The following is a 144,179-nucleotide window of genomic DNA, read 5'->3' as shown; positions in this document are numbered from 1 at the left end:
AGCTACAAACTTTCTGTTCATGTATACTTGAAATCACGGTATTCCAGAAACATGAATTTGTATCTTCATAATTAATAAACAAATGGTCACTGAAGGAGAATCCAGAAATAAGTTCTACCCAATTTAACATCAACATAGAATCAAGTTATATTAGATTTTCTGTCATGCTTATGATATTATAAATAGTCAGCATGTCTTTGACAAAAAAATTAACTGCCGTTAAATAATAACAAGCTATCCAAATTTGACACATAGCTTAGCACCGTTTCACAACTGTCAATGAGATATATGTATTAGAATGCATTTCTAAGGTCAAATAAGCCTAACAAGGTGCCATAAAAAGTTCTGTTAATAGAAACAACAAGCAATAAAGAAGTTACCAGGCACTTGAGGGAACCTGCGAGGCAACAAAGGCCGCATAGTGCCTTTCTGAATTTTCCAATCAACTGGATTTAGATTAATTGCTTCCAGTTTTAGCAAGAGCTCATCCTTTTTTGGAGTGGGAGCCAGAACTTCAATATGCTGCAGCATAAATGAAAATTATCACAGTAATCTTTACAAGCAATTACAGATGTACTGGTATAGTATCAATGGCATTATAGATCTACAAAGCAAGCAGCAAATGCAAGTAAAATACGCACAGATATGCAAGTAAAATACTCACAGTTAAAGCAGGGGTACATTCAAACACCAAAAAAAGGACTCCTCTTAGAAATTCACTCCATAATATGGACACGTAGATTTCATCGTTCTTTTTTATCAAAAGATATTTTTTCCCTTCTACCAATTTATTGACCATCCCAGTCTCGAATAAGAGAAACCAATCCTAGCGCCCTCAATAACCAAAAAAAATAACAAATTTAACAAGCCAATAGGGTTTGGTACGAAAAAAATAACAAAGGATTAGGTGGGTCTTCAATCCAGAGCCCAGACAACATACTATGATCTGCTTGGCCAACTCGGTTGTACTTATTAAATCTAAATCCAAAATTCAAAGGCAATAAAATAAAAATGAAACGGAATAAATACAAGAACAAAACCAGCAGGTCCTCCACCATAGCCAGACTGAACCACATGCATAAACCCAAATGTACAAAACAGAGGTCCAGCAGAAACTGCAAAAATCCAAACCCAAAACACGATCAAATTCAAAACACAAGACGCCAATAAAGGCCAACACAAAATCCAGTCAGCAGAGTTTTTGTCGAGCTAGCTGCCATCGATTGTGGAGAGGTGGTTTTTGTCAAACCCTGGGAATACATTCGAAAGCCTCGCACTCTCTCTGGGCTTTGGCTTTTGTTGGAGAAAGGAGTGTTGAGCTGCAGTGGGTCCAAATCTGCAGCATCTAAGGAGCAGTGGAGGAGATTGGGAGGCGAAGATGAAAACAAGAATTAAAGAAGAGAGAAGACGAAGAGGCAGAGAAGGAAATAAATGCAGTAGTTAATGAAGTTTAATTCAAATACGATAGTCGATCTGTTACATTCACAGTACACAACACAAATGGCCACAAACAAACGGTGGCTTAACTGCGACTTAACGGAAACAATAAAATTAACGGTAAATTCAAAATTTTCTGTCAAAACAATAAAATTTCGTTTCATACACACTTTTTATATATAGAAGATATATATATATATTTATATAAATAATACTTTATACAGTTATAAAATATATAAATATCCTACAATCATTTTAAAAAATAATATAATTTATTATTAAAAATTTAATTTTCTTTTATATGAATCTTATATTTTATTTATTTTTTAAAATAATTATATAACACTTATAAATTTACGACAGCAAGCATTATATATATATATATATATCCTCACGAGCTTGAAAAAGATAACCAATATATGATGATTATCTTCCTCAGCCGATCTTAGAATTTTAACGATAACTTGGTCCAAAATGAGCATCTCCTTGTCAAATAATTAATAATATTGTACGTTAACTTAATAATTTAAGGTTATTTGGGTTGATAAGATCTCTTGTAATCCTTGATGCAATATAGATAAAAGCCATTTCTTATCAAAATAATAATAATAATAATTTAAGGATATTCTTCACATTCAATCCCCTTTATGTTGGTATCTTTTTTAATAATGGTATTTATTCGTAACGTTTTTTATTCTTGAATTTTGAAGATCGAAAACTGTTACAACATCAGCTTTTATATATTTCCAAGCAATTTTTAAGTTCTGAACGTACGGTTATGGGATTTATTTCCAGCATCTGTTTTACCATTTGATCTTGTTTAAATATTTTTTAAGGCAATAAAGAAAAGAAAGCTGTTGGGTTGGGTGTTATTTCAATCAGTTTTTTTATTTTTTATTTTACTATATATATATATATATATATATTTACGTACGTTTACGGCATTAAAAGCTTGGAATCAAGAGTCATTACTGAAAATTCCAACGTTTAGATTTTAAAAATGGTTGTACGAGAAGTACATTGATATGCACAGGTAGAAGCTCCAAGTGGTTTTTCGGTAGGAAGTTGGCTACTTTAATTGTTTTTATTGCTTACTGTCGTTCGCTTCGAGTATTCATTTTGGTGTCATGTCTTTTTCTTTTGAGATAGATAACAGAAAGTGTATAGATATTTTTGAGAATATTTTTTAGATAAAAGAGATGTGTTCTTTAAGTGAAGCTTTGGGTTCGACCCCCTGTGCAGAATATGTTAATTGAGTTATACGAAGATCATTTAGATTATTGTTTCGTGGATGAGACAAATTAAGAAGAGTTCTACTTCACTAGTTCATTTGAAAAAGTTTTTTTATACCACATAAGGCTTGAATTTCCTTAAAACAAAAAAAAAAAAAGATTTTCGTGCTATTGTCTAAATTAATTTCATATTAATTTTAATTTCATTGTATTTTTTATTTTATTATTGTGTATTTTCACCAACATCATCATCATCATCATTATATATGTTAGTGAAAAATTAGAAAGAGTTTCCAAAAAAGAAATGATAGTATGACTACTAAATATGCTTACTAAATGTGTTCACTCATTTTATTTTTTTAATTTTCTTAATAGTCATGACCATTAGTGAATTTATTTTTTTTTCCTTAATGGTTAAAGATATTTAAAAAATGATTAAATAAAATAAAAATGAAAGCACTATAAACACAAAGAAATCATATATACTGATGTGACAAACTACCAATGTGCCACTTATCCCCTAACTTTTTTGTTTCTCTTTTTTCTCCTCCTCTCCCATGCCTGCCCCTTGCCCTCTCCCCGTGTGCTCTCCCCACGCTAGCTAGCCATGGTGGTCGGGGACTCATCGCTGTCTCCCCCCCCCCCCCCCTCCCCCCACACTGGCCATGGTCTGAGCCAACTGTTTGCATGGTCGTCTATAGTGGTCTTTCATTGGTCTTCTATGGTGGTCATTATCTGAACGACGATGAGGGAAAGTAGAGAGAAAGAGAGAGGTAAAGAGGAGGACGGGAAACGCACAGAGAGAAGAGAGAAAAAGAGAGGAAAAAAATTCATAATATATGATATACTGATAATATATCATATTAGTGTTTAGAATCCCTTCATGTCATTAACAATTTAAACAAAATAGTGGTGTGGAAAAGTAGGCCACCTTTGATTTTCAACAGTACTATGAATCTGGAATGGGCCACTTTCTGTACTCGGGCACGTACGTGCTGGTGTTTGTATATGTCCGATAGTATTATTGACTATAAAAGTGACCGATGTTTTGTTTTTGTTTTTCAATGTAATGGACCCTTAACTTATAGCAGAAGGAAACACTTATTGACTAGTCAAGTGCATTCTGATCTGATCTTATCCTCTTCTTTAAAGATGCCAAAATCAAGTGGTTGCTAGCTCAACCGCTAGCTGTCCAACTTGTAACCTCTCCCCTTCACCCATGTGTGCATGCATTAAGTGTAATGAAGTTTGATGAGTAAGATAATTTGAAGTTGTTATTGAATACATATATGTCCATATTTATAGATGAATGGGGCCACATAAAGAATAAATACACAATAATAATATAATAAATTAAATATTACATAAAATAAATCATATTTCTATACATTATATATGAATATATGCTATCATAATTATGGTAATATTTTAACATGCCAATCATGAGGATATATATATATATATATATATTGATCAACGTTTATTGCCTCCTATATTTTATATATATATTAGTGTGTGATCCCGAGGGCCACCGGTTGGCTTTAAGAAGTATTTGGCAATAGAGTAACGATAGATACCTTTTTAGGGACCTAGGGTATGAATGTTCTCCTCACTTCCTTTACAAAAAAGTTGAGTATAGTGTTAAAAAAATAATTTATGTGAGTTCTAAATTTATTTATTTTTTAAAAAAAATGCGTGAAATTTGTAGTGCAAATATCATTTAACTTGGCAATATTAATTTGTGTAATGGATTATTTTACTCAACAGTTCTCTATTACACATTGGCTGAGGGAAAAAAGTTAAAAAAATAACAGTAAGTGTGTGGTATATGGCTGCTAATTAGTAGAATTTTTCTTATTAAATCAGTTATACAAGCAATCCCTATTTATGCAGTGAGTGTTTTTAAGTTGCCAACACTCTTGTGTAAGGAAATAGGTGGGTCTGCACCTATATTTGGGTGCTCCCGCTAGGCAAAAAAGATTATCTTTTTTTTTTATATTTTTTTACATCATTTTTTTAACACTTTTAAATATTTAAAAAAATACAATATAATTAAATAATATTTTCTTAATCACTAAGTTACGAAAAACAAAAACAATTGAGTGGTAGCTTGGAGCAGGATCCCTAGCTTTTTCCTAAGGAAATATCAAACATGATGGCAAGATTTTGATGGGGATATATGGATAAAGATAGAAGATTTCAGTGGAAAAAATGGAGCAAGATAAGGTTATCAAAGAGTCAAGGTGGGTTAGACTTTAGGGATAAGCTTTAATCAGGCTATATTGACTAAACAATACCGGAGATTGCTCACAAAACTTGATTCCTTGGTTGCTAAGATTACGAAGGAGAAATATTATAGGCATGGAGATATTAATCTAAACTCAAAGGTGGGTTATGGACCATCACAAATATGGAGGAGTATTTGGGGATGGGATGTTTTGATAACGGGAGGGATGAGATGGAGAGTGGGAAAGGAAGATGAGATAAAAAAATGGAGTTATAAGTGGTTACTTTCTCCAACCACTCATATGATTCAATCTCCAATAAAACTGCTTCATCAAGATGCATATGTTAATAATTTGATTGATTATAAGGGTAGCTGGAATGTTGATTTAATAAATGATATGTTGAATGAGGATGAGACAGATATAGTTAAGAAACTCCCACTTAGCAAGAGAGGACAAGATGATAAATTGATTTGGGGCCTTACCAAGTTTGATCTTTTTACAGTTAAATCAGTTTATTATCTAGCTCATCAGTTAAAGAGGGGTTGCAGAGGTGAGTCATCAGTTCATGTTAATAGCTCTAAGGCTTGGAAGACCATTTGGGATATGAATATTTCAAATGTAATAGAAGTTTTTATGTGGAGGGCTCTTGATGATGCACTTCCCACGAAGGGTAATTTGTTCAGAAGGGAAGTTACTGCTAATGATTTATGTCCTATTTGTGGGCAACTTGAGGAAACTATCATTCATCTATTATGGAGTTGTGCAGCTACTCAGAATATTTGGGCAGACTCATCTAGTTGTTTACAGAAGTGGAATTGTGCAGCTGTTAGCTTTTACAGTATGTGGAAAGATATGATAAATGCTTTGCAGAAAAATTAGATTAAGGAGATTGTTTGTGTTATGAAACCAATCTGGTTGAGAAGGAATAAGTTTGTTTTTGAATAGAAGTTTGAAAGCCCCAACTCTGTGTGGTAGAGGCTTGGGATAAAGAGAAGAGTTTTAGCAAGCATAGGTCATTAAAAACAAAGTTTTTGAAGAAGGGAACCAGATGATCAAACCTGAACTATAACTTGAAACAAAGCAGCAAAATAATGATGCAGAGAGCGAGAGAGAGAGAGAGCTCCGATCCATCCATGGGATCATGCTCTCGTCCCTGTGGTTAGTAGATTAATTAATATTAGGAAGGTAGAGCTAGCTACCTAGCATGTTTCTGATCAAGATATATATCATATATATATATATATCAAACTATTTTTATTAATAAAAACTTGAAGATAACATACAGCAACAGGATGGATACTAGGGTTCCATTAATACTAGTCCCCGCAATATATATAGCACTGAAAAAAGAAAATTACAAACTGCCGAAAATGGATCATGATCAATATATAATAACGTCGACTTCCAGGTCTAGCGCACCTAAATATGGCTTCATCATCACTTACGTACAGCTACCGATCGACCAAAGCATGAAAGATTGCAGGAAATCATGATGTTTTGGGGAGCACTTGTGCGGCTGCAACAAAGGGGGCGCCGGCCGGGAAGAGAGCATGGATCCGAGATGATCTGTACTGACTTGTGTGGGGACTATACGAGATCAGCAACTTCAGATGATGAAGATGATGTATGTACGTACTGCAGCTACAGCCTACATAGCAGTAATTGACTGTCCTGCAGCAGGGACATCAGATCTAGGGTTCTGATCATCCATAGGCAAAGTAAAAGAGACATTTACAAAGACCGATATATGAGTCCGATGAGGCAAAATGAAGCGTGGAGAAGGCAGTTTGAAGGTTGGACGTACGGACATGGCCGTGGCGTGGCCATTGTCGATCGATGAAAGTAGATCTGAATTTCAAAGCTGGACAGAAGGGGGAAAAAAGGAGAGGGAGGGAGAGACTCTCACAGAAAGTAATGGCCTGAAGTTGTTCTTTCAGCACACAAGGCCGGGGTTACCATAATATGAATCTGCATCGTCAAACAGACAAAGCAAACATACACACACACACACACACATATATATATATATATAGGTGCAGCTTATAGAAATTAAGCAGAAGCAACCTTTGGTAAAATATTATAACCTAATATAACATCACCAGTACCAGAACCTTATAAACAACCCAAAGCAACTTTATCATCATCATCAGAAAATGGGAAATGAAATCCCATTAATTATTTTGCCTTGAGGAAGCAGAAGAAGTACTGGGCTTGGAAGTCCCAGCACCAAGGAGATTCTTCAGGAGCGTGCCTCGCTTTTGAGGGAGGTTGCCATAAGAAGGGGCCGGGTGGGGTTTCGAAGTCCCTCGGCCGGAGTTTTGGTTGCCGTTGCCGTTCATGTTGCCGGATGTGCAGTTAGCTCACTCTTTTCCTTTTAGCTTCTTTAATTCTGTGTGAAGCTAATTTCTGTGAGCAGCGGATGGGATACTTATGTAGAATTCAATAGGGTACTGGTCGTATAAGGAGAACCCTTAAAATTACCGACTAGCGTTCGCATATATAAAAAAGTTTTACTGCACAGCCTCCCAACACTTCAATATCTTATTTTTTTAATTTTTTAATATTTTTTAATTTTTTTTTAAATTTATTTTTTTAAATTAATTTAATTATTTTATTTATTATTTATATATTAAATATTTAATAAAAAATAAAATAAAAAATAAAAAAATAAAAAATTTTGAGATTTTGAGATGTTGGGAAGTTTGTAAATTTTTTCTAAATAAAAAGCAACGTCGCCTAACTGCAGGAGGCCAGACGATGATGAGTCGGCAATTCAGGTGACAGAGGGTCACACTGGCCCACATGTGACAATGGCTCATGAATGCGTTCTCACGTACGCAGTGATGCATGCATGCTTACGTAATATGTATTGTTTTGCTCCTAAATTCGCGTATATAAATATTAATTTTTTCAGATTTAAAATTTAAATTAATATTATTTTTAATAAAATTTATTTTTTAATCAATTAGATTAGTGTATATATTAATATGTAATTGTGCTTGAAACTAAATTTTTCTTTTTCTATAAGATAAATGTTTTAATAAAAATAAAAATAATTTTATAAATTAAAATAGTTTAATATATTACATTAAATTATAAATTTATATTTATCGTATAATAAGTTTAACGTATCATATTAAATTACGTTAATTTATAAATTTATTTTTATAATTTTTTTTTATTGTAACACTTCATATTTTATAAACAACAATTTTCTTTTATAAAAAAAAAAATATTCCATTATATTGAATTCAAAATATATACCGACCAAAGTATATTCAGAAGAATTAAGCTCCATCATCAGATCACCGGTAACCATGCAATATTACTCGGCAATATTATTACCAAATATAGTCGTGCTTACTTTTCTTGCTCTCATTCCTAATCATCTTCTTTTTCACACTTTATCTGACGTCAGGTTTGAATTTCTTCTTAGTAATGTATGGAAAATATCTAAATATAAAATATTGTGTAAACCTTTTATAAAATAATAGAATAAAAAATTTCATATTTAGTTAATTTTACATGTATTTTATATATTTCAATAATATAATTGATTACATCACTTTTTTAATATAAAATAATTATTTTAACTAATAACATTAATGAAATGTACGAAAATTATACAAAAATTATTATATATAGCAAAAATAGATCTAAAATAATAGATTTGACTAATAAAAAGATAACTTTTATATTTTTTTATTGTAAGGTCTATTTTTTTATAAAATTAATGTATCTAGAATTTCTATATTTTGGAGTTGTATATATAATTATTTTTATTTTATATGAATATTTTTATTTAAGCGTCTTTATATCACACATTATTATTATAATTTAATTCAAAAAATAAATTGTTGAAATTAAAAACGCAATAATTGTGCATATGTCCTTTCATCCCAAAAGTAAAGCGACCTCATGCGCGCACGCCCTGGCTCTTAATTGGAAAAGATGCCGATAAAATGCCAAAAGTTGTTTGAAGTAAAGTAAATTCTACTGCATAGGCATTAGTGATGAAGCTAATTAATAGTAAGAATAATGCTTTATCCACGTAATATGGCCACCGAATGTAGACACCGATTGTATTTTTTAATTTTTTTAATATATATATATTTTACTTAATAATTAAAAAAATATTTTTAAATAATATTGTAATTTTTGTTTATATATTTTACTTAATAATTAAAAAAATATTTTTAAATAATATTGTAATTTTTGTTTATTTTAAAAAATATTTAAATATATTAAAAAAATACATATAAAAAATAAAAATAAAAAAAAAGAAATTTTATTTTGCCTTTTCGGTAGTCACCTTTGATGGCGTTTCTGTTACAATCTCTAGAAAAGTCAGCTTGAGACAAGCCTTGACACTGTTCTTGGAAGGCAAGGACAGCACCTTGACTAGCCCACAAGCATGCCTTGGCTCGTGGGATGACACGCACGGGGCACCCAGCATGTATGCATACCTTGGCCCGCGTGAAGGCACACACGGGGCACCCAGCATGCGGGCTAGCGTGGCTAGTGAGAGCTTGCTTGCGTGCGCAGCCTGGCGCCGCACGCCCATGCAAGTCTCAATGCGCAGGCCCATGCGCACCATGGTGGGCCGCGTGGCCCTTGCACACACCCATGCACCGCAAGGCCTTACGCGACACTTCCAACCCACCCAACCACACTTCAGTAAGGCTAGTGGCATGCCCACCAGGCATGCCATCCAGCGCACGACTCTAGCCCGTGCCTTGCAGAGCAGGTCAGCGGCATACCCACCAAGCATGCCATCTAGCGCATGACTCCAACCCATACTTTGCAAACTCAGCGCCTAGGCCACCAGCTTAGGCCATGTCGTGCACTACCATGGCTCACCATCAGTAAGCCATGCCACACCACCTGACCATGGACCAACCCAAAGACCGTCGTGCACCCACTTAGCCCACCATGGGCCATACATGTCATGGCTAGCCTTGGTACATGACCACTATCATGTTATTTATTTTATTTATTTAATTTTATTTAGTTATTTATTTTCAAGAGACCTATTGGGGGTTTCCAATTTTTTTTGCTTATAAATAGGATATCTTTCATTTGCTTTAGAATCTTTTGGCAAACTCTTAGAGGGAAAACTATTATTTGAGAGATCACAAACCGGTGCCTTGCACTTGGACTTTTTAGGTGCAGTTCGTGAATCCCTAAGAGAGAATCACACTTTGCAATTCGTGAATAAATGTGATTCATTCATCTTGTTATTTGCAACTTGGTGCAACCATGAATCCAAGTTGAGTTCTTCAATATATGAAGTTTATTCAATTCTTGTGCAATTCGTGAATCAAGTATTGAATTAGTATTATTTATGCTTTTATTCATTCAAGTTCATGAGTTTATTCTTTTGTTCTTGAGTGATCTTCATTGTTCTTCGTAATTTTTGCTCTTCCAATCCATCCAATCCATAAAATCTCCCAACACTTGTATTTGTCCACTTTCCATAAATTGATTGCTCTATCTTATTAGCCTTGGATGAAATTCCCTTCCTTTGGGAATTGAATTCAAATTTTGACAATCATTGCCTAATTTGAATTGCCTAATCCGCCTACTCATCTTATCAATTAAGGTTCTTATAATTTAAGAATCTTAATTGACCAAACCCTCCTTCCATAGCCGGCCATACACCTCATCCCTTAATTTAAGGAATTGATCATCCTCTCCAATTCCTTAAATCCCTCATCCCTTAATTTAAGGAATTGTCAATCATCTTTAATTTCTTAAATCTCTCGAGTCCACTTTCACTTACCAAACTAGCCCCACCAAATCCTCAAAGATTCATACCACTTAGGAATCCTTCCAAAATCCTAACCTCCATCTACTCAAATCACTCAATCCCTCAAACCACCCTATCTTTAAAATCACTCCATTTCTAGAATTCCTCAAGTCAAGCAAGACCCTAAACCTCCATCCTAGCCGTCCATCATACATATTCCAAACCCTAAACCCATCTTCCAAGTAGCGCCAACCCTAGCCCACTCTAGTGCCGTGCGCCATCACCATTGAACCCACCACAATCCCTTGCCCATTTCCATCACTCCATACACCCATCTTTACTCAAACACCTAACCACACCATACCCAAGTAGTCATCTTGACCACCATTGCTCGAGAACCAACCAAGAGAGGAATAAGGATCTGGTCATCACAAAACCACCATTAGTGTGGAAGACTTATTGTCTAGGGACTTGATCGGGGTCCCTAACAGTTTCTCTGTGGACGTAGCAGCGTCCAGTAATAGCCTAAAAGATGGATGTACGTTATATAATTTTTTTTTCTAATCTTTTATATAATTATTTTTTAAAAATAATTTTAATTTTATAAATTATTTTACAAAATTATCTCTTATTTAAAATAAAACCTCGTTTGGTTATGTAATACAAATGAGATAAGATGTTTTATTGAAAATTGAATAAAATATCGTTATAATATAATTTTCTAATATTAGTTTTATTTTGAAATTTTAAAAAGTTGAATTTATTTTGTGTGGTAATTTGAAAAAATTATAATGATTATATTATATAAGATGAAATGGTTTGATTTTTGTTATACAAACCAATCCTATTGTGTAAAAAATTATGAAAAAAGTTATATGTGTATTATTTTTCATCCGAGAATCAGTTAGCTTTTATATAGATCGAAACTTATGATCAATATCAATTATTAATTTGAGTGCAGAATCTTCAAAATTTTCAAAATTCTAGTATGTTGTTGTTGTTTATTTGGATTAAGATCTTCTATAATTAAATTTGTTTAAGTGGCAAACACAATTTGTGTGCCTTATAATGGCCTACAACCCGATCCAGCCAAGACAGATTTGGGACCGACCCGACCCTACAATTGGGCAGGATGCAAAATGGACCAACCCGATCCCCCATCATTCGGGTTGGGTAAAATTGCCCCCCCGCCTCCTGCAGCTCTCTCTCCCCCTCCCTCTAAACGTGTGGCTTTCTAGGAGGTCGCTCTAGACAGATACCTTTTAATATTTTTTTAGGAAACTGATCAAGAACAATTGACACTCTAATTATAACTTAATGCGATCATGTCTTTAAATTAAAAACAACAACAGAAGGTGGTAATGTTAATAAATTAAGTAAACAAAACCGCAATTCTGTCTGATATTATGGTTTTTAAACCGCGTGGAAAGATATTTTCTTTTACTAAAACAACAAAAAGAACAAAAACACCATCAGCTTTTTAAGCGGAAACGAAGGGATATATATTTTCAACAGCAGACAAAAAGCAGGAGTGGCTGTTGATAAATTTGAAAATTTTCAGGATTAATGGTGATGAAAAGGGTCCCACAGACAAGCTTTTAGAATCTACTTTATTTTCCATTCTAACTTGGATGGAGCTAGACTGCTTGGTGGGTTGGAAAAGCCAGCACTCGCTTCTTGGAGAGAGAGAGAGAGAGAGAGAGAGGAATGGGGGTAGGGTTTCAAACAAAGATGAAGTGGACTCTGCATACCACCCTGGTATTTAGTTGAAACTAAATTTAACTAACCGGCCATACCTAATTTATCGGTCGGGTCAGATTTATCGGACTTATACTAATATCTAGTGTCTAGTTTATCACTGTAAATTAATTACATGTTCTACAATTTAGAGAAATAAATACACTACATAAATCTAATAATATTTAATATGCATATAAATTGATGTAATACGATAGGCATCCGTATTGTATCTACCCTTATCGTGATCATTAAGTAATAATTAAAGTCCCTAATTAATCCATTTAGTAATTGTAACGCTTCTCATGATCATTGATCAAACGAAAGCTCAATATTGCCTTCAAGATTTTAAAAATTTATTATAAGAAAATTAATTATTTGCTACAAGTTATTTTCTATAAAAATTATTATTTCATGTTAAAATGAGTTTATTATTACTAAAAATAGTCTTTTCCTATAAATAACTCGTAATAATACTCTAATTTTATTAGTGAAACTTCATTTGGTGAGAAATAATCCAGGCCTTTATGATCGAGTCAAGTCACTCGAGCATTAGTCAGTCTAATGCCTGGTTTAATTTTACAAACTCTTCAAACTATCTCATTTAATCTCATTCAACTCAACATCTAAAATCATATAAATGTAAATATTTTTCAGTTTTACATTTTAACTTTTTAATTTTTTCAATTAATTGTTATATAATCATTATAATTTTTTTAAACTTTTAAACAAAACACAAAAAATAATTTAACTTTCTCATATTTTTTTAAAAAATTATATTTTACCAGCCCTCTTTTAATTTTATAATTTTTTTATTTAAATTCTTCTCTCTCATTTTTTTAAATTTCATAATTCAAATAATTTCAATAATTTTTATAAATTATCTCACTATTATTTATAAATTTTTCATCTAATTTCATTATAACCAAACAAGAATTAAATCATTTGGCTGCTATCATCATTTGACTACATGATTAATATGATGGTTTTTTTTTAGTCATTATCGAAATTATAACCTAGCCCCACCATATTCAATGAAAAAATCTACATAATTTTTTACTATTCACATAATCTTTATACACCACATTTTATTATTTTTATTATTATTATTATTATTATTATTAAATATTTAATATATGAATAATAAATAAAAGAATTGAATTAATTTAAGAAAAATAAATTCAAAAAAATATTAAAAATTTTAAAATTTTAAAAAAATATATATATAGCGTGTGGAGGTTGGGTATCATTACTCTATATCCGATTGACGTGTGAGTAAATATTGAAAAAAAAAAAAAAAAAAAGAAGAAAGAAGAAAAAAGACATGAATACGGACGGATTCATATGCATGCGTGCGTGCCTTTCTTAAAAGGCGCGCCCTTTTTGTCATAAAAGTCCAACTTCATTGATTGACTCGGTCAAGCAACCGCACCATGCATTAACAAAGATGTCATTTTCATCTAGAACATTTGTTTCCTGAAAATTCTATAATTTACGCTCCCAGTTTACTCTTATTTTACTATGACAAGGTGATATACCTCGTTAATATTTAGATTATTCTTTTAAAAATATAAAAAATAATCTAATTAAATAAAAAAATGCCACATTTTTAAATATATAAAAAATAATCTAAATAAATAAAAAATGCCACATTTTACGTGATAAAATAGAAGTTGAATAGTGGGAAGGATATTAGGGATTTCGAAGGAATAAGCCTATTAAAGGGTCAAAGTCTTACACCCCAGTGGTCGATCTACAAACCCAATTATTAATCCGATATGCGTTATAGATAATAATGAACAGATGATACATTTGATTAATGAAGAAGGTGATTTTTCTGCTTTACACAGAGAGCCTTTAAGATAAATTTTAAAGACTAGTTGTTATGATCACTCTTATCACGCTTCTATAAATAATATCTGAAAGTAAATTATTTATTACTCTCTCATAAACTGATATTGAAATCACTTCTCTCTAACTCAGGTATCAGAATTTTACTGCACATCTTGTGCCTCCTTATTTTATTGCAGGTCATCCATGCTGTTGATGGTATAGAATACGCCATTAACAAATAGGATTGCAACATTACTCTTTGTTTTAATATTTCTGTTGTACCATATAGATTACTTTTAATGTGAGAATTCTCTACACTTAATATTCTAAAAAATATACACAATTCCCAGAGTTTGTAATTTTCTTTCCCTTTAGACGCTTCATGATCAAATTTTCTAATAAAAATGGTGGCATATATGCATGCCATGTTTGAACAAGGCTACAAAATAGTAAATCTTTTTCAAAATTAAATGGTTTTTAAAATGTTTAAAAACATAAAATCAACTTTTAAAACTTAAAAAAAAACTAGTTGGTAATTTATAAAGGAAAAGAGGATTGATATACCAACAACTAATTCACAATTTATTTACAACTTCATCATAAAATAATATTATTTTGAATTTAAAATCCAAAAAATTCAAATAAAGTAAAACAAAAAATTAAAAACTAATATTTTATTGGATAATTGACAAGTAATTATACAAATGAGGTTAATTTATCATTTCTCAAAAGAAAATAAGTGGGTGATCACTTGTACCTAGGCAAACCAATGTAGCTGCAAAACCTAGACAGGATCTTAGGTGATTAACGGAGATCGGGCAAAGGGTTCAAATTAAATAGAAAATTTAAAAACTCAATGATTAAAATAATTAAAAAATATTTTAACCATAAAAGAATATATCAAGTTAAATTTATAAACTGATATAATTTGATGCGGTATATCAGATTATAAAATATTAGTTCTGACAATTCACATGATAAAACTACTACGTTAAATTATGAGTTTATTTTTATATAATATTTTGATATTTGTAACACTTTTCTATTTTGATAAATGAGATTAGGATATATATTTATATATATATATATGTACATGAGGAGAGAATATCTTCCCGCATGCCACCCCACTCTCCCCTAACAAAGGGCATCTAATAGAAAGTTTACATGTAGAGACTTCATTTATATATATTGCGATCATTAGAGAAAGAGAAATATTTTGTTTTAATTGTTGTTTTTGATATATTGTTTCAAATGTGAATTTTCTATCGACTGATATTCATGTGAAATATTTTGTAACGATGATTTAGTAATTGAAAGATCAAAATGAATAAAGTTAAAAACATCGAAAGTAAAAAGTAGTTATCTATGTAGAAATAAATCCCTTTAGAAATCAGATTAAATATTAAAATTTGGTTAAAAGATATAAAAATTTAAAGAAAAGCTGAAAAAAAGAGTTAGGACTCATTTGGTTACACAGATGAGATGAGATAAAATTTGAAAATACTATTATTAGAATATAATTTTTTAATATAATTTTTACTTTAAAATTTGAAAATGTTAAAATTTTTATTATATTTTACGTGGAAGCTTAGAAAATTTATAATAATTATATAAGATGAGATGATTTGATCTATGTAACCAAACCATTACAATTTTTAATTTCAAATTTTTATCTTATTATTACCTAATCCTTACAACTTTTTCAAATTCCTAAACAAAATACAAAAAGTAATAATGTTTTCAAATTTCATAATAAAGATAATATTAAAAAATTACATTATAACAATATTTAGTTTTATTATATTTTTATTTAAATTTTTCTTAATTTTTTATAACCTAATAAAATATTTTAACTTAAATTATTTTATTATTATTTATAAAAATTTTATTGCATCCTTATAAGCAGTTCCCAGAAAATATAATTAATACCGGTCTAAATTGTATTAATTAGGGGTGTAACCGGTCCGATTTGGTCCGGTTTTGAACAAAATTTAGGACTGAACCGGTATATACCGGTTTTGTATTTTTCAAAATCAATTACACACCGATTATCCTCCTAAACCGGTACTCCGGTTTTACCGGTCTCCGGTCCGGTTCGGTCCGATTTTACTGGTTTTAATGTACTATATTATATATTATATAATATATATAATATAGTATATAATACGATAATATATTGTAGTATATTATAATATATATTATAATTGTATTATAGACTATAATGATATATTATAATATATAATATAATGATATATTATATTATATTATAATATATAGTGATATAGTATAAGTATAACTATTAATATGCACTATATAATATTAGTATAACTATTAATACAATAAGCAAAATGATATAAGATTTTTAAATTTAATATTATATTAATTAATAATTTATCTTATAGTACAAAACTATTTTATATATAGTTATATATTACATACAATATAAAAAATTAAAAAATATATATAAATCGGTCCGGTCCGGTTTTAGAAAAAGAAAAATTGGAGCCGGATCGATTTTGACTAGTTTTAAGAAAACTAAAATCGGTACCGGACCGAACCAACCTCGGAACCGGACCGATGCCACCGGTTTGGTCCGGTCTTGTCCGGTTTCCCAGTTTATCGATTTTTTTTACACCCCTAGTATTAATGACCTCGGCTGGAAAACTCGCTGGACTAATCCATGGGCTTGGTTGAGAGCCCAACTCTTTCGCAACTAGGTTGGTCTGCGGCTTCATGGAATATTATAACGAGTGTATTGTGCGAGAAATCATATTTATGGCCTGTTTGGGATTGCGGTGGAAAGTCTAAAAAGTACGGTAGAACAGTATAAAGTGCTTATATGACAAAATTTATCCGTTTGGTAGTTTTACATTAAAGTACTTCTAAACCAAGAAAAAGCAAAAAACTACGTTTCAACAAAAGCACCAAAGTGATGCTTTTTGTCATAAGCACTTTAGAAAAAGTAATCCCTATTTTACCGTGCTATATACATTACGAAATGACCCTCATCATTTTAGCACAATGACAACTTTGCCAATCTATATTTTTTATTATTCTCGAATAATCTACTCAAGATTTTGCCTATTAATATTTTTCATTATTCTCTTATCACTTATGCATCGTTGAAGAAATTTTCTTTTTCATTATAATTATTGAAAAATCTATTAGACTATTTTTGTTATTATTCTATTATAATATTTTATTTTTATCAAGTATAATAGAGTTTATTGTGTTAAGCTCTAAGTTATAAGCTTTAAGTTAAAAGTAATATTTTCTACCACAATCCCAAACATGCACTTATAATTATGAGTGCATAGGCTTGTATAATTTAAAAATAAATAAATATAATAGACTCAGTTTTTTTCAATTATGATACTTGCTACTCTAATACGTGGTTTTGGCAGTGGGATGGGATAATTTTAGATAAAATTTAAAAGTTATATAAAATATTATTAGAATATTAATTTTTAATATTATTATTATTTTAAAATTTAAAAAAATTAAATTAAAATTAAAAAAAAGTTGAATTATTTATTATATTTTATGTAAAAATTTTAAAAAATTATAATAATAAAATGAGATAAAACCCTTTACTTATCCAAACTGCCTAATATTGCAGACATGCTCTCCGATCCATATACGTGCATGTAATGGCTTTTTGCAGCACAACATTAATTCATGAGCAATGCTATATATAGTCGTGGAATTGTAAACGCTGCGCAATCACTTTAAAAAAAGAGTGGGGTCCACGATTAAAAAGTTAGTCTTTTTTTCATGTGGGTCTCATATTAATTCATTTTTTTCAAAGTGACTGCACGCTACTTGCACAACCACGACTGCAAATATTATTTCTCTTAATTCAGATATCAACGCCAATCTTAGTTAACGTTGATAAACCGAACCCGCCTCTCTCTCTCTCTCGCTCTCTCTCTCTCTCTCCCCGTGTATATACGGGTTAGTTTTAATACAAAAGCCATGTTTTACGTGAACAGCTTTTGAATTTGTCCACCACCTGAATATCCCATTTTCACATGAGATCTCATCAATTCTTTCTTATGAACGTACCCTTGGCCTAACCTCGACCCAATGATCTCCTAGCCTAGTTCTTGTAACGAAATGGACGGAAACAGCAAAGTTGAGTTCTTGATTCAGGCCGCAAGGTTTTCATAGTTAAAATCTTTTTTCTACGTGACACACAAATGCCTGCACCACCGGATCCAAGGCCCGGAAGCGCTTTCATATGGCTCATCTCTTCCGTTTTGTTTCTCTCTATTGCCGCCGGAGGCGGCTGCCTTTTAGCATATATGTTGCAACCTGATTCAACTTACGCAACCTGGCTTCCCTTTGCCGGGGTGGCATTCGTTTGCCTTCCTTGGTTGTTTTGGGTGGTCACATGTTTCTATCGACTAATTTCCCGGGCATTTGGATTTAGAGTTGGCGTTGCTTCCGGTGGAGGTGGAGGTGGAGGTGGTGCATATAAAGGAGGAGCCTATGCTGCAGGCGGCGCCGGTGCCGGTGGTGGTCCAAATGCGGCGAATGCAGCTAATAACAAAGTGGCTATTGAGGCTCATGCAGGCAGCGTAGAGCATCCGCTGAGGTCGTCCCCGGAAAGTGAAGCACGAAGGCGGGCTCAATTCGAAGCAATCCTGGCCTTGGACGATCAAGATATCGGCCATGGCAGCTCAGAAGAGACGACGGATACGAAGAAAACTAGCTCATTATGTGCACGCCTTACTGGCTGCAACGATTCGTCTGTGGCTTCTCACGAGAGCGAAATGCCTTTGGCCTTATCAATGGCAACTTGATCAGATCATGATATATGGGTAAGCAATTAATATATATGGCGGCCAGTTATCTTCATGTTATACGCATCATGCATGGGGGCCTCGGAATTATGATTATGGGCGTCTGACAGAACAAATCCTCTGAATGGATATATATCAGTTTTCAACAAATTCTCTGATACAAATCTAAGTTCTAACTTTGTTTTGAGTGTACGTACGTACCTACACCCACACATATACATTAATTGATCCTCTTGATCGTAGATTGATGTAGATATACTGCCCCTTTGATAAATACAGATCCTGTTTTTATCTTGAAGTTTGGAACCCAAATTACCAAATCCCCATAATTGTCATGATTGTAAAAATGGAGTACTACTGCATGCAGTTTAAGCCCTGTACCTATATATATAGCGCGCAGCTGGATCATGATGATCAAGTACTGATCTCTGCAGGCCAGGTCATGAATCTTAATTTCTGTAATTTCTCATGCATGGAGAAATCGAGTTCTCGAGTACTGATTTAATGGACAAAGTGGAATTAACCAATTCGTTCATGTCACGAACATGATATATAGTCAAGATCAGCAATAAGATTAATTAGATACTTTTTTTTCTTCCTTAATCATGTACGTACGTAGCTTTTTCGTTTTTCTCGATTTCTTGGTTGTGGGTATATATAATATAGGTGATCATCATGTTTCGGAACAATTTTATTCATAAAAGGTTCAAAAATTCAAGCTCAACATCTATCTACCTTCTCTATGTTTTGATTAATTATACACACACATACGTACATTTTTCAGATTAATTTGTTGTCAGTTGCATGGAGGCCGAAATTATGGACAGGTACCGCTTAGATTCACGTCTACTTTTTGCATGCTCTAGCTTGCAAGCATGCTTTGGATATTGTTTACAATAGATTTCAAGAAAACTTAGAGCTTCATTCAATTAATCCAATATATAATATAGTAACTCAAACGAATTAAATGGCCGGATAGAATTCCATAGTTGTTTCCCTGATATTAGTACTGATTCTTACATGATGAGGTCATATCCATATTTCCAAGGCCTAAAAAGGATGTATGGATATATCAATCTCACAGCGAGCTAGGGTGCTTTTCCCTCACCCATGCAAGATTATGGAAAGTAAGGGAGTTGAAGCTAGGAGATCATGATCGATCTCTTTTTTGGAAGATTATTAGATAATATATAGTCTCTCGAAATATAAACGATATAATACTCTCAGCCTATCATAATATGTCATGCAATTAATATTGATTATACATGTAAGTATCAAACTTAATTAACATATAATTATCATATGATAAGATGGAAATTAGGGGTGTACAAATAAGCCGGTCTTCCGACCCGGCCGATTTAGCCGACCCGAACCGACCAAAAATGCCCGAATCGTTTCTATGTTCTTCGGAAGCAGGGATGGCCGTACCCGTTTTCCATTTTATCGGGCATTACCCGTTACCCGTTTCTAAGTGACTTCTCGAGTTTCTGGATAGAAGGGACTTCTTGACTTTGCTGTTTGGTCTCTTCCGGATACAAGGGACTCAGTCGACAGGGGCATGTACAGCACGCCTCTATCGTGCCGCATGAAGACGTAGTCGTGGCTGAGCGCGATCCGGCGACGGCAGGCGACCGGTCTGAAGGACTCAACCATGTGGTGGAGCCGCTTGCGGGCGCCGGAGGAGGATCTGGCGGCTTGGGCCCAGGATAGGTCGAACCCATCGGAGAAGAACTTGCCGTGGGTGGTGGTCGACTGAAGCGGCTTGGGATTTGACTTGGGAGAGAACCGAGATGAGGGAGTCGACTGAAGCAGTGCTCGCCGTCGTCGGTGAGTGTTAGGAAGAAGATTTCATGGGCCGATTTCATCTGCAAAGCTTCCGCCTATGAGGTATGACCATCTGCAAAGTTTTTTCCGGATAATCGGCTAATTTCTGAAACTTTTCGGTTCGGTTAATCGGTTAATCTCACCGGCTTGGAAGGCATCTTATCGGAAGGCTGTGCTTTCGGGTCGGGTCGGAACAGTGACTTTTCGGTTCGGGCCGGGTCGAATGAACATGCCTAATGGAAATATCACCGTGTCCGTATTTTAGGATATGTAATAAATAATTTTTGAGCAGTTTGTTGATGCTTGCTGAAAGGAAAGCTGGAGCAATCATATATAGGACTACCAATCTCGAGGAGCAACATCATAGTGTCTCATTTATTCCTTGCATATGATATATATACATACATATATATATATACACATATATATACTGGGAGTAGTTTAACGTGCAATGCACATTTACCTAGTTGGAAAAAAAAAAATTATGACAATAATGTGTCCAAACAAGAAACAAACTGTGGCTCCTCGCATGTGGCATAAAATTGTGTAATTCAGTCAATTGTTAATTTACAATCAGCAAGAAAATTGAAAGAATACATGAGATTAATCATCAGTATATAGCCCAATGCACAAGAGCATAAAATATAATATCAGCAATTCCATCCCAGAAACATAATATCAAAAACAAGAAACATAATATTATCACTCAAGTTCACTTGTGCTCATCAATCTTGGTGCTGGGATGGAATTTTCATTGAGCTAATTAACTCCGTCACCATGTAAGAATGATATGCCAAATACATGATTAGTAGTATACGCATCCCAAGTTCATTAATCCCAAAGGTGAAAAAAGAGAGAGACAATGTTCTGACTCCAGTTAACAAACCACATCAACTTCTCAACAATTAAAATTATAAACCCAATTTATTTTCTCCTATAAGTAACCTTTTTTTCCCCTTTAAAAGGCTACAAAAGCAACATTTCTTTTGTCTGGTTAAAACTCAATTTCCTTTGCTTCACTTATTTTCCAGTCCAACAACAGTTCAAACTTCCAGATCTCTTCATGGTTTTCTTCTTTTCTCTTCCATGAAAGCTGCAAGTCAAAGAAGCGACACAAAATCACATAAACAACAAGCAACATAAATCCAAAACAGAACAGAAAGTTGAAACAGACGCCAGCAAAAATTGTAATAGACAGCAGCAAGTTCTTCTCTCTCTTGGGTTCTTCAAGTTTTCAACCATTTTCTCTTCATGATTTCTTAATGAATTATAGCTATAAAACATCCATAAATGATTGCTAATGGATGCAGCAATACCAAGAACTCAAGAGTGTTGGAGTAGCTATCATTACTTTAAACCTAATAAATCAATTATACTCAAGCATGCCTTTAAGAGAGACAAGAACAAAATCAAGTACTGGCAGAACCATTCACATGTGAAAAAGTTAGATCGATGATGGTCAACTAAGGGCAGACATGCAAGAGATTATCCAGCACTAAAGGGAATAGCCTATGACAACGGTTGGATATATGAAAGTTAGGAAAATAATAGACATACAACACTTTTTACAACCTTTCATACATCTATGTTTTAAATTAGGGGCTTTTTTATGAAGTGACTTATAAAACGATGGGTGTATAAACCAAATTTGCAGAATCTATTAACATGATATCATGTTAATGACATTCCATCCTATGATAGTATGAGAATGAGTATCACATCATCCACACTCCCAGAGTAATAATCATCCATTGATGATAGTCTACAGATCATGTTAACTCTGGCATATGCGATCAACTAATCATTTGGTTGAGAAAAAAAAGAACGTATTAACAAAATTAGAAATATGGCTTCAATCCATGTTGCAAACACAACAATACGTAATTAAACATGATGAAATGGCAATACACATTTATCATTGTCAACAAATAGACAGAAAATAAGTCCAAAGATCATTTTATTATAAGCAAAGGAAGCACTCTTAACAGAAAATTTTCATTTTCTTATTTTAAGGAAAAGAGTTTAAAAAAAAAAAAGACTACCAAAGTCTATTGTACCTTCTCTTTATGAAGGAGATCTAAAATTTGATTATATGAAAACTCTTATAGTACATGCCATATGTAGAGACGAAGTAACTTGACTTTTATTAATCATAATTTTTTATCGAACATAGATGTGAATTCCACATCCTGAATGGAAGATACAATAGTCATACACTCAAAAGTCTATTTCAATTTGCTAAAAGAAATCAGAGGCATTACAAGCTTGTCTCAAAGTCTTCAACCAGATGAACTAAAACCATTTACAGCAAGAAAGAGTATATATATTATTATCCATGTATGCATTTCATCCCTTTCTAGATGACAAAAAGTAAAATCCATGCCAGTTACATGACTTGAATATAGATATCGATGAAGACAATAATAGTACATCATGCATAAGAAATTTATTTCTTGGTATTTATACATTCACATATCATCATGTACAACAATAATAGTACTTCATTGATATTGTTATTTTGACCCATATGCATTACCTGGCTGTTGGGAACCATTGATGCATATACACCACCAATAATTTGTGAACAACTTCAGGATTGTGTATAAGAGGTTCAAACTCTAAAGGTTTTGAGAAGTAGAGTGTCTAAAGAATTGACCTATTTAACCACAATAAACAGGTGACATGAAAAATGTTATGATCATGTAAAAATGCATAAAATGCTCAAATTGTTATAAACTATCTTAAATTGTATGACCACATTTATCTAGTCGACATATGCACAGTGCATAGTGTCAGCATAGTACTGCATAGTAACTGGCATAGTGAATGGCCGACATATGCACAGTGCATAGTATCAACATAGTACTGCATAGTAACTAGCATAGTGAATGGCCGATATATGCACAGTGCATAGTGCAAGCATAGTACTGTATAGTAAACTAGCATAGTTCCCTTTGTACGCCTATATATATCGTTGAATTCTTTAAGAAATTCATAAGTTTCATAACCTTTCTGAGCTCTATCTCTTTCTCTCTCCTTTTAAAAGTTTTATAATACGTTGTGGCTCTCTCTTTTTTATGATTTCATAACACGTTATCAGCACGAAAGTTCTGACGATTTTGAAACTAGTAGTCCTCAAATTCAAGTAAGTTTTTCAATATATTTTTATATTCATGATTTATATATGTAAAAATGTCAAATTTTACAAAATTGGAATTCGTTGCTCTTGACATTTCTGAAAAAAAAAATTATTTATCTTGGATCCTTGATGCTGAGATCCATCTGGATGCGATGAACCTGGGAGATACAATTAAAGAAGGAAATCAATGGTCCCTGCAGGACCGTGCTAAGGCAATTATTTTCCTTCGGCACCATCTTCATGAGGAATTAAAAACTGAGTATCTAACGGTGAAAGATCCACTTATTTTGTGGAATGATTTAAGGGAGATATATGAACACCAGAAAACTGTAATCCTCCCAAAAGTTCGTCATGATTGGATGCACCTGAGGTTGCAAGACTTCAAGAGTGTTAGTGAGTATAACTCTGCACTTTTTAAAATTAGCTCGCTATTAAAATTATGTGGTGAAAAAGTCACTAATGATGACTTGTTAGAGAAGACATATACTACTTTTCACGTCTCGAATGTGCTCCTGTAGCAGCAATATCGAGAGCGAAAGTTTAAAAAATATTCTGAACTTATATCTTGTCTTCTATTAGCTGAGCAAAATAATGAACTTTTGTTAAGAAATCACCAGTCACGTCCTACTGGTTCTATATCATTCCCTGAAGTGAATGGTACTAGATTTAAATCATTCCCAGAAGCGAATGGTGCATCTTTTCAAAGAAAACGAGGGCGTGGACGTGGTAGGAAAAATTATGGAAGTGGAGGTCCTAGAAGTGACCACACTAAAAGGGACAATAATAGATATACACCGTACCACAAGAAGTGGTTCAACTCAGAAAAGGGCAAAGGTCCCCAAAACAAATTTTTAAAGAAAGATGAAGATGGATGTCATAGATGTGGTATGACTGAACATTGGGCTCGTATCTGTAGTACAGATAAGCACTTGGTTGACTTATATCAGTCTTCTATAAAAGAAAAAATAAAGAAATTTGAAACAAATTTTACTGAACCATCATATGCTTTAGATTCTATAGATGGAGAAGATATTACAAGTCTTGATGTTTCTGATTTCTTTGAGGATTCTAGTAGTAGAGTTGATCATGAAAGTGTTTCTTTTTAATTAATGTATTTCTTTTATCTTATTATAAAATATTTTTATATTCTGCAATATTTTGTAGTAATGAAAGTTTTATTTATTCTTTTATACTTGTTATAAATTATTGATGATATGATTTATCTGAGAATGAAAATGGAGCATCCCTGAAGGATCGCCCTAAATCAATAATTTTATTAAGTATCTCATATGAGTGATACTTGTACCAAAAACTCATTATGATTTATGCACCTGAAGTTGCATAATTGAAATTGTGGAAAGAATATATATTTGAATGAACGTCTCGAATGTGCTCCTGAAGTAGCAATATCGAGTATGCTCCTGAAGTAACAATATGGAATGCAAACGTTCACAATATATTCTAAATCTGTATCAGTGACTGAGTAAAATAATGAGCTTTTGATAAGAATCATTATTCACGTATTACTAGATCTACATCATTCCCTGAAGTGAATGATAATAAATTTATATCATTCTATTCCCTGAAGTGAAAAGAATGATGCGTTTCATTCAAAAAAACTAAGAGATTGGACGTGATAATGAATATCTTTTTGGGCCAGAAGCTCGTATTGAAAAAGCTGTAAGCTTTCTCTTTGAGATAATATTATACAAATTATTGAATCAAATATTATGATGCATCAAAAGGTGATATGATTCAAAATATTTGTATCTTTTCATGGTTATTTTGATCATCCAAAATCAATTACGATAAGTCGAATGATTTTCATATGGACGTCCATAAAAGAACCAGAAGATTCTTCTACTATAAAGTTTTACCACCAGAAATGAAAAGAAAAATTTGCTTGAAGCAAATAAGATAAAATTATTCGACGTTATCTTAATTATCATATGTGAACCAGAAGTTCAGATGATAATTAAATTTTGGATACAATAAGATAAAAATGTCTCATATTCTAGCTGCTAAAATCCCAGCGAGGATTGAAATCTATGTAAGACAATTAAGAAATTCAGCAGTCTAAAGACATGCATAAAGGCATGTGAGACTTATCGATACAAAAGATAGAGTATCTTAAAAGAGAAAGGCACAAATAATTTGGTGCTCCTGAAGAGGCCATACCCACAAAACAAGTAATAAAGTCCATCCAAATTCTCTGTATAAAATTCTCCTATATAAACTCTTGAAGAGTACCTCCTGAAGAGGTTTTTTATGAAAATATCTTCCCTTGAAAAGGGACAGGTACCTGAAAATAACGAGATCTCGTTACATTTCATGAATAATAGAGAAATTATGGATAGAAATAAAATTGTTGTCGACAATGTATTTCCATATGAGATGGCAATTGACATTACCAGAAGTAATGATGAAAGTGAATCAAGAATCGTCGAATAATACGACTTAAAATATTGGCCAAATTTGAAAGAAACAATTCCTGCATAATTGATTCACTAGTAAAATATGATGCATCGAGACTTATAGTCCAAACACCTAAAGAGGTGATGCTTGTTGAATGTCAGTGGGTATTTATGGAAAGGAAATAAAAATGTGATATATAAATCACGAGCCAGTTTCTCAATTCCTGTAGAATTGATATCACTAAGTAAAATGTGATAAATATGGACTTGAAGTCCAAACACCTAAAGAGGTGATTTTTATTAAATATCAGTGGATATTTATATACATGATATAAAAAGTCTGAAACTTTTAATATGAAAATGTGATATAGAAATCACAAGTTAGTTTCTCGAAAAAACAATATTGATATGATTTTAAAATGGTTGAAATCATATTGAGATTTTTATTAGCTTGAAAGTTACCGAGAGTTTGGATATGCATGATTAACTGCATATTTATATGGATCATTGGATCATGATATATATATGAAAATCCCTGAAGGATAGAAAATGTCTGAAGTTTCTAATATGAATACATCTGGAAATATGTATTCTATCAAGTTTCAAAGATCCTTATATGATCTAAAGCAATCCAAACGCAAATGAAAACAAGTTATTATTGCAGTTTATATATATGATTTAAATGTCATTGAGGCTCCAGAAGAGCTCATAAAAACTGCATATATTTGAAATATAAATCTGAAACCCTTGCAGCTTCAAGGGGAAGATGGATGATGTTATTAGTCATGAAATACCATCTTTTAATACAATTAGTATTTCAGATTCATATTATGGGTTTGATATGAAGTGTGCATTATTAAAGAAGAAATAAAAGGGAGCACACAGAACATCTACCAAAAGATAGAAACACAAATATGAATATTTGTGAAATATTATTTTATTATCTTGAAGCAAGAATTACAAAAATTTGAGACACTTTGCCTCATTCTTCAAACGCTCTTATTCTTCAAGAATCTGCATGGCATCCCTATTTAAAGCGGTGGGCAATCGAAAAGAAGATTTAAGCAAAGATTTTAAATTCTTATTCTCTTACTTTATTGATTCTATCTTCATGTTGGACTCCAGAAAAAGTTGCTGAAGTATAGCAATATTCTCGTGGAAATTGTCAACTCCACAAGTTCTGGATTGCAGTCGCTGAGAAAATGCGACAATGGATGATGAGTATCGGGTACCGAGACTCACAAGCTCATAGATAGCTTCATTATCTGACCTATGAGTCAGATCATTATATTGCATAATAGCACCTGTGGTAGAAGCAGGTACAACTGATGAACGAGGTGTAGAGTACCTCATATATTGGCCATGAGAAGATCGCTGAGTCATTGTAGGATAAGAATGCAGAAAGAGATTGCAGAGTAAAAATGCAGTATGATTACAGAAAATTAAAGAAGATGAGATGCGAATGAAGATGAGCTGAATATCTCTTTTATAGAGAAAATTATGATACAGCATCTCTCGTGAAGCAAGAGAAAAGAGACGAAATATAGCTTCATAGCTCTGCGGTGCCTGATAGCTGCGGTACCTGACAGCACGCCTGACACCTACAGAGGAGTTGAAAATCCGCGATGCTTGTCTGATCTTAAAAGGCTGGCCATAGTTTTTATTAAAAAATGAGGTTAGCTGTTTAATATTGATGAATTCTCCACTAACTGTGTTATTTACAAGAACTCCAGAAGAGTACAACTCCAGAAGAGTAGTGATGAGTAGAAAGATCCAGTTGTGATTATTTTATCAACATGGATCAAGTCCACAGTTAGTTGGATGTACAGATGCGAGTTATCTTTCAGATACACACAAGAAGATCATTACAATTCATGAGAAGAAAGTTGAAATTGATATCAAGAAGGTACGGTCAAGTAAAAATCTGGCAGATTTATTCACTAAAACACTACCAACTGCAACATTTAAGAAGATTATGCAGAACATTAGAATGCGGAGGTTTGAAGACCTGTTATCATGCAATTTTCAGGGGAAGTAATGTCTTGAAGACTTGTGCTGATTGTACTCTTTTTCCTTCGCTAAGGTTTTATCCCACTGGGTTTTCCTTTGCAAGGTTTTAATGAGGCAATCCTAAAGCTCTCGGCGATACACATGAATACTGTACTCTTTTTCCTTCGCCATTGGTTTTTTCCCACAGGATTTTTCCTTGGCAAGGTTTTAACGAGGCATATTCTTTAAATATGGTCATCCAAAGGGGAAATGCTATAAATTATCTTGAATTGTATGACCACATTTATCTAGTCGACATATGCACAGTGCATAGTACCAGTATAGTACTGCATAGTAACTGGCATAGTGAATGGCCGACATATGCACAGTGCATAGTACCAGCATAGTACTACATAGTAACTGGCATAGTGAATGGCTGACCTATACACAGTACATAGTGCCAGCATAGTACTGCATAGTAACTAGCATAGTAAATAGCCGCATATGCACAGTGCATAGTGCCAGCATAGTACTGCATAGTAAACTAGCATAGTCCCCTTTGTACGCCTATATATATCGTTGAATTCTTTAAGAAATTCATAAGTTTCATAACCTTTCTGAGCTCTATCTCTTTCTCTCTCCTTTTAAAAGTTTTATAATACGTTGTGGCTCTCTCTTTTCTATGATTTCATAACACAAATATTATATTTGGGCTCCTAGGCCCCTTTCTCCTCTGAACCCAATACAATTGTTATACTACTATGCCTCACCAAATTAAAAGTGCAATATAAAGATGAAGCCCATTCTGTGCTTAGCTTGCCCAATGCATAGGTTTATCAGATACCATTCCTTTGGTTTACAAGAATTTTCATAAAACTCTTAATCATTAATAAATTTTAACTTGATAAAAAAATAGTTTTACCTCTGGAAATTCTCTCGAAACGGCTACCTTTGAATGAATATCATGATACCATCATGTTCTTTGGCAATCTTCATAAGTTAATACGTATGAGAAAGAAAATGATGGAAAACCTATGTCCCACAGAAAAAAGAAATATCATCAAACACCCAATCTGCAACAAATCTCTTACAAATCCACTATTCAGGTACACACAAAAATAAATATTGTGCCTTTTTTTTCTTTTTTTTTCCCGAAGGTGGTGTCCTGCGTTCCCCCAGCAAAGAGATTTTTGACTGATAATTTAATTGCTAATGCAATCTTCGACCCAATTTCTGAATTTACTTTCTTGTTTATACTAATTGCAAGTCAAATCAAAAAGCAAGCTAGCTAGATCACAAAAATCCAAAAAACCATCAAATCGCAAAAACCATGAAAACCATCAGATCACAAGTAGATTAGACCAAAAATAAATAAATGTGAGAGACAAGCTATGAGAGAGATAAGGATACTTTCCACTATGAAACAAATCCAAGAGTTGGCACTAGGATATCTTAAAATAAAAGTTCATCTGAAACTAAAATCCCAAACTCCAAATTTTCCCAAAAACATAACCATGATCAATTATTGTCCATATATAGCAGTTAAAAGAATTACTCTTGAAATAAATTTAACCAAAAAAAAAAAAAACAAATGCCCAAGACCCATGTACCTTTGAAAGAGTAGCGATATTCAGTTCTCCCGAGCCAGAAATGGTGGAAGCACACTTTTCGGTGTCCTTGAGTGACCGAAAATCGAGGAAAATAAGACAGACAAGATAAAGCCTTAGAAAAACCAAAAAAATATAACTTCCATTTAACACAAAATTCGGCTAGCAAATTTTAGGTTTTTATCGATTGCAATTTCCGTAAAGCCCTAATAATCCATTTAAAAACCTCATAAAACATTAAAAAAATTAATCTTAAGATAAGAAATATAACTTCGAAACCACAAAAAACCTAAAAAAAATTAAAAAGAATAAGAAATACTGAGCAAATTTAACTTTTTAGAAACAATGTTTTGAAAAGTGTAAGATGAGTGTTATGGTTAGTTGTGGTAGTGGAGGAACGGAGGCGCAAAAGGGCTTTGGACCGACGCTGAATGAGGGATTTGAACACTCCGAGGGAGATTTTGGAGGTTGGCATAAGCTATATCACTACAACAAATTGAGGTTTTTCCCGCAAGGGCATTTGGTGGAAATATGTGGGGGCTATGTGAGAAAAATTCTTTTCTCACCAATTCCGTTCGTGAGACGTTGGTGGCATATAATTCATGAGCAATAACCTTTTCGCATGATAGAACTAACTCGTGGGAAAAAACTATCTTTTGTCACGACAGAAATGAGTGGAAAAAACTCTTTAAGTCCGTGGCAAATTGACTTGCAATCTATACCTTTGTGGTGAGAGGAACCTTAGTTGCCACCAGAGCTATAGTCCCAAAAAGTGATTTTACCATGACTTCAACCGTCACTTGTTTAGTGGTATAAAGGTTTTAGCCACTCACTTGATCGTGAGTCAAGAGGTTTTGGGAGGAGATGATCTCGTGATAAATATTTTTTAGTTACCAGCGTACTTGTCAAAAAAACCCAGTAAGTTACCACCACTGCCATTGCAAATATGTATTCTCCGTGAGAACATTTCATCGCTAATCAGTATTTCCCTACAAATGTGACAGTGGCTAAAGTTCTGGAAGCCATGCACTGCTTTCGTGACAAATAGTAGTAGCTAATCTTTTGGTGGGGTGGCTGACCTTGTTATTTCCATGAGGAACATAAGTTGGAAAAAGTGACACCCAGGTGGGAACAAACATTTTTCCACCAAAAATTTCGGTGAGATGCTGGTGGCATATAATTCATGAGCAAAATTAGTTTACCACAAAACGTGCATTTGGTGGGTAAAATGTATGTTTTTGCCATGAAATGTTCTTGCGGGAATACATATTTCATATCCATATATTACTCCGTTTAGCACCATCTGGTTGCGGTGACAATAGACTCTATGGTCATATAATTTTGTGGTGGCTATTAGTGAATCCGATATACATTGTCTCGTGGATAAAATTCCTTTTGCCAGCAGTTGTTTGGTGGGAAAAATATAATATCCACCAATCCAATAATTAAGCATGTGCCATTTTGCCATAAACCCCTTCGCACATCCATTTGGTTGGTCTAATTTTTTCCCCACCATTCCATTTTGTGGGCAATACATTTTGTTCCACGACATCTAAAAATTATATACCTATTTTTTACAACAGCTGCATCCTTTATAGAGTGTCACCTTACTTCACATTGTATAAACCAATTATCATTGGTTTATACAATATTTCACCTCATGACAACTAGTTTATATTTATACCTGTTAAATCAGTAATAGATTCCAACTTTTAGTGCATCCAAATATCTGCTGAAAACCATAACCTCAAAAAAAACCCCACCTAGATCTGATACCAATGCTTTATAATAACCTCCATAGCAAAATAGATAACCATACCATCTGTTACATAAATCTACCAACATCCATTAAAATAGCATTTATACACCAACCATCAATAGTTATATATTAAACTGCTAGTTACATGCCCCTTAAGGTTTTGAAGTGTGCAACTCAATAGCAAGTACATATAGCAGGTTTGACTCTCTTTCCCTCTCCAAGGTGCATCTATGAGAACATGCATAACTTCCATATAGACAGCTTACTAAATGTTGGTATGATGTTGCTGACAGCCCCCTCCAGACCAATCTGATTTCCTGATTAACACAAAGCAAGATGCTAAATGTTAACTTAACCTTACAAAAAAACAAACATTTAAAATAAAATTATACTTCACATATATATGACATGACATGGGGTGGGCATGTACACAACTAATCATTAAGAATACACTTGGTAAATTTTTAATTAGTCATACTCTAGCCCCTATTGCAGTTAGAGGATAATGCGGGAAATATTGGACCTATGCTCAGCTTGTGTATGGAAAAAGCCTTTATTCATATACTGGCACACAATTTCCCATCATTGAATTAATTGTATACACCTACCATTAGAACTTAGCTATTGTGTTCCTGCAGTTGCATTTACATCAAGATTTCATAGCTATAGCCTCAGCCATTCAGGTTCAATAATTAATACATGCCATATATATCCCATGTACTGAAGAGCCCAATTGCTATATGGATCTATCATCTGTTGGCTGAAAACAGTTTTCCAATATTTATACTAATAACACCATCTTCCATTCTACCAATGAAGATATGAGATTATAATGAAAAAAGATATACTCTCCTATCGTGTACAGAAAATCTGCTTATGACCCACAATCTGGATAACAACTTAATTAAACAAATCTTTTGAGGATTATCTCCCTTTGCTGAATATTTTGACCAAATCTACTATATGCACCTCCGTCTCTTGACATGCAAAAATCACAGACAGAAATGATTTTAAAATTTCCAACCAATATACTTATGCACTAAGCATAACATATTTGACCAAACAGATTTTATATATAATATCCACTTTTTAAAACTGACCAAAATGATTATGATAGTCCATTGAAGTGGGTTTCCTTATAGCTCCAAATTAGTTGAAAAAGCCAGGGTTTCCGTATCTTCTAACTACTTAGGGCTAATATATATCTAGAGCATATAAACTAACCCAATTGGTGTCTGACTTAATATTAAGGGCTAATATGCGTTTAGGTTATTTCGACATCAATGTGTGAATCAGTAGCAATGCTTGTCATTTTATGGAAATGTGGGCACATAGACAAATTACAGCTTTGAACTAATTACCTATTATACTGAAAACGTCTGATTTAATGGTCTGACCCCTGCATCTACTTTCTGTTAATCCATATGGCTGAAAGCTGGACAGTATTCTCCTAACCTGCAATTTTGAAAACAGTTAAATCAGCCTCTGCAATTGGATTTTTATATGCCAACTATTGAAACCAAATCTACATATCTCAATTAAAAATACATCCACTAAATCTGATGAAGTTACTTACCCTTTGAAAACAACAACATAGCTGAATCTCAAAAATTTAACCCTTCCACATTACTTTTCCAGCACTGGTTACTATATATGCACCCTAACTATAATACTAAAGTACCAAAAAACTATGATAGGGACATTGGTAGTTGGCCATTGGGTTGTTACATATGTTATAAACATTCCACAAAAAATCCTGTCAGCCACAAAATTGTCCCACCACAAAATATTTATATCACTTCATGTGAGATGCCTAAGCATCTCGCTGAGTCTCTCCATGAGACTCACTACCATTGATATTCCCATCAGTGCTCCTATAGCTCATTAAGAGCTTCTCATGCTCTGAAAAATTCCTCCTCAACTCCACAATGTCACCCATCATAGCGTCTAGCTTGTTTTTGTACATTTCCGCATCACTTTTGTGACGTTGATTCTCCTCCGCTAGACGGATAAATGCCCTGTTGTTCTTCATTGAAGGAGTGGGTTCTGGAATCACCATGTGCCCCAGCCCGACTGAGTACCCAGATCTGTACCCCAAGACTTCTTTGAAGATTGTTTCAGCAGCTTCTTCGACATCATCCTCCGTATCCTTTTCAGCTAACCTCTCCATCATTACATTCTGAAAATGTTATCAAAGGAATATAATGCTCCCTGTTAAACACCTTTTCAGCCTGTAAAAACATATAAGATTTAATTTAGGAACACTTACGTAATTGTGTTCGGTTGCTGCGTTGATGAATTTACCCTTCCGTGTTGAAAAATGTGTTTCCTTATAAAATTCTACCATATTTTGCGCACTTTCCCGCTGAAACAGACAATTAACAGTTAAATCTTTCCCACCCTATACGCATAATCTGAATTATATTATACCATATGGTTATCACAAACCTTCTCTTCTAGTATCCGTATAAACGATTTTCTCCCACCGGTATGTTTCACTTTCAGTTTTTGCCTATTTGAACTATTCCTTCTTGACTTCTCCTGCATGAGTTTCCAATTTTTTAATGCCCCGTAATAAATTATAAGTACAATGTATTAGTTAAACTTATGCAATAACAAATAAAATAGTTCAACCTGCTTTGATGGGAGGTGCCTAATACTTGCAAACAGCTATAATACTATACCATTTTAGCTTACATTTTTTATGTGGTAAATAAAAAATCTGAAACAATCATTTGGGCAAGGAAATACCTTGAATGTTGCACTTGCCCACCGTTCACATAGCTTTTCCCATACAGCTTTCTCCACCTTCTCCGTCCCACCACGTAGAGCCTCTTCATGTGACTCATATTTTAAATACACCTTGTGTAATGCATAATGATATGCATTATACTTGTCGGCCAAATGTGTCTCAACCATCTCACGATGGTTGTCTCTACTCCAATCGAGAACAAAATCTGCCTGCAATATAATTCATCCCACTTTGTTACATGAAGAAATGCCAAACATGTGCATAACTTATATAAGTTGTTGTAGTAAGCATTCGATGTATAATGTGCAACTAAATCCAGAGTCCTACCCTAACACGGTCAATCAGTTCTTGCTTTTCAGCTTGGGGTACACAACTCCAACTAGCATGCCTCATGTCAGCATGTACTTTAATCATCTCCGTTAGGCGGCCAGTGAATATTGCAGCATTCTCGCAAGATGGCCCTCGATGCCCATCTTGTATAACCAGTGGTATTTTCCCCACTTTTCTCATTCTTTCAAATAGCGTGCCCTTCGCTGGCCCTCGACCTCTTTTCTTACTATGTGGATCTACATCAATACATCAATTGATATATGTAAATTCAAAAAGGTAATAAAATGAACCAAGATTATATTCTGCCTATGACCATTGTACATCAATTGAGTAGAACTCAGTAACTGTTATAGCTTTGAATTGTCAGATGACATACCTGTATGTTGTGGCTCCTCTCCAACCTGGTTACCACCCAAAACCTCTTGTGGGACCAAGGCTCCTACATCCTGAGTTGAATCATTTGACTCAGGCTCATCCCGCAACACGGTTCGTGGAGGCAACGCTGCTTGTACTGGACTGCTGTTCAACGCAACCCTACCATGTCTAACTCGACCTCCCCGAAACTTGATACTTCTCACCATCCTGATTATTTATGAGGAGCAAGATGTAAATACACTACAGAAATATTTTCAGTATTATACAATTTATAGCTAAAGTCAGGTACTGAAATACATTTGAGTTGTATTTCTGTAGTTATGCAACAGAGTTGCATAAATCAGTGCTACATGGAGATTCTGTAAGAATAACATAGATTTTTCTGAGCTAGTGCATGCCTTGGTTAGTCTTTACTTTCATATGAAATTAACGACGACATATAGTAATATTGTTGTATAACAATATTAGTCAAGACCAGCATGACTCTACTCTTTAACATAGTAATATTGCTTCTTAAATATTACTAGGGAGTAGATTTGCATGCTTATTTTGGCTGGATTTATTCCACAAAATAACCCCTCAAAGCTGGTCATTAAATAGACTATAAATCAGAGTATATATCATTTCCCACAAAAGATAGAGAGTGCATAACTTACAGAATAGTATGTAGAAGGAGGATAATATCACTTCTAACCCCTGGTTTGTCCAACCACTACAACATCCATGGAAAAAAACACCCATTGTGTACTATTTCAGCTTTTGTATGTGAAAAAAATAACATGCTTGAATGAGGACTTCAACAATGCTGGTGATGTATAGTGCTTGCATATTTTTTCCCTCAGCTTACCTTAATGTAATCATTATTTATGTATGAAAATGTTACCTCCAACATTCTGCCTAAGCCTAAGAAGAAGAAAAAACCATGCTTTACAAGAATCCAATGTTGGGAAAGTGATTTGCGAAGCTAAACAAAGAACAAGTACACGATAACTCCCTAAAACTCTTCGGAAGGAGAAGCACAAAAATAATTACTTTCTTTTTATTGTGTACCTGGTTTAAGGTTCTGGCTTGCCTGGCAGTTGTAAAGATGATAGATAAGCAGCTTGTTGTGAAGCAATATAGAGGAAATGGCCAGCAGCTAGACAGTAAGTTCAGGTGAACCCGTAGATGCAAGAAGTGCTCGATAAGCTCTCAGCTTTTTTTTTCAACTGGAAAGATGCATGTTCAGAACTGAGGCAACGAAGACAGGTTTAATCTAATTCAAACTTCTCCAACTTGTGATTCACTGCCACACGCTGCCCAGCTGTCAATCCCTTATCATTCCTACTTGCAGTTCAGCCTTGCTGTGGACCCCATCCCTGGCGCCATTTCCCACCTAAAATCCATCACAAATTTCCTATCCCGCCCTTTAATCTGTGATCTCCCGCTCTGTACTCTGTGTTAATTTATCTATGTCCACCAATATCTTTGCAATTTTTTTTTTTAACTTATTAATCTGTGTGGATCCCACCATGGATCTGGTGGCACATTAATTTACGTGCAGTAGCATATATGCTAAATTATTTATACATGCAAGTATAATGGTTAATAGACTCATGGTTGTGCGCTGAATTCATTGAAATGTCAAACACGTGATACTAGATTTTCCAATCTAGTTGTCCAGGTAGCTAGGTGATCAATTATTATGCATTGAAAAACCCCAATTCTTTGTTATATTTAATTCTGCACTAGTTAAACCTAAGGATACTGCATGTCTGATTTTTTGTAGCAATCATGGGGGTTATTAATGCCATGCAAAAAACCCTCTCTGACTATGGAGTGTAACAAATGTCGATAGACACTCTCAACGTCCTTGCATATATATGCTGACATTGTTATACAAATAACAATATAGGTATATACTTTTTTTTAACGAATTCACCTAATTTCCCTCCTCACTAAATATACTTTAAATTAACATGTATATATATAGCTAGGTGATAAAAAATTACTCACTGAATTACACCAATGCACTGTTATCATTATTTGTACTGGGGTACTTTGGTATTAAATTATTTCCCCAGCTCTTGAGCTATGCTTTCAATGGGTATATCATATACCTCACTATTGATTTCTACTTGTATGGCATCAAAGTACTGGGGTACTTTGATTTCATCTTATATTACCAAATGTAGGTTGTGCATGCAATTTTATAAACCTAAATCCACGTAGAAGTACAAACCTGAACTACAATAGCAATCCTATATCTTTCAGTTACACAAATTGACTTAATTGTTCAAAATGTTCTGAATTCTATATCAACTTCATTAAATAGACTTTTCTAAGTCAACTTTAGCCATTGCCGTGCAAATTGTTACATCCTGATTATCCCAAGCCACTTTCACTGCAACAAACGCTTTCCATCGACATTTGATGTAGGTGGGCCAACCACAACATATCCTTGAAAGTGCATATGCTGAAATCTGCACAAAATATGGAACTCCCATCTATGAGTAACTCTTAACTTATATTTCTAAGTTAACAAATTAACCTATCAGCTTATTAACTATAATTTACCATAACATGGTTAACCAATCTTCATACCCATGGAATTCGTATCATTCTATAGGCACATAGGTACCATTTGCCTATTAACCAAATGGTACTTAGTTTGGAAACAGTTTCCAAACTTTAATTTACTAGGTACGACAACTATCCACCATGGAACTCATTGTGTGGCAAAAATTCAAAACTTTAACACTTTGCATTATAATATCCATACCTACCCTTGGTCATTATACTAAGCTCAAAATACTATCACACCATTCCCATCCCATAATTATACTGACCATGCATTTGGACCTTCAACCTCAAGATATAGTCGTAATTTCCAAACAGCAACCCCAAACTTACTCCCTAAAGTTAATTATGGGAGTTAATGGCCATTGGAAACCAATGAGCAAGGGAATGGCCTTAGTTTGTAATAAACTAACTTAATTGGAACATAGTTAGCAAACAACATTTTTAGGCTGTTTTCCAAAAACCATGTATCCCAACAAGTTTGGAAACCCAATTAGTAATTAACTATGTAAATGTATAGTGACGATCTAAATGGAAAATGTAGGGAGCACATGACATCCAAGAACATACCATACGCAATCGGATGCTTGATTCCCATTGATCTTCTATACTCCCGTCATGCATTGTCTGCGCATAACACACATACATGTAGTCAGCTAGTATATTACCTTAACTACTCACCTGTAGTTTGTTTACTACAGGTGAGCATGTGTTGTTTATGTTGCATATAGGTTCACTGCCACCAACTACTTGACATGCAATAATGCTATAATTGGTATGATGTTACTCTTGGTAAACATACTTGACATGCAATATTAGACTTACGAGAAATTTGGTACTTGGGAACATGAATGAATAAACTCACTACAATCAAATCTTACTGCAATCATCATCATCCTCCCTAGTTAGAGGATGGTCGGACTCGTTGTCCGAGTTGTCAGTGGCACTAATGTCCTCCATCCCCATTTCATCGTCAAGTGGGTCAGCCTCATTAAAGACATCATCGTCAACTGGTTGGGACGGGTCTTGACGTTGTACCATTGTTGCATCAACTTGCAAATGCTCTTGATCGAGTCGGTTCAATGGATCGGGCATGGATTCATCCACATTCAGAATAGGGGGAACGTTGTCCAGATTATTGCGATCTTCATCTTCTGAGTCACCCCAAGTTGACTCACCATCATCATGCGCATCCCCAACAGCATCCACTGCACGAAGGTTGTAAACATTTCTACTTGTTACCTTATGGACGACCTGCCAACTTCCACCCAAAATTGGATCGGCCAAATAAAATACTTGACTTGCTTGGCACGCAAGGGCAAAAGGCTCATCTTTATACCATTGCCTAGCAGTATTGACCAACGTTAGGTGGTCCCTAACCCGTATTCCCCTTCTCGGGTCGCCAACGTCATACCAAGTGCATTGAAATATATAAACCTTACGCCAACCCATGTAGCGTATTTCTATAATATCATGCAACACACCGTAGAAGTCAACAGGGGATCCCCGATGCTCGCCATGAACCACAACCCCACTGTTTTGAGTGCGGCGATGCCTTTCACGCTCTTTTGTATGGAATCGCACACCATTCATTATGCATCCGTTATAAGATGCGACCCAAGGATCTGGACCACATGCTAATGCATATATGTCCTCGGTTACCTCTGTTGGCCTAACTGCACGCAGCTCTCGAATCTACCATGCAATATTAGAATAAGTGGTTACTAATAATACATATAGTAAAATTTACCTTATATTATACTATATGTGACCGGAAGGTTTCGTATCTTACCCGTGCCCTGAACCATGATGGAAACTGACTCTGGTGCCTATGATCGATGTTATCAGGGTTCTCTTCTTGCATCTTGTTATAGTGCTCCCTGTCAATACAAGTATTTTGTTAGCAGGTTTGACAAACATTACTGTTCATAACCTAAAGTATTGACCAGTAGGATGATGGACTTACTCAATGTATTGCTCAACCTCCGTGCAATTATTAAGAACATACCATCGGGCCTTGACCATTAGTATGTCGGATAATTTGTGGGAGTGCCCTGTCCCCAATGGTCGGACTTTTTGTGAGAAAACTGATAAACTTGCCCTATTCCCCTCCTCTGTGGAACCAATACCTACATCACTATTGCGTTCCTCTCGATTATACTTAGTTTCTATATCATGGAGGTACATAGAGCAAAATGTAAGGCACTCGAGATGCACATATGCCTCAGCAATTGAGCCTTCAGGCTGGGCTCTGTTGCAGACGTACCGCTTGAACTTTCTTAGATACCTCTCAAAAGGATACATCCATCTGTATTGCACGGGTCCTGCAAGTAGAGCCTCCTCTGGCAGGTGAATAGAAAGGTGTACCATGATATCAAAAAAAGCTGGAGGGAATATCATTTCTAGTTTGCAGAGAATGATGGGAATATTAGCATGAAGACGATGCAACACTGGTAAGTTCAAACTTCGAGAACATAATTCTTTGAAGAACCAACTCAACTCTAGTAAGGCTTGACGCACATCGGCCCGTAAGAACCCACCAATCACGACCGGCAATAGTGCTTGCATAAATACGTGACAATCATGGCTCTTCATTCCACTGATCTTTCCCTCGGTAGCATTGACACACCGGGCAATATTGGATGCAAACCCATCAGGGAATTTAACTTTTGACAACCATGCACAAAAAGCCCTTCGCTCATTCAAATTTAACATATAGCAACCAAGACCCATGGTTGTAGACTCGCCATCATGTTGTAAATGCAATTCTTTCCTTATTCCAAGATTTTCCAAATCTTTTCGTGCAGTGGCAGAGTCCTTAGTTTTTCCTTCAATATTCAACAATGTTCCCAGGACGTTATCACATATGTTTTTCTCGATGTGCATGACGTCCAGATTATGTCTCAAACCTAAGGATAACCAGTAAGGAAGCTGAAAAAATATTGATTTTTTTGTCCAATTTAGATGATTGGGAGATCGTTTCCTTTTCGAAGAAGATTTACCAAACTGAACATGTGACAATTGACTTAATTGTTGTAGCAATTCCTCTCCCTCGACCCTTGATGGTTGGAGTTGGTGCTCTTCATGACCATTAAAAGCATTCTTTTTCCGTCTCCAACTGTGATCTGGGGCCAACCATCGTCGATGACCCATATAGCAATGCTTGCGGCCATATACCAACCATTGTGAATTTGTGTCAGATGTGCAATGAGGGCATGCCATCTTGCCCTTTGTACTCCACCCAGAAAGATTGGCATATGCGGGGAAGTCATTGATTGTCCACAGTAGCGCTGCATGCAACATAAAGTGTTCCCCACGGTATGCATCATAGGTACGAATACCCTCTTCCCATAACTCCTTCAATTCATCGAGTAACGGACGCAAAAAGACATCAATGTCATTACCTGGTGACTTAGGGCCAGGTATTAACAACGACAGCATGGTGTATGGTTCTTTCATGCAGGCCCAGGGGGGCAAGTTGTACGGCACAAGCAGTACTGGCCAAATGCTGTATAGTCTACTCATGTTGTTGAACGGGTTAAACCCATCACTGGCCAAACCAAGTCTAACATTGCGAGGATCTTAGGAAAATCCCATATGTTTGTTATCAAAGTCCTTCCAAGCCTTCGAATCTGATGGGTGTCGCATGCACGTCGGATCGTCAACACGTCCATCTACATGCCATCTCATGTCTTGGGCTATCTTCTTTGACATATATAACCTCTGCAAGCGCGGCTTAAGGGGAAAATGTCGGAGTACTTTTTGTGGTATCCTTCGTCCCTGAATTGTGCTTTGCTCCCACCTAGATGCCTTACACTTGGGGCATTCATTGTACGATGCATTTTCCTTCCAAAACAATACACAATCATTTGGGCACACATGGATCTTTTCGTAACTAAAGCCCAATCCCCGCTCCAAGCGACGGGCATCATGATATGAGTCAGGGAATGAGGCATCAGGAAATGCCTCATGCAAGAGCTTTAAGACCATATCGAAGGACTTCACCGTCCACCCACCGATGCTCTTGATGTGAAGAAGCTTGACGATGAATGATAGCTTTGAGAACTTAGTACATGTAGGATAGAGTGGACGTCGTGCATCAGCTACCAAGTCCTCGAAATTAGAGTTGACAGGAGCATTAGAGGCGGAGGGTTGATCATGTGCATAAGACGATCCGTCATTTATGATATGATTTTCCATAGATGACCCATGACGGATGTCATCTAAAAGCTCATCGAGATCATCAATATAATCACTATGAGCCAACGTATCATCTTCGTCTTCGTCAGAAAAAGTGGCAGAAAGGAATGGATCATCTTCTCCATGGAATATCCATGGTGTATAAGATGGATCAATCCCTCTAAAGAACAAATGATCTTCAATTGTACGAATGGAGTGGAAAGCTCTATTCCGACATCTTCTACATGGACACCTAATCTGATCAGGATTAGCAGTGTGGGAAATGGCCATAGCGATAAATTGTCTAACCCCTTCAGCATACTCACTGGAATGCAATCTATCTTCAATATGCATCCAAGATTTATCCATCGTATGAAGCTGACCAAATAGTAACAAACATCATATTAGGATATGGGAGTATGGCACTAACAATTGAATAGGCTATGAAACTGTCAATAGCTATTAAATACCCTTCACAACAATATAGGTTTGACTCTCACCAACTATATCTGGATCAGAATCAGTACATTCACTATCTAAAGCATGTTATAGTGTAATGTATAAGCTAACAACATCATCTCCTTACTTATAGTTGACAACTGAAACCAGCTTGAAATCAATCCAATCAGTTGATTGGATGTAAATTGTCTGTAACACACAGACTCTGCCTATATTAGACAGGAAAATCACTTCATGTATAGCAACACGGTGGGGATCATAGACAAATCAGGTATTGTCATTTTATGGGCTGCTGAGGTTTCGTATTAAGTAATAGGGTCATCAATACCACTTAACTTAAAAGAAAGTTAAGTGGTATTGATGATATCTGACCAAGGAAGTGTCAGGAGAAGAGTACTTAGAAAAGCATTTTACTGGTACTGCTGCCCAAACTCTGGAATTAAATAGACTTTAATTCCATTTACAGAAACAGGAACTCAACTTAATAATTATTGCCTAATCGTGGGTTAGCAACTGATTAATCTACATAAATAGGGCTTGCCTGAAAATAATAGGATATTTAAATATAACTTTGTCCAATAAATACCATTTGCATATCAAAGGAGCAAAGCTAAAGCATTAACTATCAGGACCATTAAACGATGAAAAGCATTTATTCATTTTGGTTGGTAAGCTCTCAGCGGCTATGAGGAAGAAGGTTGTAATATGCAGGTCTAGTGTCCGCTATCGGGGCTGTCAATTCAGTACATCAGTTAATGTACCAGTTGACATTGTTGAAGAGCTATGCATACATATTATACATAAAGTACAATAAGATAAATAAGTCTACAATTTATTTGAAAAGGGTACCAGCAACTATTGTAATCAACTATATCTGGAATGATGTATCACAGTGAGTAAAATCCTGTGTAGACCAAAAAAGTTGAGTTGTATATACCATATAGAACTCAATTACACACAATTATTAACCACATTCTGTTAATAATTATGTGGTTATAACAAACTCCAACTTCTCCAGCTATTTGATAGTGTCAACACAGGGTTGTCTGATGTGCACATTTATATGGATCTAGCTATAATACTTCAAAGACTCATATTATGATAGTCAATGTCTTATAGTCTGTATCATCTTCACGGATAAAATATAGTTACTGACCAAAGCTACAGTTGCCTGTATCATTTGGGAATATTTAAGCACGAGGGAAAGCATAAAAGCGAATTTACCTAGTTAGGTCAATGTGCTTGTTTCCTAATTGTTTACCTACTGGAAACATTGATGTCAGACCTAACTAGGGGTCTGCTGTTCAGTGCTTATATCCATTGAATTAAGGTTCAGCATCAAGTATATATATAATTCATAAAATATGTGGTGACCTAGCTGAAGTCCATTTATTAACAACGTCAAAAGTGTAAATAAACATAGCCATATCTCAAGAGTATAATGGTTGAGAACGACCAATAAGAAGAGCATGCCTCGATCAAGATAACCAACTACACTATATTAGGACATGATATGAGCAACTAATTTAAGAACATGAATTTAAGGACACAAATGATAAGTGAAAAATGCACAGTTTTTTTTCCTGCACAGATTATATGCATATTAATCCATATCTGTTTTTTATATGTTGTGGATAAGTAACTTAATATCATGGCCAGTACATATACAGTAATATGTAGATAGATAGGGAGGGGAGACAGTAAGAGGGGAACCCCATTGGGACAAATATATATGTATAGATATTCAGCTAGCTTCAGGTGGTAGATTAGGCAGATGACTGGCCTGAGTATACATATAACGTGCCAAAGAAACCAATGAAGGATACTGTAGGTTAGCACAGGACACCCAATTCTTGTTAAAACATATAACAATGCCTATATGTTGCTTTCAGCTAGAATGACATGGCCTTCCATGACCTAGTAGGGGTGAATATATGAAATTCCACATACTCATAGATAAGTACTATGTTTCTGTCAATCCCTATTAATACTAACCTTTTGAAGTGAAAGTTGAAAAAGACATGGTTTGATGTAATCTTCCATAGCAACATGACATCGGTTACTAATACACTAACAGTTCCTAGCTAGTGTATGAGCAGCCCCATTAGAATATATATGCATTAGCTGACTTAACATACCAAGTATCAAAAGAAGAGAGGTGTTGTTTTACATCAAAGCTAATTAACCCTGCACTAATGCAATAACAATAGTTTAAAGCAAACCGGATCTAATATGTTGTGGATATTCCAGTCATAAAAAATTCTGCCAGTGTCAGGACTTAACCCATTACCTAGTTAACAGCACCTTGAACACTTTCTGTTAAGGGTTGATGCAACCATACACAACTCCAGCGTCAAAAACAGATTTTATGACGAATCCCAATCTTTATGAAGATGTTGGTAGTCCATGACAATTCTATATATATGAGTATTTAGATATATATATATATATATATATATATATATATATATGAGATTATATATATTATGTTATGGAAAAGGAAATCCTGTCGAGTAAATAAAATAACTTTTTGAGTACATTTTGACACTCCATTAAAGCAAATATTCTACCAATGGAGGTTTATATATCCAGCTATACTCCTCTATTGAGATGAATATTTGATATAAGGTTGTTGGAATATCCATTTAAAACTTGAGACCAAGTTTCTTCCGAGAAAAGGAAGAGCAATATTTGGCGCTTCCCTACAAAATAGTGCATCAGCTGCATTTGCACGTAGACTAAGCAATAAAGTGCGTAGCTGGGCATGTATGCATGCATGTCGGAATCACAATGATATATATGTCGATTCAGACCCCATTGTGCGAAGAACCAAAAACCAGCTAGCTTATCATGAGCCAGCTGGTTAGATACTGGTACATGTGTGCGTATGTGACACCCTAACTCAATTTATGCTTCGGACCCTAGGTACTTTAAGCATAATTATAACAATGAGATTTTGTATACTTGGGAAACAAGAGCACTAACACAGTCAACGCAAAGATATAGGTTTGGGGCTGCTCACGAAACACCATCTTCTTACATAGTGTTATTTGGACCTTCATTGATCTATCATCTCTCAGTTTTTTCCTCCATTACATTATAATGAAAATTAAAAACGCCATTTCTCAGTTTTTTTTTTCCATTACAAAAAATGAAAAATAAAAACTAAGTTTTATTCATTGAAGGCTAAAATGATGATTAATAATACTGAGTTGTTCCACTAATTTGTTTATAAAATCCTTAGGAACTAATTAGCATGCTAAATTTATGGCACTTTAAGGAACATAATTTCAATAATCATATGCTGAAATATACTAATCTTGTACAGGAGTTGTGTGCAACACAGTTCTAGCATTTTCAACATAAATATATTGAAAAATGTGAGAAATCAGAGGTATCGAATCAATTCAGAACTCCTTTGTCTAAATATAGGGCATATGCAGAAAATCCCTCTCCAGATTTGGGGCATTCGAAACATCAAAGAATTACACAAAATCTGGATAACAACCATATAATTTTCCCACAGATCTGTAACAATCATATAATAGTCTAACTGTAATGTACATAATCTAATACCAATAGAGAGAGAAGACGGAGGGAGAAGAGAGAGAGGCTTACCGTGTATCTCAATTGAGAGAGAGAGGGGACACTTTATATGGATTTCCGCCTGCGGAGGAGCTTCTAGAGGCTAGGGCATGAAGACGGGTTTAAGCGCGACTGCGGCGGTGAGGTTGCGAGGTGGGGTAGGTCCTATGCTCCCTGCGAATTCGCCGCCGTATATAGGGAGAGGGCCATGGTGATTTTCGCGAGGTGGGGTTGGGGGATGGTTGGGGAAGAAAGGAAAGGGCCGGGAGGGGAAGAAAATAAAGAAAGAGGGAGGGGTCTCGCGGGGATTAGGCCCGGGTTCTATTTTTTAATCACCTTTATGCGGCCACTTTCAGTCGTGGGAAAAACCTCAAGTATCGTGGAGAATAATACAATACCGACCGATACGTAAGTGCTATGGTCATGCACTTTTGCGAGTAAGTGCATTTCATGGCAAATATATAAAATTTCGTCGTTAAAGGATATAATCCATGCGGACTAGGAATTAATTTTAGTTATTTTTCCTACTAATATAAACTGGTGGCAAAAAATACATAATTTGTGATAAAAATACTTTTTCCCACTAAATTATTCCAACCGAACTAATTTCATGATAAAAAGACTGTTTTTTTCCCACGGATGATTTTGGAGACAATTAGTAGGTTTTTGCCACCAGCTTGTGTCATGGAGAAAGAATTTGTGGGAAAAACCATAATTTGTTGTAGTGTATTGACGAGGCACATCGAGAACTCTCATATGAAAGATGAAGTGAGAGCGACGAATATGAAGAGGCGTTTGGTGCTGGAAGCGTTATTTTCCTTTCTCATAAATATTCTTTTACAATAACTAATGAGATAAGTGAAATTCGATGGCCCAGATGGATTTGACGGAAAACTAACATAAAACAATTAAAATTACTGTAGTTCTATTAAAACAAGAAATTTCCATTTGATAGGCTCTTTATATATATAAAGATATAGCTTGTTATTTTGTAAAGCTAATTACTCAATGGAATGGAGCATGTTAATGGGTATGTTAAAACTATATGAGACAATTTTTGGTCAGAGATTAAATCTGGAAAAAACCAATCTCTTTTTCAGTAGAAATATCGGGAGAGAGCTAAAAGACATTCTCATGAATCTTGTCAGGGCTAGATCTTTCAATAATTTTGATGAGTATAAAGGCTTACCAGCTTTGGTGGGTAAATCCATGATGCAAAGCTTTAGATGTATACTTGACTGAATCAAATAGGATGCAAAGCTTTAGATGTATACTTGACTGAATCAAATGAAGGTTACATAATTGGAAGTCAAAGTTACTCATTCAAGTAGCGAAAGAAATTCTTTTGAAATAATTCAAGCTATTCCAACATATTGCATAAGCTGTATGTTTCAACTTCCAAATTAAGATACTTTGTTATCATATCAATAGCCTAATGCAGAGGTTCTTTTGGGGTACTAAAGAAAATTCTTCAAAGATACATCGGTTGAGTTGGGCTAAAATAGGAAGATCCAAGGTTATGGGTGATTTGGGGTCGATTCAGAGAGCTAGAGGCATTTAATAAAGATTTTTTAGCGAAACAACTATGGAGATTGGTGAAACAATTAGAGTCTTTGTCAGCATCGTAAGAGCAAAATATTGTCCAGATGGTTGTAATCCGTTAAGAGTGTTGAATACCATCTCATGCTTGGAGGAGTATATGTAATTCCAATGTTTTGCTCAAAGGCCTTATTTCTATACGGTCAGTCTCCTCGTAAACTACTTTTTACATATGCAAATGTATCATATATAATAGATTCAAATACTACTTGCTGTTAAAAATCTGATTTGAAGAGCTTGTAACAATATCTTACCTACTAGAAGAAATTTGTGCAGTACTAGAAGAATTATACGAGAATGTTTGTGTCCTATTTGTAATCTATTTGTGGAAACTACAGAGTATATTATCCTTCAGTTGCAGATGTATATAGAAATGCAGTGTCGTTGGTAGATTTTTCTTGAAATTCTCTCACAATTGTTAAATGAATGCAATCATGAAGAGATGACATGCATGCACTAATTTTGTTAACTGGGATATTGCTTTGAATCAATCAATCAGGATGATGATGGGTGTAGCTAGGGATCATTCTACGCGACAGTAAATTAAAGAGAAGTTCTGGCCTCAAGGCAGACTGCAAAATGCTCTTTAACAAGAATGCAAGCGAGGAAAGTGGTTCATGTGTACCTCATTCCCTAGGAAAAATTCATGTCAAGAGAATAGCCAAAAAAAAAATTGCATCATAATTTCTGATGGTTTAGAAAATTATTTGTCAAAATTAATAATTTGTAAACTATTATAATTAAGTGTTGTAGTTTGAAGGGTTATTTGTTAAATTGTTTTCTTAAAAAACATATATCCATATAATCTTACGTATAACCGTAGAGTGTGCAAATATTGCATGTACAGTCACTTTAAAAAGGTAGAATTTATTATAAAAAAATGAGTTGTGCTATAGTTATAAAATGATTACATAAAAGTAATACCACAAATTGATATTCTATCATTTTTGTTTTATAATAAAAATAATTTTATAATATGACAGACTACATCAATTTATAAGATTAATTTTGTATAATTATTTTGTAGTTAAAATATTTCTCTTAAAAAATTAATTAATCATGTTTAAAAAAAATTATACTACTGAAAATATTTCTATATGAACAAAAAAAAAAAAAAAAAAAAAAAAAAAAAAAAAACCAAACCCTCTCTCCTCGTGCCCGACTACTCCGGCCAATCCAAAATTGAATATCCGACACAGAGCGGGAAACAATCGAAAGTCCCAAAGGGAGCTTGAGAAAAGATGGGAAACCCAGCGTTCTCCTTTTTCCTCTATATATAACTTTAATGAGCTCTGATTCGATACAGTGAAAAAGGAGAGAGCCCTTTCTTTGATGGCGGATAAGAAGAGCAAGAAGATGCCACTGAGCCTCAACGACCGTCATTATCGCCTCCTTCAAGACTTCTCCGCTCCTCCTAAACCCTCCTCTCGTACCGCCTCATTTCCACCTCACTCTATCGTTTTTTTTTTTTTTCCCATGAAAGTTAATATTTGGTTGTTAGTTTTGAGCTTTTGAACTAATTTTTGAATGTCGTATCTCACAGACGATGATGATATTCCCCAATTCTCAGGGATCACCGATTTCGATTCTCCTCTTGGTACTATTCTATATCTCCGTCTCTATCTCTCTCTCAATAACTTTTTGCTTCTTAAAAAAATTTCAATTGTAACATTTTGCACTGATGTATCCCAGAAGAAGGAGAAGCGAAGCCCTTGAAGGTCCACGATAACAGCTGCGACGATGAGAGTATTCCCCAATTTTCTGGGATCACTGATTATTTTCCTCCCGGTATTCCCCTCCTCTCTCTATCTATCGATCTTGCAAGCCATCTATATGCTTAAATGTATGCTATTTTTATTTATTTTTTGTCTGAATTGTATGATAAATTTCTTTTTGGACGAGTTTCCAGAGAAAGAAAAGCTCACTAAGGTTAAGATCGAAGGTAGGCGGCGTTTGTGTAAAGTTTCAACTGAAGATGGCAATGGCAGTGGTAATGAAGTGGCGCTTGATGAGCCAAGGTTTAACGATTTCACTGATTTTGATTCGCCGCCACTCAAAGATGTGGGCGAAGGAGTCGGTGAAAATAGGGGTGGAAATGAGATTAGGGATATTCTCAATGATTTGAGCGCTAAGTTTGATATTCTGTCCATTGAGAAGAAGCGGTTTCCAAAGAGGATTGAACCAGTTGGGGATGGTTTAAATATAATGAAAGAGAAAGAAATGAGTGAAGAGAAGAAACTTGATTTGCCCGAATATGCAAGTGCAGGGTCGTCTTTTTCACTTGCATCTGACACATCCGACTCCTCGCCAGATGCAATCAAGGTTTCTGGAGATGAGATTGAGAATGCTGCAATAGAGCATGAGGAGCAAAGTCATTTTGGAAACGTTACCGATTGTAATAAGGTACATGGAGTGAAGAAAAATTATGAAAAGCCACATAGATATGAACCTGGAAGTGTGGGTGGGGAATTAATGTCCAGGGGGCATCCTTTTGTGACTGAAATTGAAGAGAACGGACTTAAAAATATGGGTGATAGTTTTGAGGATGGGGTACATGGAATGAAGAAACATGGTGGAGTAATGAAAGATGATCGTCAACCTCGAAGGATGGATAAGAAGTTAGTGCATGTGCAACAATCATTTGTGTCTAAAGTTGAAGAAAATGGTGATGAAGAGGATGATTGTGTTGTTTTGAGTGGTAACGAAATGGTTAACATGGTGAAGGGGCATGGGGAGAAGTTCAAGGATGAGTCTGATGATTCAGATGGTGTTGAAGTGTTGGGTGATTGTACAGATGATTCTGGCTTGGAGAAGGACGGTTCTATTAAATTGAGTGGTCTAAAATCTACATACAAGTTGCCTAGTAAGATTGCCAAAATGTTGTATCCGCATCAGCGTGATGGGTTAAGGTGGCTATGGTCTCTGCATTGTCAGGGTAAGGGTGGAATATTAGGGGATGACATGGGTCTGGGGAAGACAATGCAGGTAATGAAATTGGATATGTTTTACCTGATTTTTTTTTATTCTCTATTTTTATCCAAAATTTGATGGTGGTTTGTTTTTGCTTGCAGATTTGTGGCTTCTTAGCTGGATTATTTCAATCACGTTTGATTAAGAGGGCCATGGTTGTGGCCCCCAAAACGCTGATCCCCCATTGGATCAAAGAATTATCAGCTGTGGGTCTCTCTGAGAAAATAAGAGAGTAAGGCTGCTTGTCTTTTATTATTTCAACATTTCCTTGTATTCTTTCATATGATGAAACCACTTATTTATTTTTGATAATGGTAAAAAGTATTGCAATCATCAACTTTTTTTCTGTGTAGGTACTACGGGACTTGTGCAAAAGCTCGACAGTATGAGCTCCAGTATATACTTCAGGTATTAGATGTACTTTTAACACCTATAATGTCTGCTTTGGAATATAAGACATTCAATGGAAAAATAGATGCTAAGCATGCAACTCTATTTGTGCTTCAGATTGAACTTGAAACTTGGAGGTTGGATTAATTCATGTAATTCAGGAGTATGTTAATTTGATTCACATAGCCTTCCTAAGTTCAGATTTAAAATAAATACTTAACTAGGAAATTCTAGATCTGTCACACCTTCCATGAAATGTTTACTCTGTGCTATGGGATTCTGGTGTTCTCCTATTGATTTGCTAATTGATGGGTAACTTGATAAGATTCTAAACTTTCTTGCATTTGTTGTATTCTTGCAGGATAGAGGTGTTCTTCTCACAACTTATGATATTGTACGGAACAATTCAAAATCTTTGCGGGGGGACTACTATGATGACGAGGGAAGTGAAGATAGTGTTACTTGGGATTATATGATACTTGATGAGGTATTTAGTTACTTCTAGTTGTTTCCAACTATAGGATATTATTCTTTTCCCGTGATTTCTATTTGTAGGGACTGTAAATTTGTTAGAATGCATGATCAATGTGCTCTTAGGCATTATATTTTACACCCCCTCCCTACTTTATCTGTACTGATATATATAACTGCATGTACTTGTTTATATGTTTTTAACTAGTGTCTTCTATAGAAAAATATGCATATGTGGCTATTTAAATTTCTTTAACCCAAAGTGAAAACCTTTTACGAGTACCTTGAGTTGCAGTATGCATTAAGTGATTGCAGGGAGATATTTGAATTGGCTGTGTGGATTTTAGAGGAACTTGGTAGAAATAACTAGTAAGTTAATTTGCTCCAGAGGTTTTCAAGTCTGTAAAGAATCATACATTTGGAAATTTGAGAAAATTTTTATTGCTTTATTTTGCATGTTTGAGTGAGGCTAAGCGGGGATGGATTCTTTTGGTGTCTTTCGAATGAGAAGAACGGCCATTTGTTTCAAAGATAGAGAACTCTCGTTGGGAGGGATTGGAGAATTTTTCTTCCATATGTTATTACGGAGAATTTTTCTTCCATATGTTATTACTTTGGGCATCGGCTATTGTATTGGATGGGATCTGTTTTCATGATTTCTATGTTGCCTTTTATAGTTCTTAACTTGTAATTAGGTGTTTTCTCTTGTATATTTCTTGTGTACTTGGGTTATACCTAATTATGTGGTTTAATAAATTTCTTTTTACCTATCAAATTTTTTTCTCACTGTGCAGAATGATCCTGTTCTGCTCCATTACCAATCCTATAATTACTTTTTATACTCATAACTTTATGCCTTCATAACTACTCATTTTACCATTGCATTTGTACAAGAGTTGCTTCCATTTGACCCCGTGGACATTGCTTTATCTGATTAACCTATTTACAAGTCCAGGGACATCTTGTAAAGAATCCTAGTACACAGAGAGCCAAAAGTTTGCTTGAGATACCAAGTGCTCATCGTATTATTATCAGCGGCACACCACTACAAAATAATCTAAAGGTATCTTGTAAGCCATTCATGGTGTAATACTTTGGTTTCTTTTTGTAAATATAATCCATCATCTCAATGTTATTATAGGACATTTCCATCAGATTTAGATGTGATCTTATCTAGTTTTTTTTATATCTTTTGAAATAGGAGCTGTGGGCGTTATTCAACTTCTGTTGTCCTGAACTACTAGGTGACAAGCAATGGTAATAACCTCTTGTTACAATCTATGTTGATAAATTTGTTCTTCTTGTGGCATGACAGTGTGGAGTTTCTCAGGTTCAAGGAAAAATATGAGTATGCAATTCTACGTGGAAATGAAAAAAAGGCTTCTGATAGGGAAAAGCGTATTGGCTCTGCAGCTGCAAAGGTAATGATATGTTCAGTGGTTATAACATTCTCTAAGCTTCTTGGCCCATTGCTTCTGGTAGACAGGATTATGGAGGTTTTACATTTTTTTTTTTAAGAGGACGGTACTCCAATTTTATTGATTATTCCCGCTTATAGCGGATGAATACCTTGTATATATAGTGAAACTTGGGGGTTACAAAGAGAGAGATAAAGGCCCAAACCCAAGTTCCGTAAAAGAAATAAACACCTTATATAGATATTACAAGAACATAAGAAAAACCTATAAAGTTTAATGCCTAGTAGTAGGAAGACTTGCACGAGCTAGAGAATAGGGCAATCATATATTTAGGGAGTTGAAATAAAGATGAAAAACAACCCCTAGGGGTTGGATCAAGTGGTAAAGGCCTTGAGCTTGGGGGTATGCTTCTCCCAGGTCTAAGGTTCAAATCCCCTTGGGTGTAAATAATTTCTAGGGGCAATCAGATTGGGGGTTTTTTTCCTTAAAGTATCAGAGGTGCACTTGCGGGAAACTCTTTACCGAGGGCTTGTGCACTCCTGAGATTAGTCAGAATGTTGTTCCTGAACACCTGCTGCCAATAATAATAAAAAAAAAGAAATAAAGATGAAAAACTTACCATATGAATCATAGCACCATAATTTGTTAGACTGTCGGCTAGCGTGTTACCTTCTCTATAGATATGATTAATACTGAAGAGAAAATCATTCTTGAAATGTAAAATGTCATCCCAAATAGTTGAGTAATACTAGGGGGGAGATGAGCCTTGAGTGAGCCAATTAACCACAATGAGAGAGTTAGTCTCAATAATCAGATCAGTGATGCTCAACTCATAACACAAAGTTAAACCAACTCTTAAGGCATACAGTTCTGCAAAAGTGTTAGTACCAACACCTAAAAAATAAGAGAAACCAACAATGATAGAACAATTATTGGGATGTAATGCTGTGCAGGTAAGAACTCACCTGAAACTCTCTCTCTCTAGTTTTTCTCTCCGTACACTTTCTTCTTGATGATGGTTAGCTGGCAGTCACTTTGCTTGCGTTAGTTAGGGTGGTTAGCGACAGTTCTCACGACAGTGGTGTTGGTTTTCAGTGAACATTATGTATTATTGTAAGGAGTTAGTTATAGATTCTAAATGTTTCACTCTGGTTAAGGAGGGGGGCAGAGTGGTGATAACGGAAAGGACATGGAAGATGATGGCCAAGGTAGTCCTGGGACCTTCAGCAGTAAAATGGTTGGCTAAGGCCATGGATGGGTGCACAAAGGAAGATAAAAACGATTTTTACACCACCATAAGGGAAGGCAGTAGTAGCTTTATTGCTCAACGGTGTTCAAATGCGAGAGGCCGATATCTGGCAGTGGTGGAATATGGAGCTGGAGGGAAGAGGAAGTTCATCTTTGTCCCTGAAGAAGTGGGGTATGGTTGGAGTAAGATGGGGGAGGCACTGTGGGAGCTCTGCGATGAAAAGAGGAAGGATGGTAGGCTGATGGGGAAGTTATCCAATGCAAAACCACAGTCTTACAGGGAGGCTTTGATGGTGGTGCAGCCGCAGGTGGCTCGGTCTGAAGGTGGGGGTAGGTTCATACCAGTTGGGGAGGCTATGGGACAGCTCCATGTCAGAGAGCCATGCTCTGTTTAGGGGCAGTTGGGCAACAGACAAGTAGGAGATGTGACTGACGAGGAGACGCTGAAACTCCTTTGGGAAGCCAAGTCACAGATAAGTGAATTGCAGTTGAAAATAGAGCATTTAATAAGGAAGGAATGGGGGCGGGCCTATAATGGATCGGGTATGGGCCGGGAAGGGGAGGAAAAGGGGGCCTGCAAAGAGAGGCCTGTGGTTGAGGCCTTACCCAACAAAGGGAAGGAACCGGGACCTTCTCATGGGCTGAAACCAAAGGCTTGGAGGACCCGAAATAGGCAGTTGGACCCTGCGACGTCGGAACCCAAGAACCCGACGATGACCCAGGCCCAGGGGGAGTAGATGTCAACGGCGAAGCCTTCCCCGGTGGCACAGACTATGCCGGCGACGGCAGAGGCACAGATTTTGCCTTCAAGAATGGAGGAAAACATCGAGATTCAGCCTCCGATGGCTTTTTTTCCAGATTTTATCGCACAGAACCAACCGAAATTATATGGGGAGATGTTTTCATCCCAAGTCGAGGTCCCTGGTGTAGTTAATAATCATCTGGATTCATTTTCAGAGTTTGGGACGGAAAGTCTTCAGGAGCCCGTGAAGCTCAATGTAGAAAACAGTGTTTCGGGAGCATCCTTACCTGTTGTAAACACACAGAACCCATCGACCAGACAAGTAGAGGTATTGGGGTCTGTTAACAGTGATCTGGAGTTAGTCCCGGACTCTCAAGAAGAAAATCACCTCTCGGATGGGTTGGAGATAATGGAGACAGTGCTGGAATGGGAAGATACAAATCAGTTTGAGGGGTATGGGGTAGGGGGTAGGGAATCCGATTCCGTTAGACTGTTTGTTACCCAATGAAGGTGAGATGTCGGACTGGGTGTTTAAAAAGGTAAGGGATATTCAACACATTGTGGGTATGAAGTGTGTGGGGTATGAAGAACAATTTATGGCTCTTCTCACAGCCATCGAGGTGGGTCACTCGCATTCTAAGAATAAGGGAGCTAAGAAAAGTAGGGAGCTCAAGAGACGGGATTGGTCTTTGAAAGAGGGAAGTTCAAGGCGTGAAATGGCTAAAGGGAAGGGTACGTGTTTTTCTTTATGAAGCCAAAAATTGTGTCTTGGAACGTTCGGGGGTTGAACGAGAGTAATAAGCGAGCGAGAATAAAAAACTTGCTTCGAGATTGGCGGGCGGATATTGTTTGTTTACAAGAAACCAAGTTGAAATTGGTGAATAGAAAAATAGTGAGAAGTGTTTGGCATTGTCCGTATGTAGATTGGGTGTGTCTGGCCTCGAATGGGGCTTCGGGTGGTATTCTTGTGATGTGGGACAAAAGGGTAGTGGTGAAGATGGAGGAGTTCATTGGGGATTACTCGGTGGCATGTTCTTTTGAGATGGTAGAAGATAATTTTTTGTGGACTTTTGCAGGAACTTATGGACTGAATGTAGACAATAGCAGACATCTTTTATGGGAAGAACTTGCTGGTGTACACAGCTGGTGGAACCTGCCTATGTGCATAGGTGGGGATTTTAACATTATAAGGTTCCCTAGTGAAAGATCCGGTGACAGCCGTCTACGACCAGCCATGACAGAATTTTCCGACTTCATTTTTGACTTGAATATGGTGGATCTCCCACTCATGGGGGGTCGTTTTACTTGGTCTAATAGTCAGATGTGGTCCAGGCTGGATAGATTTTTAATATCGCCGGAGTGGGAATGCCATTATCCGGAGGTATGTCAGAGGAGATTACCGCGCCTATGTTCAGACCATTTTCCAATTTTGTTGGATGGAGGAGGCATTCATAGTGGGCGTAGTTATTTCAAATTTGAAAACATGTGGCTGAAAAGTGAGGGCTTTGTGGATAGGGTAAGGAATTGGTGGTCTTCTTATCAGTTTAATGGTACGCCCTCTCATATTCTTGCAGGCAAACTTAAGGCGCTTAAGGAGGACTTAAAACTTTGGAACACACAAAGTTTTGGAGATGTAGGGGAACAAAAGAAATATAAGATGGAGGAGTTACAGGTTCTAGAAAGGCTTAATGAAGATAGATTGCTTACCGCAGAGGAAGTTTCTAGAAAGGCAATGTTGACTGCCGATCTGGAAAGGGTATTATCACTAGAAGAGATCTCTTGGAGACAGAAGTCAAGAGCTTTGTGGCTGAAAGAGGGAGACCGAAATACAAAATTCTTCCATAGAGTGGCAAATTCTCATAGGAGGATTAATACCATTGAAATGCTGAAAATCAATGGTAGAGATTGTATGGAGATTCCTGTGATCAAGGAACACGTGCTGAATTTTTTTGAACAGCTTTTTAAAGAAAGAGAGGGATGGAGGCCAAAAGTGGATGGACTTGAATTTGATTTGATTGAGCCACAGACCGCATCATGGTTGGAAAGAGCTTTTGAGGAAGAGGAGGTGTATGAAGTGATCAGACAAATGGGGAAAGATAAAGCACCAGGACCAGACGGATTTTTGATGGGTTTCTTCCAAACTTGTTGGGAGGTGGTAAAACAGGATATTTTGAAAGTCTTTCAGGAACTATTCTTGTTTGGGAAATTTAAGAAAAGCCTGAATGCGACTTTTATCGCCTTAATCCCGAAGAAGACCGAGGCTTCGGAAGTGAAGGACTTTAGGCCTGTTAGTCTCATTAATGGGATTTATAAAATTATCTCAAAGGTGCTAGCAAACAGGTTGGGTGTAGCCATCGGCAAGATAATTTCAAAGCCACAAAATGCCTTTGTCAGGGGTCGTCAAATTCTAGATTCGGTCTTAATAGCCAATGAATGTCTGGATAGTAGATTAAAGTCTGGTATCGCAGGGATTATTTGTAAACTAGACATGGAAAAGGCATATGACCACGTAAATTGGGACTTCCTCATCTATCTATTGAAGAGGTGTGGCTTTGGGGAACGTTGGTGTAGGTGGATTAGATGGTGTATCTCAACGGCAAAATTTTCAGTTTTGATCAATGGCAGTCCAGAAGGTTTCTTTAACAGTTCGAGGGGGTTAAGACAGGGAGATCCCTTATCCCCTTTTCTATTTGTCATTGTCATGGAGGCTCTGAGTAGGATGCTAATGGCGTTAGTTACTAATGGACTGCTGGCTGGATTTTCAGTGGGTGATCGGAACAGGGGCCAAATCTCGATATCCCACTTGCTTTTTGCAGATGACACTCTAATCTTCTGTGAGGCTGAACAAGAACAACTTAGGACTCTGAAAGCACTTCTGTTATGCTTCGAAGCAGCGTCAGGTTTGAGAGTGAATTTTGATAAATCAGAGTTAGTTCCTGTTGGGAATGTCAGTAGCACGAGTCAGTTGGCTAGTACTTTGGGCTGTAAGGTCGCTGCTCTCCCTATGACCTATCTGGGACTACCGTTGGGGGCTGTTTCAATCTGGGATCCAGTGATTGAGAAGATAGAGCGAAGATTGGCTGGGTGGAAGATATTGTATTTGTCGAAAGGAGGACGGGTGACCCTGATAAAGAGTACTCTTTCTAACTTACCTACTTACTTTCTATCTCTTTTCCCTATTCCAGTTTCCGTGGCAGCACGGATAGAAAGATTGTACCGTGATTTCCTTTGGAGTGGGATGGGAGAAGAATTCAAGTTTCATTTAATCAGTTGGGATAAGGTATGCAGACCAATTTCTTCAGGTGGGTTGGGGATAAAGAACTTAAGAAAATTCAATCGAGCATTGCTCGGGAAGTGGCTATGGAGATACAATAGGGAACCGGAAGCATTGTGGAAATTAGTAGTTGAGAGCAAACATGGCAGCTTATGGGGGGGATGGTGTACTAGAGAGGGGCCTGGGCCTAATGGGGTGGGGATTTGGAAGCATATAAGAAGAGGGTGGGGGGTGTTTGCCAACCATACGAAACTTTTGGTGGGGGAGGGCACACGCATAAAATTTTGGAGAGATATCTGGTGTGGGGAAGAGGCTTTGAAGGATTCCTTCCCGTTGGTTTTCCGAGTGGCTTGTGATCCAGATGCTTCGGTGGCGGAACTTCTGGTTCGTTCAGGGGACCAAGTCCATTGGAACATCAATTTCTGTAGAACAGCACAGGATTGGGAAGTAAATAGCTTCACGGAGTTCTTCAGCCTAGTGTACTCTATGAAGATGAATGGAAGACATGAAGATACGCTATGGTGGAAACCGGTGGGTAAGGGTATTTTCTCGGTCCGTTCATTTTATAAGGCCCTTACAACTTTTCCATCTCCTCCTTTCCCATGGAAAAGCTTGTGGAGGAATAAGGCGCCTTCAAAGTCACTTTTCTTCACCTGGACAGCAGCGTTGGGAAAGATCTTGACTACTAATAACTTGCGAAAGCGTCGGATCATCATCACAGATTGGTGTTGTATGTGTAAGAAAACTGACGAGACAGTGAACCATCTCCTACTACATTGTGAGATTGCTAGAGTTTTGTGGTGTGAGGTGTTCAGCCGAGTAGGGTTAAGTTGGGTAATGCCGGAGTCAGTGGTAGAATTATTGGCCAGTTGGGCGATGCCGGGGGGTGATTCACGAATCAAAGCGGTGTGGAAGATGGTCCCTATCTGTATTATGTGGTGTATCTGGCAAGAGCGCAATGAGAGAACATTCGAAGATAAGGAGCGGACAAACGAGGAGCTTCGTTCTATTTTTTTCAGTACTTTGTTTCTGTGGACTCTAGCTATAGACTTTAATGGTCTAAATGTACATGAGTTCCTTGCAACCTCTATAGCGATCTAGATAGGTCTTATCTCTTGTATACCTTCTTGTGTACTTGGGCTATGCCTATTATAATTAATACTACCGTTTTACTTATCAAAAAAAATTATTGGGATTTAAAACACCACCACAACCAGCAGGTCTAGGATTACCTTCTGAGGCATTGTCAACTTCAGCTTAAGAATGCCCAAGGGAGGTGGAATCCATTTGACCAAGATAGCTCTTTTAGCCCTAATAGTGATCCAAGAGATATGCAAAAAATTGAGAACCTCAATATTTATGTTAGGCATAATATCTTTAGGCTTAAGCAAATGGTCTAGGTCTCGGAGTCACTTCTTAATCTTACCAATAATGGTAATGGCAGTAGAATTAAGACCGTCAAATCTAGCTCTATTACGAGCTAGCCATAATTTCCAAAAGAGAAGAGATGGTAATAAGCGAGCAAGTAAATTGAATTGGTCAGAACCCTTAAAAGAAGACCACCAATGAATAGCAGTGTTTTTCCAACAGTTAGAGTCTAGAAGAAAATGGCCAAAAATAGAAGAGAAATAAAACCAAAAGCTCTTTGCAAGGGATCGGTCCAAAAAAATATGGTTAGCATATTCAATAAAGCCCTCAGAACAGCAAGAGCATTTAGAAGCCATGTGAATCCCGCAATGTTGAACTTTGTCATTGAGGGGAATTCCATTATGCCACAGTTTCCAGACGAAGACTGAAATTTTGGTGGGAGGACCTGGTTTCAAATAAAACTCAAGGCATTGATAGGAGAGGAGTGGTCCCAAAAAAGGTTCCAAGCAGAATTGGAAGAAAAATTACCATCATGAGAGTGTTTTTAAACTCTAATATCAGGACCATGTTTAAGAGTGATAGGGAAGTGATTAGCTTAATGAAGCAGATTGGTATCACCCAAATTAGAGAGGATAGGTATTTTCCATCCAATTAATGAGCAAACATCTTTTAGTTGAAGTTGAGAATTGTTGACATGGAAACCATTATGAGCTAAGGAATCAGTTCCTGTCCAGTTATTATACCTGGAATTTATAGCACCTTCCCTAATTTTCCATTGACTTTCTTGGTGAATGACGGGGAGGTAACGACATATAACTTTCGAAAAGCTGAAATGATAAGATTTAGCCTTTATAGTGTCAAGCATGGGAGCGTTTCTCATGTATTTGTGATGAAGAATATCAATCCAAGACAAAATTGAAGTAAATGCCAAGCAAGCTTACAATGAAGGGTTTTGAGGACATCATGTGAGTTTCTGATACCCAAGCCTCCTTCAAGGATAGGGCGGAAATTTGATGCCAAGAAATCCTTTTTATTTTTTATTTTTTGTATGACCCTTGGACTCAAGGGCTTTTTTGGGTGGATTGAGGACATTATGAATAGGGATGGAGGTAAGGACATATTTGATCAAAGTAAGCTTGCCTCCCATGGATAATAAACGACCTTTCCACCCCGCTATTTTCTTCTGGATTTTGTTGAAGATAGAGTCGAAAGCAGATATAGGGAGTTTTTTATAAGAGAGAGGAGCACCAAGATAAACAATGGGAAATTTACCCTCATTAAAACCTGTGACATCTTTAATGATATTCTTCCTAGTGTTTGGGGCATTCTTATGCAGTAGGAACGCACTTTTAAAGTGATTAATCTTTTGCCTTGAGATATTCTCAAATTGAGAAATGAAATCAATAAGAGTTTGGAGGCTCTTCTTGGATCCATTAATGAAAACTAAGAGATCATTGGCAAAGAGGATGTTAGTGATAGATTGGCAGCCACGAGGTATTGTATAAGGAGTAGTATGCCCGTCAATCATTAGCTGATGGAGACCTCTACTTAACAGCTCTTCACTAAGAATAAAGAGAAAAGGGGATAAAGGGTTTCCTTGTTTAAGCCCTCTACTAGCTGTGAAATAGTGATGGCATGAGTACCATTAAGGCAAATGGAAAAAGTAGACTTAGAGAAACAAGCTTGAAATCGAGAGACAACACTTGAGTTAAAACCAAACGTTGACAAAATAAGGGCAAGATACCCAATTGACTCTTATCTAAAGCTTTGGCCATGTCAACTTTAAGCAAGGCATTATTAGCACGAGTATTTTTAGCCAAGCTATGAGTCAATTCTTAAGCCGCAATACTATTAGTGATGATCCTTCCTTCAACAAAAGCGCCCTGATGCTCAGAGGTAATCGTGGGCATGATAGTAGCAAGGTGAGAAGCCATGATCTTGGAGATGATTTTATAAGAGACTTGACATAAACTGATTGGCCTAAATTTAGAGAGTGGTAGGCTTATCAGTTTTTGGAATTAAAGTGATGAAAGTGTGCTTGTAAGGGGGAAAAGACCCCCCTTGGAAAAAGTCAATCACTGCCTCTAGAAGATCCTTGCAAATAATAGACCAACATGCAATGTAGAAAGAAAAGGAGAAACCATCAGGACCTGGAGCAAGGTCCATAGCACTACTTCAATAGTTGGACTTTTAAGCAAAAAATCATTGTCGTCAGTAGACACAAGATTGGGGATATGATTAAGCAAAGGGGTAGCCTCCTGAACAGGTTCAACAGTTAATTGAGTATGAAAAAAATCAACAACCAAATCATGAATGATATTATGATCAGAAGTAGAAGTGTCATCAGGTAGAGTGAGAGAAACAATGCTAGATTTTCTCCTTTTGTGAGCAACAATCTGATGGAAGAATTTAGTATTTTTGTCGCCCTCTAACAACCAATGTATTCTAGATTTTTGTTTAAGAAAATCTCTTCTTGAATGAGCTTGTCATCATAATCTTTTTCTAATTTTGAAGAGCGGAATGATCAGAGTCAAGATTGGAATGTTGTAAAGTAATCTCAGCAGCTTGAATATTGTCCCTCAATGAAGCAAGGGTTTGTTCGTGTTCACTTGAATGGATTTTTACTGCATTATGATAGACACCACATCGATTTGGATATGTTTGTCTATTGTTCTTTTGGTCCCCTCTAACCAGCGAAATTGGACTCTACTGATGTCTAAAAAATCATGCATGTGAATGGTTCCTAGTTTTCATGTAACAATAAAATAAAATAGCTGTTGCTGATACTAATTACTGATTAATATGATGCCATGAGATAATGTTACCAGAAATGGAAATTCTTTTGATCTCTTCCCCAAACTTTCCTTCTTGGGGACCTTTGAAACATCTAGTAAGGAAGAATCATTCTTATGTGTTATAGCTCCAGATGTACCTTTTCCCGAAAGCAAATAAAGAAAAAAAGGGGTTTCTAAACCAAAAATAAAATAAAAAATGACGGGTTCAGAGGCTCTCGATGGAAGCTGTTCTAACTTCTAACGAAAGCAGGGTTGACTTTGTTGCATTATAAAAGCAAGTTTTTCTACCAAACTTACAGGTAGGATGAAGGAGAACACGCTGATATTAGAAAGCAATGAGTGACTTTGTTTATACTAGTTTTTTTTTCCTGACAAGTAAGAAGGTTTTTATTAATAAGTGCAGTGGTACAACCCAAGTACACAGGTAGTATACATGAAAGACACTACTGTAGTCTCTATAAGGTCATCCTATAAGAACCAACCGGGTTTTTGTTTTATTGCTTTTGGATTTCTCTTATTATAACAATGTTGACTATACAATTTGCATTAGCCTATTGATGAACTGTGAAGTTATACCTAGAAAATTCCTAGACTTATATAATAGTTTGACAAAGGTTTCTAGTCTCTGTAGCAACAGGTATGAATTTCAGAATTAAGTATTTGCAGTTTCTTGGAATTTTCACTTGTGAAACTTGGTGAAATGGCCATATTCTATCTGTATATGAAAGTTGAGAATTTTTACACCTTGAAATTTTCTTAGTTTTTTCTTTAACATACGAGTTATGGCAAAGGCTTGTGGCCTGATTGGCATAACCCCCATCCTCCAAAATGGAGGTCTAGAGTTTGAAACACCACCCCCCCCCCCCCCCCCCCCCCCCCCCCAAAAAAAAAAAAATGTATAAAAAAAAAACTTATGTTGAGGTTTCCAGTGAGGTTTTGAAGTAATGCATTTCAGTGTAGCCAAGAATGGCTTGTGATGAGATCACATATTGGAAGCTGTTTAATATATTGATTTGAAAAGAAAGGGAAAAAAAATGGGTCAGTGTCATTTCCTGTCTTTGATAATTGTGGTATACTTTATATTCTAAGCGCCCTATGCATATGCACCTTGTGTCTCATAAGTTCACGTATCTTCTTTTTAATTGCTTTCTCACTAGTAACCGTTTACTTTGTTTCTTAAATGTGTGACTAGGGCAATGATGGGCTGTTGATGCTTTTTTTAACAGGACCTAAGAGAACGTATTCAACCTTATTTTTTGCGTCGCTTGAAGAGCGAGGTATTTAGTGAAGATAACACCAAAACAACTGCCAAACTTTCTAAGAAGAATGAGGTTATCGTGTGGCTAAGATTAACCAGTTGCCAGGTCTGATCCTTATCTTTTCAGTCTACAGTTCAGTTCATCTCCCATTGTTGTTTCACTTAAGTTGTTAAGCTGACTCATTGTTTTCACTTATATGGTGTAGAGACAACTTTATGAAGCTTTTTTGAAGAGTGAGCTGGTTCTTTCAGCTTTTGATGGCTCGCCACTGGCTGCACTTACAGTACTTTTTACAATCCTTTTGCTCCTGCTGTTTTCTTTTTGTTGAGTAATTATATATTTTTTTAATATCTGGTGATGATCCATTTTTCTCTAGTTCAGTTAAAATGTGGGATTCTTCAAAGTCTGAAACTACAGTTTATTGTTCTGTCTTTACTTTGCTTTCAGATGAATGTTGATCTCTTAGTCGTCAATATGTATGATTAAAATTAAAAATTACCTTAGTTACAATTCATGACTAAGTGGTAGTAACACGAATTTGGAAACAATTCCGAATCTGCTCCTTAAAATGCACTGAGTGAGGTTTCAATGACGCGTAAAAGTCTTGAACTTATCTTGGTATGTATTTTGGTTTTTTCAAGTGCACGAAAAGAATACACGATCTCTTTGTATAATAACATGATTTAGCTTCTTCCATGCTTGCATTGAGTCTTTTCTGTTTTTGTTTTTGATATTTAATTTGGGGGATGGGGAGGTGGGGTTGGGTGTGTTATATTTTGCTAGCTTTGATAATCATGACTGATTCTCAAGGGTGAAGACTATTCCTGAGTTTTACATCTTTCAATATGGTACAAAACAATGAAGTATTGGATGCTGAATTCTATCTCCTTTATGTTCTTGACAGCCGATTATACTGTAGAACAAAAATGAAAAAGGTGCAGGATAATCGAGTGAAAATAGAACCAATAATCTTTTTGGAATTAACTTTTTAGGTAGCTATGATTTGATTTTGATGTATTAGCTCGTCATGTGACTTCCTTCTTGATGTTGGAAAATTCTGACTATGCTGGGGCAAAATAGGTTCAATGATTGAATACATTGGATCATAGCACTGATAAGATGCAGTCAAGATCACTGAAATAAAAGTTTAGGTCTTGACCCCATAGGGGCAATGAATTTTGAGAATGAATCAAACTGGGTTCAGGACCATGAAACTTTTCTAGTTGGAAAATAAGTGAACAAAATTCTTAAATTATTGAGTGCATAAAAATGTCTTATTTTGATGCACATATGCTAATGGACTATTTTGGCTTCAGCCTTTTAATTTAATTTAATTTTGTTTCCATGGATTACATTTTCAATATCAGCATCACTGATTGTTGTTAGTCATGCGGCATCAGAGTTGGGTCAACTTATCCAGATATCAAAACTGTTACAGATGACTAAATTTAATTTAGCAGCAAATCGCTTTCCACTGAAAGTGCCCTTATTTCCTCTTCTTTTTCAATCCCATTTTTTAAGATCACCACATCTTGTTCAAGAGGAAAAAATCTCGTCAAGTTTTTTTGGCAGAAGGATTCACTTTGTCAAAATACCTATTCTCAGCATCCAGCACCCAAATGCTGTATTTAATATTTCATGTTTAAGACCTATATAAACGTTGCCAAAGGTTTTGAAGACTAGGGTCAGTAGGCATAATTATGAATTTCCTATTTTTCAATATCTTCTTGTTCAAGCCTTGCATCTTTTTTTTTCCTTCTCTATGCCCTTACCACTTGAGCTGATGTACAGATGCGGAATTAGTACCTGTCCATGCTATGCTGCCCTTTAACACCACGAAATTAGAAAATTGATGTTTAGGTTGTTATTTTTTCGACAAGATAATAATCAAATATATTCATTTGAAACAGATTCTGAAAAAAATATGTGATCATCCACTTCTCTTGACTAAGAGAGCTGCTGAAGATGTACTGGAAGGGATGGAGTCGATCTTAAAACCAGAGGATGTCAATATGGCTGAGAAATTGGCCATGCACATTGCTGATGTTGCTGAGACCAAGGACTTGGAAGAGAACCATGATAATGTCTCGTGCAAAATAGTCTTTATAATGTCATTATTGGTGAGGGATGCTGCACATTAATAGTTAATGCGCTGTATGTTTAAGTCTATCACTCAATATAAATTGTTCATTGCTTTATCACAGGATAACTTGATACCCGAGGGGCATAGTGTTCTTATCTTTTCTCAAACTCGTAAGATGCTTAATCTTATTCAGGTTGGTTAGTCTTAACTCTGCTTTCCTTTTAAAGTAAGTCTGAAATGCTCAACACTGTTTTGTTTATATGTTTATTACTGTATTATTTTAGTGAATATGGATATTCTTGATGCATTAACCTGAATTATTATGTGAATACTGTTGTCATTATTATTATATCAAGTTTCTTAAAGACGGGCATTTTTATACAGAAAGAAAAACAACAAAGCCCACTTTCTTGGAGTGGATGACAATGGTGGGTGTCTAGGTGTGAATCATGCAATGCAATAAAATAAAAGACCTCAGTTGTAAAGACTCCCACCTTACTTTTACTTAAAAGTTCTTGAAAAGCAATATTTGAAATTACATGTTTTGGTGTGAAATTCCTCTTCTTCATGTTCTCAATCTCTATGATTTATTTCATCAGTTTGGAGGCACAAATCTGCATTCATACACAATGTAATTGTATAATCTTGAAATTACAATGTATGCTAGGTTTTACCCTGCTTGTATCGCTAAATATATGGTAATTACCATGTGTTGGATATTTGCTTCAATCTGAGCCAGAGAGAATATATCTTGAACACCCTACCCCCCCCCCCCCCCCCCCCCCCCCACACACACACACAACACACACATGGAGCAAGAGAAAAAAGGAAATCTAAAATTATTTGTTGGTATTGATCATCACATGCCTTTTGATTAATTCAATAGCCTATTATTTCTGTCAGTTTAGATTGACTCAATATTCTCCGTTGTGTGCGTGTGTCTCTGTGTATTTATGTCAATCTGTACATGGTTATTTGGCAAAACATGTTTTGACACTGGAGACAACTCTGAAGGCATCTTGTTAGGGTGTCGGAGTTTGGCTAAGATTCCAATACTCATAGTTTATCCTTAGATTTGATATCAAACTTTAAGGTCTATGCTCTCAAAGATCCCAATTGGGAAGCTCAATTAACACTTTATAAGGTACATTGATATTCCTGGTTGTATACTAGTCTTAGAATGAAAGATTTCTATTTGAATATCATATGTGTATTTCTACTGCATTATGCTTGGGACAAATACTATTATAACTACATCTTGATTGAGTAGAACTTAGAACGGTCCTTTAAAGTTTGTAATACACTGATTTAATGTTGTAAATGTCTTCCATGGAAATCCATATCTGACCGTCACCCGGGATGCATGTTTTCACAATGTTGAAATATTATTGGTCGAGTGTTTAGAGACTTTGTTCTTGTTCATTTAAATGAGAATTTTCAGTTGCCTTTTTTCCGATCGAACATTATGAAAATATGATGATCGAGCGTATTTGGATTTGGGCAAGCTTTGGTGTTCCTTTTAGCAATGGATAAAATTTAGATAAGAACTTGAATGATGAGTTAAGGTTGTAAGAGTTAATGTTTGTACAACGTCTGCTTGTTTTCCCTTCTTCAATTCACAATGAATAACTTGATCTTGAGCTATCATTTGTTCCATTTGGTTTTTCTGATACTTGGGGTTGCATGTTCCCTTATTGACTTGGAACTCACTGTTATATGATGCTTTTGCGTTGGTTAACTTATTGGTGACCTGTTTTCGTAGGATTCAATAATATCCAAAGGATACAAATTTCTACGCATTGATGGTACCACAAAAGCTGGTGACAGACTAAGAATTGTTAATGTAAGTTCTGTACATAATCACCATGGTAAGAATTATGCATTTAAAATTATCTCACGATTTTCTTCTTCATCTATTGTTAGGATTTTCAAGAAGGTGTAGGGGCTCCCATATTTCTCTTGACATCTCAAGTTGGTGGTCTAGGCCTTACACTAACCAGAGCAGACCGCGTGATTGTAGTTGATCCTGCTTGGAATCCCAGGTGCTACTCTCTAAAGCTGGGTTTTCTTTTCCAAGATTAGACTTTGACAAACAAATCATTTTTATACCGTACACAATAAAAACTTGTAGAATTTAACAAATCCTTGAGATAATTTCCTCTTGTGGTAAATGTCATGCGGGCTACTTTTTTATGTCCTTCTCTTATTCTTATTTTTGCCACAAAGCTATTCCATTTTTAAATAAACAAGAAAATAAGCAAATAGTTATCCCATGTGCAGACATGCATGACTCTGTTACTGCTTTCTTTTGTTTGATATTTGAATAATGCATATCAGTATCATTGTGCACCTGTAAATGCAATTTTTCTAGATGATTCTTGCTTTACATCTTATTTCATTGCTTATCATGTTACCCTGCAATTCAATGCACTCTTAGCATGTACCAGCAGATATGTTTTGTTCCTATGGAATTTAATCTGAAGTCTCTAATCTTGGTAACTTGATCTTGTGTATGGTTGGTAATTGCAAAATGGAGTGCAGTGAAGAATGCCTGCAAGAGGGGGGGGGGGGGGGGGGGGGGGGAGAGAGAGAGAGAGAGAGAGGTTGTAGTGTTTGTGGAAACAGAGGTCAAGGCAGTCATTGAGGGGTTAATTATATGTAGTTGGGGTACTGCAGGAAGGTTTTGTAATCCTGAGAGCCAAGAACTTCAAGGAACATTTTTCTGGAGTGGTTATTTGTATCCTGCGGAATATGGTTTCGTAATTATCCATATTTTGCTTATCTTTCTTGCTCTAGTTTTTTAAAGGTCTTGAATAACTTTTTTTGCTAAGCTTCCCAGGGAAGCTAATGGACTTACCTGTGTATCAAGGTTTGTTAAACTGCGGATAACTTTTTGTTTTTGTTTTTCTTTTTTGCAGTACGGATAACCAAAGTGTTGACCGTGCATATCGAATAGGGCAAATGAAGGATGTCATTGTATACAGATTAATGACCTGTGGAACTGTTGAGGAAAAGATATATAGAAAGCAGGTGAAATATATTTCCCCTATATATTCTATATGAGCTATGTGGAGGCAATATATGATAATGATGCACCATTGGGACATCTTGTTTGCTGGAGGGTTCAATACATTGCTGCGGATAGGAAAAGATTGTGCTGCCTGGGAATTTCTCGAACTCATATAAAGCTGCTTAAAGGAAATAGTTATGATAATTTAGGTCTGAATATGTTTTTTGAAAAAATTTCCATGATTCACGGTAACTGCAATAATTTGACATGAGATCTGCTTATTATCATTTCTTTTTATTGGTTGGAAGTATACTTTTTAGAATGGTATGCATTAAATGCGATTTCATATTTGACTGCTTGATGTATTGTTTAGATCTTCAAAGGAGGATTGTTTAAAACTGCAACTGAGCACAAAGAACAAATTCGGTACTTTAGCCAGCAGGTATGCACTTCGAAAGAAAATTACTGTCGCTTTACTAGAAAGATTAAAGATCCTTACCAACATAATATTTGATGCTTTACACTAAACTTATGACCATTATTCATAGGACCTTCGAGAGCTGTTCAGTATCCCAGCACAGGGGTTTGATGTCTCTGTTACCCAGCAGCAGTTACATGAAGAGCATGATTGCCAACATATAATGTACGGATTCCAGACTACTGAATCTGCGGGCATTAAAAATATTTATAGTAAACTGCTTTTATCATGCCTATTTTATTAATGATGCATGTCTTTAGGTGCATGGGTATGCTTTTATTAGTGTTTATGGTTTGTGATAAATCTGAAAATGTCATGTTTCTATCAAGCCCCATAAAATTAAAATCTTATGTTTCTTTAGATGCTAGGGAACTTTTAATCTTGGTTTAATGTTGAAGAGCAAGCATGTCTGTTTAATGAAGATTTTGTATTTTTTGAAAACTTTTTCAATTTTAATCCAAACATCTTTTAAACACCAATTTTTCCTTGGAAACATTTTTTGGTAAGTAAATTTATTCAAAGCACAAGGGGCCCAATCCAAGTACACTGGAGGTCTATAAAAGGGACACCGAACTCCTCTCAAAAACATTTTAGATTTAATCATTTGCTCAAGTTTCCAGTTAAAAAAACATAAAAATAAAAACAATTTTCATAAAGACCCAAATTGTATCTACACACTTTTATAAACCCCAATACACATCTAAGAAAAGTTTTATTTAGACAAATTTCCATTGTACATACCCACCTGCACAAAACGCAATATGAAACAATCTCAAACTTTTTGCAGGAATTCTCAAAGAATAGAGAAATTTTCTCTTACCGAACAACCTGTTTGAGTTTCACTTCAGTCAGCCTGGTTGATTTTACTTGTTGTTGAGGATCTTAAACACTGTAGACTCTATTTATCTAGAAAGAGTTTGCGATAGGGGAATGCTAACAAGTCAGTCAATTTCTTCAATAAGTTCTATTAAGAATTTTCCCTTCCCATGCTCTCTCATAGATGCTGATGGATGTGGGGGGTACCGCTGAAACTTTGAAGTTAATGTTCCTGTGTTTGTTTTTGTTACATCCTTCTACATGAAAATTTACATGTCCTGATTCCCAATACAATTTCCTCGAGGAACTAGCAAGTCGGATAACAATTTTAGTATTTGTTGTTGGTTTCACTCGTAATATTGTTTTTATAACAAGTTATATTTCCTGATATTACTGGAGTGAAAGAAATAATAGACATTTTGAGGATCAGGAAAGATCTGTAGAAGAATTTAGGGGTTTTTTATGGAAGACTTTGTTTTTGTGGGCCATGGCTTTAGAGTTCAATGGTCTCAGCTTCCATGATTTCCTTGTAACAATTTCTAGCTCTTAAAGCGGTGTATTCACATGTATACTTCCAGTGTACCTGGCTTACGTCTTCTTTACATCAATAAAAATTAACATTACTTATCAAAAAAAATATTTCCTGATATTACTATGTTTTTTGGTGCAAACCAAGTTTTCAGTGTTGTCTCATTTTATTTTAGGTAAACAACACACTTTACTTTTTGACAGTTTCAATTTAAGAACAAGAGTCATAAAGTATGTATTTCCTATTTGAACATATACCCAACCCAAATTTTATTTGTCCCTTGAAAATTGTGTCAAGTTAGTTCCCATATTTTTCAAAAAGTTTCAGCGATATCTACAGAATTGATTGAATGGTATGTTTCCAATGATGGGTACAATATCAAAGTTAAGTAACCATAGCACATCTTGGGATGTGGGTAGGGGGAAATTAGTAACCATAGCAGAGGCATGCCTTTCAGATTTTGATGAGTTTCTAGGGATCCAATTACATGTGAAATTTGTATGATGTGTGTGCATGTTCAAATGATGGGGACTCAGAAAACCGATGGTGGAAAGGTAAGTCTTAGGGTGACTGGAATTCTGGGGCCTAACAGGTTGAAGCGAACATTGTGAAGATGGTACCTATGCATAAGTGGGAGACTTTAAAGAGAGATTGAAACCTCCATGAAGTTATAAATAATTGTCTTTCTCCACACCTTTTGTTTGATAAGACTTGGGAAGGCAACACAAAACCATACCATGGTTGTTCACATACATTAATTGTGAAAATTCTGTGGTTGTTGAGCTTGATTATTTGTATAATCATCATGAGATCAACTTTGGATGTATGTTAACTGAGTAAATATTCTCCTGTTTGTTGTAGGGATGCCTATTTGAAAGCCCACATTGGTTTTTTGGAAACTCAAGGTATCGCAGGAGTTAGTCACCACAGTTTGCTCTACTCCAAGACAGCACCTGTTCAAGTTATACAGGAAGATGAGGAAGTGATTAGGTGATTCTCTTTTGGTTTCTCTCACCTTCTAGTTGATTGCCTGCTTTCTTTTTTTAATTCTTATTGCGTAGTTTTTTGGTGACTTCGTTTGGACCATTACTAGACAAAGATGAAGATAATTAATATAAAGATTTACTGCTGTAAAGTTTTGCTGCAATCATTTGGATGCCTATATTGCATGGTCCTACGATGATGTGCTAAAAGAATCATAGTTGGTTTTGCAAGTCAAATGAGTAATTAGAGAAAGGAGGAAGAATAGAAGGGAGAAGGAAAAAGTAAAAGGGAGGGAATGATAGCCAGAAGGGAGGAAACAAAAATTAAGGTCTGCTCTTACATAATATATAATTTATATTTGTTTGAATCAAAATTATATTAGTACTCAAACATTATAGAAAAATACCAATAAAACTCAACAGTTCCCCCCAAAATATGGCAATGATATCACGTGAGTCCAGTTGTTTTAAGGTTGTATAGAAACCTCTGCTTGACATTGTCTTTGACAAAACATGTGGTGCAAGTTCTCTCCTCATCTTCACATACGTTGTACAAATTAGCCTCTACAAAGTTTCTAATCGAATATTTGCCAACCATAATATGCTTGGTGCTATCTCGTTGGACTTGGGTACTAGGAACATTGATCATCACTTCAAAAAATCTCATGCGATCTTTGGAGTTATAACAAACCTTTTTTTAATTGTCTTCGGCCCCAATAATTCTCGTATTATTGGCTCTGAACTCAACCTTAGTGCTTGATCTAGCAGCAATTGAGTTCTCTTAATTACTTCATGTCATTTTATTTCCTTTTGCGTATTCCACTCACTTGTGATTGTAACTGGGAAGCAGTAATTCTTTGTCAGGAGAAGACTTCAGGTAACAAACAATTTGATAATATATATATATTTTTTTTATAAGTAACAAATAATTTGATAAATTGCTTACGAAGTTATGGCTCTCTTATTTTTTAAATGCTAAACCATCAATATTTTCAGATCCTTAATTCAGTGTTACAGTTCTCTAGATTTCAGATCTTTTGCATTCCATTTTTTGTTCCCCTATATAGATTTTCTGGGTGGTCTACATGTGTAATCAAAAGTAGGTCTGTCTGTCTGGTTGCTTCCAGAGGAAAGAAGAGAGATTAAAAATTGTGAAAGAGTTATTGCAAAAGAAAATTGTTTTATTGAAGTGTATCAAGGACTGTCTATTCTGATTTGCTTTCATTCTGACATATTTTTATTTTACTTTTGGTACCGCAGAAAAGGGCCCACATTTGTGGGATCTTCACGATCAAGTTCTTCACATGAACACATTGTTGATGGGTATGGTCTCTAAAAATCATTAAGAATCTATCATGTAATTCACATTGAATTTTGTCTTTTATCTTCTGAATATATCTGTGTCAGCGATCAAAACTTTCCTTTCCTTTTGGCAGGGCTGCGGAGTATGCTTTCAACCCAAAGGATGTAAACTTGAATAAGAAGAGTTCTTCCCCTAACAGCGTGGGTGAACCAACAGGACTTCAAATTAAAGACAAAATTAATCGTCTATCTCAAATTCTTGCAAATAAGGTATCTCTTTCTGGCTTAGGAAATAATTATGATTTTGTGAAGCCACACACAAGATTTAGAACATCTTTGGCCTCGTTTGTTGGGGATGTTTTCGAGTTTATTTCAGCTTATAAGAAACAGAAGCGGACACATATAGCCTTTTCAGAGACCAGATGGTGCTTCAGCTTGTCACCATTTTTTTTAAGCAGCTTCATATCTTTTAATCATTATTGGGTGCCTTTTGAGTAGTCCAATAATAGTTTTTAAAGGCAGCTGGAGCTTCTGGTATTTTGAAAATTTAGAGGCCTGCCAAACTAACCTAATTGGTTGATAAATGCTTCAGTCAGAGGTAATTCTGCTTCCAGGGAAGCAGGAAGATTGAAGCTTGCAAGCTGTTCATGTAAAGAGGGTTAGTTTAGAGATTACTAACAATGCTAAATATTTGGAATATCTTGTCCTTTCACTCGTAAGTTTTTATACATGGCCTAGAATACTAACCTTTATTATTTTTACATTTAAAAGTTAAATCTTTGCAAAACTCTTAGGTCAATGATTTGGATTAAGGTTGAATTGGCCAAACTTACTACTGAGCAGAATACAAATTACAGTCCGCGTGACATACCTCGGGGGGACAAGCTCCCTCTAAGTTAAAAACTAAAAATTGAGAACTACTTATAAGGGAAAAAAAGGTAACACCGCTGAGAACTTAACTGACAAATCTTGACCATAGCTATCCAACAAACATTGTGGGTCTTTTGAATTTAGTTAGGGATCATATTAAACTATAAAAGGTGAGTCTTTTTTGAGTGATATGATATATTCTTGATTAGAAGTAATTTGCTCAGATTTTTCTTTTATTTTTTCCTTTTACTGTTGGGTCAACTATAGGGTTATTCTCTTTTGTTTTTTAGGCCATGGTTGCCAGGTTACCAGATAAGGGAGAAAAGTTACGGAAGCAGATTGCTGAACTAAATTCAGAGCTCTATAAAATTAGTGAAGCAGAAAGAACTGAAAACAAGGTCATCGATTTGGATGATTTAAGTGGGGAATTTCAAGCAGTTTTGAATGTATAGATGAGAATTGCTGTTTAAACAAATGGAAACTTCTGAAAGGAAGTAGTCATACGGTATTTTGTGGGATCGAGTGAGATCAAAGCTTGTGTTTTGTATCCGGAATACTTGCATAATGAAGAGGTCACTATCCATTGACCATATGTGCACATGATTTACAGCCTCCAAGTGTTGAATTGAATGCTGTTAGAATCTTTTTTTTGGCTTCAATATTGCAATGCGTTTGTCATTACCTTGTGAATGAGAACTGTTTGTATAGTTTTGATCATTACCACAATTGCTGTTTGATATGGAACTGATGAATTGTTTAAATCTGACTCTACTAATTGATCAGATTCGAGCACTAAGATTTTTGTTAAACAGGAGGGAGACAGAAGTAGGAATTTTTATCCATTATCTCCGTATTATACATCATATTTATTATTATTATTATTATCAAATATGTGATATATGAATGATGAGTAGAAAATTTTAATTAGGTTAAGAATAATAAAATAATAAAAATTAAAAAATTTTAAAAAATATGATATAATGTGTGAAGATGATGAGGAATAAAGTTCTCAAATTCTAAATATTCCAATTTGTGGATTTCTGGACAAAATGCGGATATCCGTATTTAAAACTTAATGATACTGACCTTTACTTTTTGGGTAGAATCCTGCTGGGAAAATAGTATTCGTAGGCGTAGGGAAAGAATCCTAAAAAGGACATCATTAGGGGAGGTGGAAAAGCCTAAGCAATGAATAAAGAGTTCCTATCCACTTTGGTGGGGGAACATCAATGAAAAAGGAACATCCAAAAAGTAATCCGTGGATAAACAGTAAAATACATGAATATAGATAAAAAAATTTGCTATATACAAATATAGTAGTGTATTAATTTATATATTAATATTAATTTATTCATATTTAAAATTTAAATTAATATTATTTTTAATAAAATTTATTTTTTAACTAATCATATTATATTAATATACAGATTAATACATAATTATACTTATAATTATATTTTCTCATATAAAAAAGCAAAAGAGCTGTTCTTTCGCCGTTAGTGAACAAAATTATAGATACCGATCTCTTTTTGCCTGCAGTGCCTAGTGAGCCTTATCGTGCTTGTCTGTAGGTGCGTTGAATTCGAAATGGAAAAACAGCAGTGAGAGGCAATGAGAACTTCATATTAAAAAATCCTCGACGAAATTCTGACAAAAAAGCCCATGTTTTGCACCAAGTTAACGAGACGGAAGAGGGTGACTGTTACGTCCGGTTTGGATAGTAGATTGAGTTGAAATGTGTTAATATAAAAGTTTAAAATATTATTTTTTAATATTATTATTATTTAAAATTTTGAAAAAATTAAATTTGTATTTAAAAAAATTAAATTATTTATTATATTGTGTGTTGAAAATTGAAAAAATTATAATAATTAAATGAAATAAGATGAGTTGAATTAACTAACAAACGGTTAGCTTAATGTTCATCTAATGTTCACCATCTTAAATGAAGACAAATGACTACTATCATGCTGATGTTATTTCAACAGACAAGCGGATACTCTATTCAACTAAACAGACCCAAAAGTTTGAACACAAAAGCAACCTAAGACAATGACTGGGACATAACTGCAAAGTCAAGATGGGGGGCAAACAACCTCCTCTACCGAGACCCAGTCTTACTGAACTAAATATTGGATATGCATAAACACTACAGCATATACACGGGTAAAAAGAAAACAAAAAGACGCACAAAAAGGACAATGCTCCTGCTTGCATGGTTGCATTCCTCTGCTGATAAGCTCAGTCAAAGCTTGACATCTGCCCCCTATCTTGCTTGCAGATAGTCATCTAATAAAACGCTTTGCTCACTGCTACCAATAGAAAGCAACTCATCCTCTATGTCTAGCAATGCAACATTAAGGTGGGATTGGATGTTAGTAGAAAATGCTTCCCCGTCGTCTAAGGCATCAACTTCTGACGTACAAAGTTGCTGCTTTGCCAGCCTCATCACTTCCTCATCACCCTGAAGAAGCTTCAAAACCTGTTGTGAAGAAAAAACATTGATGATTAAATAAAAAGATTCAGAGCATTTAAATATGAAAATACTGGTAGGAATGGGAAATTTCAGTCTTGAAAAAACTTACGAGGCTTATCTGAGGCCGTAATCTAGGTTCGCGTCTAATGCAAAGGGTTGCAGCGAATGCCATCCTCTCAATCTGATCATGGTCATAGTCGCTTCCCAAGCTTGGATCTAGCAATTGGGAAACCTTCCCACTGTCCAAAATCGGCTTCGCCTGGATTCCACATCATTTAACATGAATTAAGAGGTAATTTTAGAACTCAAGGGCAAAGTAAAATTGTACATAAGCTTGTTTAAAAAATAGACCTCTATATTCAAATTTCAGAAGCATGATTAACGGCATATACTCTATAAAACGAAGTTTTTCAATTAGGGAATAACTTACCCACATTACAAGGCTCCCCTGGCCCTTTGGATGTGTACTGTCAATAGGCTTTCTACCCGAAAGAAGCTCAAGAATTACGACGCCAAATGCATAAACATCAATTTTGTCACTCACTTTTCCATGCATGAAATATTCTGGAGCTAAGTAACTGCAACAAAAGTGAGTGTTGTCAGTATATATAAAATAAGAGAAAGAGGAACTGGAGAATAGATTACCCACCCAAAGGTTCCTGCAACGTCAGTGCAAGTAATATTGGAGGTAGCCAAAGACCAACTAGCAAGTCCGAAATCTGAGAGCTGAGAAGGCACGATGAAAGAAAACGAACAGAGAAAGATTCATATAATGTCCCCGAAAGATTGTAAGGTACAGACTTAAAAGTACCTGTGCCTCAAAATCCATAGAAAGAAGGATGTTTGAGGATTTCACATCCCTGTGGATCACAGGCTCCACACAGCCGTTGTGTAAATAGTCCAAAGCCTCAGCAACACCCATAGCCACATTGTATCTCTCTTGCCAACCAAAAGCTTTTCCACCCTTCTTGTTACCTTAATCAGAGAGCATGTGTTAAAATGGTGTTTATATATATATATATATGTGCATGTATGTATGTATAGGGACAATAGCACAATAATTTCTCTTGTTCCAAGCAGATGAACTCAACGAATAGTTTACCATAGAGATTTTCTTCTAGGCTTCCTCTTGAAAGAAAATCATAGACCAATAGCAAATTATTGTCCTCAAAACAGAACCCAAAAAGAGAGATTATGTTCTTATGATGTAAAGTCGTGATGATCTCAATTTCTTGAACGAACTCTTTTAGCACATCTTGAGATGGCTTCAATATTTTAACTGCCAACTCCTTGCCATCAGAAAGACACCCTTTGTAAACATGACTACTACCACCCTTACCAACCATATTCTCTGAAAATAAAAATTCAGACTATCAGAGAAACTCAACAATTTGACGGAAACTTGAAACCACGTCAATAAAAATAAGGAAAGAATACAAACCGGGAATGAAATTAGAGGTTGCCGACAAGAGTTCCTGGTAGGTAAACAACCTGCAGCTGGATGAGTATTTCTCACGCAAACCAAGTAATTCGTTAGGAAGACAACCGAAGCCATTGAAAGGGGAAAGAGGAGGACATACAGCAGCAGATCCGAATGGCACGATCGCCCCACTCTCTTCATCAAGTGAGGAACAATAATCATCATCCTGATCAGAATTACTCCTCCTCTGATCAGGATCCACCACAGCTAAAGAATCCCAGCTTGGTAATCTCAACAACCAATGAAGCACAGAAGTCCTTTTCACAGATTTCTCCACATATTGCCGCTTGGGTCGAAACACCCGTCGAAGAGTTGACCACCTGGATTTCAACTCCGTTGAGTCTTGAATCACAACGTAACCAGAATCTGTATTGGCCTCAGATGATCTATATGGTACCAAAGCCAACGAATTGTCCTCGTCACCATCTCCAGATAACTCTTCCGTCGATTGGGTTCCACAATTCTCCGGCAATCCGGCATCCGGTGCACAACTCGAGCAAACTAAGCTGGATTTTTCCAAACAGTGACCACCATCGAAATTCGCTCGCCCTGCACCATCATCGAATCATTTAATTCATCTGCATTTCTCAAGTTCTTCTTAAATTACTACTTCCACCGGAAGAAAACTAAACAAAACATAGAAAGCAACTCATTTGTAATAACTTGAAACGGACAGTATAAGAACATTAGTCTTGGCTCAAAATACATGTAAATTCGTAAATTACGACCTCGCGGTTTATTGGAATTGGTAGCAGCAGCCACTCTCTGGAACAAAATTTTGCCATTGTCAACGCCGAAAACGGTGAAATATTTGGACAATTTTCTGGCACAGTACTTAGCGACGGAGGCCGATGACCGGATCCTGCGATGTGTTTTAGAAGTTCCCAGAACCACCGTAGCCTCACCGCACAATTGCGCTTCCTTGACAAGAACTTTCCGGACCTTTGAGCCTCTACAGACCTTCAGCTTCAGATCAACCTGCGCATTCGACGCAATTAAGCATTGTCAACTCCACTAAATAAAAATCCAAGATTCAAATAATAAGAAAAAAAAAAGAAGGTATCTGTTTGTTTACAGAGAAGACCTATTGAACTTCTGTCCTGCGTTCTCTGCAACCAAACACGGATTGGACAGAGTGGACACAAAATGAGCATAAAAATTTAGCAGTGTGAGAGCGGAATGGGACCTGCTTTAAGTTGCAGAAGCCTTGATATACAGAGAGCACAGAATCAAACGTCTTCACGAGCGAGATAAGCGAGGACGTGCCCTCTACAACCGAAACAACCATCATAAGAAAAACCCCGAAATTTCAATTCAATCCAATCAAACCCAAGAAAAATCGCAGAGAGAGACAGACAGAGAGAGGGAGAGTTACCGGTTGAAGAATTTAGGACGTGAAGGGCAATGACATGGTCACCGGGATGGGCCACCTTGACCAGAGCCCACGTCAGCAATTCACGGCTCGGAGCGTCCAACTTCACCCCAACTAGCACCGTGCGGCCACCGTCGGCGTCTTCTGACTCACTAGAGGGAAGGTCTCCGGTGAAGCTCATCTGCTACAAGCCAGAAGAACGTTGTCGGCTTTACTCTCTCCCCCGGTCTCTCCCTCTGTCCCGGGTGTGGTATTAGGTGTGCGTACAAGAGACGATATGTGGTTGGTTGAGGTTCCCGGTAAAATAGAGCATCTATGCGTTGGGAACTGGGAAGTGAGGAAAAAGCGGTATCCCCGACCAATGCGAATATGAACATTAACAAGAAACGGTCTGTCTCTTGGGGGGAAGAATGATCCGGTGTTGCCCCTCTTATTTTCTTTGAGTGAAACTGGAATTTATCTCACACATACTCTTTACATGACCATTTTAATTATCCTGTTTTAAATAATAGATATATTATAATAAAAATAATAATTAAATTATAATTATTTTTCAAAATTCTCTTATTTTAAGACTTAATTATCAAAATGATTATATAGAAGAATGTGTATTTATTATTACTCTCATCGAAAGAAAAATTTATTGACATCAATCATTTCATCCCTTAAAAAAAGTATTACAGCTATAAAGATTTCATAAATTAACAGGATTTTATATTAAATATTAGATTTATTTTGTAATAAAAATAATTTTATAATCTAAAAGTGGCACTTTAAACCATAGCCGTTTATAGTTTTATTTTTATAAGGTTTATTTGTAACGGCTCCCGTATGGATATAGTTATTTTATCTCATAATTATAATTTTCTCAAATTCTCACATAAAATATAATAAACAATTCAATTTTTTTATATCTTAAAAAATAATATTCTAATAATATTTTATTTAACTTTCAACTTTCATCTAAAATCATCTTATCTCATTTCATCTTGCAAACTACACACATTTCTTAAAAAAAAAAAAAATTAAGGTTTTAATCCTAAAATTTCATTAGAATAATGTATTTTGGAGACCATATTTTATCAAAGATGGGCTTATGTCTTAGATGAGTTTTCATGCCACCTAAACCCCTATATATATATATATATATATATATAAAGGAAACACATGGTTTTGACTTATGATACTTAAATCCAAGTTGAATAATAAATAAGATTGTGTCATTGAATTTCTATGTATAATAATGTCTTCTTGTGTTAATATTATGTATTAAATAATTTAAAACATTAAAAGATCGGAATCCTTTGATTTTTTGATTTTATCTATAACATTTTTTCCTTTTCTATATCTCTAATTTATTATAATTAAAAAACAAAATAATATTAAAATACCCCATTGGCAGTGGCATCAGATTGGCTTGACTATTTTTCATATCTTCATTCTCCTCACACTCCCACAATTGGACCAACCTTCAATTCCTCCTAAAATTAACAAACATATATGTAGTTAGATCATATACTAAATTATGATATCACGTGTTAATATGATAAGCAGCAGCATGAAAATGAATGTCCAATTGAAGCAATTTTAGTAATGCTATATACAGTCGTAAAATGCGTAATGGCCGCGAAATCGTTACGAAGAAAAGTAGAATTCACTATTAAAAAATTACTTTTGTCATATAGATCTCATATTTACTCACTTTTTATACGATGCTTGTGCAATCCACTACTATAATTATCATTATCAATCTTCATTTATAATATGATTACAAAAAATAAAGTTGTCACCTTTTATTCTCAAACTACAACTCATTTTATAATTTATTCCCTTCTTTAAGACTCAATCTTTAAAATCATACCACATCAATTAATGTTTATTTTTCTTGTTTTTTAATACATCTAACCGTTGAAATTCAATGGGAATAAATTATAATTTAGATTAGGATGGAAATGACAACTATTTCATTTATAAGAAATCATATTTGTAGTTGTAAGTGTAAAAATATCATGTAATCATTTTGAAAGAAGTGAATAAATATATAACTTATATGAAAAAAATTAATTTTTTAATAATAAATAATATTTTTTTAAATGATTATACGATATTTGTGTATTTCATAAATATATGTAGCATAATTATCTGTATTGTGTGCGATCAGCAGCCTTTCAACATCTGTAAAGCCATAGCATTATTGATAGCACACAAAGTATGCCCGTGACTTTATTTTAGCTTTCATTGCATAAAGATTGTTATTTACGTTTAAACTAAAAGTAATGCATGATTTTGTTGTGGCAATAATCTTATTTTTCTCAAAAGAAAAAAAAAAAATACACATCTTCTGATAATGCCACTACATCCACTGTATTTATTGGCTACTTTAATAATATTATTTCCACTGAAAAATCTCATTATGAAAACTTCAAAAGAAGTCAAAACTGATGAATTTAACACTTTGATCAAGACCAATCATATAAATTAGAAGAAGAAGAAGACTGAGTCCTCTTGATTAAGAGCACAAGCAAATAAACAGAATGAGTCCTTTTATTTTATTTTATTTAAGACGTCTTCAATGGGTTTGAAATTAGTGTGATAATTGACCATGTCAATCTTAAAAGTATAGAATATAATGATTTATTGACAGTCAGATCAGTTTCTTCGTTATTAAATTGCGTGACATAGTTTTCAAGAATACGACTCCTACTGAATAAAAAAGAGGGTATTGTATTGACTACTTGAGGGAGATTGATGGAACATAAAAATTGGCCTTTCATGGTTTAAAAAGTTGACTTAGATGTGTTTATTTGGAAGGGAGGTTGGTTTGTTTGTCTACATCATGTGCATCATCGCCTCATGCCATGCCATTCCTAGCTAGCACATTTGATTATATATGGTCTGTGATCATATAGTTTTTTATTTTTCGCGTATATTTAAATGTAAATAATGAGTGTAGCTAGTGGGGGAGGGAACCCTAACCAAGACCCTAATAGTTCATACAAAAACAAAGAATTTTATTTTTATTTAAAATATATATATATATATATATATATGAACCTATAATCACCACATAAAATGGTTTAGGAGCAATTGATCCATAATAAATTTAATTCTATTGTTTTGTTGGTTTCTCATAACAAACTAATAATCTCACCCCACGTGTTTATCTTATGTGGCTTCAACATGGCAATAAAGCAAGCCATGTCATTCACTTACCAAAAAGAGAGCGAGAACTCGTAACGATCTGACATAATAATGTTAAAATCGAGATAATGATAATTTTTATTATATCTAAATTATATTTAATGGATCATATTGGATAAAATTATTAAGATTGATTAAAAATTTTAATTAGGTTCAATAACTGGGTTAAATTTTATTTATTATTTATTAAATGAGTTAGACTCATTTTAAAATTTAAAAATCAATTATTAAAAATTTATTTCAATTTAAAATCATCACTAATTGAAGTTTCCTATGCAATCATTGTCAATCCTACACTGAATGAACTATTATATCATATTTTTAAATTCAAACTCTCTTCTTAATCATAACCAAGTTTAACTCAAATTCGTCAACACTTTCTTCTAAATCTTGTTATAAATATCTTCCTTCCATCCATTATTTGGAAAAAAAATCATAAACCACCGTCATCCCTCCATTACTTTGTGATCATTTTGTGTCAAAAGTTTTAAGAAGCAACACTACAAATTGAGTAGTTTGATCATAAATTAAGATTAACATATATTAGCTAGTTATATATATTATTATTAAAGTAAGTTCTTTGGAAATTAGTGTTTATATATCACGCATGTCATGATATTTGCAAGCACATTATTCATTATATTTCATTCTGCATATTATAGTTATGTATGTATTATGTATCTCACATTGCATTAAACACGCAAGCTTTCATAAGATCAAGTCCAATAAAAAAATTAGATTAGTTTAATTATATGGTTGTTCAGATGCATAATACCAAAGTAGATTCAGAGTGAATGTGCAAGCTATGAACTCAAGTGTGGTCCACCATAATATACCAAAATACTATTAGCGGCTCCCCTTGCAACCACGGGACCTGAGCTATTGCATAATTTTACACACAAGTTAAGTGCGTTAGCTAATCAAACAAATCAGTTAATCCATATAACTCAAATAAATCAATACAGCAAAAACATTTTCAACTCATGCATGTCATGAGAATATTTATGAACAGTTATGATTTTAATTCTCAGCATGAAATATTTTCTGAAAATCTTTATGTGAAGTATGTTTACATTATGATAGGTTTCTTACCGAGTCATCAACTCATTTTAATTCTTTTTATGCTTTTAAACCATTCCAGGTCAATATTTATGAAGGTAAAGCTATAGGATAGATTTAATCCAAGAACACATGACAATAGCCTAAATCATATATAGAGATTTTAAGTTATAATTTTTATAGCATAGATTTTAAGAAATTTTAATAAATGCTTCCGCACACTCATTTAAGATTTCAATAGTAGCACCCTAGCTCCCCAAAAATTTTTTAAAAGTGATTTTATTTCCACAAATTCTATATACAATCACTTTTGCACACTCCACTGATGTAATTGGTTACATATTAAAAAAAAGAATTTTGCTACATACAAGCAAAGTCGCGTACTAATCTGCGTACCAATACTGATTCTTTCATACTTAAAAGTTAAATTAGCACTGTTTTTAATAAAATCTACTTTTTGACCAATCACAATAAATTGGTGTACATATTAGTGCACAAGTCTGCTTGCAACTAGACTTTTTTAAAAAAAAAAAATTGATATAACCAATCACATCAATTGAGTATGCAGAGAGTATACAAAAATGACTATATGTAATATTACTTTTTTATTTTTAACCGTGGGGAGCGGGATGTTACAGAATTAAGGTCATATTATCAAACTTCCCATTTACTTTTGGGTCAATTGGACTACGAGTTTTTTCTCAATTATCTGACGTATACTTGCAAAAACTCATTCTCCTAGAGCATGTACACTTCAAGAATTGGGACTTTGTTCCAAACACCCAAAGCAGCTAAAAATATGTAGTCAAAACATATGATCGTGCATGAATGACATGGAAATCCATGATGTGTTTGGCATTTGCATAGAGAATCTAATCATGTGCATGTACCATCTAATGTTGTTCAAGAATCAAGATAATCTTTACCTGCACTTTCTTCGTTGTCTGGTTGATTCGAGGGGTTCTCCACTGTAACTTGGATGATATATCCAATAAAATTATTTTACTTAAATAAAAATAATTGAATATAACTTGATACTCCAAATTCCTACTATCACTTGAACCACAGAATATTGTGTAGCAAGGCCGATTCTTCTATTCACAAAGACCATGCTAGTAGCCTAGTATGACTGAAACATGCATTAATAATTTAATATATGAGAAAATGTACCCGACATTACCAGCATCAAGAACCACGATTTGGGCAGGCATTTGCAAAATGTGATGGATCACCACAAACAAAACATCTTCTGCCAGAAATAGGATCACCAGTTGCTGACACAAAAGTTGTGGAAGCAGCGTGTGCTCCCCCACGGCCACCTCTGCCACGGCTGCTACTCCTACGGGAATTAGATGCTGAGATATTCATCCCAGCACTTCGAACACTCCTTCCTCCAGTGCCGTTGTTTAGGTTATCTTCCCACCTGCATAACAGGCACCTAGATAATTATGAACTGGTCCTTAGATGAAGCTTTCCATAAAAGCAGATTTCTTTTTGCCACAAAAAGGGTTAATAGCTTTCTAATTGCATCTGTAACTAAAGTCAGTGAAAATATTATCAAATTAAGACAATCTTTATGGCAAAGCTCTATTTGCCTTATGGCAACACCCCCTTGTGGGTCGGACATCTGTGGATCAAATTCCTATAACCCCAACTGTTGCTGACTGGAAAAAAATAAAAGTCATAATCTTTATGGAAAGGCCACTCTGTAATTATTCTAATGTAATTAGATATGTATTAACAAGGATATTTAATGAGGTTACATACACAAAAAAGTTGCAATTCTGCGACGGACATGAGTAGAATTTTCTCCCCCTGTTGGTTACTGTATTAGCTGTTCGCAAAGTGCAAGGTGTTCCACATGTGCTACAAGGAATTGAAGAGTCTCCTACATCATTGAAAGAATCATAAAGAATTATTTTATTCAACCTCCAGACCCTGGCGCGAAGCACAGAGAGAGAGAGAGAGAGAGAGAATCTTAATGATTTTCATGTAACAGTAATTATGAAGATATCTCCATCCAACCCCCCCCCCCCCCCCCCCCCCCCAAAAAAAAAAAATAAAGAATAGAAAGAAAACCAGTGATGTAACAGACTCCAGAAAGAAAAAATAGCCCCAAAAAAACCAATGCTGTAGCCTTCAAAAGGCTAAATTCTCAAATTTCTTTCTTCTTCTGTGGTGTTCTTATGTTGACTGCTAATCTCAACAGTAGTAACCCCGCTTTTATAAGAATATTTAGATTTATGAGGAAAAAAAAATAGAAGTTCAGCACGCATACCAGTTTGTGGGTTCATTCCACGATACTGAGCACTTCGGGAACCTGAAACATGTGATGGGCAATCACTTGAAGAATGCACTGTTTGCTGGCAGTATATGCAAGCGCTGCGCCTAGCCTCACCAGGCCTAGAGTTACTTTGTTGGACACCGCTGGACGATGCAGTGGATCCTCGTCCTCGTGCTGGAGAACATATTAAGAATGCCAGACATCTGTTAGTGACTTGACATGTAATACTACAGAGAATGAGTTCCTTTGACTATCTCAATATTCATATTGTGTATTCACGTTGTGTAACTTGGATCGTTGATTGTGCAACAAACTGAATTGCACATTCCGAGAAACCCAATATACACCCTAAAATATGATAATTGTTCCAAATTTAGACCTTTTGTGCAGAGCAATAAATAAAGGGACCAAAAGCATAATCCAGAAGAGGAGTCAAGAGGCTAACATCCACACAAAAAAAAAAAAAAAAAAAAAAAGAGGATTACCGTACGGTAAATACATGTGCCTACCCATATCACCTTATGAAACTATGGAGAATAGTCTTGCACTATAAAAGATCATGCACAGACATCTTCTACTGTCTTAACATTACCTGATATATGGTTAAATCTGCCTAATCACATGCAAAAACCTCCACAACCTATGCCAACCTACAGTGCTTTCAAGTTGCACATTCAGATACCAAATTATGCACAGTTATTTTTTAGTCTTGACAGATTATGCAAACATATAAGATCCTAGTTCAAATAACAAAAACCTGTTCTAAACATAATCCTGATTTTATTTATTTATTTTGTTAGCATTGGGTGTCCGAGAACAAAGTCCTGACTAATCCCGGGGGTGCACAGGCCCTCGGCAAGGGTAATATAATCCTGATTTTATATATGCATACATATGTCCTACTATATGGATTGGAGAAGATGGGGTGTTATACTGGCGAGGTTAACCCTTAACTGCTATTAACTATTTCTACTTTCTAGGCTTTGGTTCGCTTTTCTTTTTTTTTTTAAGCAAGATAAATTTATTGGATGTATTATCCAAGGCACAAAAGGGGGGTCCCTATAATTTCTCGAATACAAAAAAACACAATGCCAAGGAAGCGAACAAAAAACAAAAAAGAAAAACTGGAAAGGGAAATGGAAACCAATGGAATGGTTTTGATCCCATATTTTTTTTGGCCAAGAGACTGCCATAATGGTAAAAAAGGACCACCTTGAATGTGGTATTTTTGGTAGTCTAGTGAGAGGACAGCCAAAGTAACCACTCAGTGAGTTGGGAAAAAAAATTGAGTATATTTGCTGTAGGGTAGAGCGATGAGCTTAACTGGGATGAAATAATTAAGGCAAGCCCCCACTCTCACAACCGTGACAGAGATTGCTACTGAGAGGGACGACTTTTGGCAAAAAAAGGTCAGAAGTGGAAATTTTGCCATATGGGGTGGCAGAAATTGAGAACCAAGGAATGAAGGCGCATGTGGCTCACGTACCAGAGTGTGAGGAGCGGTGAATGGGTGTGGCAATGGAGGAAGGAGCAGAGAAGACGTTGGTGGGGTGTATCTGTAGCTGCAAAGGGTGAGCTAAGGCACATTTGGGCTTGAAGCTCCTCTCAAAAAGGAAAGCAAGGCCAAAAAAAATCCTAAAAGGAGGGAATCTGGACAGAATAGGGAGCAATTGGCAGGGAGGGGGTTCCTCTCTTCGCCGCCCCCTACCCCCCAGACTGGCAGCAGGGATTAGATGGTAGATATGGCAATGGGGAGAGAGACGTTAAGGAAAGTCTCCCTCTTCAAGATTTAGTTGTGTTTGGGTGTTGAAGTATCATCAACACTTCTTAACTCTTCTCACTACTATTCATTACTTTATTATTACTTTTCACCTACTTTTATTACTATTCCTTGCTTTTTACCTACTTTTTATTACTATTCATTACTTTATTATTACTTTTCACCTACTTTTTATTACTATTCATAACTCTCCTCAACACTTCTCAACACCTTAACAGACAAGACCTTGGCTTACTTATGCTGCCTATTTGTATCATTTGCATTTGGTTGGTGATACCCCAAGCTAAAACTCCTAGCTACTTGTGAGTTTCAAGCTAAAATTGGAGATTTGAGTTGTGAAAGATTGCCTTTTGAGATATGATTGGTATTGCCCATTATCTAATATGAGACTAATGGCAAATTGTTTATGTTGGAGGTTAGGCTTTCGGAACTTGTACGCCCCCGATTTGTTTGACGAGTATACTGGATATATTGTGGTGGCTTAGAACTCATTAAGGGTTATCTTTTTTTTTTTTTTTTATATATAGGTAGATCTCATTAAGGGTTATAACATAACTTGTATGTATACAGAGATGTATGATTTTGAAGAAATAGACAAGTTATTTAAAAAAGTGACTTATATCTCTTAGCAGGTTTGGGGCATCACATTGATGATCTTTCAAGTACTAAATTGAAACTGTATCTATGCAACAGATCTCGAGTAAACCACACATTAGAGGAGTTACATGCATGAACAAGATGAAAAGATGAGTATAAAACATTATAATTGTAATAAGAACAAATTGTTTTGTTTTTTTGATAAGTATAATAAGAACAAATTGTATGGAAGCAGGTAATATCTAATGAACTATAAATGAATGTCTCAATTAATTACTCAGGACAAGCACACAGACCTGGTACCCGAGAACCAGTTCCACAGATTTCTATGAGCTGACTGAGAATCTCATCACAGCCACCGATACACCCTGATCATTTATAAATGAAGAAGAACTTCAGGGTTGAACCAATGGCAAATTCCACAAGGATTATCTTTACTTGGAAAAAATAAGACTAACAAATTATCTTGTGGGGTTCTGTTAGTTTGAGATGATTTGACTCAAACACTAATGTACTATAATGATAATAGCAAGGCCAGAGCAAACAGAAGGCCTCAAAGAAAAAGATGACAATATGTTCAATGGAGGTTATGGCACCAGCACAGAATTGAGTTAGACTGCTCCTGTATATCTCCTCATAATGTGGGTCTGACCTGGAAAAAAATGCCTCGACCCCCCACCAGGCCCCACGCACAATAGGGAGCAGGGCACATCAGCCCTCAATAGAAAAAACAAGGCCTACACGGTCCACAGAATATTGGTCATGACCCAACTTAGGTCAAACAGTGAAGGCTTAGTGCATCTAAAGGGTAAACAAGTCTCTTTCACCAAGGTCATCAAGTCCTAAAGAAAGTGAAGCATAGCTAGGTATCATTGATGAAAAGAAAGTTATCTTAGCTCATGGAGTATCACATACCTAAATGGTTGGCATTGTAGTTTGGTGGTATTTCCAGCTGGCGGAACTTAAATTGAATCAAGTGAACAGGACCTATGAAAGTTTTTTAACATTACAAAAGAATTCAGATCTCAAAAAAATAATTAAAGAATGTTACTATAGACTATAGTTAACAAGAAACCTGCGTTACATGAATGCTTTACATCAGGTGAAGAACACCAATGCAGACACAAAGCTTTCTTGGCATATGCACCTCAGTGTCAAACATAACAATGTTTGAACCACCAAACATTATAGTAAGATTAGACAGCAAGAAGTTTCCATAACATGCCAATATGCTAGGTTACATAGATACCCTATCACCAAAGACAATAAAGGAAAATAGCTAGAAGATTGTTACAATTTAGCTGGCAATAAATTAACCATCCCTTATTCTTCTATTTCCCTAGGCTAGATTCTTACCTATAAAATTACCACTTGTCCCCGTTATAAACTCTCCTTTATATGTGGGCGTGGGCACAAAGTTCCCCCCAGTAGAGCAGATTCAAACACAGTATCTCCTACTTTCGTACCTTTGAGCTCATAGAAAGTAGGAGATTTTATCATTTATTATCATGACACTCCCCCTCAATCTACAATTTGGAAGCAAATGGCTTTGCCACCTACACAGGCATCTGCACCCAATGTTTAACCGATCCAAATATACTGCAATAGAAGATTTAAGTAAAAAACCTGGAGTGCAAGTGTTGCAAATATCAGTGGTTACCACTGCTTCTGATACAGATCCAGGGAGCCAAATGGCATTTCTGCACTGAAAAAGTGTACCAAACAAATGTCATAATTACTAAGACCAAGGTCACCTAAGGACCAAATAAAGCAAAATGGACTCATTGATATTCAATATTCCACATAAATCAGAAAGAGGAAGAAGTAAATGTAGATAGAAGAAGTTAGCTGGTTAAAGTTTGCATAAATTCAACTAATCCACTGGCTCATTTGCACTCAATAAAGAAGATGTGAAGGGAACACTATATGAATTACGATAGGAAAGAAATATTTTCTGCAGATATATATTTTTTTTGGATAAGTAATAAGATATTTTATTAAGGCAAGTAAATAGGCATAGCTCATGTACACAGGGAGTATGCAAGTGGAAACACCTAAATACAAGCTAAATACTAGAAGCTAGGAAATGCTAAAAGAAAATCATTTAGATTATCCCCATTCAATACAAGAACTTTTGCCCATAGACAAAGTTCGAAAGAAAAATCCTCTAAATCCCCCCGATGAGTGTTCTCGATCATCAAAACACCACCCATTCCTTTCCAGCCATAGGCACCACATCAAACATAAAGGAATTATCTTCCAAATAGCAGCAATGCGATGACTACCAATGAATCATTTCCAACAAGCCAAGAGGTCCACCGCCCTCTTGGGCATCACCCAAACAATACCTGACCTGCTGAAAATCTCATCCCAAAAAGTCTTTGCTACCTCACGATGCGGAAACAAGTGATCAACAGAGTCACCATCTTTCTTGCACAAATAACATCAGTCTAAGTAGATTATACCGCGCTTTCTCAAATTATCCGTTGTCAATATCTTCCCAAGAGACACCAACCAGCAGAAAAAAGCAACTTCACTAGGCACCTTGGATCTCCGAATACACTTCCAAGGGAATTGGTTGTCACTACAGCAAGTCAGCGTTTTATACTAAGAGCTGACTGTAAAAATGGAATTTCCAGCATGTTGCCACAACAGTCTGTCCTCCCTTCCCTGCACAATTTTCATATCATACAGCCTACTGAAAAAACCTGAAACAACCCGCACTTCGCAATCATGAGGTCTCTAGTAAATCTCACATTCCATTTAGGGATATTATTAGAAAAACAACAGAATTAGCCACAGTGAATTCTTTGTCCCTTGCTATCCTAAAGAGAGAAGGAAAAGCATTCTTAAGAGCCATGAATCCCATCTCCTCCACCAACCTTAAACCAAACATGGATAAGAAATCCCACCCCCCCCCCCCCCCCCCCCCTCCCTAGCCATTCCGAATATATTTCCACAAATCCACACCATACAGACTTCTAACTTCGTTAGAACACCAACTCCCCCATGCCCTCCCCCATATTTAGCATTGATAATATTTCTCCATAGTGCATCCCTCTCTAATTGATATCTCCTAAGCCATTTTCCAAGAAGGCTTTATTAAAGAGCCTCAAATTGCGAATTCCCAATCCTTCACAAGCTACTGGTGAACAAACTCTATCCCAACTTATTAAATGGAACTTCCTATCTTCCCTAAGGCCGCCCCACAACAAAGTTACGGAATATTCTCTCAATTCTACAAGCCAACTCAACGGGCAAAGGGAAGAGGGAAAGAAAATACATTGGAAGATTAGTCAATGTACTTTTAATCAAAGTAATTCTTCCCCCTTTAGACAAATAAATCCTTTTCAAACTAGTCAACCTCCTCTCTATTTTCTCAACCACTCCATCCCAAATTGTCAAAGATTTAAAAGAGCCCCAAGGGAAGGCCTAGATATCTCATAGGAAGGGATGAAATCTTACAACCCAAGACGTTGGCCAGATCCACAGTGTTCAAAACAGGGCCCACTAGAACTATTTCTGACTTAATTAAATTTAGGTTAAATTTCGGTAGTGAGGTGATCTCAGATGATCTATGAATAATAGTAAAAAAGTGGTAAAAAAGTAATGATAAAATATTAAATAATAATGAATAGTAGTAAAAAGTAATGAAAAATAGGTGAAAAGTAACTCAGTTGGTCAGGCCTTGGGTTTGCTCCCCAATAGTCACCAGTTCAAGTCTCCTAAGGGCTGCTGAAGATTTACCTGGCCATTAACTTCAAGGCCCCATGGGATTAGTAGAGGTGCACGCAAGCTGGCCCGAACATCCACAGATATTAAAAAAAAAAAAAAAGTGGGTGAAAAGTAATGATAAAATTTGAATAGTGGAGTGATCTTATCTGACTATCCAAACACAGCATTACTCTATGCCCAGAAACGGCTTCAAAGCATAGCAAAAGAGCTCTCAAAGATTGAAGATGATCTTGTTTAGGGTTGCTGAAAATAATGGAATCGTCAACAACAAGAAGATGATAGACCTTTAAGCTACCAAAGGTGTCCCCATCCACCAAGAAACCCGACAAAAAGCTCCCTTCAATAGCCACTTCAATCATTCTGCTCAAAGTATCCATGACAAGAATAAAAAGGATAGGAGACAAGGGATCCCCTTGCCTCAAACCTCAAGAACTATTAAAGAAACCAGCCAGGGAGCCATTCACCAAAATAGAAAGTCTAACCGTCGAGACGCAATGACTGATGCATGCAGACCATATATCTCCAAAACCATATCATATGTGCCACCATTGAAAAGGTTTGGTATAATCTTGTATTCCTTCACATAAATGCCTTTTTTGATTTTCAAGTTTTACATATTCCTTAAAATTCATTGATCACATTGGAGTTTTTTTTCATCCAATTAAAACTAGCTTTTTCAATTTTCTAAATCCTTAGATATTTAACTATTAAAAATACAAAGAAATCGAAAATTTAACTTTTAAAATGTCCTAAAATACATGTCTGCTTTCTGAAAGTGGAAGTTCATACATCTTAACACTTATTATATCCCTCTTACCTCTTCTGAAGAGCAAACACAACGTTTGATAAAAGTTGTGCACCTTTTGCATAAAATAGAGGAAAAGTTAAAGGAAAAATCTATTCTTCAGCCTGAACTTTAACCCACCATCCACACCAGCCAGCTGACACGGGAAAAGACAAAAAAAAAAAAAAAAAACCCCTTTTGAGAAATGAGAAGCTCTGCCAGACAAGCCTTCTCCCCCTTCCCCTTCCCCTTCCTTCCCCCTTCTCTTGTTCTCCTTCCGCTTTTTTCTCCACACATTCTACTATTCACTAGTCTCTGTTGTTACCATCTATTTGCATTGTTCTCTTTCCTTCTTGTTATTCGGTGCCTTCATATTCCCAGCTCGACAGCATTACTAATCCTGTTCTCGGGTTCTGAAGGAGGTAGGGATTGGTGATGTTACCATCAACAACCATGTTTTGGTTCAACAATTCAATAGGTAGTGAATCTGTATTCTATCTTTTCTTCTTCTATCTTATTTACCTTGCTTTGTTGTCTTTAGATACTTCTTTTCCTCAATTAATTATTATTGTTTTGTGAAGGGTTGAACATAATGTTCTCAGAATTGAAAGAGAGATGAAAGGAAAAGATTTGAAAGGGAATCCAAGTCCTGCTGACTACGGTGAAAAAACTGAGAATCCTCTCCTTGGTCAACAGAGTGGAAAGAGATATGAGAGGAAAGATCATCGGCAAGAGATTGAGACAGTCAATATGCAGAGGAAGAACTGGCGTAATGAGATCAAGAGAAATAACAGAGAGACTGAAAGGAAGCAACAGCATGTTGAGAGGTGAGCACGGAGCAGAGACCCGAACCCTAGATTTCAGTGTATGTCGGTGGACTTCAAACGCAGCTTGGGAACGCGGCTTGGTTGAGATGCACAGCACGGTGATTCTGTTCTTTAGCAAGATGCACAGCATGGTGAATGAGAATGCTTAGATGTAATTGTTTTGTTTTAGTTGGAAACCCACGTCATCCTACATGCTGGCTGGTCTGGCCAGTGTGTTAAAAATACAGCTGCTCCCTAGCAGACTCCAAAGTTAAAAAGATCACCACATTGTTATCTTTAAGTTAATAATCATACCATCTCCAACCAAGAAATAATAAAAACTCACTAGTTTCTGGGATCAAGCAAGATAAATTGAAATTCTTCAAAGCACAGCAAATTTGTCTCTTGAGAGTTTTCATCCCATTGGTGATCACAATTCCTACACCCTTTGATAGAAGATAATTACCACTATCATCTTCCATTAAGTGATTAGGTGAAGCATTATCAACGTACCTTTCGTGCATGATGCAATCAACAACAACTAGTAGTACACAACATATTCTATATGCTGCGTGACTTCCTACATAAAATAGAAAAAAAATGTAAGGGGAGCCTATTAAAAGAGATACTAATAGATGTAAGTTGAACATGTGTACTATTAGTTGGAGATCATGTCAACGATCAAAGTAAACGGGTAAAACCGTCTATCTAATGCATTGAATGCCCTTCATTGCTAACAAACAATCGTTCAAACCCAACCTGTGGAAAGCCCAAGCATCAAGGTTTCTGTCCACATATGATTTACAGTACAATGAAGATAGCAAGGTCAAGTATCCCAACCTGTGGAAAAGCCAGGCATCCGACCATGAAATTGCCATCCTGTAAAGAAATAACTAAATTGCTTACAGAGAGTTATTTCTATAGCATAGAATACATATTGCAAGAACTAAATTACAAATTACATTCTTACAAAAAAAAAGTATCATGTACGGTGACTTGCAAAAAAGCATAGGGGAGACTAATTCTCCTAAAACTAAATCCACACAGTAAAACCATTGAACTGAACTCTTTTTGGTTCACTACATCTATCGTTTTTCACCATATAGATCTATTTAATACAGCATCTGACTTCTAAAGCATTGAAATACGAGTCTAGGAAGCAGAATAAGCAATAGTTTGAAAATATCACCAGAAGTCTGCTAAAGCTGCATGGGAAGCTGCTCACCCAGGTTTTAGCCCAGTAATGGAGTTGGAGAATTTGTAGACAATGGAAAGCAGTGTCCTAAGTACTTATGGAAAGATTTTCTTTTAAAAAAAATTATAGTGCTGTCAGTACCACCAAATCGCATAATTTTCAGCACAGGGTGAGTATGGAAGATCATGGTCAAAGAAGAGAATAAAAAATCTCTAGAAGGTCCCAAAAGTGATGAACTTTAGCTTATGGAGAAAAGCATGGCCGAATCAGTGGCACTGAAGAATGAACATTCTGAGGAATGGAAAAACTTGCTGAAGCAAAAGGAAATTAGTTAAAGCAAAATCGTTTTCCTTTAAAAATGATCCATTTCTGCTGCATGAGAGATGCAGTTCCAGGTTTTAAAGATGCAGTGACTTTATTATCTCAAACTGAGAAGCTGGTTGGAGAAGCCAAATGGAACATAACTTTGGTGCCTAAAATGCAGAATTTACCAAAATGGGATAATTAAGATCGGCACTTATTGCAAGGTTTTATCAGACCAAAACAGCCAGCTATTATTCAGGAATAGAAAATTAGGAAAAATGTCGGAAGCACAAAAGTTGGTGAGAAGTAATCATGAAGAACCTTTCCCCAACTAGATGTGCAATTGCTGTTGATACAGTGAATGCATAGGGTTCAACAAAATGGGAGTTCAGAAAATGCCAACGCCAAGCTATATAGTTTAGAAATAACCTTATATGGCTAATCAAAATTAGTCAATGACTTTAAAATGTAATTTGCAAAAAAGAAGGGACATGTGCAGAGATAGCATTCATTTGGTGCAATTATATAATTACCTACTAGACTCAGAGTCTGCAGCTGCATAGTGCAAGCAAGGGACGGGAAGGAAACACGCTTATCCTCTGTCATGACTTGATGCTCTTAAATTCTATGTGGCATTAATACAGAAGTTCAATTACCATCCAATACATTAATGACCGCTTCTTATCAGTGGAAAAAAGACCGCTTTTCATGACTGGAAAAGTCAAGTGAGTTTTATTAGAATGTTGTGTGTCTCACGGAGGTAGTCTGGACCTTAGGCAAACGAAGCTAGGTATCACTGACAAGGATTTTGCAATAATTGATAAAAGAAGAATGCCAAAAAAAAAATACTACTACTACTAAACGACCCAACCATTTATTGACAGACTTAATCTTTGAATAGAGAAGCACTTAAGGCCAGAATAATAGTGTTTAGCCGATGGGCACACACTTTTTAATGTAAATAAGACTAACTCATCAGTTTATTAATGTGAAAACAAAACATTAAGATATTGTGACCAGAACTAACTAAATAATTACATGCCAACACGGTTCAAAAGACAAACAGGACCAGAATATTGTCCTGACAAAGCACCAAAAGATTCAATAGTCTTACACAGAAGGAAATTATAGCACATCCATTGTTTGTATAAATAGGAAAATGACCTCTATAAATTATTACCCGGTTACGCCGAAGGACCATATCTGATTCCTGGCAAAGTCCACATTGCCTGACAACTTCTCCATGTGCATGCTGCTCATCTCCACCAGATCGATTGGACCTGCATTAATGGTTAAACGTGCATTACAATAGTGAAACATAAATTCTGCAAAGATAGAGGATACTAAGAACACACCTTTCAAAGAAAATTCCCATAGCTTCAAAAAGTTTTACTTTGTTTAATCTAGCCTGCAAATATGGCCAGGTTGGAAGTAATAATTGACATCAACAAAAAAAAAAAAAAATACAACGCATGCAGATATTTAACATCAAATATTTTAAATTAAAGTAAAGAAAACAAGGGACTACAATCTGAAAAAAGTTTCATGGATAGTGTAAATTATTTAAATAAAATTTTTCTTTATGGTAATTTTAATTTTTTTTCCCCATAGGGATGACAGGTTTGAAACCGCTGTTAAGGTAATAATGAACTAAAATAAGAGATGAGTAATCATTAACATGCTATCGCCCCATGATGAAAACTAAGAGCATGTAAAATTGACATAGAGAGAGAGAGAGAGAGAGAGAGAGAGAGAGAGAGAGAGAGAGAGAGAGAGAGAGAGAGAGAGAGAGGCATTTGCTGACCTGCATAACCATCTTTAAGAAAGATCATTAAGTAGGGCTTACAAGCCATCTCAATATATTTAGTTTCTACAGCCATGCAAACCATTCTATGATAGCAATTATAGCATAGAGGTTACAGAAGTCTGATGACAACCTCCAATGAACAAACTACTGATGTTCCATCATCACGTTGATATCTAACTGTAGACTTACATCTAAGAAGCAAGCTTTCATCTGCTGCAAGCTAGTTAACAAAACTTCAGCTTTGCTCTTAGTGCCCTCACTAACTGCTTTCATGTCACGCTCCATAACTGCCCTAAGATATGGCTTCCAAAGCTTATACCTACAACAATAATAAATAAACAGACAAATCATAGCTATCATAAATATAAATGTCGCTAATATATACATGGATTTCATGGTTCCACACTCCAATATAGGTTTGAAGCAATAAAGTTAAACATTGAACTTATAGATCAAATGCATGCATCAGTTGCATAAACCCTGCTTCCCCAGCATTTCTATATGAAGTTAACTACATCATGTTATCCATCTAGGTGTACTGAAGGCTGCTGCAGGAGAAGTTAACCACTTGGACTCTTCAAATGGCCTGCTGCAGTGGAATGTGTCATTTAACAGAGCAGTTTAAGATTGTGAAGTGGGAGACATTTCTGACTTCTACAGCACCACCTTGTATGCATTGAATTCAGAGGGTGGTATGGAGGACATACTGCTGTGGACACACCCTGGGAACAAGAATTTCTCAGTTAGATCTTTGTATAAGGCTATGTCTACCCACTCTTCTCAGAATTTCTCTTGGAAAAGCATTTGGAAGAGCAAAGTGCCCCTAAAGTTACTTTCTTCGGTTGGCTGGCCTCTCACAGGAAAATTTAGACCATAGACAAGTTGAGGAAGCATGGTTTCTTCATAATGGATTGGTGCTTCATGTGCAAAAGGAATGGCGAATTGACGGACCATCTTCTTCTCAATTGCGATGTGGCAAAGGCTCTATGGGATGAAATCTTCTTAAGGCTGGACATTGCTTGGGTGATGCCCAAGAAGGTGGTGGACCTTTTGGCTTGTTGGAGCGGAACACGGGAAAATCGTCAAGTAGAGGATGTTTCGAAGATGACGCCCTTATGTCATATGTAGTGTATATGGAATGAGAGGAATGGAAGATGTTTTGAAAGTAGTGAACCCTCATTGGAGGGGATTGGAGACTCATTTTTCCAAACTTTGTTACTTTGGGCTAAGACCATTGTATTAGATGGAGGTAATTTTAGTGAATTGTATGCGTCTCTTTTTGTTTGTAAGCTGTAATTAGGTATTTCTCTCTTGTATACCACCTGTGTACTTGGACTATGCCTAATTTTGAAGATCAATAAACTCTATTATTAAAAATTAAAATTAAAAGAGAGAGAGAGAGAGAGAGAGAGAGAGAGAGAGTGTGTATTGAAGGCTAATTCCCTACACAGCTTTGGGACTTGGGAACTCCCATGTGTAACATACCACAGTTGTGAATGGAAAACTTGCAAGTAATAGTTGACTTATGATTTATAGAGTAAAAGTTCATTATTAATATCCTTATGGCACGTCGTATTATATAAATGTGTTTGCATGTCTGTATTTATATATCTGTCGGACATCATGCAGATATATCTCTCTATTTCAACAAAATCCAAATCATAAACATACTTAATGTAACTGATAGAACTTGTATCTTCATTGATAATTAGCATGCCATCCATAGCACCATGCAGGCAAATACATTTTTTTTATAGGTACCATGCAGGCAAATATATGCAACTCTAATAAGGATGAACTCCATTGTCAACCAGTTTTTAGTTGCTTTTAAGGCCACCACATCTAAGATAGGACTGAAGACGGTCAAGAAATCACTGCTAAATCTTCAAAAACAAAATTATATTACTTACCCCATGTCATCATATCCCATAACCAGTGCCTCGCCCTAAAAATATAAAAAACTCAAAATCAATTGAAAGAATTACGTATCAAAAAAGAATTATGGGATAAAAGAAAGCAGGATCAAGTGCATATTAGCTTTTGGGAAAATAGTGTGTTTCATTTATAGAGTAAACTCTGTTTATATACTTATTAAAGAAATGAGAAAAAAGAGTAAGGCAATCTTGTGACTGCTGAGATACACAGGGATAAGCAAACATGGGTAAATATAAGGATAAAATCAATCAACAGCCTTGTGTCAACAAAATATATATTGGTAATATAGAAATATTATCACAATGACAGCTCCTGAGCCACTTATCAGAGAACAATAACCCTTGAGTTGACTCCATCAATGTTCTATAAATTCAATATCTAGCAAATCTTCATGGCACATAATAATCAAACAAATCAGAAATTTCTTTAAAAAAAAAAAAAAAATTAGTGGGGTCAAGCTCTCTAAGTCTAAGTTTTCCCCTGATGCCAAATGCGAACAAAAAAAGCCTCACAATTGTGTGAGAATTGATATCCACATCACTTCCAATCATGATTTACACACACACACCCACATATTACTCCCAGTAATGTAGCTGTAAACAAAGTAAATTTGTCAGAGTAGATAAGGTGAAGTGAACCTTGGTAGAAGTCATCTCTAGGCAAATCAAAGCCTGGTAACACCTAAAAGAACATGCGTATACACTTCTGCTCTTATTTGATATGTGGACAGTTAATTGTTTGAAGCAAACTCTTAGATATGTGGATCGCCTAGTGTGTCACCCCTAAAGATGGTGACACACTAGGCGATCCCAACTTTTTAGTTAAATAAGAAACTATTCAATTCTACACTCTATACTTCATTTTAATCCTAGCTACTCCATATTCCCAAATAAATTAGGAAACGTGAATAGATTATGAGAAGACTATTGGGCATAAGAAGGCAAGTTAAATATAGTAGTGAGTTTAAGCCAAAGAAGGTACAAGATTAGTTGGTGAGAAACGAGTGTTCGAGTCCTTAGTTGCATAAAACCGATCAAGCAGCTTTTTTATGTGATCATGCATTGTGGCATCGGTACCAATTCCCTCCTACAACAAAAAAGGCAAAAGGAGAGGTGATAATTTAGAGATACAATTATCACAGCCAGATTAGCCAGTAAACATATAATCCCATCTCATACCATAAATAATCAATAACAAATAACAAAAATAATCCAGATTAAGTAACTATCTTCCTCACCTTGTCCATGCAGCTTAGCAAATCAGCTTCACTCAAAAGTGGTGGTGGTCTAGTAACTCCTGAATCGAGAGTCAACGATGTTGGCGTAAACTGTAACACAATCAATATTCACATAAACCTTTGAGTTGCATATACAAGCTACAGCGAAGTTACTGCAAGTTAAGATCAGTCTTGCTGATTGAAAAAAACAAAAAGATAAGATCTGTGTCTTCTTTGGTGCACATTGAAAAAAAAACAGAATAGGAAAAAAAGCATACATATAAATATACACGCCTGTGTGTGTGTGTTGAGAGAGAGAGAGAGAGGGTATATATAGAAAAAGGAGACCCTCAAGATACCAAATCAACAAAATAAAAACAATTAATCATGGTCGGAAGTGATCTCCAATAAGACATACTGTAACCCCATTGCCCCAACAACCTGATATATGCACTGCACAAGTTCTTGAAGTGCATATATAAGAGTTTCAACATCCAAATCTACAACAGATTGGGTCATATATAATCTCATCATGAAAATTTTACTCTTCCAAGTCAGTGATCTTCAATTCATTTTATTGATAAGAAAAAACACTCTCCACATCGTGACTACAGATTCAAGGAAGAAGGATGACACATCCTTAATGATAATATCACAATGAAATGGTGGTCACAGCCTTTGAAAATGACACCATCACATTTGTGAACAAACTCAAACGGATGGTTAAGTTGACTAATTATTATCTACTATGCATGATTGTTAAGTTGAATAACGACAATTATTATATAATGTAATAGGCATTAAAAATATGCATGCTTTCTTCATCTGTATCACAAGTTACCTAAAGTTATTGTCAAACTTTAAACCTCCCAGGTCCAAAAGCTATTTAATTATTTGTGTGAGCCAAACACATTTTAGCAGTTCAAGCATATAACAATGATGACATATATAGAGGCAGAAAAGATACCAAGGAGTTATATGCTAGCTGATGAATCCATTTAATGATAAGGTGTAAGCAGAGGCATGTGAAAGAAGTGATGGAACAGATCAAAAGTAGAAGTATACAACAATAATGAATTCCAATTGGAAACCTCAAGTCTATTTCATGATACATCAATTATCAATAGCAAACCTGTTGTCCAGAGACATATGTTGGGATCAATGAACTTCCCCAAGACTCAAAGCGGTAAACATCTAAGTAGTTTTTCTGTTCAAACAAGAAGCAATTGAAGTCAGGTATAAAACTATCATCAAAGACCTTCAACCCCATAAAAAACCAAAAAATAAATAAGGAGTTTTAGGAACATCATGACATTTTGATGCCAAACATAACAACTGCAATCTCATAACAAAAGTAAGTTAGATTTTTTGATTGGCCATCTGTTGGCCGTGTAACACAGAGCAAGATGGATCATGCAGCCCAAAGGGTGTTTTCAGCTTCTCCATTTAGATGGTCATCAATTTTTTCTTGAGGTCCATCAATCACAAACAGGAGAATAAATTTACCTTAGCATAAAGCTGTTTTTCCATCCTTAAACAAGACCGATTTTGTTGTTTCAATTAATTATTTTTCGAGAATTCCTTTCATTTATCCTAAAAAATGCATCATTTAATCAAGCTATGAGAGAAAAATGAACTAAAACAAAGCGGGGCTTACTTTCTTCATATAGAAATGATATATAAAAAATTCTAAAGTAAAATGTTATTCTCTCTCTCCAGGCAGCCATTTATATTAGAAAGTAAAGGGTTAAGGATACAAAAGTTAATTATTTAGAGAGAGAGAGAGAGAGAGATGGAGTGCTGTAGATTTTTTTCTAATAAGAAAAAAAGAATTTTTATCGACAAGTAAATAGGCATAGCCCAAGTGGAGTGCTGTTGATTTAAAGAGTGATCTGAGAAATAAAAGCTTGACACTATCTAGAGAAAGTTCATTCCTATCAAAGTTCAGCCAATACATTTCATGCCGTATAGGCAACATAGAACAACGCAGAAATGCTTCCAAATATTATTACTCCTATATCTTCCAGGCTTTCATCTCAAATAGTGAAGCAGACTAACCATGCAGTAGCATAAACATTTAGCACCAAAGAGCACAAATACTAGAAGAGCGAATATCCCTTACAACCAAGCAATCAAGAAATGATGTAGCATTTCATCATTATACTTACTAATACAGCATCAACCCACAAAATTTTTCTTAAATCTGATTATCTATCATAAGAATTTTCCCCTCATTACATGCGTCCAAAAGGATGGTACTTTTTGGTTCTGTCAAATGGTCATAAGATCGACCATTAACAGGTTCTTTACTTTCAACATCCAACAAATTAGTCACCATTCTCCGTCCTACCACTGAGCACAACAACTAAAAACAAGAATTCATCAGCTCTAACGCCCAATCATGTCACACCTAGGGCCAATACAGCATAGGCAATCCAATGCTGAAACAGGGACCAATACAACACAACCGATGCAATACTGAAACATAAATGCCCTTGCATATCATTAAAATTTTGTAGCTACCATAATGATTTAGTGAGATTCTAGCTACACAACACAAAACTCTCTTCATTTGTCCTGTAATGGGCCCAATTGCACTAAAAGAAATAGAGCTAACCAAAGCAGAAGGAAATATCATTATATAAAGATTATCAAGTATTGAACTCAAAGGATGCTTGGATGTAAGGAGTTTCATGCATAGCATAAAAATGTTTATGAATAGGAGTAAGTTTCTAACAGCCAGCACAGGGTGGCCAATGGCAGCCAGAGACTTGGGCCATCCTTGGTGGCCAAAGGAGACACCACAAGCAGCCCAATCTAGGATGGCTGGTGGCAGCCAAGCAGGCCACCCACACAGGCTGGCTTCTAGTTTCTTCTCTTTTAATTTGAAGAAAAAAAAACAATTGTTTGGGGGAGGATTTTGCGTTTTTGGTGTTTTTGAAAATCTTGAGTTTTTATACAGTAGATGTAATATTTTTGGGAAACATCTTTGGCTGTCAAAATCCCCTTTAACTTCAGAGGGGATTTTGTAGCCAAACATCCCCTAAAGCTTGCCAAAGAATGGAGCAACAATTGAGCATATAAAACTGATCATTAGTGATAGCTCAAAAACTTCTAAAAGGTAACACTACACAGTAACCACCAACTAAAGATTCTATAATATTGTATTGATAACAGTTCTCTAAAATTTCTGTATCAGCATATCCAGCTACAAGACATCATAACACAAATGTGTCATGAGCACACATCAGCATTCATTCATGAATATATATATGACATATATGTAATATTCACTATTCATAAGCCCAACAGTTAATTATAATGGAACTCCTAATTGCAAATAAAAAAGTTTTTTTCTCAAAAAAGACTCACAGATAGTATTACTCTCCCTGATGCAGAAAACAATTCACCAGAAATATCGATTTCAACATTAGTTTCAGCCCCTACTGCTGGCTGAGAGACACAAGCCAGGAAATGGCGAACGACCAGCTCATATAATCTCTGTCACAGAGTGAAAGAAACATTAAAAGCATGCATCTTATCTCAGACCATGAAATACAGTTCAAAAACATGCAGTCAATAGTTAAATGCCAATTATGATGGTGGTGCTACTTACATGGTGGTCTTGACTCAATCCATTTTCCCCAGAGAAGAATTTTGTTGGATGAATGGGTGGATGGGCCTTGTCATCATGTCCACCATTACCAGGGTTCCTCCAAAGTCCTGCTCCAGGATCCAACAACTGTTGGGCATATGATCCCCATATGGGATGCCTTTGTTGCTCTTGCACAATTGCCTACATGAAATTAATGTCATAATGGCCATTTTTTTATGAGTTAAGCTTTATTGAAAATCAAAAAGGATATTATGCCATAAGGAGAATAAAAGGAATTTAACCAAAAAAAAAAAATTATAAGTAAATAATTGTATTAATAATGATGGGCATAACCCGAGTACACAAGATAGTATACAAGAGATAAGACCTATCTAGGTCGAAGCAATGGAAACAAGAAAGTGATGAAAATCAAGGCCATTAAAGTCTATAACTATGGCCCATAGGAATAAAGTTCTAAAAAAGAAAAATCTAAGTTCCTCTATTGAGCGCTCCTTGTCTTCGAACGTCCGATCGTTGTGTTCCTGCCACAAGCACCACATAATGCAGATAGGAACCATCTTCCACAAGGCTTTGATTCATGGGATACCTCCTAGATTCGTCCAGCTGGCCAAAATCTCTACCACAGTGGCGGGCATTACCCAAACAAACTTGACTCTGCTAACACTTCATTCCATAGCTCTCTAGCAATCTCCAATGTAGTTAAAAATGATCCACAGTCTCACCGGACTTCTTACACATGCAGCACCAGTCTAGTATGATCACCTTGCATTTCCTCAAGTTATTTGTTGTCAAAATCTTATTCAGGGAAGCTGCCCAAGTAAAGAATGCTGCTTTGGGAGGCACCTTATTTCGCCAAATCCTTCTCCACGAAAACTGAATATTCAGCGAGTGAGTTAAGGATTTATAGAAAGATCAAACCGAGAATGTGCCTTTACCTACAGGTACCCACCACAACATGTCAACTCGTTGCCCACTCAGTTTTGCGGAATACAATAGGTTAAAGAAATCCTTGAAGCTGCCAACTTCCCAATCTTGGGCTGCCCTATTGAAATTGATGTTTCATTGGACTTGGTCCCCCGATAGGAACATGAGATCAGCCACTGAAGCTTCTTTTTCACATGCAACCCGGAAAACTAAAGAGAATGAGTCCTTTAGGGCATTATTTCCACACCATAAACCCCAAGGGGTTGGCCTAAGTGGTGAAGGCCTTGGTCTTGGGGTCTCATTCCCTTCAAGGTCCAAGGTTCAACACCTCATGGGTGCAAACAATCCTTTGGGGCCACACCCCCTAGTGAAAAAAGCCAGCGATTTAACCAGTTCCGTGTAGGGAAACTTCCGAGGGTGCGGTGCACGGGACCGGGGTTTATTCTGCAGGACTGGGTCCAAATGGCCCTGCCTTGGAGAGGTTCCCCGACATAAAAAATAAATAAATAAAAAATAAATAAAAAAAAGATTGCACACCATATGTCACTCCAAAATTTTATTCTATAGCCCTATCCCAACACAAGTTTAGTATGGCGAGCAAAAACCTCCACCCTCGTCTGATGTGCTTCCAAACTTCAACTCCATAAGCCCCCCCCCCCACCCCTCTAGTACGCCAAGCCCCCCCTCCCCCACAAACCTCCATATTTACAATCAACCACCGACTTCCATAGGACTTCTGGTTCCGTATTATATCTCCACAACCATTTTCCAAGTAAAACCCCGCTGAAAATTCTCATATTTCTAGTACCCAACCCACCGGAGGAGATTGGGGTGCATACCTTCCCAACTGACTAGATGGAATTTGAACTCACTCCCCACACCACTCCAAAAGAAATCACAATGAAGTTTTTCAATCCAGGTCGCCACGCTTGCTGGAATTAGGAATAGAGACAAGAAATATGTTCGCAAGTTAGACAAAGTACTTTTAATTATGGTAATCCTGCCACCTTTTGACAAGTACATTCTCTTCCAACCTTCCAATCTACATTCTATCTTCTCAATCACTTTATCCATATTGATATAGCCCTTGAGGCAGCCCCCATCGGAAGTCCAAGTTAATCCAAGGGAAGAGAGAAAACTTTACATCCAAGTGTGCTAGCCAACTGCAAAATGTTACTAACACTACCAACTTGCACCAACTCTAATTTGTCAAAATTCATTTTCAAACCTGAAGCTGCTTCAAAACAAAGTAGAAGTGCCTTCAGTGCCCAAAGTTGGTTTTGGTAAGCCTCACAAAATATTAGTGTATCATCTGCAAACAATAAATGAGCAATGTTATAAGTACACTATTGGGGTCACCAACCAAGAAACCAACCACAAAGCCATTATTAACCAAAGTCGTGATCATTCTGCTAAAGGCCTCCATAAAAATGACAAAGGGGAGTAGGGACAATAGATCCCCTGGTCTTAGGCCTTGGGAGCTGTTAAAGAAGCCAACTAGACTGCCATTTATCAAAACTGAAAATCCCACCATTGATATGCACCATCTGATCCACGATCACCATTTCTCCCCAAATCCACACCTCCCAAGTAAGTAGAGTAGAAAGTCCCAGTTAACATGATCATAGGCCTTCTCCATATCCAACTTACATAGGATCCCTGAAGTGCCAGATTTTAGTCTGCTATCCAAATATTCGTTAGCGATAAGAACTGAGTCCAGAATTTGCCTCCCCCTTACAATTGCATTTTGCTGTTTAGTAATGATCTTCCCCAATACCTCCCCTAAGCAATTTGCAAGCACCTTGGATATGATCATGTACACCCCATTGACAAGGCTAATGGGCCGATAATCCTTTACCTCCAATGCCATGGGCCGATAATCTTCTACTATTTTTTTTCCTTCTCCTTCCAAAAAAAAGGGGGGATAAAAAGGGAAACCTTCAAGAGGCATTAAGTAGGCCTGAACATTGCTAGCCATCTTCTTCCAAGAAGAGTCAGCATATACCCAAGATGAAAAAAAAATCATCATTCAGTTATCTTTTTGGAAAGGCAAATGCCTATAAATCCTTAAAATAGAAGGTGGCTTCTTGAAGAGATGTGGTAATTTGAATCTATTAAACACACAAGCAAGAGTACATGGTAAAACTAAAAGCATCCATAAAACACTAAACCAAAACATATAAAATTTTCAAAACTAGATAAAGAGTTAGATTTCAACAAGATCAACCACCCTTCCAGGCATTACCCACGCCAACCCAACCCAAGTAAAGAAGTCATCCACAGAGCTCTAGCAACCTCATGGTGAAGTAGCATCCACCATTTTCCCACTCTTTTTGCACATACAGCACTGGTCCATCACAATGGTCCAGCATTTTCAGTTCATAGGTACAAACATGTAAAAGGTTACATAGACATATTAATTTAAGTTACTACGCAGGTTTCGAACATTTACCATTCAGTCAATGTGTACACTGTACACTGGTTATTCATATTCAATTCCTAACTCACTCACGTCCCCTGTACTTGGCTTCGCCTATTTTCAATAAAATTCTTATTTACTAATCAAAAAAAATTCCTAACTCAGTCACCTTCTATTTCTAGCTAAATGATTTTCTTGTATACATCTCATTTTACTTGGAATGCACCTTATGAGTTTTTAATGAAATTATTATTACTTATCAAAAAGGTTCTAACTCACTCTCCCTTATTTTAACTTTATTCCACATGGATCACATTACTCAACGTATCTCAATCACATTTTTTTCATCTGTATCACAGTCATATTTTCATACCTATATTCTCTTCTAGCTTCCAGATTTTCATTTTGCAAAACTGTTGCAATCCCAAATTGTAGTTGATTCTAATGATTAAAGTAGATATCGTTACCACTATATGAAACATTTTCATGCTTGACAATAGGAGACAAAGTTACCAACATGCAAATCAGTTCTCTGTGAAAAGGAATCAGTCTCTGTACGAGGATAACTGATGAATCCAGCTTGGTATAAATCTTCCGCAACCTATAAGCAACAGCAAAAGAGTGAGTTTCAGGCTGAAAGTACATTACATATCCAAACCCTATAACCACGTGAATAGTAATAATGAGCATAGTTAAGGAAACAGCTTAACATAAAACTGCCAGAGTATATTGGAAGAGCTCTAACATTAGGGGAGTATAGATAGGACAACAAACAATATTTGAAATGAAAAATTCGATTGTTCAGGTTAAAAAATCTACTATTTATGCTATAAAATGGTTATAAACTTCACATGTTGATTCTACCGGTGGAGAACTGAACCACAGATCAAAACGTTCTATAAATTATACTCCAAGTTCCATCTCATGTTTTTTCCTTGCAACTACATACACTCACACACATTTCCCCCTCATTTTATTTCCTCTTACCAAACAGTAAATAAAGCTTCCCAAACATAAACTCTACTTGAAGGAATTAAACCACAACCAAAGGTTGAAATCAGGAGATTTCCATGATTTGCACCCTATATTTCGATTTCACTTTAAATACTATTTGTAATTATGTAGCAACCAATTAGAAGGGAAGTGCAATTGAAACCTTCATGGTGTGTTCAGAACTCATCCGGAAGTATCGTGAAGCACGTTTTTCAAGCTCTATGGTATTCAAAGGATATGGAGGATACTTTAGCTTCTCCTGCTGCCTAACCTTCGTAACCTGAATGCAGTTAAATAAGTAAAAGCTGAAATTTCAATCATATATGTGCCATGAAGTTGCCATAATTCTCAAGTTACAAAATTTCAATATTACTCACAGTTGCAATTGGCTCCTGAACACACATCTCATAAATTATAACCGCACAAGTATAATCAAACAGATGTCCACGCCTACAAAAACAAATATTGTCAAAATTTAATTTTATGGCAACCAAATCTCAAAATCAAAATGTAATCACCAAGGCCTTCATGGTTTACATCCAATTGAAAGTAGCAATGCCTTCATCAGATTTATGTGAACAGTTGATTGTCCAAAATTCTTCTGGCTCATGTGCTTGATTTTCCCAATATCTTTCAACAATAAAGCCAAGTGTAGGGAACTGCACTTGGGAGGGGGTAAAATGGAAAATGCATGAGAATTTCATGTGATACTTTATAGTATAGTTCATTTACATCTGATCTGTCATCGGTCACCGTACCTGACAAGGACCATAACTTAAAACAAGATTTCTGTCATCTGTAGCAGAATCAATAATAAATGCATCTTTCAACAGTATAGTCTGAAACCTAGTGAAAGAAGCACCAATCCGAAGATCTATTTCCTGCAACAAATTAGAAAGTCAATTTCATTGCCCATAGAAACCGATATCACTACCAAAAAGAGTATGAATGAATAGCAAATGACAATCTTCAACTCCATGTAAAATAAACAATGATCATAAATAAACAAGTAGAGCTCCACTAAGGTGAGAGAAGGTACACACTTGCCGAGCATCCACTGCATCAGCAAACCATTTATTTGGCTCAACAAGATGTTGCACTGCTTCATGGATTTCCCTGGAGTCTCCAAAATCAAAAAGATCATGAAGGGAGTCAAAAAGATCATGAGAACCAAAAACAATTAACCTTTAGGACCTGTCAATTAAGGCTGAGAAGTGAGCCCTCCTAATGGTAAGATGAGGATTTACTGCTGTGCAAACTTCTACAACTTCAAATGCAATGTTTTCTCCTTCCCGATCGCAATCTAGCCACAATACAAGCCACTGGCACCTCCTAGCTTCCTCTTCCAATGTCCTCCGGATATCCAACTTGTCCTAAATTGGCAAAAACAAAGAAAGCCAAAACACCTAGATGTTAAACAAAATTACATTCCAACAACAGGTGGTTCTTGGATACTTATCAGTCATAGTAACAAATCATGACCATAAGTTCCTTCATGCTAACAAGAATTGCAACCAATGAGTTCAACAGTTCTTTTATTAGAGAAAAATAAAACATGATGATGGCCCCATCAAAGAATCCGTTCAAACTTGGCTGGCTTCAGCACAACATTCTATAAGGGGGAAGAATCACTTTGATTAACAGCACCTTGTCTAACCTCCCTCCGTACTTTCTATCCTTATTTCCTTTGCCTACAGTGGTGGCCAACAGAACTAAGAAAATTTTTTGCACATTCCTGTTGAGCGGTGTTAGGGATGAGAATAAGTTTCACTTGGTTTTTTTTTTTTTTTTATAAGTAAAATGAAGACCAAAATAAGTTTCACTTGGTTAGTAGGAATAAGGTTTATACCCAATGTCAAGTGGACATATAAGGGTCCAAAAGTTTATAACTTTGAAAAATGCACTTCTCGGGAAATGGTTATGGCGATATCATCAAGAGGGAGATGAACTTTGGAGGATCGTCATTGATGCCAAATACAGGAGTGATTAGGGGGTGCTCTAATGAAGTGAGAGGTGTGTTTGGTGTGGAATTGTGTAAATCTATTCCAAAGGGTTGGGGGGATTTTGTTAATCATTTTAGACTCGTGATTGGTGATGGATTTTGGATCAGATTTTGGCATGATATTTGGTTTGGGGATATGGCTCTAAAGAATGAAATTCCTTCTCTTTCTTTTAGGATTGTTCGTGATCAAAATGCTTATGTGGCAGATTATTTGGACAACTCTTATGGTCCTTTACATTGGAATGTGAGATTCATAGGACCTGCCCAGGATTGGGAAGTGGGTGATACTTCTAATTTTTCCAAAATGTTGTATGTTTTGAACATTGGTAGTGGCAAGGAGGACCGCTTGCTTTGGACTCAAGCCCGGGAACAAGAAGTTCGCAGTCAGATCTTTATATAAGGTTATGTCTTGCCAATGCCTTCATTTTTTTCCCGTGCACTTAGAGGAGTAAGGTAACTTGCAAGGTTACTTTTTCTTTTGTTGGTTGGCTTTTCGTGGAAAAATTCTAATGAAGGACCATCTGAGAAAGCATGATCTCATCAATTTGAATTGGTGCTTCATTTTTAAAAGGAATGGAGAATGAATGGGTCATCTTTTACTCCATTATGAAGTGGCAAAGATCCACTATCCACTAGGAGGATAGTGGATCTTTTGGCTTGTTTGAGAAGTATCCAGGATAACCACCTAATTGATGTCGTTTGACAGATTATTTTCTATACCTTATGCAGTGTATTTAGCTTGAAAGGAACAGTCGTTGCTTTGAGGATAAAGAACGTTCGATGGGAGAGATTAGAGGCTTTTTCTTTCATAGACTTCTACTATTATTCTTGATAGAGCTAGTTTTCATAATTTCCTTATTGTTCTCTCTTGTATATGTACTTGGGCTAGGCCTAATTACTTTATTTAGTAAATATTCTTTTTACTTATAAAAAAATGTTGGGTTTGAACCAACTTGTAGTAGAAAATAGTTCAAAGAAATGACAAGATTGCAACAAAGGGTTCGATCCAACTTCTTCAGCGATAGAGAGAGACCTCGGGTACGAATTTGCGGACGGGAGCTTGGTAGAGATCGGCGGGGTCGCAGGAGTGCCACTTGCGATAGCGTTCTTCGAACTCGAGCTCCATAAGGTGGCCGGTGACGGAGGTGAAAAGCATGTGGCAGGGGCGTCCGTTAATGGAGTAATTAAACTCGAAAATCCTGTTGTAACGCGAGCGGCCGTCCCTCGTTCTCAGTCCCTGGTTCCTCGAAAGAATGCCGGCCACAGACTTGGCCACCGACGGCTTTTCTGCCACATTCAACACGTTGATGGTGCGCCCGCCGGCCATTACACAGGTTCGGCCGAGAGCTGATCGGCAGGTTTGGGCTTTGGAGGAGGAATGAGATGGACGGAAGGGTTGGGGATTTCCTTTAGGGGGCAAATTGGGGTTTTGTGCTTGGGTTTCCCGCCGTTCGATAGCCTACGAGGGTATTCGAATTGTTGGGAATACTGAAAGGTACTTTAGCCATTTTGTTCAAACAGCAATTGGAATCCTGGATGTGTGTTTGTTTGAAATAAGATATATTATTTGACTTTATAAAATTCATAGAAAAATATTAATAAAATATTATAAAGTTAAAAAATTATTTGAATATAAATTTTTAATATAGTTTTTATGTTTGAAATTTGAAAAAATTAAATTAATTTTTATGTTTTGTTTCGAAATTTATAAAAGTTATAATGATTATATGAAAAAAATTAAAATTTTAAAATTAAAAAATATTTTGTATTTTAGTAGTATTTGAGAATAAAATTTTAAGAAGTTTAAATATTATTTATTGAGAGTGAGATTAAAATAGAGTTCATTATACAATAGTATTATAGTTATAAAAATATAATTGTTCTTGTCAAATTGTTGGGAATTCGAAAATGCAAGCCTCGTTTGTTTTCACAAATAAGATAAAATGAATTGAGATAAAAATTAAAAATTAAATAAAATATTATTAGAATATTATTTTTTAATATTATTATTGTTTTAGAATTTGAAATTTTTGAATTATTTATTATATTTTGTATAAAAATTTTAAAAATTGTGATAAAAAAATAAGATGAGTTAAGACCACTTCTCAATCCAAACGGGGCCATATATGTTGTCTGATTATTCTCTGCTCCCCAAAGGGACTTCTTCAAATATCTTTGAAGTTCAAATGGGTGCTGGAAGGATCACATATGCACAAACTCACACTTTTCAATCCTCTACCAAACTCGTAGCTCTGATTATTTGGTATCATTTCTGCCAAAAGGTGTGGAAAATAGAAGAACAGGATGATTATGAGATCTTAAAGAGGTTATAGCTTTGGGTCTGCTTTGCGATGCCAAGAATTGCTCAATTCTTTCGCTCTATGTGAAGAAGTTGAAATCAGACATTTCTGCTCAATTTGACTTGAAAATTTGAATCTGATATCATCCCATTGATTCTCAAGTTACCGAACTGATGTGCTTTGGAGGTGTGGTACCATGTTTATGTTTGTCAGGATGAAACAATGCTAGGAAATCTGATATCATTTTATCCTGCCAATCACACAGTGCTCCCCGATGCTGCCCATTTCAGTTGACAAAAAGATGGAGAGAATCTTCTTTGCAGTTATTTTTCTTTTCAGATAATGTAGATTTTCATTCACATCAATCATCGTGAAACCAGTACCCTTTGTACAAAAGATAGAATAAAAGGTGGATAATTATCGATCCACACTTGCTCCAATGACGGGGGAATCATTTCTTGGTTACCTTCCCTTTGAACATAGACAGCATGCCACATATTATCATCAGCATCAACTTTGTATCATCCGCCACCTGATCATAGCAAGCCCTGTTTTCCTCCATAGAGAAGGATTCAAAGTTCATGAAGAACATTGTCGAGATGCAAACCGTACGATCAGAAGGACAGTGAACAATGCAAAATAAGGAAGTGATTGTTCCCCGACCTGGCATCTAGAGAAAGGTTTCTATAATTTATTGTGTTCAGACATGCGTAGCAAATAGGCTCAGTAAAATTGATCAGGTAACCAGTACTTTGCAATACCTTTATGCACATAGATTCCAAGAATGTTGTAAAGATACAGATCTGTACATCCAATGTCGCAAAAGTTGAAACCCAAATTAAAATCTACACAATTGCAAGGATCCATAAAAACTGACTGAATAAGACAGCACTTGATGCAGGTTACAAGGAGATTGTCCATTGAAGTTAGTAAAAGCTTGACGTGATGGCACTGTCATTGTTGATTCCATGTTTTTCCCAATCAAGCTGGCAACGGTTCCTCCATGACTGTGTTTCAAGCATTTATAGTTAGAAAATTGAAGAGAGAGAGAGAGAGAGAGAGAGAGAGAGAGAGAGAGAGACCTTTCCTCTTCGTGGATACTTCAGCATCATCAGCAACCACTTCAGGTGCAACTGGTGCTTTGGTCGGCACGTCTGGAAGGTCCAACTTCTCATCACGTTCTTCAGGAGATTGTATTGAAGTGGGAACATCAGGCAGATCTTGAAGGTTGATCTTAACACAGGAAGGGTTTAATGGTGCAAGGCAATGGCAATGCAAACATACAAAGTAAAAATTAGAAATGGACAAAAACTCAAAGCTCAACAGCTGTCTACTGGATTTAGCATAGAAAAAAAAAGTGAATCGTCCAAGTAGGGAAAAGAAAAAAACCACTGAACAGAAACAAAGACATTAATTTACGCAACTTACATAAAGGAAAATTAGAAATGGACAAAATAATCAATATCGTAATGGTTATATCAACATTAACAAATTCAGGCAAGAAATGAACCGGTTATTTGAATAGAAAAATTATATACCTGGCTTTCCAAGTTCTCAAATTCCGCCAATACTTCTTCTTCATCTTCTGCTGATAATTTCTCCCCCAATATGGCATTAATTTCCTTCATAAGAAACGCGGAAGCAAACATTTGAGAGATATTGATTAAAATTTCAAACAATTCGAAGATGGAGTATTAACTATTAAGTTTGGGATTTTTTTTTTTTTTTCCCTTTACAAGAAGCTGGACAAAGTAGCATGTAGAACAAAGATGGTCAATCTATAAAAAGTGAATTTTTTTTGTTAGTCTCCAAAAAGAGAAACATGAAAGAGCAAACACAGCGCACATTATAAGCATTATAAGGGAATACTTATAATGCTATAAGCGTTCCCTGCTACCACTGATCAAAAAAGGGAATGCAAAGAGGGAGACCTATACAGACGATTTTAATCATGTGGCCTAATCTTGGTTTATAGCACACTTATTCTGAAATCTGAACTCTAGCTTATATAACCATTGCTATGTAAAAAAGAAAAAAAGAAAGAAATAAATGTTTGATGCTCGGGTGACCTATTCCATTTCAAAGATGTTACAGCTGCAATTTTATCTCAAATAAAGGAAGAGAGAGAGAGAGAGAGAGAGAGAGAGAGAGAGAGAGAGAATTTCCAAAATAATTATATTCAACACCTCAACCCATGTAAACAAGCAGTCCTTCAATCTCACAGAGCTAAATTAGCAGAAGAATCTAAACAGATTACTAAACCTCTTTTAAGATGATGGAAAAATGTTTCTCAACGGTCAGTGATATATGCTTTTCAGAATCTACCAGGCCGAAAATTAAGCAATATGCCGGTCTTGACCATGCATTAAAAGAGAAACAAAAAATATAAGAGGCTTACATCTTGATAAGCTTTCGCTTCAGCAGTATCATCCACTAGTTTTTGAACATCCTCCAGGTTGATCTCACTTTGAATAGCTTTAATTGCATTATTACCAGCCTTCAAACTATCAAAAACAGCTTTCTGCTTGCTTGCCAGTTCGATATCTGCCAACTGAATTAAAATGTGAGGTAGAGTATCTAAAAGTTCTCTCAAAGAACACAATCACATAAAACTTGTAGGCAAGTTTGAGGATAGTTGCAATAGATAAAAGCCAGTCATTCATTTAAGTTGGAGAAAAAATTTAACAACTACTGAGGATTGTTGGGCTGAAAAGGCAAAGGGAGAGAAAAGGGGAGAGAGGGGAAACAGCTGAAAAAGCATCTGAATCAGTGGAGTACTCCTGGGTTGAACAGCTGCCGAGGAGAAAACTAAAGGAGAAAAAAAAAAGGAAAGAGGGAAGACAAAAATTTGAATAGAAGAAGCTGCATGTTGGTATAATTACTTGTTGCTCAACATTAATAAGCCAGGCATCAACTTGCTTCAATAATTCTTCTTGTGCTTTTTTCTTCTTCAATGCTAACAAGGCTCTTTCCTTTTTCTTTTCACGAATCAAGTCTCTTGCAGCTTGCTTTTCCGCTTCAATGACTGCATCAAGCTGAAAATGGTAGATCACAGATGGAAGCAACATATGGACTCAGTTAAATGAATATGCGTATGAGTTCAAAATATAACTTCATTGCCACTTATTGAAACTAAACTAGTGATGATTTTAAATTCTGCTTATCATTCTGCAGAATTTCATTTGCCAAGCTGGTTTGATTGAACTAAAGTGATTGAATGATATTTATGTCCAGAAATAATAAATAAATAAGGCACTAGATAAATAAATATAGGACATCGCACACGGTGAAAGAACCAAACACCTATACATAACGAGCTGCAATGAAGAGTGAGCACAGACTAACAAGTCCAGAGTTCAAAGAAACGCATGCATGCCAATGCATACATATCTACAAGTCAGTGATGTTTTAGTTGTCACTGTTTTATTCCGCAATTAAGTAATATAATAAAAATGTCATAAACCCTTGGTATACAAGCCAGTCTTAAAGTGAACAGGCCTCGTGGAAGCTAATCATGAAGTGAAAGCATAAGCATATCGTGTGCCCAATCTAAGTAAAGCGCACATCTTTGAAATACATGTCAAGTCATTCTTTTTCAGGTCCGAATAATCTAGGGACCAAATTAATAAGATATGGACAAACTTTTATTGGACCTAATCAGTCTCGATTAATAAGGAAGAAGGGTGATGACTCCAACTGCTAAAGGGCATCTGTCTGAGAATCAAGACTCCCATACAAGTTTTCTCTAATACAACAGCAAAGTGTTCCTCGTATTTCCCAACAAAAGAAATAGTAAAACTAATGCATAATCTATCACTTCTCTTAATGCCTGATGCTTCCTCGTATAATTGCTCCTTTGTTTCTCCCCTAAGAACTTACAATATTTAGAGAGTCGATCGTGTCAGGCGCTTTCTCCCGCCAACCAAAATCCCTCATTTCCTTCATTTTTTTTTCCCTTTCGGTCTTCCTAAAATCCGCGTACGAGAAACAAATAGAAAACCAGGAGAATTCCCCAAAACTAACATAACTTCGATAAATTCAGAGTTATGAACTTCAAAAAGAACAAAGTGGAAGGTATTAGAGGGAGGAGAGGGCGGGACCTGTTGTTGATATTGGGCGAGCTTACGTCGCTGGGTCTTGAGGGAAAGAATCGCTCGATCGACGTCAGTGATCTTGGGCTTCTTCACGAATAGATTACCCATCTCTTCCAAACTGGGATTTTGATTTTCCTTCTGTCGTTCTGGTTGAGAGAAATTATTCTCCCTTCCGTCTCCGACACTTCGGAGGAGCTGTTACTTATGAATAGTCCACTGGGCCCACTTCAAGCAAGTCGCATTGTCATTTAAAATTATAAAAATTTCATTTATAGTTATTTTTACGTCTATTTTTACATTTTATTGATATTATTAATTGTATATTAAAATAAATTAATATATTCAATCACATTAATGAAATACATAATGAATACAAACAAGTAATTGTACATAATATTATTCTTAAAACAGTTCCTCTTCGGAACGGTCATGTTGTTCTCAACACTTAAACAGCAACCAATAACAGCCTGACACGTCAGTGGGCTTCATCTTAATTCCATGCAGCACACGACAGGAGATAGCACAATAGAATTTGGTTTGTAAAAATAGAGGGAAAATCGTTCCTGGTTCCCTCAACGCCGCAGCCTTCACTCACGTCGTCCGTCACACTGCAGCTCGTCGCAACCTCCAGTTCAGGTGTCGCAGCCTCCAGTTCAGGCCGTCGCAACCTCCACCTCAGCCCGTCTCTTAGACCCTCTAGAAAAGTTACCCAGAGACAAGCCTCGACACACTCACTGACATGCCTAGTCGGCCCCCATGGTGAGCCAGCAGCATGCCATGGCAATCCCACGGACCAGACCAGCCAGCTAGCGCCATGGCCCATGCCATGGGCCATTTTCAGCACCGGCTAGCACCAGTCAGGCCGTGGGTCCCACATGAGCCCCACAGCCAGAATTTTATCAGCATTTTATTATTTTAATAAAACCATCTAGTATTTATATATTTCATTATTTTCTTGTTTTAGTACAATTAGGAATTAATTCCTTAGGCTAGTGTTATTAGGAATTAATTCATTTTTAGGATTTATTTCCTTGTTCAAGCACCATTAGGACTCTCCCCTTGTAAGCATATATAAAGGCCACCCTAGTCCCATCTTTCATTATCTTTTGACAAATTTCCTTTGTGGTTGGCTTATTTGTTCTTGAGATCTCCTTCGGTGCTTGGCACTTGGGCTATTTGGGTGCAACTCGTGTGAATCCCAAATAGAGATTCAACACCTTGACGTTTGTGGACGGGTGTTGTTCATCTATCAATCTATGAGCAAGTTTGTTTCTCTTTTCCATTATTGAGTTTCAATCTTGTTATTTACTTGTCATTTGCATTACTCTTTTTGCACTTAACATTATATCACACGCCCCATATCATCCCAACACACTAGATCTACTTTGTCAAGTAGATCTAGCCTTGTTAGATTATTCCCTTCATATTTCCTTCACTTCCATATCATTCCATCACCATATTATCATCCATATACCTTTCATAATCCTAGATCTAAACCCCTTTCATCATAAAGCCCTAGATCTACACTAGATCTAGTGCCTCCATATTCCATACCATAAACCCTAGCCTCCATAAGGATTTCCTATATTTTAGGAAACCTTAAACCCTAGCCTCACTTGCATAATCACCATAATACCACCCAAGGGGCGCTTACCATAGCCTAATCACACCATTCGGCCATCATCATACCATACCATACCATCATCATCCCATACACCATACCATCCCACCAAGATCCAATTCACAAACCACAAACACCCATCATCCATATTCACCAAATCTCATCACACAAGTCTAGACTCAAATAAGAAGGCAAGCAAGAAAGATAGGCTCATCGGTCATAGTTGGGTAAAGCGGATCTAGAGAACCATAGTGTTTAGGGACTAGACCGAGGTCCCTAACAGTAATTGGTGCTTTCATTGAGAGGCTTGCCTATTTCATTAAGGCTAGCCTCTTTTCATTGATAGTCTTGCCCATTTCATTGTGAGCATTGCTTTGTTCGGAGATCAAGAGAAGTCCTTACCATGCAAGAGAGTGCAACGGGGCCCGAGAGGCCAAGTGGTTCCCATAGGGACCGAATTGAAGTACTAGAAGGATAAAGTACACGGATCCATAGCGTCCTTGATGAGGTCATGACTGTTTTGGCCGAATTAAGGATGGCCATGAATGTGAGCAACTGGAACAATGAAGAGAATAGAAGGGCCATTGAAAGTTTGAAGAGAGAAAGGCATGAAGACATAGATAGAATTGAAAGGAGACTAGCCGAAGGGCGTGGCCAAGGGCCACCACCTCAGCCCAATGAACCAAGGCACGATGCCTTTGTTGATGGGGTTGAGACAAGTGTTACCGAGTCCATGCAAGAGCCACAAAGAGGTGAGTTTCGAAGAGGTGGTCGTGTTGAGAATGACCATGTGGCAGTTCAAAGGTGGATCCTAAATCCACTACATCACACTAGATCCCCTAGTGTGAGAGAAGAACCACAATATGTGAGATTTCAAGGGCCACAAAGAGAAGAAGAACATGAGGCCACATATGCTCATGAGAGAGAGAGGCCTTACGACCGTGGAGACCACCAAGAGAGAAGACGTCATCACCATGATAGAGATGGAGGACATTATGGGCGACGATATGATAATGAGTACCATGATGATAGAAGAGGAAACCGGCCTTATGACCGGGGACTCAAGAGACCAAAGGTGGACTTTCCTAAGTTCAATGGTGGGGATCCTTATGAATGGCTTGACAAGGTCGATCACTACTTTCACACTTATGAAGTACCAAGGAGAGAAAGAGTGTCAGCAGCATGTTTTTACTTGGAAGGAAAAGCAAGCAAGTGGTGGAGGTGGATCCAGGACCAATATGAGAAGGAGATGAGAAGATTGAGTTGGACGACTTTTGAAAAAGAGTTCCTCATGCAATTTGGGCCATCTCCTACCATTAACCACCATGGCCAACTTGCCAAGTTGAGGCAAGAAGGTAAAGTGCATAGTTACATTGAAGAGTTTAGGCAACTACAAACTCTTGTGAGAGGGTGGTCCGAGGAGGCCCTTGTGGGCACATTTGTGGATGGGTTGAAGCCTTGGATAGCCAAGGAAGTTAAGTTGAAGCAACCCTCTAAGATTTAAAAAGCTATGAGGATGGCAGAGATCCTAGAAGAGAGCACTAATATGGAGAAACGTCAATTTAAGGAAATGGGGAGTAAGGTTACTACACCCTTGCAAACCAATGTTCCTTGGAAAGGCAAGGAGGAAACGGGAGATGCTTCTAAATCTAAGCCACTTGAAGTGAAGAAGCTTTCAAGAGAAGAGGTCCAAGATAGAATAAAGAATGGCCTTTGTTTTAAGTGTGGAGAAAAATAGGGCATAGGGCACAAATGTAGATCGGGGCAAGTATACATGTTGGTTGATGAGAGAAGTGAGGAAGAGGATGATGGTTATTTTGTGGAATCCTCTAGCCAAGAGAACAACCAAGAGGAGACCAAAGTGAACAAAAATTATGAGGAGGCTGAGTTGTCCCTTAATACCTTGATAGAGACCCAAAAACATACCTCCATGAGGGTAAGGGCATGGATAGGAACAATAGAAGTCCCTTTGTTGGTAGATAGTGGCTCTACACACAACTTCATCAACGCCACCCTTGTTGCCAAGGTTGGGTTGAATCCGTTTGCTATAGAGCCATTTGAGGTAAAGATGGCTAGTGGGGACAAGATGAAATGTGAAGGGCTAGTGAAAGAAGTAAAAATGAATATGCAAGGAGTAAGAGTAGTGGCGGATTTACACATACTTCCTTTGGTGGAGCTTGATATTGTATTGGGCAATCCATGGCTCAAGAGCCTTAGAAGGGTAGTGCTTGACTACAACAAAAGGACCATGGAATTCAAGGTAGGGTCCAAGAAGAATGTATGGGTAACTTTAGCATCCAATGAGACCAAGTCGGGTGAGGCATCAATGTTAGAAAAATTGCGCAAAGGAGGGGCACATTGTTTTGCCATGGAGATGGCTAAGGAAGAAAATGAGGAGAGGGCATGGGCATTTTCAAATTTTATCCTTGAGGGCAAGGATGTGCTTGAAAGGAGGGGGAATGTTAGACCCTCTAGAAAAGTTACCTCGAGACAAACCTTGACACACTCACTGACATGCCTAGTCGGCCCCCATGGTGAGACAGCAGCATGCCATGGCAAGCCCACGGACCAGACTAGCCAGCCAGCGCCATGGCCCATGCCATGGGCCATTTTCAGCACCGGCTAGCACCAGTCAGGCCGTGGGTCCCACATGGGCCCCACTGCCAGAATTTTATCAGCATTTTATTATTTTAATAAAACCATCTAGTATTTATATATTTCATTATTTCCTTGTTTTAGTACAACTAGGAATTAATTCCTTAGGCTAGTGTTATTAGGAATTAATTCATTTCTAGGATTTATTTCCTTGTTCAAGCACCATTAGGACTCTCCCCTTGTAAGCCTATATAAAGGCTACCCTAGTCCCATCTTTCATTATCTTTTGACAAATTCCCTTTGTGGTTGGCTTATTTGTTCTTGAGATCTCCTTCGGTGCTTGGCATTTGGGCTATTTGGGTGCAACCCGTGTGAATTCTAAATAGAAATTCAACACCTTGACGTTTGTGGACGGGTGTTGTTCATCTATCAATCTATGAGCAAGTTTGTTTCTCTTTTCCATTATTGAGTTTCAATCTTGTTATTTACTTGTTATTTGCATTACTCTTTTTGCACTTAACATTATATCACACGCCCCATATCATCCCAACACACTAGATCTACTTTGCCAAGTAGATCTAGCCTTGTTGGATTATTCCCTTCATATTTCCTTCACTTCCATATCATTGCATCACCATATTATCATCCATAGACCTTTCATAATCCTAGATCTAAACCTCTTTCATCATAAAGCCCTAGATTTACACTAGATCTAGTGCCTCCATATTCCCTACCATAAACCCTAGCCTCCATAAGGATTTCCTATATTTTAGGAAACCTTAAACCCTAGCCTCACTTCCATAATCACCATAATACCACCCAAGGGGGGCCTACCATAGCCTAATCACACCATTCGACCATCATCATACCATACCATACCATACCATACCATACCATACCATCATCCCATACACCATACCATCCCACCAAGATCCAATTCACAAACCACAAACACCCATCATCCATACTCACCAAATCTCATCACACAAGTATAGACTCAAATAAGAAGGCAAGCAAGAAAGATAGGCTCATCGGTCATAGTTGGGTGAAGCGGATCTAGAGAACCATAGTGTTTAGGGACTAGACCGAGGTCCCTAACACCGTCGTAGCATTCACTTCCGGCCCAAAAATCACGTCGCACACTTCAGCCTCAGCCCGTCGCACATGGTCGATTTTGCATCCGATAAATTCTTGTTTTCAGATTGTGAACTTAGATCTATTACGTTTTGGGTTTTATTTCGTCTCACATTCAGTCGATCTGTAAAGCCATTATAAGTTATTATTGTAATCTTGAATCTGATGCCATACGCTTGACAGATTTATTGGATGTAAACTCCATTTCCAAATTCGGTATGGATGATTCGAAATAAAATCCCAGATAATATTTGGGTCGGTGTGTTTGTTCATCCTTATATTGTGAATATTGTTCATGCCATTGGAGTCATACACTCTGTTATACGTGACAGATTTGATAGGTAGAAAACATCCCATTTTAGTTGTTCATCACTGCTAAATCCACTTAAGGTATATATCACTGTTAAAAAAAAAATGAGTCGGCCATCTAATTCATTAAAAGAGGATTGTTGGAATTTTCATCTTCTTGAAAATTTATTTTGGCATGTGGTTGAGGGAGGTTGGAATCTAACATGGCGTTAATTATAATAGAAAGAGGAACTGATGCATATATGCACGTCAAATTCAGTAACTGTTATGCTTCTATGTTTTTTTTTTACAACAGAAATTTTTATTACAAGAATTGCTATGCTTCTATATTTATAACAGAAAATTTCTTTACAAGAATTGTTTTCCTTTTTTATATTTTTTTGTATGATTTTTTGTCAAGTTCGGATAGTGATGAAGTTGAGATCATGATTAGTAGAAATTGTCCTGAGGTTGAAGATGTTAGCAGTGATGCTGAAATTGGAGTAGAACAAAATGATATGAATGTGGGTGTGGGAGACTGTGTGAATGAGGGAGATGAAGTGAATGTGGAAGAGCGAGATCGAGCGGTGGAAGATGGAGTTAATGTGGAAGTGGAAGTGGAAGTGGAAGATGGAGATGAAGTCAATAAGATTTCCAGTTCGAGTAGTAGTCTTATTGAACCATTCGTTGGGAAGGAATTTGATGAGGTTGAAGATGCTTAAACATTTTAAAAGGCGTATGCAAGACGAACGGGTTTTGGAATGAGGACCAACCATACTCGATTATCAAAGGATGACAGAAAACTAATTCTAGTAGAGTATGTTTGCTCAAGGGAAGGATTTCAGCGTGAAAGTCGGAAGCAAATAGAACGGAGAATCCCTGAACATGCAGAAACAAAGATTGGGTGTAAAGCAACAATGTGTATAAAAAAAGATTGTCAAAAGTGGAAAGTATGCAAGTCCATCCGTGAACACAACCATGAGCTACTTATACCGAGAAGCACTAGTTTTCTTCGTGGACATAGAGGCGTAACACGTGTCCAAAAAAACTCATTCTCACTTTGAATGAGTCCGGTGTACCGACAAGGAAGATAATGTCGGTGTTGAGCAAAGAATCAGGTGGTGATTTTAATGTTGGATGCATTGGTAAGGACGTCGAGAATTTTTTGGGAATAAAAGAAGGAAATTGTTTGAAGAAGGAGATGCACAAAGGTTGTATGCGTACTTTCTTGATAGGCAGTGTAAAGAACCTGGGTTTGTGTATTCCATGCAAGTTGATGAGAATGAGTGTATGAGAAGTTGTTTTTGGGCAGATGCAAGATCAAGGGCCGCATATCAATATTTTGGAGATGTGGTCACGTTTGATGCGACTTACTTGACAAATATCTATAAGATGCCGTTCGTGCCATTTTCAGGGGTGAATCATCATCACCAAACTATAATGTTCGGTTGTGCATTGTTAGTTAATGAAACAGCTGAATCCTATATTTGGCTATTGAGAACTTGGCAAGAGGCAATGCTTGGGCATGCCCCTTCAACTATAATTACTGATTATGATAAGGCGATGGCGAAGGCCATTAGTGAGGTCCTCCCAAATACAACCCATAGGTTGTGCCTGTGGCATATTTTACAGAAATTCCTAGAACATTTGGCACATGTGTATAACAAGTTCCCGACTTTTAAAAAGAGTTCCGTTATTGTATCCATAAGACAATAACTGTTGATGAGTTTGAGCAGGAGTGGAGTTCAATACTAGCGAAGTATGGTCTAGTGGATAATGATTAGCTGCAAAATCTTTACAACCGAAGGGATAAGTAAGTTCCAGCTTACTTGCGAACCACGTTTTGTGCCGGTATGTCAACAACCCAAAGGAGCGAGAGCATGAATAAATTTTTTAAAGATTATGTTTGTTCGAGCACAATGGTGAGTGATTTTGTGCATCAACACGAGAAAGCCTTAGATGCACGTTATTTCAAGGAGAAAGAGAAGGACGTGCGAACAAAATCGACACGGGCGATTATGAAAACGTTATGGAAAATTGAAAAAGATGCAGCCTCAATATATACAAGGAAGTCTTTCATGATCTTCCAGGATGAGCTATTCAATAGCCAACGGTACATTCCAACCAAAGTTGGAACAGATGGTGAAAGTAAGATATACGGAGTCAAACGGAATGACAAAGAATATCTATTTATCAGGTGACCTTGGATAGTGGAGAAGTGAAGGCAATATGTACATGTCATATGTTTTAGTTTGTGGGGATTCTTTGTCGGCATATCCTATGTGTCCTTGGGAAGAAATCGAAATTAGATTTCTTGCCACATCATTATATTCTAGAGAGATGGACCATCAATGCTAAGAGCCGGACTATTCTTGACATACCAACTTCTGATGGGCATGTAATGAGACAAGATGATCCAATGTTGAAAAAAAGTAAATGGATGATGCAATTCTATGATATTGTCGAACTTGACTCACAATCAATCCAAAAATGTCAACACCTCTCTCTTGCCTTAGACAAGGTCCACAAGGAGTTACTGTTGATGGAACAAGTTGAAGGAGAAAAAAATTTTGAAGATGAAAACATGTCAATGAATGATTCACAAATGTTCAAATCACAAGTTGTATCAAATTTTTCACAAGTTTTACAAGATCCTCCATGGGTGGCAACTAAAGGCCGACCGAAATCGTTGAGAGCAAAAAACCCAAAGGAGACTCAAACCACGAAGAAAAGACGTTGTAGCATTTGCAAGATTGAGGGTCATGCTAAGAACAACTGTCCTTCAGTGAGGTTGTAAGAATAGTTTGAAAATTTGTGTTGTAAATTTTTCATTCTTATTTCAATAAATTTTTTATGGTTTATTATCTTTTATGTAAGGATATTGGAAATACAACTGGTAACATATTACAAAGCTTGGACCCATCAGTTCAAATATGAGGTTGGTGTGCAAGTTGGTGTTTTATACTATTTCAAGGATTGAGGAACTTGGGATGATTTTTTTATTATGCTGAGTGATTCTAAATATTTGTTGATATTTATTTATTAAATTAATTTTTTTAACTGTTACAGTTAATAGTGTTGAGGAAGCACTTGGTTGCCTTAGAGGAAGAACATGGAGGATTGCGGTTCAAAGGCAGTTGGGATTGATTTTCATAATGTTATACTCATGTTCAAGGGTCCTATGTTCAGTTTCAGTTTTTTTTTTTTTTTTTTTGTGCCTGTGGCATATTTAAAGTTGTTATGTATGTTATATTTGAATATGGGAAGGTTAAGACAATATTAAGTTCAAAGGTTTTAATAGATTGATAGTTAATAGTCATTGAGGGTCATGTTTGGTGCGGACCAAATTCTAAAGTGGAAATGATTGTTGGATTGTAATGGAAATGATTGAAAACATGTAATGGAAATGATTTCCAGATTGTAGTGGAAATGATTGTTGAATTCTGATGGAAATGATTTAGTGAGTTGTAGCATGTATTTTCAGCATGTATGTTCATCATCAATTTTCAACATGTAAATTAACAGATTTTGCAAGTTGGTGTATTTTCAGCATGGTGCGGTTCTAAGGTTTCATGTTCAGATTCAGCATCTTGGAGTACATGTGGAAATGTAAGTGGATTTCCAAATTCAGACATGTAATGGAAATGAGTGACAAAGATTTGATTTCCAGATTCAGCCATGTAATGCCAATAATTTCCAGATTCAGACATTCAGATATAAGAAATAGTTTCAGATTCAGATATACAGATTACACGATCATGTCAAATTCAGAAGTACATCATTACATTTCTAAAATACAAGCCAACATTACAAGCTAAGTATCATTACATTTCCAAAATACATTTTCAACATTACAAGCTAAGTATCATTACATTTCCAGATTCAAGCCAACATTACAAGCTAAGTATCATTACATTTCGGAAATAAGTTCAACATTACAAGCTAAGTATCATTATAGATCCAAAATAAGCTAAGTATTACATCATTACATTTCCAAAATAAGTACAACATTACAATGTCAATATTCACAAACAGCCGGAGTGCCCATTGGTTGAAACAAGAGGCCGAGGTACATTGTTGATGAGAACCAAAATGATTACAACCAATATCAGCACAAAACAAGACCATGACAAATATAAAGCTTTTAAGGTTCCCTTATATTTCTTCTCCATAGCGGATAATTTGGCTTCTTCATTCATTACACGTTCTTTCATTATTAAAGAGTTCCTTCTTTGAGCTCCAACGTCATCTTGCAACATGTGTTTAGTTCCATTTCAAGATCGATCCATTGAAAAAATTCACATTGTTTGTTGATCTTATAATTTGGACAGTTGTAAAACCGCTTGCCAAAACTAGTAGCCTTACCTGAAATCCTAAGCTTAGATGGAATCCCACAGTAGCAAAATGGACACTCTCACTGGCACTACTCTCACTGGCACTACTGTCATCGTATTTCATTTTCTGTCGATTATGGATCACTAGGAGCCCAAGTAAAGTTGGTTTTATTGCAACTACTGCAAGCAAATATTGGAAGAAAATATTGTATCAAATTTGAGGAACAAGGCAGATTCTAAGTAATAAAGCAAGCAGTTAATGCAAGCAAATTAATAAAAGGTTGTACAGTGTGATTTTGAGGAACAGATTCTAAGATATTTAGCAACTACTGAAAGCAAAGTAATAAAGCACAATTCCCAGAACAACACTGAGGAACTGGGCATATTCTAAGACTCAAGCAACTACTTCAGCAAATTAATACATATCATACTCAAAGAACATATCATAAAGCACAAGTTACCTTAATTATTACAGAAAATTCAAAGAACATGACTTGACAACTGTCCTTCAGCTATATAATAAGTACCTTGCTAATTGAAATAGTGATAAAAGTAAATTAACAATGAATGAATGAATTAAACAGATTTCAAAAGAAGATTTAGAGGCAAAAAAACTTATCATAATAGATTTCAGAAGAAGAATCATACTCAAAGAACATATCATAAAGCACGAAGCACAAATTACCTTAATTAGTACAGAAAATTCAAAGAACATGACCAAACAAATGTCCTTCAGCTATATAATAAGTACCTTGCTAATTGAAATAGTGATAAAAGTAAATTAACAATGAATGAATGAATTAAATAGATTTCAGAAGAAGATTCAGAGGCAAAAAAAACTTATCATAACAGATTTCAGAAGAAGAATCATACTCAAAGAACATATCATAAAGCACAAAGCACAAGTTACCTTAATTAGTACAGAAAATTCAAAGAATATGACCAAACAAATGTCCTTAAGCTAAATAATAAGTACCTTGCTAATTGAAAGAATATTAAAAGTAAATTAACACAGAATGAATGAATTAAACAAATTTCAGAAGAAGATTCACACTCAAAATAGATTGACAAGTTCTAAGACCCTTCACAAAAATCAGGCCAAGTGATTGCAGTCTTATTGAATTGTACACCAACCTCTCAGCGACTACAAACAAATATCCAGTGCATGAGATTGCAACCTCACCTCACTAACACATTTATCAGATAATTAATGACTCAGACTACAACAGTTTATCTTACTTGCACAAACAGATAATGATTGATATATAATATACAAATAAATGACTTTGCACCTGAGTTTTGGAAGCAACTGAACAGAGCATGTAGAAAACCCACATCCATGGACCAGAAAAAGCTCAAAAAAACAACCAAATTTATGTTCAACAACTACCACCAATATAAGGGAAATCCTTTCGGGATTGCTAAAACCATCTATTCTATCCATATAAAATAAATTCTTGGGCTCTTACAAACAAAATACAGTACAGAAATTTTATATAAAATCTACAACTACAAGCACGAACATGACTGTTCAACATTCATCCTAAGCATAAATCAAATGCAAACAAAATAATGAAAATGGAAATGATTGTAACAAAACAGCAAGGAAAAGAGCTAGCAATCAGAAGTATCAACAAACCCAACAACGAGAAACAAATGGTATTTCGTATCAGGGGCTCTGGTTCGATGGGAGGGAAGGAAGGGGTGGGTCTCGGGCTCAAGGTGAGGGAAGGAAGGGGTGGGGGTTAGGGCTCGAGGGAGAGGAATCGGGAAGAAGGGGGGGTGAGGGTTAGGGCTCGTGGGAGAGGAATCGGGAAAGAAGGGGTGAGGGTTAGGGACCGAGGGAGAGGAATTGGGAAGGAAGGGGTGAGGGTTAGGATTCGACTGAGAGGAATCGGGAAGGAAGGGGTGAGGGTTAGGGTTCGACTGAGACGAATCGAGAAGGAAGGGGGGGAGGGGGTGAGGGTTAGGGCTCGACTGAGATGAATCGGGAAGGAAGAGGGTGAGGGGATAAGGGGCTAGGGCTCTACTGAGATGAATCGGGAAGGAAAGGGGGGAGGGGGTGAGGGGCTAGGGCTCGACTGAGGGAGAGGATGGTGGAGACGTCGTGGGAGGGAACGAGGGGGGCTAAGGCTCGAGGGAGAGGGGCTCGAGGGAGAAGGGAGAGGGGAGAGGAGAGGTCGGGGGAGGGAAGTTGGGAAACCCAGATTGAATGCATTGCGGTCACATGGTATGAAAATGAGGTGTCTACGTGTCATGTTTTTATTGGATGCCGTTTTTCAAATGAGACGGCGTGACCGACAGGAAGATATTCTCTTCTTAAAATTAAGGAAAACATTATAAATACAAATAGATCCCACAAAGAGATCTCACACACTAATGTGACACACTATTAATGTGCCACATGTCTTTTTGTTCCTCTCTCTTTTACTCCCTTCTCCCATTTTCTCCCTTTTACGCAACGTCTCCCCCTTTTTTTTTCTCCCCCATGCCACCACCCATGCCCTCTCTTTGTGTCGACCATAGTGGTCGAGGACTACCTCATGGTGGGCAAAAGATGCTTGCGGTCCAAGTGGCACCACCAACGTCACAACGTGAAGCGCCGACAAAGAGCGCAAATTCGAGAGTATACCTCAGTGAGTGAATTGGGTAGGGCCATGAACCCATAATGCCACTCTGTCCAGCAACACTTCATCATGCAGAGGAAGTCGTCGTGATTGGTGTTGTCGTCTGGCCACCAAGGCTGGGTGCAGTGGCGCAATGTGGTCAGGAGGAGGAGGAGAGGGAAAGGGGCTGCACTGTGAGGGGTTGGGTTCAGTCAGAGGTCACCAGTGATGAGGAACGGCCACTGGTGGTGGTCGGCCATAAGCTGCGGCGGTGCTACTATGGCTAGGAGGGAGGGAGAGAGAGAGAGAGAGAGAGAGAGAGAGAGAGAGAGAGAGAGAGAGAGAGAGAGAGAGAGAGTCGAGTGAGGTGAGGGGGCGCACGGCTGCGGAGAGCTGAAGGGGGAAAGAGGAGGAAGCAAAAAGTAAAACAATTTTGCTATTGACAGTCGGCTAATATAGTCACCCTGCAGTCGCCATGTCATGAAGCACGTGTTTAGATTGTAAAATGTCATGAAAATGCTATTTTGCCCCCAAAATATAAAGAATAGAAACTGAACCTCAAAATGTTGGTTCCCGCTTCTATTTTCGTTCTGCAACCGAGCTCCATCATGCTCACAGAAATTCGTGGCTTTGTGTGGCTGGAGACGATCTGTCTGAGAAAGATTTCGTGTGCTTTGGTTTGAAAGTTGGAACTAGTCTAAGATCTTAGAAATTCGGCGTCATGGTCTGAAGCTTAGGTCTTCATGGTGCTTTGGTGTGGGTCTCATGTGGGTCATCTTCTGAAAAGGTAAGTTTGGGTCTGTTTGGGAGTATTTAAACATCAAAATGTATCTTCAAGACCCCGTAAGTTTGGGTCTATTTGCTGGTATTTAAACATGAAAATGCATCTTGAAGACCCGTAAGTTTGTGATTGTTATGCTTGTTCACTAAATATAAACATACATTTTTATTCAGCATCTTTTCTGTGTGGTTGATTTTTGGTTAGTCTGCTTATTCTCCATTTGCCTTGGTTGCTTTATTGGGAAATAGTGTTTCGTGCACAGGTATTTAGCTGCAGGTATTTAGTTTGTTAACATCCTATAAATGCATGTTTATTAATTTGTTAGTAGGCTTTATACAAGCATTATACTTTTATCCAAGTGAGGTCAAAATGAATCTAATGTAGTAACAGTACCAATAGAACAGGCAATTGGACCGAAGTAAACATGGTAAAAAAACGCTAATTTATATTAAGCTATATACAATGGAATAAATAATGGTGATATACTATTACAAGTATAATCAACTGGTCAAAAAAGGGTGGAAGAATTAACATTGATGCTTAATCAAAATATCCTAGTAAATAAATAAATAAATAATAAATGTTCACAAAAAAATCCTACAAAAGAAGAAATTACATAATCTTAAACCAACAAGAGCAACCATAATAATCTATTGACTGTCACCATTATTTATGAGCTATAGATCTCACTTTTTTTCCTCTATTTTTTTAGTATGGCATCCCTACCATTGCAATGGTTAATTGGAAGCAATGGCAATGATCATGAGAGCATGAGATCAATGGAATTAGAACAAACAAATAGAACATGGAACCTTTCTGTAAGAACCACTATTTATTTTAATTTCTATAATGTTATCCCAAGTACATAGTATTATGGGAAATGTTCTAGCTAGCTACCCATGATGCACATACCTCTCAGGCCAATCCAGTTCCATTTAATATTTCACTTTCTTTTATATTGCTTGGATGATAACAACGTGATAGAAAGAATTCTTACCCAGGAATTTATTAATCTTCATTGAGACGTCCAAATGTGGCACCTAGACTTGGTAATTGTTTCCTGAAAAAATGAAGAAAAAGAAGTGAAAATTACGTATTGGTTAGAGCTAAAAGAAAATGCTAAGACTGACCTTGAATATTTCACTATTACAGGGCATGGAAAAAGGGGAAGAGCTTCCATCTTCGCTAACACCATCTACCTCAAATCCCCCAACTTCAGTATGTTAATTAGAAATTTTTAATAGTCTTTGGAATGGGTGTGCGCAATGTTTATCATCAACCTCTTGCTAATTATCATTATGATTTTAATGTCAGAACATCATTCAAACTGGTTTAATAAACTTTCTAAATTACATGCATGGCTACTATAGACCAATGTTTGTATGGTTACCACCGTTTCTACCATATCTAGATGGCAACCAATATCCAACTAACATTCAGATATTTTTCAACTCCGTTCTTGTCTTTTATTTATAAGTTTGCATTTTTTGGAAGTTTAATTGTTTTAATTTTGTTGTTTTAAGGAAAATGCTTGTTACCCATTTTAACATGGTATGAGACCTCCGACTCCACAAATCGCTACAAGTTCCACAATGAGCACAAGAGTTGATAGATATGATACACCCGACTGTAGAGAGACCGAAGCAACATGTACCTCCTCTAGAGTTTATGAGGAAAGTAAAGAGGATGCATTAGATTCACAGGAACCCAACGATGGCACTACCTCAAATCCAGAATTAGACCAAATGGATGGTGGTGATCTAATTGAGGAGCCACAGTCAGGGATGAAGTTTAATTCATTTGAAAATTTGCTGAGTTATTATAAGGGATATGGTAAGAGATGCAGGTTTGGGGTGATGACACAAAGGAGTGAGAGGGGAGAGGATCAAAGCATAAGATATGTCACCCTTGGTTGTGTCTGTGGTGGGAAGGCTTGGAATATGGGTTTCAATGTCACCAATCCACGTCTGACAGGAAAAATGGATTGTAAAGCAAGGATTAATGCTTTAAAAGTAGAGGAAAAAATGCGGATCACAACAATTCATAATGAGCATAATCACGACATTTGTCTACAAAAAACTCGGTTCTTTCGATGTAATAGAGAAGTGAGTGAGGCCGTAAAAAGAGTCCTGGACACAAACGACTTAGTTGGCATCCGAATGAATAAAATTTTTGAATCTCTTGTCACTGGTACAGGTGGCTTCGAGAACCTCCCATTTCTGGAAAAGGATTGTCACAATTACATCGACAAGGCATGACATCTAGGACTTGGTGTAGGTGGTGCTAGAGCACTTCAAGATTATTTTTTGAGGATACAGTACAAGAGTAACGACTTTTTTGCATCGATAGATTTAGATAATGACGGGAGACTAAAGAATGTTTTCTGGGCAGATCCATGTAGTAGGGCAGCCTAGTAGTATTTTGGTGATGTAGTCACATTCGATACCACATACTTGACAAATAGAGATGGGATGTGATATGAACTCCACCAACAATTGTGATGAAACTTGATAACAATGATGGATTGGAACCCCAAGATCGTGTAGACAAGATTTGTTGAGCCTTGACTCATCACCTAACCAGATGAAAACCAAGGCTATGAAGGATTGAAACGCCACACCAAAAAAAAACCTAAGAATTTCTCAAGAATTAAGGTAATAAGTTTGGTTGTTTGAATGCCACAAGATTAACTTGATAAGTTTAAGAGTTCTTTCAAGAACGAAGAGGAACACAATTCCTCACAATGCAAATAACTTTATGAAAACCAAATCTCCCTACAAAGTTCATACAACCCATGCTATATACTTAGAACAACCCTCCAAAAATAGGAAAAGTCATAACTTAGCTTTAAAAGCAACATTAGCATCAATATAAACAAGTCCCCACGTTTTTAGGCCTCTTGGACTTCTAAAGACAGCCAAAAATAGCTAAATGACTAGATTCAATGTATTTAACATAACCAGACATGGCCATCAGCGAATTTCCCTATTTAATATCCTTGAAACTCACAAGTTACCATACTGGTCACCTTTTTGCATGCTAATTAGCCTCTTCAATTGTTTTGATAACATGGACTGAGCCTTGATTATTATTTGAGCCCATCTTGGTTTTTTTAGAATCAGCTTAATTCTCTTGGATTGGGCCATTTAGTGATTCCTTGAAACGTTTGGCTCTAAGTCTTGTAATTGGGCCACTAGGAAGTTACAAAGGGTCTTGTGCAAATTTAACTTCATTCCCACGTGTATGATCAGCTCCATTCCCAGGTGTATGATTAGCATGTGTAGCTCCTTGGTTTGCATCGATGCCCTTCACACCATTTGTTGATGTAAACCACTACGGGCAATCGATTCTATTAGTAACGGGCTTGATTTCTAGTGAGGACACAGAGACCTTTACATGGTTATTCCAAACTTGGTTGCAGTGTATGGATGGTATAGCTCCAAAAGCTATTATTACTGATCAAGACAGAGCAATGAAAAATGTTATTGCTACTGTCTTTTCAGAAAGTTGACATAGATTCTGCCTATGGCATATATTGAAGAAAGTCCCCGAGAAGTTTGGATCATATGCTTCCTATAAAAGTGGACTAAAAAATCACCTGATGAAACGTGTGTGCGACACTCAATCTGTTGAAGAGTTTGAGACATGTTGGGATGGGTTACTTAACACATATGACTTACATGATAATGCCTGGTTGAAAAATTTATATGTTGATCGTGAGCATTGGGTACCGGTATTCCTTAAAGAGTACTTCTGGGCTGGAATGAGTACAAACTAGCGTAGTGAGAGTCTGAATGCTTTTTTTGACGGTTATATTCATGCGAGGACAAACTTGAAGGAGTTTGTCGACCAGTTTGACAGTGCATTGAAGAAAAAAATTGAGAATGAAACTAGTGCGGACTTCCACTCATTTAGCGTCACGATTCCCTATGTATCTAGATCTCCAATTGAAAAGAGATTTCAAGAGTTGTACACGAACGCTAAATTTAGGAAAGTTTAACAACAAGTAATTGGTATGCTCAATCTTGATCCATCTCTACTTAGATTGGATGGTGTAATGGAAACTTATTTAGTAGAAGATGAAGTTCGTGTTGAAGAGTTCACTAAGCTGATTACTTATTCAGTGGCATTTAATAAGGAAGACTGTAGTGCAAAGTGTTCATGTGGGTTATTTTAGATGAGGGAGATACTATGTAGGCATATTTTGACCATATTCAAAGCTAATAGTGTAAAATCATTGTCAGATCGGTATATTTTGGATCGATGAAGGAAGGACATCAAAAGGAGATACACATTAATCCAGCATAGCCATGACGTTGGGGATCAAAGTATAGGTGGCAACAGATACTTAATTTTGTTAAACATGTGTTATTAGATGATAACTTATGCGGCATCTTCGAATGAGCAATTTGAAGATGCAAAGAAAAGGATACACCAGATGACTAATTCCTACCGTGAGAACCAACACCCCCAATCTTTGACCCAAATAGGTTAGAAGGCGACAAAGTTTGTGAATATTAATTTCCCTTAGCTAGTTCTTAATTTTATTTTATTGTCACCCTTAGCTAGTTCTTAATTTTATTTATCTTTGACTCAATCAGGTTCAAATACTAGTGCAATTTCATTGGACACAACTGCAGTTGGTAGTTCACAAAAAGTCAAGAGTCCACTTGTTGTTAGAGGGAAAGGAAGACCTCCATCTCTGAGGAAAGCATCCAGGATGGAGACAGACATGCGGAAAGTTAAAGCCAAACAAAGAAAAAACATCAATCAAAGGGAAATGTAAATAGGTGCATTTTTTAGTTTTAAACATATTTATGTGTGTTAGAAGTTGGTAGTTAATTTATCGAATTAGTAGATAAGTAATGGTTCCCTTATTTTTAGCGAGATGAAGAAGATACACAAGTCATAAACACATGCAGGAATTTATTTGGGCCATCATAATTATATATCACTGGTCCTAGAGAAGTGCACGTAAATTAGACGTTATATTATTCATAACAGTATATGGAAGTCAAGATAGTGTAATATATCATTACATATTAAATATTTATTTGTAATATTTACATTACATTAATATTTGCAAGTTAATCCTTATAGATGCAATTTGAGTTTGATGGATCACAACTGTTGCAAGATAGGTTTGATGGAACACAATCGGCGCAATGAGAACCAACACAATTAGATCAAATGAATGTTGGAGACTTGAGAATGTTAATAGTCTTGTTATTTTGTATGTTCATCTTGGAACAATTGTAAAGCACTTGAGAATGTTAATAGTCTTGTTATTTTGTATGTTCATATTGGAACAATTTGATGAGACTATTGTTATTTGTCTTAGTCTTGATTTCATGGAGAATTAAATGTTGGAGACTTAATTTAAGTCAAGACAGTGTAGGGATAGTTAGGGCTGTATACGAGCCGAGTTCGAGCGAGTTTGGGTTGTGCGAACTCGGCTCGTTCACAACTCGAGACGAGCCCAAGCTCGGCTCGTTTATTGGATGAGCCGAAGCTGACGCTCGAGCTCGGCTCGTTTATATTTAACCAAAACTCGAGCTCGGTTTGTTAACGAGCCGAGCCCAAGCTCGACTCGAGCTCGGCTCGAGTACATATATGTTATTTGCAAAATATACAATATACAAATAATATTCTGCATCAGAATAATAACAAATTATTTTTTTTAATGGAGAATAATAGCAATAGCAACTTAAATTTAAATTTACATCATGAAGCCTTCTAGAGACTATTTATTGACATTTACTTCCTAAATAGAACTAGTGAATGAAAACAGAGTTTATTTACAACACTAAGAAATGAAACTTAGTACATTAAACTCCAAAACAAAGAATGAGATCTAAAATTGAAATCAGTGAAGTCCTCAATCTTCACGAATGCAGCCCAGAAGTCAGAACCATATACATTATTGCGTTGCTGTCTGCATACACTAATACACAAAAAAATTTGTTAACAGATTTTTAATCCCTTGCTCAAGTACTGTTAACTTAGTTTACTGTCAAGGGATTTCTAACAGGAATGCAAAACTTAATTTGCACGAAAAATAAATGGCATATCTCTACATATATTAGATACACGGTACACCAATACCAAAAGCATATTTCAAACAGGTTACCAAAACAGGTTGAAGTAGGTAGTAGCATTAGAATTAGCAAACTGCAATAAAATGGAATCAAATGGCAAGCTTACACAACAACTGACAAACCCAATAAAGTATACAAAACATGAATTTCACGAGCAGTAAAAGAAAATGGCAAGCTCACTGATTTTACAAAGCACATCAGCATTTTAAATTACATATAGAGTGAAATGGCAAACTAGATTGTCCAAATTACACAGCAATTATACAAAACAAAAATTAAACAAGCAATACAATCAACATGGCAAGGTAACTAACAGTGAAACAAAACACATTAGAGTTGCACGTGAAATTCTTCATAGAAACAAGTTCTCAAGAAACAAAAGGCATACACTAATCAATTAATCAAAGTCCTCATGCAGTTACCAAAACAAAGTCAACATGACAGAAGATATATAAAGCAGCAGGCTGCAGTAGCAATAGGCATACAAAAACAAAAGTTCATACTTTAAGTTAAAGCAAATATGCCAACTAGTTACCAACAAAATCACAATGACTAGAAGGGCCCAAACTTATACAATATTTGAGTTCACCATGACAGAAGTAAATAATTTCCCAAACTTGAACAGAATCACCACAGGACAACCTGCACACACTAATACATGTAAAAAACATTAATATAATATTTATTCCCTTGCAAAATTACTCAAATACTTTTAACTTGGTAATATTGTCAAGGGATGTTTGCAATGCAAAATTTAATTTGCCATTTAAAGAAATTTAGAAAATCTAGATGGTGAAGAGTTAGAACTTAGAAATTACCTGAACTGTCATGTGATCATATTAGATAGGAAAGCCAAACTGTCCAAATATTACAAAGTAAACTGTCCAAATATCAGATAGTAAATCATATAGATTAACCAAAACAGACTAGATAAAACTAGAAAACTGCCCAAAAGCTCTATAGATTAAACATGTTAAGTTAAACAGAATCTGAGTCTGTATGGGCCTATGGCTATGGCAAGAGAATCTGAGTTTCTGATGGAACATCCTTCTATTGACAAGAAAAAAAAGTAGCTAGTATTGTTGTAAATAAACCAACATAATAGTAAGTATAAAATAATAAAATAGCAATAGACAGTTAAAATAAATAGATTACACTTACAGAATTGCTTGATGATCTTTTAAGCCCATATAATGCTCTAACCCAATCAGACCCACATAACAATATCTGGACAGTTTCGGTTGACAATGACGCTCGATGAGGATCAATGACTCTGCCTCCTGCGCTGAATGTTGATTCTGAGCTAACTGTGGTAATTGGGGTAGCTAATATATCTTGGGCCAATTTGGACAAAGTCCGAAATTTGAGACTATTTGTTTTCCATCAATCCAAGGCATCAAAACTTGCATCTGAACCCTCTTCATAGATATATATACTCTCCTCTAAATAATTGTCCAGTTCTGATTTACTAGGCTACACGGTATCAACACTCCTAACAAAAGATTTAAATAATGATTGGTCACTCTGCATGCTTCTCCCAGTCCCGACACTTGAGGAAGAACCAGATACATTCATTCGAGCATTATCCTGCTCTCTTTGTGCCTCAAGAGTTGAATTGTATTCATGAACATACTCATCATATAACTCATGCAACACTTGAGAGACATGATCAATATTCTTAGCAGCATCCGGCACGTGATAAATTAAAGGAAAACAAAACTGGATCAGGACCATTTTGAATCTAGGATCTAAGACTGTAGCAATTGACATCAATAGATTACACTCCCCTAATATTTGTCAAACTTAGCACTCATTTTCCTTACCATTGATTTCATGTACTCATTCTCATCTCTACTCTTCTTACCTAAGATGTCCTTCATTCTCCAAACTTCAGAAAGAAATAAGTTTGTTGTTGGGTAATCACTTCCGGATACAATATTGATGACTTCATTGAAAATAGCTAATAGTTGACAAACATTTTCAACTTGCCCCCACTCTTCAACAGTTGGAACCCATTCAAAACATCTATCTCTATCACCATATCTAGGGAAAACTTCTTTGAACTGAATTGCAGCATCCAACATTAAATAAGTGCTGTTCCATCTTGTAGGCACATCTAAAATCAGTTTCTTTGAAGACAATTGCAACTATTTTGCAATATTACTAAACTATTTTAGCTTATTCTCTGATACTACCAAATATTTTATATCATCTCTTACACAATCAACAATATCCCTAATCTTCCCCAGTCCATATTGTACAAGTAAATTTGTTATATGTGCACAACAACGTACATGAAATAGTTTCCCACCTACAGTCAATTTTCTCTTTAACCTAAAATCATCTTTCAAGATCCGAATGACAACATCATTAGAATTAGCATTGTCAATAGTAATTGAACTAATTTTATTCTCAATCCCCCAAGTTTGGAAACGCTTTTCTAAAGCATCAGCAATAAGAAAGCCATTATGTGGAGGTGGCACATTACAAAAGTTCAACACACGCCGCTGAAAATGCCAATCAGCATCTATAAAATGAACTGTCACTACCATATATGAAAGTTTTTGACAGGAAGTCCACATGTCAGTTGTGATATGAACTTTATTCACATGTTTAAGCAAAGTCCTTAACTTAGCCTTTTCATTCTCATAAGTTCTCGTGCATTCTTTCTTTGCAAGAGCCCGTGACATTTTTTCCCAATATGGAGTGTTTGTACTCATGAATTTATTAAATACCACATGCTCCATCATAGAGAATGGATATTCATGGTAAAGTAACATATGAGCAGCAAGCTCTTGGACCCTACCACGATCATAGGTAAAGTTTGAGACAGTGAAGTTTCCATCTGCCTCCTTAGACTCAACTACTAAGACTTTTTGTTTTTTCTTAGACCCCATGTATGGCAAACAGGTTAGTAAGTGCCTACGTAGAGTAGTCGTAAAACTTGATCGAGAAGCTTTAAATAACATTTTACACCACTTACATTGAGGCTGTTTAACCCCATCCCTATCAACCTCGACAAAATCATTCCATGCATCAAAAGTCCTCTTTCTTTTTTTTCTTTCATAGGCTACTGTTTGCAATTCTATGGAAGCATTCTCAGTAGACAATTTATTAGGAACTTGAGTATTTGCAGTATTTCCATCATTATCAGATATGGCCTCTACTAAACTAATCCCAATCGAGTTTTCATTTTCATACTCTTCCACCAGATGAACTTCATTCACTGGATCACCCATTTGCTAGGGTCTAAAATATTGTAAACACAAAACCAGAAACATACAATAAGCAAAAAGACATTGACCAAAAATCAATGTCTCCTTGTCTTGGTGGCTCAAGGTGCCTCCAGAAGCAAAGATACTAAAAGATGTTAAAGTCAAAATAATATGACTCCAACAGTTTTGTTATACAGCCTTGCCTTGATGGCTCAATGTGCCTCCAAAAGGAAAGGTTGATATAGTTGATTAATATCAACTAAAACAGATGTTAAAGTCAAATTAATTTGACTCGAACAGTTTTAGTATACAATCTTGCCTCAGTGGCTCGATGTGCCTCCAGAAGCAAGGCACCTTAACAACATAAACATAGAACAAATTAGATAAAATTAATCAACCAAAACATATTAAACACTAGTACATTTCATAATTGAAGTAAGAACATAAACACAAGACAAATTGGATAAGATTAAGCAAGCAAGACATGTTAAAGATGACATAATTAAATAGTTGCAGAAAGGCCAATATATGATCATTTAAAAATAGCATAATTAAATAGTTGAAGTAAGAACCATAAATAATAATTTAAAATCAACCAAAACAAATTGAAGAAAACATACTTTAAGTCTTGAAGCAAGAACAAGAACATGTTGAATAAGATTAGACAAAACATATTGGATAAACACATAACATAACAAAATAGATTCAAGAAAGCATTGAGATATACTTGAAGCAAGAACATAAATGGAGGACATGTTGAATAAGATTAATCAACCAAGATAGAACATATTGGATAAACACGTAACAGAACAAAATAGATTCAAGAAAGCATTGAGATATACTTGAAGCAAGAACATACACAGAGGACAGGTTGAGTAAGATTAATCAACCAAGATAGAACATATTGGATAAACACATAACAGTATACAAAAACACATCAACATAGAAAAATTTATAAACACAGAACAGAACAGATTATAAACACATAATTAGATAAACATATTCAAGAAAGCATGTTTACATATTTTCAACAGACATAAACCAAGAACCAAATCAAGCAAGAATAAGTATTACTCACTGTGTTGTGGACTGCAAGTTTTGCTTCAACTTTCAGAAGCAAAGTTCTTTCTTCAAAAGGTTTTTCTCTCAACACTTGAGAGAATTTCCAGTATAACAACTATAATTCTCAAAACAGATAGTATAGTGCAAGTGCAATAAGCAAACAACAGCAAAATCAAGATAGATGTAAGGCTTGAAGTTATAAACAGAGACAGAGTCACACTCACAAAGACAGTCAAGAATCAAGATGTCACATTAAGCAGGCGTACTAGGGTTTACAAATACAATTACAATTTACAAACATGAAAAAAATGATTAGATCTAAGTCTATATACATAGATATCAAATATTTAACTCATTAACAGAGACAGAGTCATAGAGATAGTGAAGATGTCACGAGTCACACCATTTCGGCGTAGGGTTTACAAAGTTACAAATATTTGTCAAACATGAAAAAACATGATTAGATCTACAATACTACATTTGTGAAATTGTTACGAGAGAACTAGAGGTTAAAAAATGGGTTAATAATTAGAAAAATGAACAAAGGAAAATATGAAAATCTCCAAACATAAACCAGGATTCAAGGAGTCAATGACCAAATGTCCAAACAGATCCAACGAAATTGTTAGAAACAAAAAATAACTAATTAATCGACTGATAGACAAACCAAATATCGAACCAGAGAAGCATGAACCACGAAATCAGAGATATAGTTGGTTGGGAGTCATAAATGCTAGCATTTAATGACCCCTCTATCGAGGCCTGACTGCCATCTCTGAGATTGAGATTGCAGTCAACAAAATCGGCCGATGCCTGCAATTGCGAGGGTTTTGTGCAATCACGGACTCCGGTCTCCGAGTCCCAGACACAGAAGTACAGAACCTTCAAGAATCAAGCCTTGATTCAAGGCTTCATTGAATCGTATCACCGAATCAGGACTGAGAGGAGTGAGGAAATCGCAAATCGCGATGAGTCTGAGGGCTGAGAGGAAGTGAGATGTGAGTGAAAGTAAAAGTGAAACTGTGAAAGTGAAACGGCAGAACAGTCTAAATAGATGCGTGAAGCCGTGAAGGACAAAGTGAAAGGGGGCGGCTAGGGTTAGTTTTTAGAACTAGGGCTGTAAAAAGAGTCTTATATACTAAGCGAGTTAATGGCTACGATTCATTCAAAGAGATCCAACGGCTCTGAAAATATAAATAATAATACAAGTTACAAGACAATAGCTTAATTTTTAGTTGTATTATTATATTTTGTAATACTAACACTATATAATATAATAAGTTATTAATTTATTATATTATATATTTATTAAATTATTAATACAAGTTATACAACACCATATGTATTATGTATATAAGTATATTATGTAAATATATAATGTTACATATTATGTTAGTAATATTATTATATTAGTATATTAGTATATGTTATGCTAATATATCACCATACATTAGTAATGGTATATGTAATTATGAATGTAAATTAGTTATAAAATGACCATTTGAGTGATTTTCTTTCTTTTTATATATTATATATAAAATATTTTGGTTAATGATATTTTTGTATAAAGCTAATGTATTCATCATAACTTGTAAACTTATAGGGTTTTGTATTTTGGTTATATTTATTCTATATAACTTCTAGTTGGTATTATAAATTAAGGGCTAGTTCTATAAGACCAGTTAATATTATAAATTTATATATAGTATATGTAGTGGGCTATAACTATAAGTGAGACTAAGTCTATATACATAATTATGAAAATTCTAAATTATATTTATAGTATCTATATATATATATATCTAACTTTTGGCTATTATATATTGTATTATATATGTATAAATATATACGAGTCGAGCTCACGAGTCGAGTCGAGCTTCATACGAGTTTGTTCATGAACATTAATCAAGTTGGTCAAGTTTTATACGAGTTTGTATCGTTTAATAATCGAGCCTAATTCTATGTTTATGAACGATCCATTTAATATTCGAATCGAGTCGATTTCGAGTTTAATCAAGTCGATCTCGAGCTGCCTATCGAGTAGCCTGTTCATTTTACAGCCCTAGGGATAGTTGATTTATTCCTTTTAGTAAAAATTGTAAAAGCACCATTACTTATTCAGCATGTGTTTATTGGACATGAGCATAATGGATTGCACCATTACAGGTTTCAGTTTTGTTGTTTTGGAAATGAAACAAAACAGGTTTCACTATCACAGGTTTCAGTAATTGTAAATTTTTTTTTTTTTTTGAAATGTTCTGGCCATCCTATGTCAGTAATGGAGATCAAATCCATTACTTGCATTAGCAAATAACACCCTGTCAAGAGAGCAATAAAAACAGACCCAAAAGCATAATCTGAAAAGGGGATAGGTAATGTGAAAAAAGTAGCAGCATCAATGCTACAATCTCTTGCATTAACCCCATATTGATTAAAAGAACAAGATCTTGCATTAAACAAGATCATCATTACAACTAGAGCTTCCCCAGAATTCAAAAAAATAAAAATAAAAATAAAAAAATACAAGGGGCAATTTCCCTAGAATTTAATAAAAAAAAAATACAAGATAGGGGCAGTTTCCAGAATTTAAACATCAAATCCAAGAATCCAATATTTACATTGCATTTACATTACAATCTAAATAAACTTCTAATCTCCTTCCTTTCCACTTCATTTAGTCTTGCTTGTACATCCAACTCCCTGCATTGATCACCATCTGCCCACTTGAAATACTTGCAGTAAGGTAATCCTTGATTATTTTATACATAGAGTAAAGAATGTTAGATCTACACATATTAATCAATTTATTAAATATGTTACATAAACAAATGTATTTACTTTTGTATTGTACTTTGGACAGCCAAAAAATGGTCGATTTGGATTTCTTTTCGTATTTGAGTATCTCAATGTAGCATCAAGCTCGCAGAAGTATAATGATTGATCCAAATTGCGTATATCAAATGATGAAGAACACAGTGATGATGATGACGACATTCTAACATATGATATAGTCATAATAGAAAGGCAGGCATATCAAAACACACATGTACTAAAATTCCACATGATAGGGATTTCAAGAGTTCCATCTTCGGTATTAGTTATGTTGCTGAAATTCATTGGTTTTTTTTAATAAGTGATTCCAAAACTATAGAAGTCCACATTATTATCACTATTAATCTCTCATTGTTAAGTTGAAAGTGACAAACTAAGAGCTACAAGAGATAGAACATGCTAAACTTCCATCTTCAAGGTTATCAACAATCAAACATTAGGGCATATGAAATCCAATAAACTACTTAATGGCAACACAGTGTGAGTTTTTCTCAACACAGTGGCATATCATTAGATTTACATATAAGAAAAAAACTTCAGTCATACTAAAATTCTCATGAAATTAAGGGAAGGACAAAAAAAAAAAAAAATTAAATCAAACAAACATATCAGAGATTGAGATTTAGAAAAAAAAGTGTTTTCAATCATTTGAGGATTTCAGATCAAGAGAAATTAGGGCATTTGGTATACAAGGGTTTGGAAAAATATATCACTAGTAGCAAAGATGCATCATGCTAAATTAGGGCATATGTATATCACTATTTTGGATATACAAATTTCACAAGCTCAAAGATGAGATACTAGAAATCAAAACCTAAATCATCGACAAAAAAAAGTTTCTGATACTAAAGATAAAAAGATTGAGATTTTCGAGTGTTTTCAATCAGTTGAGGATTTTAGATCGAGAGAAATTAGGGCATTTGGTATACAGGGGTTTGGAAAATTATAAATTAGTACAAATATGAACCACGCCAAATTAGGGCATTTGGTATACAAGGGTTTGGAAAAATATAGATTAGCACAAATATGCACCATGCCAAATTAGGGCATCATCACAGAAACTATTTTGGATATACAAATTTCACAAGGTCAAATACCAGATTTCAAACTAATATCTATGAAATCAAATAAGCGCAATGAAACAAAATAACATAGAAAAAATAGAATATCAGAAACAGTATAAAATCCCTAAAAATTTTAGATTGAGCCTTAATATTTTACATACCGTCGAAATGGGAGATATGGTTGCGTTAGGGGAGGGCTGAGAGACAACCACGAGAGGGCTTCCGACGTCGTTGTGTCAGAGAGGGTTGTGGTTACTAATGGAGGGTTGAAAGACACCGAGAAGGCTTCAGGCTGCTGAGGAGATTCTGAACTAATGGAGATTGACTAAGGCACGAGAGAACGCAAAGGGATAGAGGGGGTGGGAACTCGGGTTGTAACCTAAGGATGAGAATGAAATGACGTCGTTTCTCCTATTAATGAAACGACGCCGTTTCATTAAAAGATGCCATGTGAGCAGCTTGGCTGAGCCGATTGTGCGCCGTTTGAGCTTACCGACTACATTCAGACTTTTTCAAAGTAAAAACTCGACAGAAGCAAAAACCTTCTTCACAAACTCATATGAAACCATCTTTA

General features: G+C 36.1%; 6 protein-coding genes and 1 long non-coding RNA gene across 8 annotated transcripts in view; 2 read left to right on the top strand and 5 right to left on the bottom strand.

Annotated features, from left to right (window-relative positions):
• Window positions 1-1,415, bottom strand: part of LOC122308064 — a 1,859-nt gene extending 444 nt beyond the window's left edge. Inside the window, exon 1 of the long non-coding RNA XR_006241903.1 lies at window positions 381-1,415. This is a non-coding gene — a long non-coding RNA (uncharacterized LOC122308064). The remainder of the gene's footprint in view (window positions 1-380) is intronic.
• Window positions 1,416-18,128: 16,713 nt separating this feature from the next.
• Window positions 18,129-19,745, top strand: LOC122308517 (high affinity cGMP-specific 3',5'-cyclic phosphodiesterase 9A). The gene has a single exon (XM_043121883.1). It carries the CDS (start codon window positions 18,416-18,418, stop codon window positions 19,019-19,021), a length of 606 nt encoding a protein of 201 aa, XP_042977817.1. The 5' UTR covers window positions 18,129-18,415; the 3' UTR covers window positions 19,022-19,745.
• A 21,606-nt stretch (window positions 19,746-41,351) lies between these two features.
• Window positions 41,352-42,317, bottom strand: LOC122306224. Its single transcript, XM_043118660.1, has one exon. It carries the CDS (start codon window positions 42,315-42,317, stop codon window positions 41,352-41,354), a length of 966 nt encoding a protein of 321 aa, XP_042974594.1.
• A 6,417-nt stretch (window positions 42,318-48,734) lies between these two features.
• LOC122307130 (protein CHROMATIN REMODELING 24) lies at window positions 48,735-74,278 on the top strand. Of its 2 annotated transcripts, none has more exons than XM_043119791.1 (23): window positions 48,735-49,020; window positions 49,135-49,188; window positions 49,287-49,379; window positions 49,501-50,576; window positions 50,663-50,793; window positions 50,915-50,969; window positions 51,313-51,438; window positions 52,378-52,485; window positions 52,624-52,679; window positions 52,753-52,843; window positions 63,494-63,631; window positions 63,732-63,809; window positions 65,437-65,646; window positions 65,731-65,802; window positions 67,372-67,452; window positions 67,533-67,651; window positions 68,528-68,639; window positions 68,993-69,061; window positions 69,168-69,262; window positions 71,304-71,432; window positions 72,686-72,748; window positions 72,862-72,997; window positions 73,888-74,278. In XM_043119791.1, exons 1-23 carry the CDS (start codon window positions 48,924-48,926, stop codon window positions 74,047-74,049), a joined length of 3,351 nt encoding a protein of 1,116 aa, XP_042975725.1. In that variant the 5' UTR covers window positions 48,735-48,923; the 3' UTR covers window positions 74,050-74,278. The 2 variants fall into 2 exon arrangements, with proteins under 2 accessions (XP_042975725.1, XP_042975724.1); XM_043119790.1 differs by having other exon boundaries at window positions 48,736-49,020; window positions 49,284-49,379.
• Window positions 74,279-75,573: 1,295 nt separating this feature from the next.
• Window positions 75,574-79,314, bottom strand: LOC122307131 (inactive protein kinase SELMODRAFT_444075-like). Its single transcript, XM_043119792.1, has 10 exons — window positions 78,929-79,314; window positions 78,740-78,822; window positions 78,282-78,531; window positions 77,515-78,102; window positions 77,176-77,424; window positions 76,885-77,048; window positions 76,723-76,799; window positions 76,504-76,651; window positions 76,183-76,332; window positions 75,574-76,079 (listed from the first exon to the last, which is right to left on the bottom strand). The coding sequence occupies exons 1-10, from the start codon at window positions 79,104-79,106 to the stop codon at window positions 75,864-75,866; spliced, it is 2,103 nt and encodes a 700-aa protein (XP_042975726.1). The 5' UTR covers window positions 79,107-79,314; the 3' UTR covers window positions 75,574-75,863.
• Window positions 79,315-84,170: 4,856 nt separating this feature from the next.
• Window positions 84,171-111,089, bottom strand: LOC122307525 (DNA topoisomerase 3-alpha). Its single transcript, XM_043120445.1, has 24 exons — window positions 110,615-111,089; window positions 108,774-108,952; window positions 108,623-108,695; window positions 108,338-108,460; window positions 108,117-108,238; window positions 107,957-108,029; window positions 107,743-107,859; window positions 107,104-107,187; window positions 103,244-103,423; window positions 103,000-103,128; window positions 100,760-100,834; window positions 99,649-99,738; window positions 99,393-99,497; window positions 98,387-98,421; window positions 96,666-96,795; window positions 96,025-96,077; window positions 95,850-95,949; window positions 94,012-94,050; window positions 89,473-89,551; window positions 88,762-88,833; window positions 88,143-88,214; window positions 85,464-85,643; window positions 84,953-85,073; window positions 84,171-84,608 (listed from the first exon to the last, which is right to left on the bottom strand). Exons 1-24 carry the CDS (start codon window positions 110,906-110,908, stop codon window positions 84,371-84,373), a joined length of 2,763 nt encoding a protein of 920 aa, XP_042976379.1. The 5' UTR covers window positions 110,909-111,089; the 3' UTR covers window positions 84,171-84,370.
• Window positions 111,090-112,613: 1,524 nt separating this feature from the next.
• On the bottom strand, window positions 112,614-116,190 carry LOC122307524 (vacuolar protein sorting-associated protein 20 homolog 2-like). The gene is made up of 6 exons (XM_043120444.1): window positions 115,982-116,190; window positions 114,764-114,916; window positions 114,280-114,432; window positions 113,420-113,503; window positions 112,964-113,114; window positions 112,614-112,888 (listed from the first exon to the last, which is right to left on the bottom strand). The coding sequence occupies exons 1-6, from the start codon at window positions 116,081-116,083 to the stop codon at window positions 112,863-112,865; spliced, it is 669 nt and encodes a 222-aa protein (XP_042976378.1). The 5' UTR covers window positions 116,084-116,190; the 3' UTR covers window positions 112,614-112,862.
• Window positions 116,191-144,179: the final 27,989 nt, after the last annotated feature.

This window comes from Carya illinoinensis, chromosome 4, assembly GCF_018687715.1.
Source record: "Carya illinoinensis cultivar Pawnee chromosome 4, C.illinoinensisPawnee_v1, whole genome shotgun sequence".
Lineage (NCBI taxonomy): Eukaryota > Viridiplantae > Streptophyta > Magnoliopsida > Fagales > Juglandaceae > Carya > Carya illinoinensis.
Note: the sequence above shows the minus strand (reverse complement) of the source record. Positions and strands in the feature narration are given on the sequence as shown.

What these genes read in the sequence shown, in the direction of transcription:
- LOC122308517 (XM_043121883.1), top strand. Translation starts at nt 18,416, where the DNA reads ATGCCTGCACCACCGGATCCAAGGCCCGGAAGCGCTTTCATATGGCTC.
- LOC122306224 (XM_043118660.1), bottom strand. Translation starts at nt 42,317, where the DNA reads ATGGATAAATCTTGGATGCATATTGAAGATAGATTGCATTCCAGTGAG.
- LOC122307130 (XM_043119790.1), top strand. Translation starts at nt 48,924, where the DNA reads ATGGCGGATAAGAAGAGCAAGAAGATGCCACTGAGCCTCAACGACCGT. An exon ending in AAAAGATATATAGAAAGCAG is followed by an intron (nt 68,640 to 68,992) that starts GTGAAATATATT and finishes TGTATTGTTTAG; the next exon opens with ATCTTCAAAGGAGGATTGTT. An exon ending in CATGAACACATTGTTGATGG is followed by an intron (nt 72,749 to 72,861) that starts GTATGGTCTCTA and finishes TCCTTTTGGCAG; the next exon opens with GGCTGCGGAGTATGCTTTCA.
- LOC122307131 (XM_043119792.1), bottom strand. Translation starts at nt 79,106, where the DNA reads ATGAGCTTCACCGGAGACCTTCCCTCTAGTGAGTCAGAAGACGCCGAC. An exon ending in CGTCCTAAATTCTTCAACCG is followed by an intron (nt 78,823 to 78,928) that starts GTAACTCTCCCT and finishes TTTCGGTTGTAG; the next exon opens with AGGGCACGTCCTCGCTTATC. An exon ending in AGGGGAGCCTTGTAATGTGG is followed by an intron (nt 76,333 to 76,503) that starts GTAAGTTATTCC and finishes TGTGGAATCCAG; the next exon opens with GCGAAGCCGATTTTGGACAG.
- LOC122307525 (XM_043120445.1), bottom strand. Translation starts at nt 110,908, where the DNA reads ATGGCCGGCGGGCGCACCATCAACGTGTTGAATGTGGCAGAAAAGCCG. An exon ending in TTCAGGAGCCAATTGCAACT is followed by an intron (nt 107,860 to 107,956) that starts GTGAGTAATATT and finishes AACTGCATTCAG; the next exon opens with GTTACGAAGGTTAGGCAGCA. An exon ending in GTTCTGAACACACCATGAAG is followed by an intron (nt 107,188 to 107,742) that starts GTTTCAATTGCA and finishes TGTTGCTTATAG; the next exon opens with GTTGCGGAAGATTTATACCA.
- LOC122307524 (XM_043120444.1), bottom strand. Translation starts at nt 116,083, where the DNA reads ATGGGTAATCTATTCGTGAAGAAGCCCAAGATCACTGACGTCGATCGA. An exon ending in TCGCCCAATATCAACAACAG is followed by an intron (nt 114,917 to 115,981) that starts GTCCCGCCCTCT and finishes TACCATTTTCAG; the next exon opens with CTTGATGCAGTCATTGAAGC. An exon ending in AGTATCCACGAAGAGGAAAG is followed by an intron (nt 112,889 to 112,963) that starts GTCTCTCTCTCT and finishes CTTGAAACACAG; the next exon opens with TCATGGAGGAACCGTTGCCA.